The 139,123-nt window shown below is 58.7% G+C and overlaps 2 protein-coding genes across 22 annotated transcripts in view; both read left to right on the plus strand.

Moving 5' to 3' along the window:
- The window catches only part of MYT1L (myelin transcription factor 1 like), a 440,164-nt gene extending 425,741 nt beyond the window's left edge, over positions 1–14,423 (plus strand). For 10 of the 20 annotated variants that reach the window (XM_051838143.2, XM_051838145.2, XM_051838141.2 and 7 more), the window contains 4 exons: positions 4,078–4,181; positions 4,614–4,685; positions 11,177–11,320; positions 11,595–14,423. In XM_051838143.2, the coding sequence (XP_051694103.1) occupies positions 4,078–4,181; positions 4,614–4,685; positions 11,177–11,320; positions 11,595–11,735 (461 nt within the window). In that variant the 3' untranslated portion in view covers positions 11,736–14,423. Of the gene's footprint in view, positions 1–4,077; positions 4,188–4,613; positions 4,686–11,176; positions 11,321–11,594 lie in introns of all 20 variants that reach the window. The other 10 variants (XM_070069477.1, XM_070069480.1, XM_070069482.1 and 7 more) reach the window with 5 other exon arrangements.
- Positions 14,424–30,412: 15,989 nt separating this feature from the next.
- PXDN (peroxidasin) lies at positions 30,413–104,743 on the plus strand. 2 transcript variants are annotated; one of them, XM_070069761.1, is made up of 23 exons: positions 30,413–30,731; positions 62,883–62,954; positions 63,622–63,693; positions 67,915–67,986; positions 70,471–70,542; positions 70,796–70,867; positions 72,511–72,680; positions 73,991–74,108; positions 75,160–75,329; positions 80,933–81,205; positions 83,645–83,761; positions 84,265–84,423; positions 85,372–85,484; positions 86,498–86,654; positions 88,229–88,337; positions 88,795–88,952; positions 90,190–91,693; positions 98,496–98,630; positions 99,306–99,514; positions 99,861–99,981; positions 100,206–100,335; positions 102,098–102,211; positions 102,885–104,743. In XM_070069761.1, the coding sequence occupies exons 1-23, from the start codon at positions 30,532–30,534 to the stop codon at positions 103,002–103,004; spliced, it is 4,437 nt and encodes a 1,478-aa protein (XP_069925862.1). In that variant the 5' UTR covers positions 30,413–30,531; the 3' UTR covers positions 103,005–104,743. The 2 variants fall into 2 exon arrangements, with proteins under 2 accessions (XP_069925862.1, XP_069925863.1); XM_070069762.1 differs by lacking the exon at positions 67,915–67,986 and having other exon boundaries at positions 30,419–30,731.
- The last annotated feature ends 34,380 nt before the right edge of the window (positions 104,744–139,123 follow it).

Raw genomic sequence — 139,123 nt, forward strand, 5'->3', positions numbered from 1 at the left:
CGCTGTGTGTAGCAACTTCTAAACTTGTAATAAGGAATTTTAGTTGGGAACTTTCAAGTCAGGAGAAGCATGTTTGGTTTGGTTTGTTTTTTAATTCTTTAGAGCAAACAAAAATTGAAGCCAACACACTGGACCACATATAGAACACGGTTTTTGGTTGTTTTAATGATTTCTCTACTCACCCGAGTGGCTCAGCAGAACGAAGCCCCTTTGCAACCCTAAATCATCGGCCCAGAAACTCATTGTTTTTCTCATAATTACCCTCAGCCCGGCCCAGTGGAGGTGCAGTCTTGATGCCAGGAACAGAAACGCCGCGAACAGTGGCCGAGACCCAGATTTGCCAGGCAGCTCCTAGCTGGGGCACGGCTGCGAGTCTTGGTTGAAGTTCACCTGTGGCTGCGCTTGGGGACTCCTGTATCTTGTGCAAACTCGAATCTGAATTTTGAGGTTTTAGAGGAGGACTGGTGGTCATTTGTTGATGCCATTTCCTTTGCAGAGAGCTTAAGGGCCAGCTGCAGAGCATCCTGGGAGAGAGCGCGTCCATTGGTAAGACAGAAAGAGAGCGAGGTGGGCCCAACAGGGCTCCCGCAGCATGGCCGGCTCAGTGAGGCGGCACAGTGCAGTATGTGGGAGAACGGGGCTGTCTGTGCTGTTCAGAAAAATTAAGCCACCTGGTGCTCAGTTTTGGTCTTCAACAAAAACAGTGAAGCCCACACAGAAGAGACGCCTGCCAGTGGCTCAGAGCTGAAAGACGGGAGACAGCGGCATGGAGGCTTCGCTCGGAACGCACTGGGACGTCCACCCAGAGGACCAGAGCAGCCGGCGCTGCCATAGCCTGTCCTGTCCACAGGTCACCCAGAGACGCTCTTGCTGTCCCTGGATATGTGCAATCGAATGCTTCTTTCTTTTAGAAAAATATTTTTTTTAATTTTTTTGAGAAGGAGACACAGAGATTCTCCATCCGCTAGTTCACTCCCCACATGGCCGCAATGACGGGAGCTGAGCTGATGCAAAGCCAGGAGTTTTTCCCAGGCCTCTCATGCTGGTGAGGGGCCAATACACTTGGGCCACCCTCCGCTGCTTTCTCGGGAACATTAGCAGGAAGCTGGATGGGAAGTGGAGCAGCTGAGCCTGGAACGGGCACCCACGTGGGATGCTGGCACCACAGGCAGTGATTTGCCCACGGCACCACAGCACCGGGCCCGCAGTCAAATTCTTGTTCAGTGATGTGCTGAGTGTGCCTGCATTCATGGCGCGTGGCTGAGCCTTGAAGGAGGCTGCCTAGGGCCCTCTGTGTGCATTTTCCACCCTGGCTCCCGGGGCAGCAGTGTAGGGACAGTCCAGCCGACGTCCCAATTTTGGAAGATCGTCGTCAGTGTGTGGGCAGGACATGCAGGGGAAGCGTAGTGGCCGACCCAGAAGAGGCCACCGTCCTCATTGCAGCCTTCTTTGTCTCACACTCGAGTGCCTTTGGGGACAGCCTTAATGAAAAACATGGCTTTGTCCGTGGGTCCTGTGGACACCAGCAGAGAGTGGTCCCAAGCGCGACCCAGCACGGCTGACCTGGCCCACACCAGGCCCTGCGCTGAGAGAGTCCAGTGGAGCTGCCAGCCAAGACCTGGCCTTGGGGGAGGAGGCAGCTCAGAAGGAGCAACACCCGCGGGATGAGTGACCGTGTCCCGCGGGATGAGTGACCGTGTCCCGCACTGGGTCCCGGTGTTGGGGGGGCCGGGTGGTGTTTCCTGGAAGATGCTCTCTTCTGGTCTTCCTGCGGCCCCACCCCACGGCTCCCACATCTGTCTCTTCCTCTCACCTTCCTAGATATGCAGGGGCAGCCTCAGCCCTCTGCATCCAGCAAAGCTCTGTTTCTGGGGTGTCCCTAGAACCCATCTCCAGTTGGCCATGATTGCCCCTTCCATTGGCAAAGCTTGAGCCAGCACTCACCCACCTGGAGCCCCTGGAGGCCTGGGCTGGGTGTGTTTTCCATTCGTTTTAAGGATTCCTTGTGCCCTGTAACCAGTGGGAACAGCAGCCCCACATCCTGGGTGTTCAAGATGATTCCATTTGCAGTGTGCACTCAGCCGGGCGAGAAGGCCCAGAGTAGGAGGGAGGCTCCATTTTCCTGACCTTGACGGTGCATTGTCGACAGTGTGACATCAATGGTGTGGTGCTGCCGCAGCCAAACGTGGCTGCGGCAAGAGTGGTTACTGATGGTGTTCTCGGCAGTAAGTGTCGGCTTCTGGCCAAGTGCACGGCCAGGTCAGGGTTGGCCTGCAGGCCTGCTCAGGCCCCCCGTAGCAGTCGCCTGTGCTACTGTGGCTGGGACAGCAGGTGCACCCCTGGCTGCAGGTGGTCCCTCTACGATGCTCTACAAACGGGCAGTTATGACATTTGACGTGGGTTTTTTCATCTTTCAAAAGGAGAGGAATATTTAGTTAAATGTCTAGTGCTCAAACAGTCCTGTGTGGCCACTGGCCCAGCCTGTCCCTGCCGCCTGCCCACACGGGCAGCTTCATTTTCGTGGATGGTGCCTGCGTTCCACCCTAAGTCTGAGCTTGGTGGGGCTGAGCCTGAGGCTGAGGACTGCTCGTGCTGCGGGTGCATCTCCACACTGGTACTCACAGGAGGTAGGCAGAGGATGAGTGTGCCCAGCCCTGGGAATCACCAGGCAGAACTGCATGGGCTCTGCCCGGGCACCTGTAGCCAATCCTCTTAGTGCCTCACCTTGGCACCTTAGCTCCAGGGGGAGCAGTGTAGGGACAAGGACCCACGTGTCCAGTGCCTTGGCTCTGGGGAGCAGTGTAGGGACAGAAGGACCCACATGTCCAGTGCCTTAGCTCTGGGGAGCAGTGTAGGGACAGAAGGACCCACATATCCAGTGCCTTGGCTCTGGGGAGCAGTGTAAGGACAGAAGGACCCACGTGTCCAGTGCCTTAGCTCTGGGGAGCAGTGTAGGGACAGAAGGAGCCACGTGTTCAGTGCCTTGGCTCTGGGGAGCAGTGTAGGAACAGAAGGACCCACGTGTCCAGTGCCTTGGCTCTGGGGAGCAGTATAGGGATAGAAGGACCCACGTGTCCAGTGCCTTGGCTCTGGGGAGCAGTGTAGGGACAGAAGGACCCACATGTCCAGTGCCTTAGCTCTGGGGAGCAGTGTAGGGACAGAAGGACCCACGTGTCCAGTGCCTTAGCTCTGGGGAGCAGTGTAGGGACAGAGAGACCCATGTGTCCAGGGCCTTAGCTTTGGGGAGCAGTGTAGGGACAGAAGGACCCATGTGTTCAGTGCCTTGGCTCTGGGGAGCAGTGTAGGGATAGAAGGACCCACGTGTCCAGTGCCTTAGCTCTGGGGAGCAGTGTAGGGACAGAAGGACCCACGTGTCCAGTGCCTTAGCTCTGGGGAGCAGTGTAGGGACAGAGAGACCCACGTGTCCAGGGCCTTAGCTCTGGGGAGCAGTGTAGGGACAGAAGGACCCACGTGTTCAGTGCCTTGGCTCTGGGGAGCAGTGTAGGGACAGAAGGACCCACGTGTCCAGTGCCTTAGCTCTGGGGAGCAGTGTAGGGACAGAAGGACCCACGTGTCCAGTGCCTTAGCTCTGGGGAGCAGTGTAGGGACAGAGAGACCCACGTGTCCAGTGCCTTAGCTCTGGGGAGCAGTGTAAGGACAGAAGGACCCACGTGTTCAGTGCCTTGGCTCTGGGGAGCAGTGTAGGGACAGAAGGACCCACGTGTCCAGTGCCTTAGCTCTGGGGAGCAGTGTAGGGACAGAGAGACCCACGTGTCCAGGGCCTTAGCTCTGGGGAGCAGTGTAAGGACAGAAGGACCCACGTGTCCAGTGCCTTGGCTCTGGGGAGCAGTGTAGGGACAGAAGGACCCACGTGTCCGGGGCCTTGGCTCTGGGGAGCAGTGTAAGGACAGAAGGACCCACGTGTCCAGTGCCTTGGCTCTGGGGAGCAGTGTAGGGACAGAAGGACCCACGTGTCTGGTGCCTTTGTGTTCTACCTCAAGCAGGTTGCATTCCAAACCCAGACGGAGCAGTCATTTCAGATGTAATCCTTCTAACATGGGGACTTCTCCCTTCCAGGGATAGAAAACGACGAAGAAATCAAACAGTTGGATGAGGAGATCAAGGAGCTGAATGAGTCCAATTCCCAGATGGAGGCCGACATGATCAAACTCAGAACTCAGGTAACAGTTTTTGAGGCCCTCAATTGCAGCTCCCACCTGTGCTCCCAGGGCAGAGCCATGCCCCAGGGGGTGCCCCGTAGGCTCCACCTTCCCCGCCTGCCCACCTCGTGCCTGGGTCTCCCACAAGACCACTCCCCTGGCCATGCTTCCCCTGGTTTTCTGCCCTTGTGTGCCGAGTTCTTAGTGAAATGTGCTGCAGCATTCCCGGGATCCCTGCGGCTGCACAGGGGCCCTCTCTCCCCAGCTCCTCCGCGTCCCAGGGGTGTTCAGTAGCTGCATTGGAGGCACAGGGACATCCCTCAGCCCAGGACCTCACACAAGGCGGCCGGGAACTCGGGACGCCCCTGGGTGGGGCTGTGGGAAGCCCTCTGTGTGCGGGGATTCCCAGCCCCAGCAGGCGCAGCTGACTGAGCTGCCGTGGGGGAGGGGCAGGGGACAGCGGGAACGGTTACGGAGCTCCTACTGAATGCATGGGACAGAGCAGCCGTCACGAGGATCCCGCAGGTAAGAGTCCTCGCCCGCAGCACCCACCCCAGAGTGGCCAAGTCCTCAGCAACCAGGGTGACTGGCCCTGGTCTGCCCGAGCCCGTGCTCGCCCAGTCCTCGCTGCCTCCGTGGCGGCCTCCCAGAGGGGCCTCGCAGCGAGGTTCCCTTGCTGGCAGAGGAGCCAAGGCACGGCTTCTCCTTTCTCAGAAGCGAGGTCTCTGCCCTGACCGTCCCTGGGGACCTGCCCCTCCCTCCCCCATGGTCCAGTGTTCCTGAGAGCTGACCCTGGGAGTGCTCCCTGGTCACTGAGAAGTTGGCTCAGTGAGTGGAGCGCAGTCCGGGGACGGGCGGCTGCGGCGACACCGTGCTGCTCCTGCTCGGCATCCTGGTTCTACAGGTGCATCAGTGAGGCTGCGTAGCACCGAGCGACTTCCCCTGGCCTTTTGACGCTGCTGAGGCGGTGGTCAGCGGCTCTGCTCTGCTCTGCTCAGAGGGGGTCTTCCTCCCTGGGAACGCAACCTCCAGGGGCAGAGGCCCCAGCAAAGTAGCAGAAAAGTCTCCAGGGCCTCCGTGGGCACCACAGGCGAGGCCCAGGTGGGCACCTGCCCCTGGCCGCGAGGCTGCTGTCGAGGCCTTTTGACGCCAGCCCCCTTGCTGAGCGTGGGGCCCTCACCTGAGACCACCCACTGCCTGGCCAGGCTCCCTGCAGTGGTGGAACTTCCCTGGAGACTCACTCCCAGTGCAGCAGCCCAGGCTGAAGGCGGCCTCCCGGTCCCTGCGGAGCAGCCAGCTGCCCCTCAGCAGTGCTGTGTGTGCAGGGCGGTGGGAAACCCAGCCGGGGCTGTGTTCCTGGAGGTGGCCAGTCCCAGGCACCTTCATCGCCTGCCCTGGCTGGGAGTTCCTGGGCAGTGCCTGGGGGTTGGATGCGCAGCTGGCCCGTCCATCAGGTCCGAGGCGGGGTTCCAGTCCTAAGAGGGGTGCCTCCCGCCTGCTGAGCAAATCCCCTTTCTCTTCGGGGAAAGCCCTGATCTCCCGATCCTTCTGCCTCCTGCCTCCAAGCACTTGCAGCCAGCGCAGATGACCGCTAGAGCTTAGCCCAGGGTGGTCCCGACAGACGGCTCACTGTGGCTGAGCGCGTCTCCAGGGAGGAAGAGGAGCCCACAGACCCCCACCCCTCCTTTCTGCAGCCAACATCCCAGCGCACTCTGGGCCTTCCTGCGTCTGAGCCACAGGTGTGCTCCTTGGGCGTCCACTGGCACCCCTGACGAGAACAAGTGTCCAGGGCGGATAGAGTGGCCACGTCCCCAGGCGCTTCCCGGGGGGCCTTTCTGTGGAAGACAAGCCCGCATCCAAGGGGCTGGAGACACAGATCCAGGTCCCCAAGCTCACCATTTGCAGGACTACTGAGCTCTACCCTGGATCAGGGGCAGCCGGAGCCACAGGGTCCCTGGGACAGGACAGGCCTTGCGCAGACCTGCAACAGTTCCTCGGGGGGCTCGCCCTTTACTCCCGCCCCACTCCAGAGCGCCAAGGGCCAGAGTGGGCAGAGCTCCGTGAATGTGTCCGCTCCTGTCTCCAGCCGGCCAGTCCTGGTTCTCCTCTTGGCTCAGCCCCACCTGGAGCAGCACTGGGAAAGGATAGACCAGAGTCCTGGGTCCGAGGAGGAGGCACAGCAACCCCAGGGCCCCTCTGAGACAAGCCAGAGCCTGTGCATGGACAGCAGCGATGGGGGGAGGCGGGCCCCACCGCCCACGGTCTCCCTGGGAGGAGGAGACCAGGCCCTCGCTGCCCCAGGCGACTGTTAAAGAACAGAGCAAGGGAGGGGAGGGGGAACTGCCTCCCCACGTTCTGAGGCTCAGACACCAGCCCAGGCTGACAGCTCCTGCTGGCCTCGGGGGACAGGCCTGGGGCCCTGCTGGGAAGATGTCAGATGCCTCTTGCTCACGGCTCAGCTGTAAGAACTCCAGTAGACAAACCCACCTTTGTTAGCCGAGCGCATGAGTTCACCCATCTGGAATGCTCTTGAACAGGCCCGAGGGTCAGGTGAGAGCAAACAAGATAACTTCTGTGTGCTGAGCAAGCCCAGACACTCGCACACCGCACACCACAGCGTGATAAGGAGGAGTCTGTCTGGCTCTTTGACCGCACACAAACAGATCAGGACTCCTGCGTGCCCCGCCCCCCGGGGCATGTGTGCCAGCAGAACAGCGGCCGTGACGGCTGCCCTGGGTCCTTGCAGCTCTGCTTCTCGGTGCTGGTGGAGTCCAGGCACCCGGGCTGAGCACCCCGAGCCCCGGCTCAGACTCCATCCCAGTTCACACAGCAGGAGTTGGGAGGGGAAGGGGTACCCATGGAAGAACAGGAAGCAGGGGACCAGCGTGTGGTGCCCAGGTGACTGCAGGCCGCATGGGGTGCGCACCCTGGGGTGGGAGCCACCCAGGAGCCCCTCAGACACAGGTGATGAAGGGAGAGGAAATTCTCAGGGGACACTGTGGGGTCACGGGGTCAGATCTGGCACGGTTTCATTAGGGAGCCAGCGGCAGGGAGGGAGGGATGTCAGATTAGAGGCCAGACTGTAAGAGAGATCATCACAGCCAGCCACTGGCTCCGTGGCCCTGAGAAGTGCGCACCAGTGTCCCCTGCGCAGCTCTGTCCTCAGCCAGCAGCTCAGCTCCCCGTCACGGGGCCGGGCCTGGCCGTCTGTCCTGGTCATTCCAGCCCTCCGTGGAACCAGCTCCGAGCCCTACGCCACCTGTGCTCCTTTCCAAGCCTGCGGGAGGCGCACCCCCCTCGGGAGTCCGTCTCCCCCCTGACCCCAGCGCTGCTCTCTCAGGATCTCACCCACCCACGCTGCTTCTGGAAACACCTCTGATGTGCACCACAGCCTTCCAGCCAAGGATCATGTCCTGCTGGGGCCCACGACCGCGCGGCACAGAGACCTGGCCAGATAGCCAGTGCAGCTCCTGGTTTCTGCGAGTTGTGCCATAGGTTTTCTTCTAACACACGCACACCATCCCAGTGCCATTCACAGGCAGGCTGTGGCCTGTGCTGGCACTCTGCAAACCCCGGGGTGCAGTAAACACTGCTCGTTCTTTTTCTAAGGTTTATTTATTTGAAAGGTAGAGTAACACAGAGACAGGGAGAGGCAGAGGTCTTTCTGTCCACTGGTTCACTTCTCAAATGGCCGCAACAGCTGCCAGGAGCTCCATCCTGGTCTCCCACATGGGTGCATGGGCCCCTGCACTTGAGCCATCTTCTGCTGCTTTCTTAGGCGCATTAGCAGGGATCTGGATCAGAAGTGGAGCAGCCGGGACTCGAGCTGGCTTCTGTAGGGAATGTGGCATCACAGACAGCAGACTAACCTGCTGCGCCACAGTGCTGGCCCCCACACTGCCCATCCTTGTCCCGCAAGGGGTGTATAGCGTCCACGAGCCTGTGAGAACCCAGGCGGATCTCCCACCTGGGCGTCAGCTGCTGCCCTTGGGAGAGCTTCTCCAGGAGGGGTCACATGTGCACTGCTCACCTGTAGCCTCCCAGATGTGCAGGGCTTCCTGGGTAAAGAGGCACAGAGAGCCAGGTGTGTCCCAGAACTCAGACTCGAGTTGCACAGGGGTTGCGTTGGGAACCACCTTCATACAGGGAATGGCATCACCCTTCCCTGAGGCTCAGAGCAGGCCACTGACCGGCTGCCCCACGCTCCACACACAAGCAGACCGTCCCCATGTGAATGCTGCGGTCAGAGGCACCTTGAGATGCAGACTCACTGGACATCAGGGTCCATGATGGCTGGAGGGGTTGGCGAGGACGACTTCTGCCTCTGTCCATGGTTCCACATCCCCTCCCTGAGTGTGGTCAGCCCCTCCCCTGCCAGAGACCCCCCCCCGCGCGTCCTCCTACTGCGCAGCAGCTCCTGGGGTCTCCTGCAGCCGGACCCCTGGACTGCATGGGAAGTTGCGGGAACCACGAGCAGGTTGCCTGAGGAGCCTTTGCCGGGAAAGAACCCCGTTTGCCTCACTGGTCGCAGAGCCCAGCCTGCAGCCACAGTCGACTCACAGCGGCAGAAGTGAGGCCGCGCAGGGGGCCAGGGGCTCTGCCCTGCGGCTGCAGCCTAAGAGGACTCTGGGCAGAGGGAGCTACAGTGTGCAAGGTCTGGTGCACGGTGAAACTGTAGCAAATCCAGCTTCAAGGTCTCAGCTGGCTCATTTGCGATGCTGGAATCTGTGCCATAGAACAGCCAGGGGCAGGTCTGCAGACAGAGCAAGGAGCAGGTCGGCCAGCTCAAAGCCACTTCCCTCGGAGAGGCAGAACAGTGGTCTCGGCCACAAACTCCGGGGAGCAAAGCGTGGCTGTCATCTCGGAGGTCAGGTGAACAGAGCTGGTGTGCCAGTGACTGCCCTTCGGCTTCTGGCCCAGTCTGTGGGGCCCAGAGCAGGAACCCCCTCTGCGGCAGTGGCCTCTGCGGCCTTGTATTAGGGGTGAGGCTGGGAGGCTGGTGGCACGGCCAGAAGCTCCAGTCTGTGTTTCAGCTGTCCCATGCTGGGCCAGCTCGGGAGATTGGAAAGGTCCTGACCCCCTGCCGCATGGCCCAGCTCTCCGTGGCCTGACCTGGCTGGCCTGCACTTGGGTGGGGTTGGGAGGTCTGTGGACATTCCTGAGGGCAGCGGAAGCACAGGATGCAGGAGAGACTGGTCTGAAGCATGCAGTGTGCACAGCCAATGAGACGTGGGGGCATCAAGAAGCCCAGGGGTGGCCCTGCCCCTAGCACAACGTCCTCCTGTGGCGTTTCCTGGAAGCAAGGCTGCCTGGGTGGAACAGCGTGGGAGCAGCAAAGTACAGAGGAAAACTGCTGGCCTGGCATTGGGGGTGCAGGGGGAGTGCCAAGGAGCCTGAGAGTCCGGGGGCTCAGACACCAGGGCCCGGGTCCACAGTAACCACTTCCCAGGAGACCCTTCAGCCTCCTCCATCCTGCTCCCCGAAGCCCGAAGGACCTGGGGCAATCGCCCACCTCCCTGAGCTCAAGCTTAGAAAACCCATCTTGGCCAAGCTGACTTTCCCCCAGGAACTCACCAGCTGGGAGCCAACATCCGCTCTGAGTGCTGGCACCACAGATCCTCTGTACAAACAGGGAGCACAAGCTGCCCTCCAGCGCCTGACGCTGGGCAGTCACCCAGGCACCTTCTCCTGGGCTGGGAGTGGTCAGCTGAAACGGGACATCAGCTTGATTGGCAGCCACAAGAAACACAAGCAAGGGGCAGGCATTGGCGCAGTAGCTAAGGCACTGCCTAGGATGCCTGCGTCTCAAACTGGAGCACCTGGTTGGAGGCTCAGCGCCTCTGCTTCCACTCCATCTTCCTGCTAGTGTGCATCCTGGGAGGCAGCAGGGCAGGGCTCAAGCACTTGGGCCTCTGCCAGCCGTGTGGGAGACCCTGATGGAGCTCCAGGTTCCTGGCAGCAGCCTGGCCAGGCCCCACCAGTTTGGGGCATTTGGGGAATGAACCAGCAGAGGGAGGATCTCTTCTGTCTGCCCCTCTGCATTTCAAATGAAATAAAAATAAATAAAGAGAAACTAAAAGAACAACACAAATACAGGCAAGGAAGTCATACAGGACGCACCTGAAATAAAGCTGCGTGATTGCAGGGGTCCTCACGGGACCCCTGGGGCAACCCTCACCATCCGTGCCCTGCTGTGAGGGGCTGGGCCCCGACTGTGAGTGACAGGGAGGGGTAGGAACACGGCACTGAGACCGGTGCAGCCGCAGCAGAGGAGGAGGGAGAGCTGAGCCCCTGGGAGAAGAGAAGGGAGGCTCCAGCACGGGGAGGCGGAGGCCTTGGGCAGGCCCTGTGCTCTGTGATATGAGCCCTGTCCCCCGGGCAGCTGCCCGCCCCGTGTGCGTGTGAGGCCACTTGCACAAGTGAGCGCCCTGTTGTCCGCTGTAGGAGCAGGCTGCAGGCCTTACACTCACACCCCTGGCCTTGGCAACCCTTAAATGCTCCCTGGAACCCTGGCACCAGGCAGCCTGGATACCCCCACCCCCAGCCCTGTCACAGAAGCCCGCTGGTCCGTCCCAGCTACCCGCAGGCAGTGCCCAGAAGGCAGGGGCATGCCCCGCAGGGAAACCAGCATCCTTGGACTGCTTTGTGGCAGTATCGGGTTTGGTCTGAAAAAAATGAAGGATGGGTGCAATACAAGACTTAATCTTAATGCATTCCCCTTAAGGCAGCAGGGAGAGCACAAGGAAGCACCCCATGCCCTTCAGAAACTAAAATGATTGAGCAGAAGTCAACACAGCCCAGACCCCCCACCACCACCACCACCACCAACCCTGCCGGCAGAGTCAGGCGCCGCCACGGCTCAGTTAGCTCGAACAGAAAGCATAAAAACCTAGCTCTTAACGTGACGGCCTCCCTGCCCCGAGTCTTCCAGCTTAAGCCCAGAGGCCCCTGGGCTGCCTGTCGCGGGCTGCTGCGCGGGCACCGCCCGGTGCTACATGGTGTGGTCCGTGTTCCAGATCACCACCATGGAGAGCAACCTGAAGACCATCGAGGAGGAGAACAAGGTGATCGAGCAGCAGAACGAGTCCCTCCTGCACGAGCTGGCCAACCTCAGCCAGTCCCTGATCCACAGCCTGGCCAACATCCAGCTGCCCCACATGGTAAGTGACTGAGACACGGCGGGGCCGCGGACCGCGCCCTGCACGCCACGCGCTCGCTGTCCGTTTTGCCATTACCTCCATGGTTCTTCAGCCTTGATGTTTGTGGCTGCCACCACCCCGAAACCATAACCAACCCCATCCGGCCCAGTGTGCTCTGACGGGCCTTTAAGTGTGATGAGAACAGTGGCTCTCTGCATTGATACTGTGTATGCTTTGTGAATATACTACTAAGAAAATAAAAGTTGTATATGAACTACTATTTAATATCTCGTAGGACCCAATCAATGAACAAAATTTTGATGCTTACGTGACTACTTTGACGGAAATGTATACAAATCAAGACCGTTATCAGAGTCCAGAAAATAAAGCCCTACTGGAAAATATAAAGCAGGCTGTGAGAGGAATTCAGGTCTGAACAGCTGCTCTAGAGCAAAGGATGCCTCTTGGTTTTGCTGCTGTAACTTGCCAGAAAGTGTTCTCTTTCATTTCTGTCTGGAACAGTGTGATGCTCACAAGACTTCATAATGATTTTATGTCTTGCTTTAAAGATAGTACCTGCAGAATAGTTTTTGGATACATTCACATTTTGTACGTTTTCATATGAGCTGACATAGTGTGATATGCCATGTAATGTTTATAGCTGCTATTGTATGCACATTGGGGGTATATATATTTCTGAAGAGGTAAGCGGATCAAAATAAATAGAGTGTAAATTCTTTTTAATGCTTTAGTGAGTAAATGTTTTAGTATTTTGAACTGAAATGGACAAAAAGAAAAAAAAAGAAAAAATAAACCCACAGCTTTGGATGATCACGCCGTGGCCTCTGTGGCCACGTTTTAGACATTATCATTTTGCCTCATGTTGGAGGACTTTTATGGAATTTAAGAAATACATTTTGTGTGCATATTGTTTCATAGCAAGAATTGGTTGCAAAAAAATGCTTTATTTTTGAACACTGCTTGGAAATATTATGTGATGTTTTTGTTTGTTTGTTTTAGGAGGATGGTGTATGGTGGGGGCAGTGAGTGAGGTTTTTTGCATTCCAAGGAAATGGCATGTGGATTAACTGTAAGACATGAAAATTGTAATTTGTTGTAAGACAACATCCAGCCGTGGGAACTTGGCAGAAGACTCAAAGCAGCTCAAACAGCACTTTTAACTTAACCCCCAAACATTACGTGGTCTGACTGGAGACTGCTGTTAAGACAGGAGCTTGTCAGAGGCGGACGCCACGAAGATTTCCTTTCCCATTCTCAATAAACTTTGGAACAGCCTTCTCTTATGTCCCCTCTAGTCCATGCCCCTCTGAACTGTCTGTTCTCGCAATGTAGTTGACCTACCAGGATCTGTGTGTTTCCGATCTAAGCGAAAAGATGGCCTAGAGCGTTTATTTCCCCTTTCTCACTTCCAAATTCTCCTTCTTGTTGTTATGATTTTACACTTGAGGGATCAAGGCGAGTGATCTGTGAGTGTTCTGGTTCCCAGTGAGAAGGCGATTCGGTGAAGCTTCTCGCCCAGCCCCCACCCCGACCTTGACCTTGACCTTGACCAAGCACTTGGTCCCTCCCGCCACGAAGACGCTTAGGCTCTGCCTGGGTTGGAGACCAGTTGGCCGCAGAGCGTTTAGCGCGCCTTGTCTGGTTGATGGTGACCTATTCTAAGAATGAATGCAATCAGAGTTTAAAAGTAACTAATATACTTCGGCACTTTTTTGCTTTAAACTAGATCATCTTAGACTTGTTTGTACCTTTCAGATTTGATTGTTTTACTCCAAATGACTGCACTATATGTATGCATAAGACCACTTTCGATTGCTGCGTTTCCCTCCTGCGTAGTCCTTTGAAGATGTGTTGTGTTTTTCTGCTGTTGACTTGATTTCCATTTGGTAGCCTCTCTTCCTTCCATGTCTTGATGTTATGCAGGAAGTACAAAAGTACTTTAAAATTTTGTTATGAAATAAAAAAGATGGGTTTTGTAAAAATAAAAAAAAATATTTTTAGCAGAACAGGACTTACAGGGTCATTGTCCCCACAATGTGCCAGCCGACTATTTGCACTTACCTTGTCCTATATATCCGTACGGAGGTGTGCAATTCCTTGTGACGCTGAACCTGGATGGATTATAGAGGAGGCCCTCTCGGCTGACCCGCGACGGTTTCTAAGGGAGACTACAGGGATCTCACGACAAATACTCTGATACAATACTCAACCTCGGTATATATATGTACAAATAGATGTATATCCCAGCGGCACTTTATATACTGCTCACTGTACAAAAGCTGACAGTTCTCCACGAGGATCGAGCCACTGGCTGGGAAAGGCCACGTCCTGACTTCGGGCTCTGCAGCGTCCTCTCTGTACAGCGCCCTCCATCGTGCGATCAGCCGCAGCTGCCATGCTCAGAATTGCCTTCCGAGAGCTGAAGCAAGGTGCTCGACGTCACGTGATGCCATATATATAAAGTATATACACACACACACATGTATATGGTCCAGGGCCCCGCCCCGGGGCCGCCCCCGGGAGGGCCCGCCCCGGAGGGCCCCTGTTCATAGCGGCATATGCATTTCCCCACCGCGTTGTGTCTGCAGCTTCTTTGCCGATATAGTAATGCTTTTAGTAGAGTAATAGGTAGTATCAGTTTTGGATTCTTCTTGTTATCACCTATGTACAATGGAAGGGGGATTTTAAGCACAAATCTGCTGCTCATGTAACGTTGGTACGTAATATCCAATCAGAAGTCACCGTGACTGTTGTATAGGGTCACAAGTGTCACATGTTAGAATGCTGACCTTTCATATGGGGTTATTGTGAGTCATCAGAGTTTATTTATTATAACTTATTGTTCATATTCATTTCTAAGTTAATTTAAGTAATCATTTATTAAGACAGAATTTTGTATAAACTATTTATTGTGCTCTCTGTGGAACTGAAGTTTGATTTATTTTTGTACTACACGGCATGGGTTTGTTGACACTTTAATTTTGCTATAAATGTGTGGAATCACAAGTTGCTGTGATAATTCATTTTTAAATTGTGAACTTTGTACAAATTTTGTCATGCTGGATGTTACACATCTTACTCTAAATAAAAAGGTGTTGCCACATTTGTAGCACGGAGGATGTGTTGCCGGGTCTGCGTCTTCACTCACATCTGGCAGGTGCTGGGCGGCCGCGGGCCCACGCGCGGGGAGTCCCCGGCCCGGGCTTCTGCCTGAGCGCCTTCCCTCAGAGCCCCGGCCGATTCCGCCGCTCGCTGTGGCCCTGCCCTCCCGGGGCTGCACCTGTCAACAGCGCTGCCTGCACCCCCACGTGCTCCGCCCCCCGCACCCCTGCCCACAGAGTGCACGCACTGCCCCGTCTGTGTCCGGACTCCATGCTGCCCATGGCCCGGCCCGGCCTCCGCCTTCCACTTCCTTCCTCTAGAGCCATCCTCGGCCTCCTGTGTCTCCCAGCAGCCCGGGGCAGCTGTTTGCAAAGTGTCCCTGAACTAGTTTGCCGAGAGCCAGCGCCTGACGGGTTCACCAGAACTGGGAGCCCTGTCCTTCTCAGAGCGTCAGCCGGGCACGCGAGGTGGGAAGGCCCCTTCGCTGGCCACCCGGATGTTTGGAAATAATGTGTTGCCACGTCCACAAATCAGCAAACCCTGGAGCAGCAAAGCCATGCCTAAACATAAATGACCCTGAAGTACAACTTGACAATGATTTCCCTACACTCACATCACCTGCATTAGGAAAAGTCATGGCTCAAGGTTCAAAAATGCCCTCGTGTAATGGGCTCTACCCCACAACCATGAACTTCGAGGGCGAGAGCCTCGGGGAGCTCACGGGGGCTTCTGGACTCGTGGGTGGACTGGCATCGGTACAGCTGTTGGATGTCGCTGGGCTGCCCACACTCGTGCCAGAGCGCCTGCTCCCTGTCCTGGCTGCTCTGCTTCTGAGCGGCTTCCTCTCAGTGCACCCTGGGAGGCAGCAGTGATGGCCCAAGCGCTTGGGTCCCGGCCACCACGTGGGACGCCGGGATTGAGTTCTGGGCCTTGGCTTCAGCCTTGGCTAGTACTGGCATTTAGGGAGTGAACCAGCACATGGAAGATTCTCTCTCTTTCAAAGTAAAAATAAGTAATTTAAAAATGTTGACAGGCCAAGCTCCCTCAAGCTCCTGTGAGCCGGTGCTGTGTGGTGTTTGAGCCGGAACAGCCCTGCTTCTCAGCAGGCAGCAAACAGCACGGAGCCGGCTTTGCCTAAGCTCTGCAGCCTTCCCAGTGCCCCCAGGGGCTCTGGGGGGCGGGCCTTCCTGCAGCCTCTCTCCCCGCCCCCAGGGGCTCTGTGCCCGAGGCCATCTCCAGGAACAGCTAGAGGTCCCAGCGTGGCACCTGTTGGTGACTTGGGTCTGTCAGCTCTATTATGAGAAGACCCCAGCGTGCCTGAGGATCGGCGTGTTTTAGCAGATAGTCTGATGATATTGTCAAAAAGCTTAGAAAATTCAAATGTTTGACTCCATAATTCTTGAAATCTATCCTGAGAATACAAAACAGTTGTGAACACGTGGAAGTAAATGCAGACAACCCCAGAAGGGATTGCACAACACCTGATGGCCACACCCCACGGGAGACCACTGGTTGGGGGCCTGCCCCGGGCTGAGACTGAATCAGGTTGTGTGGTCAGCTTTTCTTTGCCCCAGTGAAGCGCCTGAGACCAGAACCAAGTTTATTTCTCTGGTGGCTTTGGAGGCCCAAGGGCAAACAGCCTGGCTGGTTTGGAGCATGGTGGGGGGTGGCTATGGCAGGGAGCAGACAGTGGCTGGGCCCACGCAGCCTTTCACAGCCCCTCTCCTCTCCTGGACCTCCCTGGGCAGGGGAGGACAGGACCCAAGGACCGCCCCTGGACGCAGCCCACCTCCTGACAGTGCCACCCAGGGACCAAGCCTTTAACCCAGGGGCTCCGGGGGGCCTTCAAACCAGCATCCAAGCCATTGCCCAAGTCGGGCGTGGGAACCGTCCTGCAGGCGAAGCCCAGTGGCTCTCTGTGGGGGGTGGGCGTGGGCAGAGGCAGCAGCAGCCAGCGCTGTCCGTGCTGGGTCCCGGCCATCCTTGGTCAGCCGTGCTGGCTGCACACACGTTGCCTTTCAGTGGCCTAAGAGAAACCTGCTCCCGCTTCCCTCCTCCTGGACAAGGCGATGAGTTTTACAAGCACACAAGCAGCCAGGGCCTGCGGCTCAGCCAGAGGGAGCTCACCCAGAGAGCAACTGCCGGCTGGGCACCCCTCGGGCCGCACCAGGGACCCCGGGGCGTTACAGAGGAACAAGGGCCCAGCCGCCCTGCCATGCTCCCCTCAGGACTCTGCAGCCTCTGCTCCCCCTCCAGGGGCTCTGCCTCCGCCCCCCGCCCCCCTGGGCACAACCCCTCCCCAAAGCAGAGCAGTCCGAGGCTGTTCACTGGGAGCTGCTAGAGCCAGGGGCCGGGCCACTGTCACCTGTGTTTGCAGAGACGCATGGCAGAGGGAGGGCTCCAGGGGTGGGGGCAGCCCCTGGCGGCCCCCAAGAAGGCTGCTGGCCCGAGGGGCCCGGAGGTGGCTCACTGGAGGGGGCGTGCTTATGCGTCTCAGGTGGGCCTCAGTGGGCAGAAATCAGGGCAGCTGGGAGCCATGAAGTCCTGGCCAAGTGGGGCAGTGGTCCTGGGGCTCCCCGAGCTGCTGCATGGTCACGGGCAGGGCAGTTCCAGTGCGGCCTGACAGACCCCTGGCAGAGGCCGGGGCACCCCACCGAGTGCCAGTGCGCAGGGCGTGTTCCATGCAGGTCCCCACAGGCTGTCCGTAGGCGTGGCCTCTCCGTGGGAGGGGGCTTGAAGCTGGCAAGCGTGCGTCGGGGGAAAGAGGCCTCCTGCGGAGTCTGCTACAGTCCTCACAGCGCCCACAGCCACTGCAGCGGGGCCGCCAGGGACACAGGTCCACACAGGTGCCCTCCAACGCGTCCCGTGAGCTCAGAGACGTGGCCCGAGGAAGCTGGGAGGAGAATGTGGCCGAGCAGTGAGCGGCCTGCGTATCGCGGACCTGGGGGTGGCTGGCATGGACGGGCGATGCGCGAGTGGCCGCCGGCCAGGGACGTGGATGTGGGCAGGGCGGCTGCTGTTTCTCACCTGAATTCATAAACTTGCCCCTGGAAACATCCACGCGGGCCTTCTCCCAGGCTCTGAGGCTTGGCAGTGATGTCACTGCCAGAGTGCCCGGGAACCTGTCTCGGAACAGCCACAGGCTGCTGCCCTGAGGGGGTTTCTCCTTTGCTGTGGCCGTGGACCGCACGAGCGAGTGCCCTGCGCACAATCACGCTCAGCTGACAACGTGTCCGTCCTAGTCTGGGAGTTGCGTTGGAAAAGGAAGAGATTTCGGTAAGTAAGGAACGGATTGGATCGGCCTCCCCCCCCACCCCCACCCACCCAGAGGCAGGTTCCCGGTCGTTGAGGCTGCGTCTGGGGGCCAGCTGGGTTTTCTCTCCTCTGTCCCCCGGGCACCCTGTGAGCCTCCTCCCCCGACGGCTCCCGTGTGCCCTGTGCCTCGGGCAGAGCGCTTCTGGGGCATCTGAGGTCTCCCAGCAGTGAGGCAGAGGGGCCTGGCTCGTCCCTGGGGGAGATGGCTCCAGCCTCTGCTGTCCCCCCAACATTCGTGGCCAGTGCTTATCTGTGTGTCCTTGGCCTCTCCAAGGACACAGCTGATGGCTCTCCCGGCCACACCTATGCAGAGGTTTGGGCGAGGAACTGTTTTGGTTCTGTTTCTCTGAGTCTGCCCTGAGACACCTGAGTCTGCCCAGGCGCACCTGTGTGCGGGAGCGCTGTCTCCAAGCCTCCCAGAACTCCTTGTGCTGTCGGCCCTGTCACTGTCATGCTGAGCCCACATTGTCCCTCCCGTCCCGGCCAGCCCAGAGACGGATGCCGCTGTCACCCAGCTCCCGCGAGGAGGGGCCCTCCCGAGCAGCCTGGGGCCCTGGCTGTGACCTCAGTGGTCCCTGTGGCTGCCCAGGCCTGTTTCTGGGTTCCCAGGGCTGCACCTGCTCCCCAGCTGCCTCCTGTCCACCCGTGGGCTGCTGCTCCTCGCAAGAAATCCCGAGCCTCTCCCCTCTGTCCAGCCGGCTCCTGGAGGCTCTGCCACTCCCCTGTGCCTGGCCTTGCAGAGCGTCCATCGTCCAGCACCTGCTGGGCAGGAAGACCCCTGCCCTCTTCCAGGGGCCTCCAGACGGAGCCTGGGAAGCCTGGGACAGTGGGGAGAGCAGAGCCTGGAGAAGGACTCGGCCTCGCTCACGTGGGGGCAGGAAGCGTGGGGGTCCTGAACACGGCGCAGTGGCCGTTTTGTGCCCACGACAACCAGGACTGGGCCAGGCTGAGGCCAGGAGCCCAGAAGTCCATCCAGGTCTCCCGTGAGGGCAGCCAGCACCGCTACCTCCCAGCACCGGCGGCGGCGGGAAGCTGTGTCGGAAGCAGAGGCGCTGGGACACGAAGCGGCGTCTTCACGGCTGCGCCCGCACAGCAGGGGAGCTCCCGCTGTGGCTGCCGTGGGAGCGCACACCCCGATTAAACACTCCCCTGTGGACTTGGGCTGACTGCAGCCGAGGGAGAGGCCCGCCAGCAGGGCGCAGCGGCCCCCCTGAGCCCACCCGAGGCAGCCCAGGATGAACAGCCAGCTCTGCGGCTCCAGGACGAAGCTGGGGGGGACAGGCGTCCCACGTGTCCCACGCGTCCCAGACAGCAGTTTTGTTGGCAAAAACAAAACTCATTTGGACATCTCAGCTGCAGGCCCAGCCCAGGCAGCCCCGGGGGGAAGGGATGTTGGCCAGAGAGGTGAGCATTCATACAGGCGTGAACAACTTCAGCGCTAACACCCGGCTCCTTGATGTAGCGCCCCCGAATCACCCCTTTGATGTCATTTGGTGCCCCAGTAGAGCCGTCGATGCCCAACTCCATTTGGCCAAGTGTTCACGGAGTCCTGAGGAAGGGGAGGCCGGGGCCCCGGGGAGCACAGAAGCCAGCCTGCCGTCCAGGGAAGGGGGAGTGAGGCCTGCGCCCTGCTCCCACTGGGGTGGGACAAAGGCAGTGGGGGCTGTTTCAGGCCTCGGTCCGGACGCCCACAGAGGGCGGGTGGGACAGGAGGACCCTGGAAGATGCAGGCAGGTATGGAGGGCAGAGGGCAGCCGGGCACAGGTTGGCTGGCAGCAGGTGTGGGAAAGATGGGGCTGAAACCCAGCTCCACCGTTCCTGGCTGTGTGACTGTGGACAGCGGCCCTCTGTCCTCGTGGGTCAGGCAGCAGTGGTCAGACGCAGGGCTTGTTGCCATGAGGGGCAGGTGAACCTGTAGGGAGCCTGGCACAGCCGTTCAGGGTCTACTCAGAGGACGATGGGATCCAGGGGGAGGCGGGCGGTGGGGGAGGGGGCGCCGGCGGAGGCTGCAGCGCAGGTGCTCCTGGCTTGCTGTTGGCCACACGCGGGGGTGGTCGCCCCAGCAATGCGCGGTGGGAGTCCTGGGTCACGGCCACATGGGCGGCTGTGGGCGCAGCACAGCAGGGAGAGAGCACGGGTCGCTGCTGGAGCCGAGGGAGATGGAGCTGGTGCCCGGGAGCGTGGCCAGAGGGGAGAGACGCAGGGTGGAGGGCGCGCCCCACGCACAGGTACTGGGGCTCCCTGCCGCTGCAGGAACACGCGTGGCTGGAACCCAGGCCCCAGAGACTGCACACAGACAACCCATAACCCCAAGTCCCCGATCTCTGCTTCCAGGCCCACCCCTCCCTGGGATGGCCAGGCCCTCGGTCCCCTCCCCCATCTGAGACCCCTGCCCTGGCCGCTGTCTCCTGTAGTGGGGGCCAGGTGTACTGGCCAGGCCGGCCCTGCTCTTGGCCCTCACTGTGAACAGCCGCCCAGCCACAGACCCTGATGTCACTTGGGTGCCCGGAAGCCTTGGTATCGCCCCTGCCCCGCTCAGTGCCTGCAGCTCTGCTGCTCCCCTCGGCCTTGATCTGGACCCCAGGCCCTGCACTTCCAGCCCAGCCCGGCCCCTCCTCCCTCACCACAGTCTGCTTCCTGTACTCTTCCTCTGCCCGCAGTCTGTGCTGCCAAGCTCCGCCGTGTGCTCCTTAAGCCGGATCCAGGGACACCCTCAGGCCCCGCCTATCGGCCCCTCCCGAGCAGCCAGCAGGGGCCCATTCCAGAGAGACCCCTGCCCTCCTGCCGCGGGGACATGTCTGCATGCCCAGCTGTTTCCTCCCGCACTGCGTCAGGCCCCTTCTCTGACTGACGGGGCTGCCGTAACCTGTGCCACTGCTGGGCGTCAGCAGGAGACGCAGCCGGTCCTCTCCCCTCTGCGGCTGGGAGTCCCAGGCCCAGGGTGGGCAGGTCTGTGCCTGGACGGGCGTCCTCCTGTTGGGGGGTGGGGCCCTCTCCTCAGGCTGATCTCCTGGGGCTCCAGCTCACCTGGGACTCCCAGGACCCCATCACCTCCCGCCACGGTCACCTGCGACCCCAGGGGGCTCGAGCGGGAAGGCCCTCAGTCTCCCCTCTGGCCACGCTCTCATCACTCTGCCCACCAAACCACAGCCCTGTGTCCATGCTGCCATGACTCGGGGCCCAAGGGCAAGCGTCACCCACAGGGTCAGCACCGCTGTGGTCCTGGTCCCCGGACACCTGACCACTGCAGACGGGAGGGAGCCACAGGCCAGGGAGCCCCTGCTCCTGTTCCGAGGACACCAAGCCCATCTCTGGGGTCTCCTTGCACCCAAGGCCCTGGGGGGCTGGGCTGGGAGCCAGCACCCACTTAGCAGTTGGGGTGTGCCATCAGGGCCCCAGTGGGGTCTCATTTGTGCCCTGGCTATGGCCCAACACAAGTGAGGTATAGGCCCCCTCGGATTCTGCTACTGCTGTCCGGAGTCCCCACGAGCACATCCGAGTCCAGTGGCTCATTGGAGGGACCCCAGACTTGGGACAGCCATTGTCAGAAGAGCTGTGTGACGTCTACAGACGTCGGGGCACTGGCCCCTGGGGACCCTGTGTGCCTGCCAGCCACGGGGACAGGGTGGGAGCAGATGCGGGTCCTGGCCTCACTGAGAAGCCGAGCTGCAGGGAGGAGCCGCCAGGGGCTGGGGTGATGTCCCAGGGCTCGGGGAAGGGAGCAGGCCCGGCCTGGCACCACCCAGGCTCCGCCACAGCGAGGCCGTGGGGACTCGGGACAGTCACCCCTTCCCCTGCCAGCGTTCTCAGCTGTCAGCAGGGCAGGAGGTCACTGAGGGAGAGGCAGGAAGCACACAGGGGCGCGGCAGGTGTCGCTGCTCCTGTGTCAGCAGCTGTGAGCAGCGGCTCGAGGGGAGAGCGTGCAGCTCCCCACAGCACGCAAGGAGGGTGGGAGGAAGGGGGCCCCTCCCACGTCTGCTGGGGCAGGGAGGGCCAGACCCTCAGGGCAGGTTGAATATCTGAGGCCTCTCTGGGCTCCCAGGTGAGCCCAGGAAGAAGGGGCCGTGGCCTCTGCCTGGGTCCCAGCCAGGAGCTCCCGCCCCAGTGAGAACGGAACCAGCAAGGTCACCGGGGACAGTCCCCAGGACACGGACAGGTGGCAGGAGGTAGCAGGGCTCAATCCGGCCGGCAAAATAAAGAAGGAGGTAGAGAGGAGTGGTCCTCCAAAGTCTCCACGGTGCAGCAAAGTGAAGCGGGAAGCCAGGCAGTGGGCCTGTGCGAGGGCCGGGGCTCCCCAGGGCCGAGGGGTCAAGGCCAGGCCTGTGCGTCCCAGCAGCTGAGTGGGCTCTCCAGCCTGGAGCAGCGCAGTGGGGAGGGCCTGTGTCCAGCAGCCAAGAGTGCTTCCTGGGCGCCCTGCCCGGGGGGCTGGACTGCGGAACTTCACTGCCCCTCGGCCCTGGGGGCTGGAAGAAGGTCTAGGAGTCGGCAGGCAGGTGCACCTCACTGTCCCCCACTCTGGTGGTGTCGCCATCCTAGGCTTGTAGGTCCATCCCGGGTCCAGGTGGGCATCACACAGCTGTGTCCATGTGTCCCATCCCAGGCACCTGGGCCAGGGAAGCCATTCTGGTGTGACCGCTTCTATGCTATGACATCATAGCCCTGGCGCTGGGGTTCCCGCACACGTGGCCTTGGTCACGCAGCATTTGTTTAATCTGCGGTTTCTAATCTGATGTCCTTAAGACTCTGGTGGCAAACATTTTTACTTTTGTATTTTTTTGTTGTTGTTGTTATTTAAAAGGAGCCAAGTCGCTCCCCAAAGGCCTGGGAGAGTCAGGGCTGGGTCCGGCTGCAGCCGCGGTCTCAGAGCTCAGTTGGGGTCTCCGGGTAGCTGAGCCCTCTCTGCCTCCTCCCGGGGCCTGCATGGGCGGGGAGCCGAGTTGGGTGCCTGGCAAATGCTGCGGAGGCCCTAGGTGCCTGCCCAAAATAGTCTTCAGTGAGCCACTGTGGACGTCCACACTCACTGACGTGAGACACTAAAGCCAATCGGCCGTCTCAGCTACACCCTGGGAACAAGGAAACAACAGGAAAGCAGGGACCGTCGGTTTGTGCCGTGGGGGTGAGGACAGAGGTCCAGGGTCGACGAAGAGCAAGGACCCCCTTCGGGGTCTCCGCGGCATCTTCAGCTCGGTGTCTGAGAGGTGGCTGTCAGGTAACATCTCCCCTCTGTGTGGTTCCAAAGACAAAGCAGGAGGAGGAACGCGCCGAGCTGCCGCCTGGCGTTCAAGACCCCGTCTGCACCATCCTGCTGGGGGCCTCATCTGGAGTGTGAGATCCGCAGCCTGGGCCCCACTGAGCGAGTCCTGGCCCCAGGGAGGCCAGCTCTGCTGGGGAGGGAAGGCTAGCCTGACGGTGCCATCACGTGACCCAGCTGTGACCCCCCCACCCCCAGCAGGCAGGGGTGATGTACCACAGAGCCATCGCGTGACCCAGCTATGACCCCCCCAGCAGGTAGGGGCGACATGCAACAGTGCCATCACATGACCCAGCTGTGACCCCCCCCCAGCAGGCAGGAGTGACGTGCCACAGTGCCATCACGTGACCCAGCTGTGATTTCCCCCCAGCAGGCAGGAGTGATGTGCCACAGTTGCCATCACGTGACCCAGCTGTGATTTCCCCCCAGCAGGCAGGGACGACGTGCCACAGTTGCCATCACGGGACCCAGCTGTGACCCCCCCCAGCAGGCAGGGGCGACGTGCCACAGTGCCATCACGGGACCCAGCTGTGACCCCCCCCCACAGCAGGCAGGGGCGACGTGCCACAGTGCCATCACGGGACCCAGCTATGACCCCCCCCCACAGCAGGCAGGGGCGACGTGCCACAGTGCCATCACGGGACCCAGCTGTGACCCCCCCCCCCACAGCAGGCAGGGGCGACGTGCCACAGTGCCATCACGGGACCCAGCTGTGACCCCCCCCACAGCAGGCAGGGGCAACGTGCCACAGTGCCATCACGTGACCCAGCTGTGACCCCCCCCATAGCAGGCAGGAGTGAGGTGCCACAGTGCCATCACGTGACCCAGCTGCTGCAGCGTCTCCGCCCCGGGTTCCAGTGTTGGGGTGGGAGTGTGGCCGCCGTGTAGCAGCCTTAGGGCATCCAGAGCCCCAGGGTCGCTGGTGGGCGTGTGACGCAGAGGCCGAGAGCTCAGGGGTGTGAACTTGGAGCCATGTTGCACACTCGTGTCCCACACTCCCTGTGCCCCTTGCTGTGTATGCTGAGATGGGAAGCAGAGGCTGGGGGGAAGGGCCGCTGGCGCTGACCTTGGCTGTGCTGACCTTGGCTGGGCTCAGCCACAGCCCTGAGGGCAGCCCCAGCTGAGATCCTTCCCATCTGATGAGGATTCTGGGCTCTGAGCGCCCAGTCTGTCCAAAGGCGGGCAGCCGGCCACTGCCAGAGCTGGCTCCGTCTCTGTCTGGCTCCAGACTCCCTGCCTCTCCCCCCACGAAGTTCTCCAGACCCGGGTGGTGTCACGAGGACCCTCAGGAACTGCACACGTGGGCAGCGCAGATCCTGAGGTGGTACCAGGCCATCTCCCTCCCCAGCATGCCCAGGCCACGTCTGGCAGTCCTGGGACAAAGCCTTGGGGTTTTGACCCCTGGCCACGGCTGAGTCTTTGAAGCCAGCGCCCCATCCCCCCCCCCCCCCAGCCTTTCCCTTCTTTTGGAGTCGTTCTGAGTCAGGCTGAGTCGTGCTGAGTTGTGCTGGGTTGTGCTGAGTGTACAAGGAGGGTCCAGGGACCTCGTGAAACAAACGAACAATAGAGAGACAGACAGGGAGACAGACAGACGCACCATGGGCTCACGCCCCAGATGGTCTTATCAGCCGGGAGCGGGCTAGGCTGAGGCTGGGAGCCAGGAGCTGCATCCGTGCCTCCCACAGTGGCAGGAACTGAGGACTGAGGGAGCCCTCGCTGCTCCCCAGGGCGCCCATTAGCAGGGAACTGGCTCGGAGGCACAGCAGCCAGAACTCAGAGCAGCACGTGGGCCACAGGTGCTGCAAGTAGCAGCTTAATCCGCGGCACCACAACACCAGCGCCCCGCAGGAGGCTGTACAAAGGGGAAGAAAGGGGCGTTGGAGGAGTCCCCAGACAGGACTGGAGCCAGCGCCCTCCCGAGCGCTCCGGGAGGCTTCCTTCACCCACCAGAGCAACACGGTCCAGGCCACCACGCAGAGCTGAACCCACCCGGTCTGCCTTCCCCTCTCCAGGGCCAGACCCCAGCAGGTTCCTGGGCAGGGGCCCGTGTGCTCCTTGGGGGGCACACACTTAACCCAGGGGCTGAGGAGGACGCCGTGCGGGCCTCCTGCTCGGGGGGGGGGGGGGGCTAAGCCCGGGCTCCTGTGAGCAGCTGCTCTTCCCATTTCACAGATGGGGAAACTGAGGCCTGGAGGGAGGATCCAGTCGCTGGGTCACAGAACCGGAAGTGTGTGTACAGCCTGGTGGGCCACCCAGAACCACTGCGCCAGAGAGGAGGGGCAGGAATCTCGGTGGGCACTCCTGAGCCAGGCCTCGGCTGGGGGATTCTCAGGTGTGCACAGAACAGGGCAGAAGCCAGCAGAGGACGCGGCAGGAGTGTGGTCTCCACCGGGGGTCACCCGGACGCCACCGGGCTGTTCACGCCCACGCCCAGGCAGCCTAAGTTGGTCAGTCGTGGCTGTGGGCTGCACGGGAGGGAGGCGGTTCTGGTGGGCCTGGGATTCTCCAGAGATGGCGGGCAGCTCGTGGAGAGCCGCCCAGAAGGGGCTGGGAGGCCCCGGTGCCCACTGCAACGTGGGAAGCGCTGAGCTCAGGCCTGGCCCACGGCAAACAGCAGGGGAAGCCTTCTGTCCTCCTCCCTGCCCACCCCGCCCCTCCTTCTCAGCGAGGAGCTGTCTGCGTGCGCACCTGGTGAGGTTGCCGGCTCCACAGGCTGTGCTGGTGATCAGGACAAAATGCTTGCACACAGGGAACGCCGGGCCCAGGTGTAAGGAGCCCAGGCTCGCCCAGGCGCGGAGCAGGGGTTCAGACGGCACAGGGATCGCCTCCGCCATGTCTCCCACCCTGGCTCACGCCAGCCTGGCCTGGGCAGCACTCTGGCCACAGCCACGGAAGGAGACTTGGGCACACAGAGCACCTTTACCTCTTTGTACAAATACACAGACCACCAAAGACTGCCACTTAGTGCACGTGGCACCCAAAGGCATGTCTGCTGTGGTGCGGGGGCAGGACCTGGGGCAGGCAGCAGGATCTGGGAACCGCAGTCGGGGGAAGGGGGATATTTCACCCGGATCCTGGAAACAACTCCCGCTTGGTCATTCCTGGAATTCACCCTGTAGGTGTGAGGCTCCCGTGGGCCTCTAGAGGGCAGACAAGGCAAGAGACGGACAACAGACAGGGGAAGTGCAGTTAGCTCAAGGTAAAGAAAGATTCCCGAAACTCAGATTCTCTCAGGCCAAAATGATTGTACTGGCCTCTGCCTCCTCACCATACCTCACTGTTCAGGGCTATGCATATGACAGTTGTGCCACTGTGGGGCCTTCAGAGAAAATAACCAATAGAATACATGGATAAGGTGGACGGATGGGTAGGTGGGTGGGGGAAGAGTGACAGATGGATGATGCATGGATGGATGGATGGGTGGGTAGATGGTGGATTCACAGAAGGGTGGATGAGTAGACTGACATATGGATGGGTGGGTGGATCAGTGGACAGATGGATGGATAAGCAGATGGATGGGTGGGTGGAAGGATGGATGGGTAGATGGATGGGTGGATGGGTGGGTGGGTGGATGAGTGGATGGGTGGGTGGAAGGATGGATGGGTAGATGGATGAGTGGATAGATGGGTGGGTGGATGAGTGGATAGATGGGTGGGTGGAAGGATGGATGAGTGGATGGATGGGTGGAAGGATGGGTGGGTAGGTGGATGAGTGGATAGATGGGTGGATGGCTGGGTGGATGGCTGGATTGGTGGAAGGATGGATGAGTGGAAGGGTGGAAGGCTGGGTGCATCGATGGCTGGGTGAGCAGGTGACTACATTTAGTTTAAGGACTTGGCCCCTGTGTCCTGAGCCTGCAGGTCTTACCTCTGCGGGCAGGCTGAGGCTGGACACTCAGGCAGGGATTGCTGTGACCTTGAGGCAGAATTTCTCTCCCTCTGGGAATGCTCAGGTTTTGCTCCTCAGGCTTCGGCTGCTTGGGGGAGGGACAGCCGCATCACTGAGGGGGATCTCCTTTACGTAAAGTCAGGCTACACAACACCGCCAGAGCGACACCTGCATCAGTGTTTGATCAAGCCACCAGGAACTAAGCCCGGCCACGTGGACAGGTGAGTGAACCATCACAACTGGCTTCGGAGATGCCAGTGACCTGGACAGCGGAGCCAACAGGCTGTACTGCCCTAAAGTGACCCCTCTTCTATGGCTGGCAGCGGGTTGTCCAGTGTCAGACTGTGGCAAGCAAGGGACCAGTCACTGGGTAACTCAGGAGTCAGGGCCCCGGTGACACTGAGACATGCACCCTGCGGTGGCGCTGGGCCATCTGCTGGTTATGGCATCTGCAGCCCTGTCAGGTCTCCTCGTCTCAAATGAGACCCCAAGACCCAGAGCCACCCTTTGAGCTCTGCTGAGAGGCACCGCCATGGAAAGCAACACGACCATCTCATGATTTTCCCAAGATACCCAAGCAAATACAAGGCCGGGCATGTTGGGGTCATATCTGGCTATTTCCACAGGGTCCCCCACCCTCGGACAGCGTCACGGCAAGCCTGGGATCCTAAGGCTCCCTGCGAGCCACCGTGGTCATCCGAGGACAGGCAGGGCAGGGGACGTTCCTGGTCCCCCACCAGGGCTGGGAGGGGCAGCTGGGCAGAGACATTGTTCCAGCACCTAGTGGACAATGGGGTGTGGTCCTGGATAGGAACCAATGCTGGGAGGAGGGGACAGAGGCCAGCAGGGGTCCAGTGGGAACCATCACGTGGGACGGGGACTAGAAGCCTAGGGAGGGGTTTGCCAGTAAAGCAGTTGAAACACCTGGTGTCCGCTGGAATGGGGGCTGGAGGCACAACCCACCCCTTGCCTGGAGGGGCCAAGGTGTTCGGGTGGGGCCGAAGCCATGGTGCATTCCATCAGCTGTCGGGAGGAGAGCTGCACAGGGCCCGGGCTGAGGTCTCCATGGTGGCCCAGCCGCGGGAGGCAAGGCCTCGGCAGCCATGCTGGGCGAGGGGATTCGCAGGGCTTCCTAATGCAGGTGCACCGGGAGGGGAATTCCTGGTCTGGCAGCTGAGGGAGTGGCTCGAGGGTGACCCCGGCGAGCCAGGAGAGAAGGTACTTTTTTAGGGAGACGTCTAGAAGCATCTGAAATGCTCACGGGTCCCTGGAGCCTGCTGTGGGCTGACTCCTGAGCACACAGGATTCTGGGCACCGTCCTAGGGACACGGGCACGGGCTCAGTGACTGAGCCGGCAGCCCTGCACCTCATGCCCGACCCTGGCACGGAACCTTCTCCTGGGTGCCTGGGACAGAGCCGCTCACTCCTGGACTCCTCAGTGACAGCCCTGTCTGCGCACAGTGGTCCTCAACCACTCTGAGCAGAGGAAAGACCGGCCATGCGATGAGAGGACTGGGTTCTGGTGGAGGGGAGGGGAGCTGGGGGCCAGTCGCTCAGCCAGGCCTGGCCCCCGGCAGAAACCGTGGCGACCACTGCCATCCCTGCGCTGGGGCAGTGACCGTGACCGTGACCCCTCCTGATTCCTGGGCAAGAGCACAGACTGCATCTGGGACACTCCCCGAGCTGACCCCAGTGACTCAGCTGGTGGGCTCAGCTCTGATGAACCCAGGACTCAACGGTAGCACCTCCCTGTTTATGGTCCCCGTGAGTCATTGGACCGGAGCGGGCTCCTGGGAACCTCCGAATCTGTAGCCAGGTGGTCAGAGGGATGGGTGCCTGGGCCCTGACACCGTGCCCATGCTGGGGGCCACCGGCTTCGTCGGTCCCACTGTGCCCTCAGCAGGGATAAGACCTGCTCCCATGCAGGTGGCGCCTGGACTTACTGCGGTCCACTGCTGGATGGGGACCCCGCCCTGCCCGTGGCCCCACCTCTCTTGCTGTGTCCCTGGTTCCAGGAAGACTCAGCAGAGCCAGTCAGCCAGCCTGCCATGGTAGGGGGCCTCTGAGAGGACCCCAAGGCCCTGGCTCCCGTCATTCTTACGCTCCTTTAAAAACAATAGAAACTTGTTTGGATTTTATATGCAAGGCAGAGAGACAGACAGATGGAGGGAGATCGTCCCTCTGCCTATTCAGTCCCCAAATGTCCACAACAGCCAAGGCTGGGCCAGGTTGGAGCCAGGAGCCTGGAGCTCGGTTCAGCTCCCCCACGTTGGTGGCAGGGGCTGAAGCATTTGAGCCATTGCCTGCTGCCTCCCAGGGTGCGCATTCGCATGAGGCCGAGGAGGGGCAGGGACATGGTGTTCTGAGCAGCTACTTGGTGCCGCCCCTGTGTGGGCCCTACCCTGGGCTGTAGCTGAGCCACCGCCACCTCCTAGGAGGGGTCAGAACAGGGTTTCCGCTCCCTGTCTTATTCTCTCTTCCTTCCAAGGCCGGCTCCAGGAGGTTGGAGGCCACGTGTCACCAGCAGTCGGCGGGGAGAGTGACAGGGCCTGGAGCTGAGGCTTCCTGGCCTCTCCACTGAGGGCCGGCTTGGAAGAGCAGAGCTCAGAGTGCACCTGCGACCCGGAGAGCCCAGCCCCTCCCCCTCCCCTGCTGCCCCCACAGGTGCTGGCTGTCTCAAGCTGCTTCCATTGCTTCAAGGGCTCACCTGTGACTGGGCCGGCCCTTCCCGGATGCCCTCACCCTCACCTTGATGGAGGGGGAGAAGGGAGGGGCGGAGAGTCCCCGTGGTTGAGAAGAGAACAGAACTCGGCTCCCCTCTGAATCTGGCTTTGGGCAAACGGCTCGCCTTTACTTTCTTACCTGCAAAATGAGAGAACAAGCCCGTGGGCAGGGATGCAGAACGTGCCCGAGGGCCTAGAGGTGCGTGCTGGAACCTCAGCCTCCCTGAACTGCACTTGGGCTGAGCGCCCGGGTCCCCTTCCTGGGCGGCGTCTCAGGGAAGGCGCCAACAGGTGGGCATCCAGCTGGGACCTCCTCTCTCGAAGGCCCCTTCCTTCCACGGAGGGGCCCTGAAACAGGCGGCGTGGGGTGATTAACAGGCCCGGGCCGGGCCGGCCTCCGCCTGCAGCAGGGAAACCAAGGCTGTTTGCTAAAGCGAGTTGATTTGAAGCTCAGGGGGAGAGATGGATCGGAGAGGGCGCGGGAGCTGCCTGACGCCTGCCTGGACCCAGGGCGCGCTCCGCAGTGTCGGAAAGGTAGCCGAGGACCTAACCCGCAGCGCACGCAGGCAGGAGCCACGGCCAGGACCCGGGGAAGGACTTCGCAGAAGTCCCGTTCCAAGCGCAGAAGCGGGGATTCAAACCCGGGCCCTAACCCTCCCCGCCGCCCAGGGCGTCCAGATCGCGCGCGCCTCTATCCGCCTGGCGGCTCAGTACCGGACGCCGCGGCCCGGGTCTCGCCCCGCCCCGGCCCTCGGGCAGCCGGAGGGGGCAGGGAGCAGCCGCGCGCATGTGCGCAGCTGGCGCCCCCCGCCCCCCGCGCACAGCTGGGACGTGGGCCGCGGCCGGGCGGGCGCAGTCGGGAGCCGGCGGTGGACGCGCCGGGCTGTCCGTGGTCTGTCCGTGAGCCTGAGCGTCCGTGCGCGCCGTCGGCCATGGCCGCGCGCCCCTCGGGCCCCGTGCGCCGCTGCCTGCTGGCTCTCGTGCTCTGCTGCGGCTGGGGGTCGCTGGTCGCGGTCGCCCAGAAGCCGGGCGCCGGGTGTCCGAGCCGCTGTCTGTGCTTCCGCACCACCGTGCGCTGTATGCATCTGCTGCTGGAGGCCGTGCCCGCCGTGGCGCCGCAGACCTCCATCCTGTGAGTGCGGCCGGGCCCCGCTTCGGGGGTCCCGGGGCTGGGGGCATCGGGGGCCCGGCGCGGGCGTGGGCGCTCCGGCCTTTGTCCGCCCGGCCCGGACGCCGAGGGGCGGACCCGAGCGCCGAGTGCGCGGCCTTGGGAGCCGCCTTTGTTCAGAATCTGGGATCCCCGCTGGCCCGGGAAGTTGTTGGAGCAGCCGGGGGAAGCCCTGCCTCGCCCGCCACTTCCCGCCTGCTCCTCCGGCCCGGCCTGGCCCGCGCCCGCGGCCGCCCCGCGTCCTCCCTGCTCGTCGCCCTCCCCCGCTCCGAGCGCGGCGCGCCCCCGGCCGCGTCCCCCCTGGTCCCCTCCTCCGCCCTCCCTGCTGGGCGCCTCTCCGCCCCCCCTCCGCGCGGAGGGCGGTGTCCGCCCCAGCCCTGCACCGGGAAATCCCCTCGCGGGTCCTCCGCGCTCGCCCGGGTGTCCCCAGGGCTTCCCCTGCGCCTGCGGCGAGCGGGGCGGCCCCGGTTCGGGACGAAGCCGTGGCTCTGAGCGGCGCCTTGGCTCCGGCGCTGCGCGCGCGCGCGCCGAACTCGGCGGACACCTGGCGTCGGGGTCGGCGCCGCGGATCGCGCGCCCGCGACCCCCCGGGGGACCTGGGCTGCGGCGTGGACGCGGGACTCTTGGAGTCTGCGAGGTCTGCTGCGTCTTAGGCGCCAACGGTAATTCGAGGACGCCAGTGCAGCTGCCCGTCTGCATGCCAAAAATAGTTTTCCCTTTTCTTGGCGGAGCCGGAGGACTTGGCACCGCCAAGGAGCCCGCGAAAGCCCTGAAAACTTGGGCGAACCGTCCAGGAAGCGAGCGGCTGCGGCTCCTACCTCCGAGGCACAGCACGCAGCCCTCCCGGCCCCTCTCCCCTGGCGTCTGCGCGGTACTGGGGCCCCCTGGGCCGCTGGAGGGAGAGCTGCGCTGGCCTGCAGAGCCTGGTGGGCAGCCCGGCCTGCGCGTCCGGGGAGCAGCCCCTCGGCGCAGAGGACCCGACATGGGCAGAGTTGGTGAAGTTCCTCAGCGAGTGCTGCGGGGAAGCCATTTTCCCTCTGATCGGAGCCTTCACGCTTGCCCCGCGTGTTGCTAACAAATGGGAACTGCCTTTTGAAAAGAGTAATAGGTCGGAGTACGTGTTCTGGAGCAAAATTGGGGCCCTGCCCTGCCCTGCCCGGTGTGGCCCTCAGCAGAAGCCTCTGAGGACCAGAGGGCAGTGACATCACAGGCAGCTCCAGATCTGCTTGCTTTTCCCGGATTTGGTAGTTTTCAGATGAGTGACAGGTGGAGTGCATGCTAGGTGAAGGGGATCCCTGGATCCCCGAAGACTGGAGCAGGTGAGCAGAGACCAAACACGCCCACTTGACAGCTGTGGAAGCAAGGGCAGGTGGGGGCAGTAAGACCAGCACCCTCCTGCTGCCCTGGTGTAGCCAGCTGGTGGCCAGGGTGCGGTCCCCGATCGACTCTCTGTGTGGTGACCTTGAGCGAGCCCCTGTCCAGTGAGGACGTGAGGGTGCAGACCCTGGCGGTGTGGACCAAGGGTGCAGCAGGGGTTTGGGGAGACCTGGGAGCCCCTGTCTGTGGCTCTGGGGGCGCGGCCTGCTCAGGTGGGCACCTTGTGGAGGGCACCGAGCAGAAGCGGAGGATCTGTGCCTGCTCCGGCCTTTCCTCTCCTGTGCATGGTACCGTTTTCTGTTTTCAAAATGTGCTGGTAGAAATTGGGGGCACAAAGCACCTGCCTCGGGTGAGCTCTGCACCCAGTGTGCTTGCACCAGGCTTCCCGGGGCTGCTCTGATTCGGGGCTGGGGCCCCAATGCCCAGGACCATCGCGGGGTGCGGGTGTGGGCTCATCCTGAGCTGGTCAGGAGCAGCTGCACACCCGGGTCTCCTTCGCTGGGACCCCCTTGGTGCTGCCTCCAGGGTGAGCGGGGACCCCCCCTATGCAATCCCTCGGGAAGATGTGGGTAGAACTGGTTTCCTTGCCTCCTTAACTGCTCTGTAGAGATTCCTAGGAGGGAGGTCTGAATGGGAGTTTCACTTTTTCCCATAAAAAAAGGGCTGTCAGCCGGCTCTGTGGCTCACTAGACTAATCCTCCGCCTGCGGCACCGGCACCCCGGGTTCTAGTCCCAGTCAGGGCGCCAGTTCTGTCCCGGTGGCTCTTCTTCCAGTCCAGCTGCTGTGGCCCGGGAGTGCAGTGGAGGATGGCCCAAGTCCTTGGGCCCTGCACCCGCAAGGGAGACCAGGAGAAGCACGTGGCTCCTGGCTGTGGATCAGCGCGGTGCGCCGGCCACAGCGGGCATTGGGGGGTGAACCAACTGCAAAGGAAGACCTTTCTCTCTCTCACTGTCCACTCTGCCTGTCAAAAGAAAAAAAAAAGGGGGGGCTGTCGAGAGAGTGGCTGTCAGCCCTTGAGTGAGCTTGGGGCGGACCAGGCCTCCCAAGGAGCTTGTAGGTTGCTGAGTTTATCACACTGCCATCCTCCTGTCTTCTGGCTTAGCTGAAGGATCTCTGCTGATACCCCTTCTCTAATTCCTGATACTGAAAGTTTTCTTTCTGCCTTTAGATCGGGCCCGGGCTGGCTGGACGTTCATCGTGCCGTTGAGCTTTGCGCGGCCCCTACTTTTGGGTCCCCTGGTTCTTCGCCCAGCGCTGCTGCCCCTGCCCGGTAGCTCTCCCCTCCTCCCCCGGCTCTGGGTTCCTTGTGCTCCTTTGCTTTCTCCGGGAAGCTGAGCTCACTGGCTGCAGGCACGTCTGCTCTAGCAAGCCTGCGGAGTGCCATCGGCGCCCTTAGCCTTTCCACCCTGCTCCGAACGCTTTCTCCTCTCCCTCCTGATTTCGTCACTGCCTCGCGGTTAATCAGAAGAGTGCTGTTCAGTTGTGAGTAGAACTCTGAGTGGGAGAGCAGGCGCTGTGTGACTGGGATCCTTTCCATCTATGGGGATTCCTCCTGGTGCCGCGGCTGGGAATCCTGGGAGTGTTCGGGGCACGTGACACTGTGTGCTCAGGGGGTGTTGGATGGGGCCTTCTGTGACCTGGAGGAGGTCAAACTGGCTGATAGCCAACATAATAGTCTGAATGACTGGGGAGGGGCCGGGACACACCCAGGACCACCCGCTTTGCAGTGTAACTTGTGGTTAAAGTTTCCAGAACAATGGGAACTCCGCAAGGAGAGAAGTCCAGTTTCCAGCCACCTGTGCAGGGACCCCAAAGGTCTGCAGCGCCTAGATGTCAGTCACGGATGTCAGTCAGGGCATCATGGCCACCTCAGCCGTCAGCACCCCTCCTGTCGAAGGGATGGGGGTCCCAGGCCGGGAGGAACGGTGCCACGCCAGCCAGCCGCCAGGGGCGAGTGTGCACAGGTCAGCGGCTTTCACTGATTCTGGACTGCTCGTCCGCCAGTCACAGAGAGGAGCGTGTTGACGTCTGGTCATAACTGCACTGGCTTCTGACTTGGCTTCCTGTGTGTTGATGCCGTTGTCAGGCGTGAATGGAGGCGATTCCTGGGGCCTCTTATTGACACTTTTTCACTGTGAAATGGTTTTCTCTATTGATCTTCGCTCTGAAGTCCACATCTCATGTTAACATTGCACTCCATTTTTCTTTTTTAAAGGGTTATTTATTGGGCCGGCGCCATGGCTCACTAGGCTAATCCTCCGCCTTGTGGCGCCAGCACACCGGGTTCTAGTGCCGGTCGGGGCGCCGGATTCTGTCCCAGTTGCCCCTCTTCCAGGCCAGCTCTCTGTTGTGGCCAGGGAGTGCAGTGGAGGATGGCCCAAGTACTTGGGCCCTGCACCCCATGGGAGACCAGGAGAAGCACCTGGCTCCGGCCGCGGCGGCCATTGGAGGGTGAACCAATGGCAAAGGAAGACCTTTCTCTCTGTCTCTCTCTCTCACTGTCCACTCTGCCTGTCACAAAAAATTTTTAAAAAAGGTTTATTTATTTATATGAGAGGCAGAGTTACAGACAGAGGGAGAGACAGAGAGTCTTCCATTCACTGGTTCACTCCCCAGGTGGCCGGAGCTGGGCTGATCCGAAGCCAGGAGCTTCATCTGGGTCTCTCGCATGGGTGCAGGAGCCCAAGCACCTGGGCCATCTTCCACTGCTTCCCCAGGTACATTAGCAGGGAGCTGGATCAGCAGTGGAGCAGCTGGACACATGGGATGCAGGCACCACAGGCAGAGACTTAGCCTACTACACTACAGCTCTGACCTCCTTTTTCTTTCCATTACTGTTAGGGTCCTGTTTTTCTACCCCTATTGTGAACTCATTCGTGTCTTTTATATCAAAATGCACTCCCTGTTGGCAGCGTAAGTAGGCCTTTTTAAATCCAATTTGACAACCTCTGCCTTTACTTAGGATATTGAGTCCTTTACATGTGATTTGGTGATTGGTGTGCTTGTGTTTAAATCTGTTCTCTTGCTGTTTGTCCTGTGTGTTTTCCCTTCTTCTTTTCTACTTTGGAGTAAATGTATTTTAAACAGTCATTCTGTTTTATGTTGTTTGTCGGCTATTAGATGTTCTTTTCTTTGTTCTTCTTGCTGTGTTATTTTTGGATTTCTATTATCATCTCCATTCCTTTAAGGTTATCTTCACTTTACACTATCAAAGATCACTGTAAGAACATCTTGTAACTTAGTAGCAAGTTTTATTTGAGAGACTGAGAGCCAGTGCACTGCCTTCTGCAGGTTTAGCAGCCAGCACGGAGCAGGGCCGAGGTGGGGTCCAGGGCCGCTTGGGGGGCAGGGACTCCGCTTCGTGAGCCGTCACCGCTGCCTTCAGTGTGTGGGTGGGAAGCTGGACCAGGAGCTGGAGCTCGGGATTGGACCCGGGGTTCTGACGTGGAGCGCAGGCGCGCTAGCAGGCGCTGGAGCTGCTGGGCCAGTCGCGGGTCCCGGAGCAGGAGTTTGCGGCGACCGCTCCCGTTTCTCCCTGTCTGCTGCCGTTCATTTGAATTTTACATGTGTTGCAAATCCCGTGCTCTATCTGTTATCTGTGTGAAGTCAGCTGTTCCGAGATGAATGGGCAGCGTAATTCTTCATTCTCGCTGGCGCTGTGTGTGCGTGTGGGTGCCACGCCCTTCCTTTGCTGGGGGACTTGGACACTGGTGCGCCGCTCTGCGAGTGGCCGCCCTCGGGGGCTCCTTCCTCGGCCCTCACTGCTGAGCGTTGCTGGGCTGGCCGCGCCTGTCTCGGCCCCTCCGTGGGGCCCTCGGAGTTGGCCGCTCGTTCGGAGCCATTGGAATGATACTCTGGGCCGTGCTTTGCTTTGCTTTCTTGCGCTTGATTTTAGTTTAACTTCAGGGCTGCAGGCTTATGATTTCCATCCAGTTTGGAGAATTGGGGGTGTGTGCAGGGGTCGGGTCAGGGCTCTGGTTTTCTGATTTCTCATCATCCTTGGCGTTCCACTGGGGCCAGTTTCTGTTTCTGAAGTCAGGTTCCCTGTTGCTGTTCCACGCTGCCAGCCTCCTCGGGTTCTCAGCTCAGGTGTTGAAGTTTACACCTGTAAAAATTGGGGACTTTATAAAACATCTCCCATCTCTCTCCTTAACATTTCTTTTTAAAAAATGTAGAGTTTCAAACAGAGAGGGAGAGACAGAGGGAAGGATCCCCCATCCGCCGCTGCACTCCCCAGATGGCCGCAGCAGAGCTGGGCTGATCTGGAGCCAGGAGCTTCCTCTGTGTCTCCCACATGGGTGCAGGGGCCCAGTCCTTGGGCCATCATCCACTGCTTTCCCAGGCCAGAGCTGGATCAGAAGAGGAACAGCTGGGACTTGAACCAGTGCCCCTATGGGATGCCGGCGTCTCAGTCTCAGCCTACTACACCACCGCGCTTAACATTTTTACTGTGTAATTCAACTTCCCCAGCCACGTTCACGTGCCTGTCTGCTGGCACTAAGTCCGTGGCAGCTTTGTGTTGGTCTGGATGAAATGGTGTGGTGAGTGGTGTCTCCACGTGGGCCGGTCTGGACTGATGATGTGCTGTTCTCTCTGTGTTAGTCTGCACTGAATGAATGATGTGTTTTCTGTGTGGGTCTCACTGAATGAATGACCCGGTGTCCTCCATGTGGGTCCCACAGAATGAGTGACATGGTGTCCTCTGTGTAGGTCTGGAGTGAATGAGTGACGCGGTGCCCTGCGTGTTGGTGTGGACTGAGGGACGTGGTACCCTGCGTGTTGGTGTGGACTGAGGGGCGCGGTGCCCTCCGTGTTGGTGTGGACTGAGGGACGTGGTACCCTGCGTGTTGGTGTGGACTGAGGGACGTGGTACCCTGCGTGTTGGTGTGGACTGAGGGGCGCGGTGCCCTCCGTGTCGGTGTGGACTGAGGGACGTGGTACCCTGCGTGTTGGTGTGGACTGAGGGACGTGGTACCCTGCGTGTTGGTGTGGACTGAGGGACGTGGTACCCTGCGTGTCGGTGTGGACTGAGGGACGTGGTGCCCTGCGTGTTGGTGTGGACTGAGGGACGTGGTGCCCTGCGTGTTGGTGTGGACTGAGGGAGATGGTGCCCTCCGTGTTGGTGTGGACTGAGGGACGTGGTACCCTGCATGTTGGTGTGGACTGAGGGACGTGGTACCCTGCGTGTTGGTGTGGACTGAGGGACGTGGTACCCTGCATGTTGGTGTGGACTGAGGGGCGCGGTGCCCTCCGTGTCGGTGTGGACTGAGGGACGTGGTACCCTGCGTGTTGGTGTGGACTGAGGGACGTGGTACCCTGCGTGTTGGTGTGGACTGAGGGACGTGGTACCCTGCGTGTTGGTGTGGACTGAGGGACGTGGTGCCCTGCGTGTTGGTGTGGACTGAGGGACGTGGTACGCTGCGTGTCGGTGTGGACTGAGGGACGTGGTACCCTCCGTGTCGGTGTGGACTGAGGGACGTGGTGCCCTGCGTGTCGGTGTGGACTGAGGGACGTGGTACCCTGCGTGTCGGTGTGGACTGAGGGACGTGGTACCCTGCGTGTTGGTGTGGACTGAGGGACGTGGTACCCTGCGTGTTGGTGTGGACTGAGGGACGTGGTACCCTGCGTGTTGGTGTGGACTGAGGGAGATGGTGCCCTCCGTGTTGGTGTGGACTGAGGGACGTGGTACCCTGCATGTTGGTGTGGACTGAGGGACGTGGTACCCTGCGTGTCGGTGTGGACTGAGGGACGTGGTACCCTGCATGTGGGTGTGGACTGAGGGGCGCGGTGCCCTCCGTGTCGGTGTGGACTGAGGGGCGCGGTGCCCTCCGTGTCGGTGTGGACTGAGGGACGTGGTGCCCTGCGTGTCGGTGTGGACTGAGGGACGTGGTACCCTGCGTGTTGGTGTGGACTGAGGGACGTGGTACCCTGCGTGTCGGTGTGGACTGAGGGGCGCGGTGCCCTCCGTGTCGGTGTGGACTGAGGGACGTGGTACCCTGCGTGTTGGTGTGGACTGAGGGACGTGGTACCCTGCATGTTGGTGTGGACTGAGGGACGTGGTACCCTGCGTGTTGGTGTGGACTGAGGGACGTGGTACCCTGCGTGTTGGTGTGGACTGAGGGACGTGGTACCCTGCATGTTGGTGTGGACTGAGGGACGTGGTACCCTCCGTGTCGGTGTGGACTGAGGGACGTGGTACCCTGCATGTTGGTGTGGACTGAGGGATGTGGTACCCTGCGTGTTGGTGTGGACTGAGGGGCGCGGTGCCCTCCGTGTCGGTGTGGACTGAGGGACGTGGTGCCCTGCGTGTCGGTGTGGACTGAGGGACGTGGTACCCTGCGTGTTGGTGTGGACTGAGGGACGTGGTACCCTGCATGTTGGTGTGGACTGAGGGACGTGGTACCCTGCGTGTTGGTGTGGACTGAGGGGCACGGTGCCCTGCGTGTCGGTGTGGACTGAGGGACGTGGTACCCTGCGTGTTGGTGTGGACTGAGGGACGTGGTACCCTGCATGTTGGTGTGGACTGAGGGACGTGGTACCCTGCGTGTCGGTGTGGACTGAGGGGCACGGTGCCCTCCGTGTCGGTGTGGACTGAGGGACGTGGTACCCTGCGTGTTGGTGTGGACTGAGGGACGTGGTACCCTGCATGTTGGTGTGGACTGAGGGACGTGGTGCCCTCCGTGTTGGTGTGGACTGAGGGAGATGGTGCCCTCCGTGTTGGTGTAGACTGAGGGACGTGGTACCCTGCGTGTTGGTGTGGACTGAGGGACGTGGTACCCTGCATGTTGGTGTGGACTGAGGGACGTGGTACCCTGCGTGTTGGTGTGGACTGAGGGACGTGGTACCCTGCGTGTTGGTGTGGACTGAGGGACGTGGTACCCTGCGTGTTGGTGTGGACTGAGGGACGTGGTACCCTGCGTGTTGGTGTGGACTGAGGGACGTGGTACCCTGCGTGTTGGTGTGGACTGAGGGGCACGGTGCCCTCCGTGTCGGTGTGGACTGAGGTGAGGGACGCGGTGCCCTGCGTATCAGAGTGGACTGAGTGATGTGGTACCCTGCGTGTTGGTGTGGACCGAGGGACGCAGTGCCCTGCATGTTTGTGTGGACTGAGTGGTGCGGTGCCCTGCGTGTTGGTGTGGACTGAGGGACATGGTGCCCCGCATGTTGGTGTGGACCGAGGGACGCAGTGCCCTGCATGTTTGTGTGGACTGAGTGGTGCGGTGCCCTGCGTGTCGGTGTGGACTAAGGGGCGTGGTGCCCCGTGTGTTTGTGTGGACTGAGTGGTGTGGTGCCCTGTGTGTCGGTATGGACCGAGGGGCGTGGTGCCCTGCGTGTGGTCTCAGCAGAGCTTGCTTGGTGCCTTGTGTTCGGCTCCTCGTCATGTGTGTTGGGTTCCTGTGCTCCCGGCTGAGCGCCGAGCGCTGTAACCATCATGAGTTTTTCCTGGGGTGCAGCTCAGTTCCTGGAGGCCGCTTGGTTTCTCAAGTCTTGCTTCTCAGTTTTGTGGGGAGGACGGGGTCCGTGCCCGCCTGGGGAGCAGGAGCCTCCCACGGCCCTGCCCGGCTCTGGGCCTCGCTGCTGCAGCACCAGTGCGTCCTCCGGGCCCAGTGTGTACTGGCCTGTTCCCTGGGGACCCTTCTGCGGGTCACAGCTCAGCCGAGGGCTTGCATCGGCCTGGTCCCTGGAGTCACCCCGCAGCCTTCCGGGGTCTTCTGGGCCCCCTGTCCTGCAGGCCCGGGACTCTCGGCACTGGCTTCTCTAGGTGCTGGCCGGTGTGTTCCCAACTCTGGGGTCGCGTCTGTCGCTGGCTGCCCGGTGGTGTGTCGATAACGGTTGCTTCCCGCATCCCGTCTGCGCGTCGGAGAGGCGAGCCTCGTCCCTGAGCCCTGGCGGTTTCGGAGTGGCCGGGCCCACTCTTGGTTCTCATGGTTTTCTGCAGCAAGGCGAGGTAGAAGTAAGCAGCAGCTGGGATGAAGTAAAGCCTGACGGTGTCCAGTTGGGAGGAGAGCAGAACGCGGCTCAGCTCCTGGCCTCTGCACGCGTCGGGGCCGCGGTTTGGCGCGGGGCCGGCGTCAGCGGCATCTGTGCGACCTCGGTCCCTCCCTCTCCCCAGAGTCTGGCCTTTGGGAAAGCCGCCTGCTCCGGGGAGGAAGCCTCCTTCTCAAGTGGCTGTGGCTCCTGCTCCCCACAGGACAGGGCCGGCGGCTGTCACAGACCACAGTGGTTACGGTCTCTCTCCAGGAGGCCGCGATCCTGGCCCTGCCCCAGGTCCTTCCTCACCGCCCTGAGGTGCCCAGCGTCTCCTGGCCTGTGCTGGTGAGCCGAGGGCGCTTGGAGCTGGGTCCAGCCGTGTCGGGAGGCGTGGCCTTGGGGGTCGTGGTTTCAGCCCGGGCAGTGCTGAGCTTGGCTGCACGTGGCTGCCCCCTCAGCCGCTCCTTGCCCTTCTCGTGTGTGTGTCTGCGATGGCTCTGAGGTGCCTGCCGGGTGCTGGGCCCTGGGTTTCCAGTCCTCAGCCCAGCTCCTGACGGCTGTAGCAGATAAACGTGGCCCCAGGACTCCCCGCCTTGTTTGTAACTTGGGGAGTGGGGGCGTGGTTCTCCTGGGGCGGGAAGCAGAGACCTGGGCTTTCTTGTTAGCTGCTTGTCACCCCTGAAGCTCTGCTGCGGCCCTGCTGGGCAGGTGTGGTTGTGCCGCAGCCCAGCCCTGGGCGGTTACAAGTTAATGGCAAGGTAGGGGTGGGGTGGCTGGGGCGCTGACCTCAGCCAGGGAGAGCCGTGTCCTGAGTACTTCCTGGGTAGGATGCGAGCCTGGCCCTGTGCTGCAAGCTGAGGACGCGCTCCTGGAGTGAGCCCCGCCCGTGCCCCCTGCGTGCCACAAGGTGTGTGCGCCCTGGAGCCCGAGTGAGCCCCACCCGTGCCCCCTGCGTGCCACAAGGTGTATGCGCCCTGGAGCCCGAGTGAGCCCTGCCCGTGCCCCCTGCGTGCCACAGGTGTATGCGCCCTGGAGCCCGAGTGAGCCCCACCCGTGCCCCCTGCGTGCCACAAGGTGTGTGCGCCCTGGAGCCCGAGTGAGCCCCACCCGTGCCCCCTGCGTGCCACAAGGTGTATGCGCCCTGGAGCCCGAGTGAGCCCTGCCCGTGCCCCCTGCGTGCCACAGGTGTATGCGCCCTGGAGCCCGAGTGAGCCCCACCCGTGCCCCCTGCGTGCCACAAGGTGTGTGCGCCCTGGAGCCCGAGTGAGCCCCACCCGTGCCCCCTGCGTGCCACAAGGTGTGTGCGCCCTGGAGCCCGAGTGAGCCCCACCCGTGCCCCCTGCGTGCCACAGGTGTATGCGCCCTGGAGCCCGAGTGAGCCCTGCCCGTGCCCCCTGCGTGCCACAGGTGTATGCGCCCTGGAGCCCGAGTGAGCCCTGCCCGTGCCCCCTGCGTGCCACAGGTGTATGCGCCCTGGAGCCCGAGTGAGCCCCGCCCGTGCCCCCTGCGTGCCACAAGGTGTGTGCGCCCTGGAGCCCGAGTGAGCCCCCGCCTGTGTCCCCTGCGTGCCACAGGTGTATGCGCCCTGGAGTCCGAGTGAGCCCCAGCCTGTGCCCCCTGCGTGCCACAGGTGTATGCGCCCTGGAGCCCGAGTGAGCCCCGCCCGTGCCCCCTGCGTGCCACAAGGTGTGTGCGCCCTGGAGCCCGAGTGAGCCCCGCCCGTGCCCCCTGCGTGCCACAAGGTGTGTGCGCCCTGGAGTCCGAGTGAGCCCCAGCCTGTGCCCCCTGCGTGCCACAAGGTGTATGCGCCCTGGAGCCGGAGTGAGCCCCGCCCATGCCCCCTGCGTGCCACAAGGTGTGTGCGCCCTGGAGCCTGAGTGAGCCCCGCCCGTGCCCCCTGCGTGCCACAGGTGTATGCGCCCTGGAGCTCGAGTGAGCCCCGGCCCGTGCCCCCTGCGTGCCACAAGGTGTGTGCGCCCTGGAGCCCGAGTGAGCCCCGCCCGTGCCCCCTGCGTGCCACAAGGTGTGTGCGCCCTGGAGCCCGAGTGAGCCCCGGCCCGTGCCCCCTGCGTGCCACAAGGTGTGTGCGCCCTGGAGCCCGAGTGAGCCCCAGCCTGTGCCCCCTGCGTGCCACAAGGTGTGTGCGCCCTGGAGCTCGAGTGAGCCCCGGCCCGTGCCCCCTGCGTGCAACAAGGTGTGTGTGCCCTGGAGCCCGAGTGAGCCCCCGCCGTGCCCCCTGCGTGCCACAAGGTGTGTGTGCCCTGGAGCCCGAGTGAGCCCCGGCCCGTGCCCCCTGCGTGCCACAGGTGTATGCGCCCTGGAGCCCGAGTGAGCCCCGGCCCGTGCCCCCTGCGTGTGACAAGGTGTGTGCGCCCTGGAGCCCGTGCGTGCGTTTCCTGCCCTTGCCAGGAGGACTCCTGACTCTTCCTGTTTACTTCCCGTGATTGTAGTTGTGTGGGATCCTCAAGGCCTTTGGAAGCATGCCCCACGCCTCCGCTCCTGGGCCCGGGCCGGGCCGGGCGTCTGCCTCTCGCAACCACGGAGGCGCTCAGATGCTCTGTGTCGGGTCACCCTCCTGCCTCTCCCCCACCACAGCGGCGAGCTGGGAGTCGGGAAGGCTGCCCTCTGCCTGGGGTTGCTCGGTCCTGGTGCCGTCACAGCACAGTTAAGGATGTTTTTGCGTACGTCATGCAGGTTCCTGGCAGAGGACTCGGTTCCTGTCACGAGCTGACCACCGGCTTCCCCACAGCCACAGCCGGGGACGCACCGTCTGCTCGCTTTCTGTCCCTGCCCCAGGAGCAGGTACGCGCCGTGTGCCCTGCTCTGGAAGCTGCTTGGCGTGTGCGGAGCTGGCCTGCGCGGGTGATGTGTCCCCGTTGTGGGTGGCCACGTGGTGTCTGTTTGTTGGGGATTGCAGGGGTCGTTGAACCAGCTGCATCCTGGACGCCGTTTCTTGGTTTGCACTTTTCTGCCGCAGTCGAGTTCTTTCCGGAATGCCACTGTGTGCCTTCTACCTGTGCGTGGGTCCAGATTGTTCTAGATTTTTCTTCTAGGGCATGCTGCTGCCATCTTCTGCCTGGCTTTGCTCAGACCAAGAGCCTGGCTGGTGACTGTGTGACCCCTGCTCCGGCCATCCTGCTCTCTGTCTTCCCTTCTCTGCTCTGGGGTGGATGTCCCTGGTCACAGGGGCTGGCTGGGGCTGGACGCTCGGAGCAGGAGCCCAGAGCAGTGGACGCTTGCACTGGCTCCGAGACCATGCAGCTGGCGCCTTGCTCAGGACCGTCCTGTGGTGGTCCCGTCTGCTGTCTGTCCTGGTGCTCTGGCGTCCGTGTGCCGAGCACGGGAGGGAACAGGCCAGGGCTCGTGCCACCACTCACCTTCGTCAGCTCTGCCTTTGGATTCCTGCAGTGCCTGTCCTGTGGCCTGTTGCTTTCTGGTTCGTGAGCCTGAGCTGCTGCTGTTGTACCAGGTGTCCCTTGCGGGGGTCCACCCCTGGGAAGCTGGGTGTGGCCCCGCCATCCTGCTCCTCATGGCCGTCCTGGGCCTGGGACCCTGGCACAGTATGCCAGCACAGTGCTCGGGTGCCGTTTGTAGCAGAAAAATTGCCAGGTGTCGCACAGAAAGGCGACTGGTGTGGCCCTGACTAGGCCTCCCGCAAGGAAGGCTCCGGTACAGTTGAGGTCTGAAAGGAGAAGGCCATGCGCCTCTGGCTGCATCCCGGCCGGCAGCCTGGGCACCTGCGCCTCGGGCTCTGGAGGTTCTGCACCCGTCCACCAGTGACGGGAGAACTCACACAGGGAGTGAGCTGAGGGCCACGCAGAAGATGTGGCAAACGGCGAGTTCACAACCGTGGACCTGGCAGACGTGGGGACGACCGTCCTCCTCCTCTCCCTGGGTGTAGTCAGAACCGCGGCCGGCGGAGGCCCCTGGGCGCCTGCTCAGCCACGTTCTGCTGGCCCCGGAGACACCGCCCCAGAGTGTCCGCTTCAGGGCCACGTGTGTTACGAATGGGAGAGTCACGGCAGAGCGAGACTCTGAAGGTTCTTTGCAGGCTCCTTCCAGCCGTCCTCAGGGCAGGAAGTGTCTCGCCTCTGGGTTTGTGTCGTCTGCAGGGCATTACATTTGGCTGTTCTTAGAAAAGTCACAAAGAGCCCGGTCTGCAGCCCCCGCTCGTAGGTGGGTGCTGGGGCTACAGGTGAGCTAACGAACCAGGCTGGCGCCTGGCGCCTGGGGTGGGCCCAGGTCCAGTGAGACCACGGTGGGATTGGCGGAGACCTGGATGTGAGACTTGGCTTGTGGAGCTCGGGCAGGCACCAGGCGGCGGTGGGTCCTGGTGCTGGGCTTTCCAGAGGTGCCCTTGAGCCTCGGTCTCCCGGGCCGTGTTGAGGATTCCTGTGCAGCACCAGGGCCCCTGCAGAGCGGCCAGTTAGCGTGTGAGCCGCACCCAGAGGACCAGCGGCTGTGAAGCGGCAGAGGCGCTGCGAGCCGCGTGCCCGCTCAGCCCCGATTCTGTGCCTGTTCTAACGGAAGCAGGGACGGGCGTGGAGCACGGTGCTCAGTGCACTTCAGGTTGGCGGTTTTCCCTGAAGACAAACCCGGCCATTTGAGAAACCTCTAATTTCCCCTTTTGGGGCCAGCTCCGTCTGTCCCGGCCCCGGGAAGCACTCTGTGGTTTTAGCACCACTCTGCATTTAGCGTGATAAAAGTCCAGCTCTCCTGTTGTAGCACGGGACGCCCACTGGGTGCCGAGAGCTGAGGGTGACTGGGCTGAACGAGTGTCCGGCTGGCCTCAGAGCTGGGAGACTGCCCTAGCAGGCAGGGTGCCCTTAGCGTGGTGCGTCCTCCGGGTGCGGGGAGGAGGAAGCTCCTGAGCGCCCGTGGGTGGGGAGGCTGCTGTGCTCAGAAGTGCAAGGGAGAACCCTGGGTTGTGCCTGCAACGCGAGGGGCCCGGGTGTTCCCCCGGGTGCGGGCAGTCCCATGGGGGGTGATGTCCGGGGACAAGCCAGGGGCTTGTCGCTTCCTGGCACCAGGGGACGACCCGGATCGCCGGGCTGCCTTTCAATGCGGCAATTAAAGTAGACACGGTTAGTCATCATGCTGGCCCACTCAGCCACCGGATGTTTCTGTTGGCATGGAAACAGCCGGGGAAATACTAACCTTGGGCGCTCGTCTTCCTGTGCGTGTTGATTTCCTTAGGTCGGTGCCTGTGTCGCCCACGCACCCCAGCATCCCCCCACCCAGCCCTCCTCCACTACTGAAGTTCGCCGCTGGGTGTCGGATGTTGGCGTCTCCCTGACCGCCGTGGGCGTCACTCTACAGGAGGGGCTGGCTCTGCAGCAGCCTGAGGAATGGAGCCGCAGCCCGCGAGAGCCCCAGGGGCTGGGGCTCTGCGCCCCAGCTCAGGGTGCACGGGGTGAAGGTGCAGCACCCTGCCGCCTCGGCCCCGAGGGTCTCCGACTCCCACAGGCTCCCGGGAGAGCGGCCTGTTGCAGCCTTTCTCCAGGTCTGCTAGCGCCCTGCCTCGCTGGTATCCCGGTGCTGGGCTGACCCCTCTCACACGCTGCCTGCCCCCCCTAGACGGGCACCCTGGACGTCTGCTCAGTGCAGGGGCAGCCATGCTGCGGGGAGTGGGGAGGGGGTGACCTGGTGGCACCGGGGAGGTTCACGTGGGAAGTGCAGACTTACTGTCATTCCTTCGAGGTGTGTGTCGTGTCATCTGTGTTGTGAACGCCTGGGCCTCAGTCCCCGATCATCCGTGCGTTCCTGGCCGATGGTCCCATCTAAGCCCCATGTCTCACGCTGTTTCCTGAACGAGGTCCACGGAGTTGGCTCCTGCTGCCTGAGGCCTGGAGTCCTGTGTAGGGGCAGCCAGCAGTCTGGACGCTTGGCAGGGAGGAACCGTGTCCCGTCCATGTCTGTGGATCCCGTCTGGGACCCATCTTTCTGTGGCTGAGGTTCAAACCCAGTGAGGCGGACTGGAGGCCCCCAGGAAGCCCTGGGCATGAGTGAGGCTGTGGGATGAAACTGGGGCGAGGCTGGTCGGCCTGCCGTGCTGCGGGCATCTGTGAGCCGTGGCCTGGGGCCTGCTGGGATGCTGTAGCTAGGAGCCCAGCCCCGGGCTCCGTGGGCCTGCTCCGTTTGCACATCTCAGCGGTGGTGGTGCTGAGCCCGTCCCGGCCGCACCTGCATGTCTGTGGTGGGGAATGGGCTGAGGGCTGGGCCGGGCCACGGTGCCACGTGTGATCAGATGTTCGAGGTGCTTCTGTGAGGGGATTTCAGCTGAGATCGGCACTCAGGTCACACTGAGGCATGCACAGGACCCCTGCCCCTGTCCCCACCCCGGCAGTGCAGGCCTGGCTAGAGCTGGGCCCACCCTCGGCAGCCTTGCCCGTCTCCCCACCGTGGGCACACACGTCCTGCGGGGACCCCAGCTCTGAGTGTCCACCTAGGGTCACACGTAACCCTGTCGTCCCGGTCCCAGGGGATGCCTCTGGGCGCCAGTCCATGCACTGCCCAGCTGCTCCGGGGTCAAGCTGAGCTCAGATGCCTGGAATGTTTAGGGACAAACATCCGGCCACGGGAGCTGCATCCGGAGTCTGTGGTCGCAGCGAGTCCAGAACAGCCGTAAAAGCCGCGGCCAGAGGACCTGAGCGGGACACCTGGAGGAAGCAGGTCGGGCCCATCCAGGCCTCTGGGGGAGTGTCTGCAGCCGGCCCTGTTCCTGTTGGGGACCGAGATATGTGCAGTGGGTTTTTTTTTTTTTTTTTTTTAAGATTTATTTATGGATTTGAAAGAGTTACACAGAGAGAGGAGAGGCAGAGACAGGGAGGTCTTCCATCCGCTGGTTCACTTCCCAGTGGACAACAATGGCCAGAGCTGCGCTGATCCAAAGCCAGGAGCCAGGAGCTTCTTCCAGGTCTCCCATGCAGGTGCAGGAGCCCAAGAACTTGGGCCATCCTCCACTGCTTTCCCAGGCCACAGCAGAGAGCTGGATTCGAAGTGGAGCAGCCGGGACTCGAACAAGTGTCCATGTGGGATGCCGGCACTGCAGGTGGCAGCTTTACCCACTATGCCACAGCAACAGCCCCACAATGGAATTTTTTAAAAAGATTTATTTATTTGAAAGGCAGAGAGAGAGATTGAAAGATCGACTTGGCATCTGCTGGTTCACTTCCCAGATAACCACAATGGCTGGCGCTAGGCCAGGACAAAGCCAGGAGCCTGGACCTCCATCCAGGTCTGCCCCGTGGGTGCAGGGGCCCAAGCACCTGGACCTGCTTTAGCTGCTTCCCAGGCGTGTTAGTGGGGGGGGCTGGACCAGTGCTTGTGTAGGGTGCTGGTGCTGCTGCTGGCTCAACTCGCTGCACCACCACAGCAGCTCTGTGCAATGACTTTTATTCCCTGGACCCCCAGAAGCTAGCAACACACTTGACTTCTTTTAAATGAAAAGGAGAGCTCCTTCAATCATTTTTTAAAAAAGATTTATTTATTTGAAAGGCAGAGTTACAGAGAGGCAGAGCGAGCGAGGAGCAGTGGCCCCCAGTCATTTGTTTTTATATTAGCAGGGCTGTTTGGTTAAGATTTCTGACACAGTCAGTGAAATCCTCTGTGACCCACAGTCCCGCCATCCCTGGGGCACAAGTACTGTGCCCCCCGTCCCCACCCCTTGCGCCTGTTCGGTTGGTTGTGCACAGTGAGATCATCCAGTGCAAAAGGATTTGAGATCATTGCATGTGAGGGGCCTCAAGTTCAAGAAAATGCATATTATGAAAAAATGCATGAATTTCAAAATTTCAAAACAAAACTCACCTAACAATGCATTTCCCGTGGGTTTTTTGAGTGCCTTGCCTGTCACCTATATGCATGCGTGCACCACACCCCTCTCCCCACAACCTGGGCTTTTTGTTCTGCTTGCCTGCAGCCCCTGGGGCTGGGCCAAAGCCGGGAGCTCCGGCCAGGTCTCCGGAGGGCGGCAGAGACCATCTTCCTGACTTGCTGCTACTGCCGCCGAGCACGGAGCTGGGGTTGGGAGCTGGAGCTGGGGTGCAGGCTGTGGACATCTCAGCCGCAGGCCAGGCACTCTCCTCTGAGCAGGTCCTTTGCCAGCCTCAGCAGTTCCCCTGCGCCTGGCCCTGCCCGCCCACACCCAGGTGGGCTTTGCTGAGCACAGGCCCGCCTGCAACTACGTGCAGCCGCCCTCTGCAGGGACTCTCCACACAGTCCTGGGGCTGCCCCACTGTTGGGCCACTTCCCAGGTGAGGAAATAAATGGAGGCTCGCGTCTGCAGGGTGCCTGTGGGACACTCGATTGTGGCGTGAACTTGGGCTGGTGTCAGCGTAAGATTTGACACTGCTGCAAGGGGAGGCAGGAGGCGGAGCAGGCCTGGAACCCAGCTGCCCAGCAGGAGCCGCTGGTGACCTGCGTCCTCCCCGGGAGTCCTGGCCTCGGGGTACCCACCAGGCCGTGTGCTGTTCTCTGTTCCCGGCGTCAGTGGAGACCCTCTTGGGCAGCTGCCCCCACTCGCCCCGAGAGTCTGCATCCGCCTTCCTTTGCATGGGGCCAGTGCAGCGGTGTCTGGCAGAATTTCAGCCAGGACGAGTGCCTGGCGAGGAAGCTGCTCGGCCCCGGTGAGACGCTGGCGCTGCTTGGTGTGACAGGCCATGGCGGGTCCGAAAGCAGAGCAGTGGGGCTGGCCAGGAGCTTAGCACAGCAGGCGAGCGCCCTGGGTCTGTCGGTTAGCAGTGGGTTAGTGTGGCAGGGTGATGGTGGCTCAGTGGAGGAGGTTTATGAAGTGGGTTGGTGTGGAAGGTTTGTTGAGTAGGTTAGTGGCATGTATTGGTGTGGCAGCGTGGTTTAACAGTGAAGCGGTCAGAAGGGTGGGTGACTGTAGGTGCTGTAGGTGAGGGGTGTAGGTCGGTAGGGTGGGTGGCTGTAGGTGCTGTAGGTGAGGGGTGTAGGTCGGTAGGGTGAGTGACTGTGGGTACTGTAGGTGAGGGGTGTAGATCGGTAGGGTGACTGGGTACTGTAGGTGAGGGGTGTAGGATGGGAGGGTGGGTTACTGTAGGTACTGTAGGTGAGGGGAGCAGGATGGTAGGGTGGGTCACTGTGGGTACTGTAGGTGAGGGGTGTAGGTCGGTAGGGTGGGTTACTGTGGGTACTGTAGGTGAGGGGTGTAGGTCGGTAGGGTGGGTTACTGTGGGTACTGTAGGTGAGGGGTGTAGATCGGTAGGGTGAGTGACTGTGGGTACTGTAGGTGAGGGGTGTAGATCGGTAGGGTGAGTGACTGTGGGTACTGTAGGTGAGGGGAGCAGGGTTACTGTGGGTACTGTAGGTGAGGGGCACAGGTCAGTAGGGTGGGTTACTGTAGGTACTGTAGGTGAGAGGAGCAGGTCGGTAGGGTGGGTTACTGTAGGTACTGTAGGTGAGGGGAGCAGGTTGGTAGGGTGGGTGACTGTAGGTACTGTAGGTGAGGGGTGTAGGTCGGTAGGGTGGGGTACTGTAGGTACTGTAGGTGAGAGGAGCAGGTCGGTAGGGTGGGTTACTGTAGGTACTGTAGGTGAGGGGAGCAGGTTGGTAGGGTGGGTGACTGTAGGTACTGTAGGTGAGGGGTGTAGGTCGGTAGGGTGGGGTACTGTAGGTACTGTAGGTGAGGGGAGCAGGATGGTAGGGTGGGTTACTGTAGGTTACTGTAGGTGAGGGGACCAGGTTGGTAGGGTGGGTTACTGTGGGTACTGTAGGTGAGGGCTGTAGGTCGGTAGGGTGGGTTACTGTAGGTACTGTAGGTGAGGGGAGCAGGATGGTAGGGTGGGGTACTGTGGGTACTGTAGGTGAGGGGAGAAGGTTGGTAGGGTGGGTTACTGTAGGTGAGGGGAGCAGGTCGGTAGGGTGGGTTACTGTGGGTACTGAGGTGAGGGGAGCAGGGTGACTGTAGGTACTGTAGGTGAGGGGTGTAGGTCGGTAGGGTGGGTTACCGTAGGTGAGGGGTGCGGGTCGGTAGGGTGGGTTACTGTAGGTACTGTAGGTGAGAAGAGCAGGTCGGTAGGGTGGGTTACTGTAGGTACTGTAGGTGAGGGGAGCAGGGTTACTATGGGTACTATAGGTGAGGGGAGCAGGGTTACTGTGGGTACTGTATGTGAGGGGTGTAGGTCGGTAGGGTGGGTTACTATAGGTACTGTAGGTGAGGGGAGCAGGATGGTAGGGTGGGTTACTGTAGGTGAGGGGTGCAGGGTTACTGTAGGTACTGTAGGTGAGGGGTGCAGGGTTACTGTAGGTACTGTAGGTGAGGGGAGCAGGATGGTAGGGTGGGTTACTGTAGGTACTGTAGGTGAGGGGTGCAGTGTTACTGTAGGTACTGTAGGTGAGGGCTGTAGGTCAGTAGGGTGGGTTACTGTAGGTACTGTAGGTGAGGGGCACAGGTCAGTAGGGTGGGTTACTGTGGGTACTGTAGGTGAAGGGTGCAGGGTTACTGTAGATACTGTAGGTGAGGGGTGCAGGGTTACTGTAGGTACTGTAGGTGAGGGGAGCAGGGTTACTGTGGGTACTGTAGGTGAGGGGAGCAGGGTTACTGTGGGTACTGTATGTGAGGGGTGTAGGTCGATAGGGTAGGTTACTATAGGTACTGTAGGTGAGGGGAGCAGGATGGTAGGGTGGGTTACTGTAGGTGAGGGGTGCAGGATGGTAGGGTGGGTTACTGTAGGTACTGTAGGTGAGGGGTGCAGCGTTACTGTAGGTACTGTAGGTGAGGGGTGCAGGTCAGTAGGGTGGGTTACTGTAGGTACTGTAGGTGAGGGGCACAGGTCAGTAGGGTGGGTTACTGTGGGTACTGTAGGTGAAGGGTGCAGGGTTACTGTAGGTACTGTAGGTGAGGGGTGCAGGGTTACTGTAGGTACTGTAGGTGAGGGGAGCAGGATGGTAGGGTGGGTTACTGTAGGTACTGTAGGTGAGGGGTGCAGCGTTACTGTAGGTACTGTAGGTGAGGGGAACAGGTCGGTAGGGTGGGCGGGCGCGGAAGGCGAGGGTGCCAGATTCAGTCAGTGAGGTAGGCCATGGGATTCCAGGCCCAGCTCAGCTACTCTGGTTCCTCCTGCTTTGATTAGGGGCCTCCCTGAGACCTCCTCACACCCACCTGGCTCCTCACTTCTCCCTTGGGGAAGCTCAGCTGGGTCTGTGGCAGCGGGTTTCCCCCAGCAGGAAGTGACAGGGTGCAGGAGTGCCTGGCGCAGTCTTTCGCGGGTGTAGATCCATTGTTCTCCAGGGAGAGCGGCTGCGATGGGAACAGGATGGCCCCGGGCTGAGGTATTTTAGCTGATCCGCAGGCGCCTGAGCCTGGAATAGCAGACGGACAGCTGGGAATCTGCCCCGTCAGGCTTTCCACTGCCGGGGTTGCCTGCCGACCCATTGTTCAGGCAGGGGAGGAATGCGGGCACCCAGCACCCCTCCTCCGAGCTGCCCTCCGGTCGGCTGCTCCGGGGCGCCTCAGGTGGCGTGCTTTCCGGCGCCAGACATGGCGTGCTCTTGGCATTTTAAGGTGAACGGTTCTATGGCCATCAGGCTCCTGGTCGCCAAGTTAAAGTTGGGAGGGTGGGTCCCTGCTGTGAATGTTTTGGGCTGCTGAGAGGGTGTGCAGGCAGAGCAGGGTCTTAGGGACGTGGGCGGGGCTTGGGATGAGCCCACTGTGGTGCACACCATGGCTGGAGCCTTTCCCCTTGGCGGGGAATCAGGGGAGCTGGGTGTTCTCTGATGGTTAGCGAGTGCATGGTTGCTGGGATAATGTACCGGGTAGTGGCTATTGTAGTCAGTACTGCAGGCTGCCATGGTGGGAGCGTACCCTACGTGAGCCGTGCAGGCTGTTCAGTCAGTCTGGGGAGTTAGTGGAGATGTCTGTGGCAGGACAGTGCCGTAGGTTAGTACAGCAGGTTACTGTTGACATACTAGGTTAGTGGAGCAGGCTGGTTTATGTCTCGGCCTGAGCTGGGAGCCAGGCTCCGTGCGCGTGCTGAGCCGCTGTCAGAGGCCGCCGCAGCCTGGTGCGTCCTGTTTCCATAACAGGAAGACACACGGGTTTTTAGCACGGGCAGGAACCCTTGATTCCCCGCGCCTGGGATGGCGTTGGCGTGGTTCCCGAGCCCTTGCTGTGGCTGTGGCGTGTCTCAGGAGAAAGGAGGCAGCCTGCCGGCACAGCCAGCTGCGGAGGGAGGGTTTCATGCCCTCTGTTGGCGGGAGGATGGGCCTGGGCCCGTCCGCGTGGGCCCTTCCTGGGAGAGAACGAAGAGGCCTCGGGAGAAGTCTGGGTCCGCGGTTCTGGCCAGCTCTCTATTTGGAGAGGAGAAAGGCTGATGTCACTGTTAATGGCCGTGGAAGAAGTTCTGGATTCTCTCCAGAACACCATGTTCCCGAGCCCCGAGATGGGTGGGCTGGGTGTGAGGCAGAGGGCAGGCTCCGGGCGTGGCCGGAACAGGGTGCCGAAGTGGGGCAGCCCAGCAGTGGGCGCACAGGCCCCGGGCCCTCCCCTGCCCGGCCTGACAGCTGTGCGCTTCATGCTCTCGTGAGGTGGAGAATCCCAGAGAAGGCTGTGGATTTTACGACGTGAGCATTTGATGACACTGGGTCCCGGGGCCGTGTGTGGGAGCTCCCTGGAGTGACCACACGCGGTCATCCAGCGACGGTGGCCGAGGGGTGGCCAGGCCTCAGGGGAGGACCCACGGGGTGTGGCTGTGATGTCGGGGTGAGGCCCCTGCTCTGGCGGTGGTCCTGTCCACATCGGGGAGGCAGAGCCTTGGGCTGGGCCCCTACAGAGCGCCCTGGACCCCCAGGAAGTGCCAGAGGTAGACCTGGGCAGGGGGCGCGGGAGCGCCGGCTGAGGTTTCTGTCTGAGGGCCATTCCCAGAGCCGCCAAGCGCAGTGCAGACGGCCCCGATGGCCCCCGCTCTGACTTAAGATGTTTCGACTTCCTGACTGTAAGAGCAGCGGGCAGGCGGCCTGTGGAAGCCGTGTTGTACCGTGTGTGAGCCACACGCCACACGCCAGTGCAGAGCTCTTCGGTCCGGGAGGCGGCCACTCGCTCCACACGGGAGCTCTCTGTTAAGTGGGCCTGGTTTGCTGAGGTTGCTGATGGTAACGTGTTTGAAGATCAGCTGGGATGTTTGGTAGTACAGGTGTGTGAGGTGTGTCTCCCAGGCCAGGTGTTGAGGTGTGTCTCCCAGGCCAGGTGTGTGACTTGTGTCTCCCAGGTCAGGTGTGTGACTTGTGTCTCCCAGGTCAGGTGTGTGAGGCATGTCTCCCAGGCCAGGTGTGTGAGGTGTGTCTCCCAGGCCAGGTGTGTGAGGCGTGTCTCCCAGGCCAGGTGTTGAGTTGTGTCTCCCAGGCCAGGTGTGTGAGGTGTGTCTCCCAGGCCAGGTGTTGAGTTGTGTCTCCCAGGCCAGGTGTGTGAGGTGTGTCTCCTAGGCCAGCTGTGTCTGGTGTGTCTCCCAGGCCAGCTGTGAGAGGCGTGTCTCCCAGGCCAGCTGTGTCAGGTATATCTCCCAGGCCAGCTGTGTCAGGTGTGTCTCCCAGGCCAGGTGTGTGAGGTGTGTCTCCCAGGCCAGGTGTGAGAGGCGTGTCTCCCAGGCCAGGTGTGTGAGGTGTGTCTCCCAGGCCAGGTGTGTGAGGCGTGTCTCCCAGGCCAGCGGTGTCAGGTGTGTCTCCCAGGCCAGCTGTGTGAGGTGTGTCTCCCAGGTCAGTTGTGTGAGGTGTGTCTCTGGGGTGGTTCAGCCTGTGATGGTTTCCACAGGTGACTGTGCTACCAAGGCTGCCAGGCAGGGGGACCCTCGGGGGAGCTGAGCCTGTTCTCTGCTTTCCACTCCGGCCCTCAGAGCTTCGAGTGCTGTCTCCCCGCTCCCCACTACCCTCCAAGCTCCTTCCTTGGGAGCCCCTTGAAGCTGTACCTCCTCCCCAGATAGTGGAATGAAGCCTCAGGAGCCACAGCTGCACAGAGCTTCTCTGGCTGGCGTGTTGACTGCCAGCTCGGGCATCTCCGTGGTGGGCAGCACCCCGTGGGCCCCGGCAGGCTGTGTCTGGGACAGCTTCTGCTGTGGGCCTGCAAGGAGACCGTGTCCCTGCTCCCTTGCTCCGGGCCTGTTTGTGTCTGAGCCCAGGGCAGCCGGAGGCTGCTACACACCGCCACTCTTCACTGCTTCTCAGAGGGACGCCAGGCAGAGCTCAGAGCCCCAGAGGCTCCGGGAGCCCGAGTGCGGGTCGCCTGCAGGGGTCTGCGCTAGGGGCCTGTTTTCCTCACTGGTTTGAATTCTTGGTGATTTGAAAGGCAGAGTGACAGACATGGAGAGGGATGGAGCTGTCCCCTGTCTACTGGTTCACCCCGCAAATGGCCAGAACAGCTGGGCCTGGACCTCCGCCCTTTCACATCTGCTCATTTAAAAAATCCCCAAGTCCAAAAGCACACTGGCGCTTCGGCGCAGGCGCCTCCCTTGAACGCGTCCGCGCCTACGTTCGTTCCCCGAGTTCCGGCTCCCGAACCGCGCCTGTGGCATTTTCCTCTTTGTCAAAGTGTGTGCTGGAAGGAGAGAGATTTTTCTTTCTTCTTACATTTTCCTGTTGGCTGGCTGTCTTCACACGTTCCTCGGTCTTTTCACACGCCAGAATCTTTGAAGAGCTTGCTGGATGAGAGAGCGGAGTTCACTGCGCCTCGGGGACCCGCTGGCATCTCTCAGGCGCTGTGCTCAGTGAGGGGCTGGGACCCCGCCTCGCTCTGCGCCTGCCTCGCTCTGGACCCGGCTGCGCGGGCAGCTGTGCAGACTCCGTGCCCCTGGGAGAAGGTCTTGGGCCGGGGTGGAGCCCGAGCGCATCTCCCAGGATCCTCTCTGGCCACGCGTCCTCCCTTCCGTCACAGGAGTTACTCAGCCAAGACAGAGGAGCCCTGAGGTGGGCGGTTCAGGCCTCTGACACCCAAGGGAACAGGGTTCCTGGGGCCCAGTGCCTAAGTCCTAGAGGGGAGGTCACACGGAGAGAGGATTGACAGCTGAGTTACAGGCATGGCCAGGACCCCAGGCATGGCCAGGACCACACGGCCCAGCGTCTCCTTGTGGCCGTGGCTTTCACAGGCGTTCTTCCAGCTCTGCTGGCCCAGCAGAGCTTGGTTCATTGTCTTAGCCGGCAACCCGGAAGTCCCCGTGCAGCCATCTCCTCGGCAAAGAGATGTCCACCTCTCAGCTTCTCTCTCTGGGGCCCAACACAGTCCGGTCAGAAGCTCATTTCCTGCCGCACCCTGGGTGCCCTGGGCACTGGAACAGCCCTGTTGGCTGCTTAGAGGCAAAGAAATCAAAAGCAAGCGTTCAGGAGTGTCTGCTGCACCTGTACTTTGCTGGAGGTGATGGCTGCAGCATCCAGGTGTCAGGGCAGTGGGGAGGGGGCAGGCGGGGGGCATCGAGGTGTCCAGGGCAGTGGGGAGGGGGCAGGTGGGGGCATCGTGATATCCAGGGCACTGGGGAGGGGGCAGGTGGGGGCATCGTGGTGTCCAGGGCAGTGGGGAGGGGGCAAGTGGGGGCATCGAGGTGTCCAGGGCGGTGGGGAGGGGGCAGGTGGGGGCATCGTGGTGTCCAGGGCACTGGGGAGGGGGCAGGTGGGGGCATCGTGGTGTCCAGGGCGGTGGGGAGGGGGCAAGTGGGGGGCATCGAGGTGTCCAGGGCAGTGGGGAGGGGGCAGGTGGGGGTATCGTGGTGTCCAGGGCGGTGGGGAGGGGGCAAGTGGGGGGCATCGAGGTGTCCAGGGCAGTGGGGAGGGGGCAGGTGGGGGCATCATGGTGTCCAGGGCAGGGGGGAGGGAGCAGGTGGGGGGCATCGAGGTGTCCAGGGCGGTGGGGAGGGGGCGGGTGGGGGCATCATGGTGTCCAGGGCAGTGGGGAGGGGGCAGATGGGGGCATCACGGTGTCCAGGGCGGTGGGGAGGGGGCAGGTGGGGGGCATCGAGGTGTCCAGGGTGGAGGGGAGGGAGCAGGTGGGGGCATCAAGGTGTCCAGGGCGGTGGGGAGGGGGTGGGTGGGGGGCATCGAGGTGTCCAGGATGGCGGGGAGGGGGCAGGCACAGCAAGCGGCCTTCATGCCATGGGTGACAGTGCTGACCTGTCCCTGTGTGCGTCTAGGGCGAGGCTGATGTGAGAGGGCTCTGATGCGCCACTCTGGGTGGTGCTCACTGCCCTGCGTGGGAAGGGGTTTCTCGCTATGTGTGTGACCAGCTGGGTGTGACCAGCCCCTGCCTCACCTGCTGCTGTGATAGTCAACCCCCCATCCCGAGTGGGCTGCCTGTGTCACCAGGGGACTTTGCTGGGGGACTTGCCTGTCGCTCAGGTGGCTTTACAGAGACGTGGGGACTGGAGGCGTGGACAGCAGGCGGTCCTTCTCTGTGCAGGAGGTCAGAGCAGAGCTGGCTTCTCTGGGGTGGGCTGCTTTGTGGCTGCAGGCCTCGGAGGATGAGGGGACGAGCTTTCGTCTCCTCTGAGGCTACTCTCTCGAGACCTCGCCTCCCCCTGGACGCCCATCTCCGCGCCAGCGCCTTGGGTATCCACACCCCAGGCTCCAGGGTAGGACCTGGGGGGTGGGGACAGGCACGTTCAGGCCGCAGAGGGCAGTGAGACGGTCCCAGGTGGCTCAGGCACGTGAACAGTTTATCTGCCACTCGGAGAAGAGGCAGAGTTGCAGGAAGCCTGAGTCCGTTGCCGGGGGCCGTCCTGCGTCATTCCATCAGTCCAGGCAGTGCACGTGTTGGATAATGAACAGGAATGTGTTCAGAAAGCAAGCAAGCATGTCTACCGGGGTTTTCCTTTGACATGCCTTTGGAACGTGGTCCGTGCTCTCATCAACCTCGAGAGCCGACCTAAGCATTCTGAATCCAGTGACCAGAGAAACTCACTTTCTCCTGTGCTGAAAGCCACACCTACAGTGCAGGTCTCTCTCGTTTGATTTTTAAGAAGACATCGCAGATTAAAAACGTACCTTGAGTCAGTGCCGCATTGGACAACAGTCTGAATAATACGACGGCCACAGCTCAGGATGTCTGCATTGTGCGCCATGTGTTTACATTCTGTGTGTACATACACACGCGTGTCAGCTCACATCTGTGTTTACTCTGTGTGCCTGTGATCATGAGTGTGTGTGTACATCCACGTGTGTTTACACGTGTGCCCATGTCCATGCTGTTTACACTGTGCCCACACATACACACCCATGTCTGTTTACATTGTGTTTGTACACGTTCATGTGTGTTCGAGTACACAGACATCTGTTTACATCTTGTGCACATGCATCCATGTGTTTAAATCATGTGTGTGTTTATGTGTGTGCATACTTATCTGTGTTTACATCACGTGCTTATCCATGTGTTTGCATCACACATGTGTACATGTGTGCATGTCTGTGTTTGCATCATACATCTGTACTGCAGGTTTACATAATGTGCACACATTTTGTGCATGTATACATACTTACATCATGTGTGCTTGTGTCCATGCATCATGTGTGTCTGTGTGTTCACGTCACGTGTGCACACAACCGTGCACACTCACAGCTTGCTCTCCGCATTGTTCCCCTTTACAAGTCCTGAGCCAACTAGGCTTCTGTACCTGTCTCCCTGAGAAGGAGGCTGTGGGTGCAGTGGTCAGCCACCTGGGCCTAGGCCCACCCCTGGGATTTCTGGCCCCTGGTGTGTGCTTCCTGCCCACGCCCCAGTGGCCTGGCCTCAGGCCTTTGGAAAAGGCCCACGAAGTGGTGTTCCTGGGGCCCCACGTCGGCTGTCTTTGGCCAGTCACAGAGATGGGGACACCTGCGTGCTGGGGCTGTCGGTGGTCATGGGCAGAGGAGGTCAGCCCTGGGCTGCTGCCCTCGGTCGTCTAGAAGGGCCCCTGGCCTCCATGCAGATGCGTGGCTGGGCCCCTGACCTGCCGAGCAGAGGCCGGGGCCTTGCGGGTACTGTGTGTGCAGGGACCATAGCGGCCCCGTGTCCGTGAGCACCGAGCCGGGCTGTGGCCCCGACCCTCCTGCTCTTCGTGTTCGCCTTGTTTTCTGCTTTGTGCTCTGGGTTTTGCTTTGACTTCTAACTTGGGCAAAGGAGCACATGCCCGTTATGATCTGCTGATGCTCGAGTGTCCAGAGAGACCTCTGGGGGCTGGCCAGGAGTGCGTCAGCAGAACGAGGGTGCAGGTCGGCTGGCAGGCCTCGTGTAGGGTCAGTAGGGTTGGGTGCTAGGTGTTGGCGAGGGTCCCATGGGTGGATGCTTCCCTCCCCCTGCACGCTTGGCTGGGGCCGCAGGGGGTCTCGTGGTTCTTGTCCTGGGTCAGCTGTGTCCAGGCCTCGGTTGCTGGATGCCTGGGGCCACCTGTCCCCCTCCAGCACCTGCTGACCTTTCTCTTCCTGCCCTGACCGCCTTTTCCCCTTCCTCCTAATACTCTAAACACTGTTTTTCCTGTGCATTTTTTATACTTTCTTGAATTATTTGTGAAAAAGAATATAGACATGAGAACAAGCATAAAACTGAATTTATAAAAATCATGTATAAATATCCCATGATTTCTAGCCATGACTTCCTGTTTATTCAGAGCTGCTTGCCAAATACCGAATCGAGTTGAGTTACATTTTAAAAATCAGTGATGGAAAGAGTCTGTGGGGGAGGGGCTGTTAATTCAAAGTACTTCCTTTTTTTTTTTTTTTTTTTTTTTAAGATTTATTTATTCACTTGAGAGGCAGATTAGAGACAGAGAGAGAGGTGTTCCAGCGCTGGTTCACCCCCAGATGGTTGCAACAGCCGGAGCTGGGCCCATCAAGCCAGGAGCTGCTTCCAGGTCTCCTGTGTGGATGCAGGGGCCCAGGCACTTGGGCCATCCTCCACTGCTTTCCCAGACTATCAGCAGGGAGCCAGATAGAAGTGGAGCAGCTGGGACTCGAACCAGCGCCCATATGGGATGCCGGCACTGCAGGCAGAGGCTTAGCTGAATATACCACAGCGCTGGCCCCCAATGTACTTCTGTGAGAAAAGGATTTACAAGCATCAGCTGAACCAAACTCAACCTAGTAAAGAATGGCTTTTTCAAAACTATTTATTTATTTGAAAGGCAGCGTGATGGGGGCGGGGTAGGGGGGCAAGAGATGGATCTTCCGTCTGCTGGCTCACTCCCCAAGTGCCCACAACAGCTGTGGCCGGGCCAGGCCGAAGCCAGGAGCCGGGAGCTCCACTTGGGTCTCCCATGTGGTGGCAGGGACCCAGGTGCTCAGGCCATCATCTCTCACCTTCCCGGGTGCAGCAGCAGGACGCTGGGCTGGACATGGAGCAGCTGGGACTCACACCGGCGCCGGACATGGGATGCGGGTGTTGCAGGTGGCAGCTTAACCCGCAGCAACACCTGCCCCACGTGTGATTTTTTTAAAAAAGATTTACTTATTATTTGAAAAAATTACAGAGAGGCAGAGGCAGAGAGAGAAGAAGAGAGGAGAGGCGAGGAGAGGAAGAAAAAGTCATCCATTTACTGGTTCACTCCCCAGATGGCCACAACGTCTGGAGCTGTGCAGATCCGAAGCCAGGAGCCAGGGGCCTCTCCCACGTGGGTGCAGGGGCCCAAGGACTTGGGCCATCTTGCACTGCTTTCTCAGGCCATAGCAGAGAGCTGGGTCAGAAGTGGAACAGCCAGGACTAGAAGTAACGCCCACATGGGATGCCAACACTGCAGATGGCGGCTTTACCCACTATACCACAGCACTGGTCCCACAGCTTGATTTTTCAAAAAACATTTTTGTATTATTTAAGAGGCAGAAAAAAATAAGCACACAGCTCCCATCCTCTGGGTCTTTCCCCAGATATGCACAGCAGCTGGGTCTAGGTTTGTCCCAGGAGCTGGGAACCCAACCCAGGTTTCCCCGGAGGGTACCAGGAACCCAGTGACTGGAGCCATCACCCTGCTCCAAGGGTCTGCATCAGCAGGAAGTAAAATCGGGAGCTGGGGTCCAACCCAGGCACCTGCTGTGGGACGTGGTGTCGGCTGCTGGGCCGACCGCCCATCCCCGGGCAGCCTGATACACTGGCTCGCAGTTCACCAAAGGGGCCGCGTTCAGGTCCAGCAGGCCGAGGTCGGAGGCTCTCATTGCTGGATGCTGGCAGCAGAGCCGAGCCCTCGGTCAGTGAGCCCGGGTCCTGTTGTCCAGCTCTGCAGCAGGAACGGCTGCTCTGCTCCAGGGGTCCCCAGGGCAGGGCTCCTGGGCCTGGCTGATGTGGGAGGGCCCTGGGCTCCGGCAGGACCTCGGCTGGTGCTGCTGGGCCCAGGAGCAGGTGCCTCATCCTGCAGTCTGCTTGCTGTACGGGTCTGAGGGGGAGGACGGGGCATGGTGGCCCAGCAGGAGCCTGCAGGAGGCCCAGGACCCCGGCAGGGCAGCATGTGGAAGGCTGCTATGCTGGGCGCGCGCTGTAAGACAGGCTGGTGGAAGTGGGCTCCTGGGGCCTGCAGGCTGGGGCCTGGGTGCACCTGAGGGGAGAGAGCCTGGGAGGAGCAGCAGGCGCTGTGCCTTGGCCCCCCTGGGCTCGGGAGCCAGGGCGCTGTCTCGTCCGTGGCCTGACCACCAGGAAGCCGTCTGCCTTCCTCGGCCCTGCTTCTGGGCCCCCGCAGGGCTACCCGGCCAACGCTGGCTTGCTCTCTTGGTTCTGTTACTTAACCCCTTCGCTCTGCTCAGCCCTGCCCTCCTGCGCCGTCCCCTCTCTGCTGAGTGGAGGTGCCGCCTCTTGTCTGGCCGGGTCAGTGCTGTGGCCGTCCTGTCCCTGGGGTGGTGCCTGGCAGGTTTTCCCTACGTGATGCTGGCGGCGGCGGATGCCGGGATCTGGCAGTGCCACGGCTCTGCTCGGAGGCTTGGTCACCGCAGGGGGAGCTGGGCCTCTATGACCGGGCCTTTGCCAGACTTCAGTGCGGCTCCATCATGGGGAGCAGGGGCGCAGAATGGGTGCCCGATGTGATTGGCGGCGGTCACTCGGCCTGCCCTGGAAGGCTCTCTGAGTCGGCTTGGGACGGCAGCCGGCCTGGGAAGTGGCTGTGCTTATAGGCAGCTGGTCGGGCGCCCAGCAGGCGTGTGTGGTGCTGGCCTTCGGCACGTCTGCCTGGAACTGCTCCAGAGCTGCGGCGGCGGCGATGGGTGGCAGGTGCCCCAGAGGCGAGGACACCTGCACCCCCTCTGCTCCACCTGACCCCAGCTTCCTGCAGGCGTGCGCCCTGGGAGGCAGCAGTGGTGGCTGTAGTAGGTGGGTCCTTGCCAGCCATGGGGAGACCTGGGTGGCATTTCCGGCTTTGGCCTGCCCCGTCCTGTCCTGGCTGTTGTGGGTTTTTGGGGAACAAACCAGTGGACGGGGAGGGGCACGCGTGCATGCTCTCTCTCTCTCTGCTTGCTCGCTCTCTGCCTCTCTCGTAAATAAGTGGAGATTTTAAACATGTGAAATGGTCCGTGCTGTTTACAGTCGCCTGGGGGGTTCGGGGGTCCTCTGGGCAGGCTGCTCGGGGAGTGGGGTGAGTGGCAGTGGGCAGCGGGGCCAGGCAGAGGGCACGGGGACAGTGTTCCTGCCTGCACCGTGGCCATGGCCACAACCAGACCAGTGCTTGAGAAGCAACTGCCCGTTTGCCTGTGTGGGGGCTGTGGCCAGGGGCCATGGGCGTCGCTTCCTACTCGCGTGTCCTCGCCCGTGGGGAAGCAGGCTCTGCCTCTGCGTCCTCCCTCGCAGGCCCACGTGGATCCCGTCACAGGCCTCACTCTCAGGACCTCTCCCAAACCTCATCACCTCCGAGTGACCCAGCACCGTCACGGGCTGGGGGCTGCAACCTAGGGACCCGGGGTCCACATCACTGCTGTGGCTGGGGACACAGGCCCTGGGAGAGCGGGCTCAGGCGTGGCAGGTGTTCAGCCACACCCCTGCGTGCCTCTTCAAGAAGAGACAGTAGAAAACGGGTCAGAGGGGCAGGGCAGGGCAGGCTCCCCAGGTCGTCGGCAGGGGGCAGGTGTTGCAGGCGGCAGCCTACCCTGCAGAGCCGTGACTGAGTGCCCGACACAGGAGCCCTGGGGACAGACACGAGCCAGAGCACAGGCCAGGACCTGAGGCGGATTCCTGCCCGGCTCAGCTTTGTGCCGTCCCCGCCCCTCACCCAGCCCCTCAGCACCTCCTCTCTGCCCTGATGTGGCACTGACTTTGGTTGTGTCCGTTGCTAGGCAGGGACGGAGCCACCATGAAGCAGGCCGGGTCTGCTGGCTGTGCCTGGCTGCCAGGCCCAGGCATCATTGGCTCATGGCAGCACCAGGGCCGTGGCTGCCCTCCTGTGCCTGGGCCCCATCACACCCATGGGAGTGCGCACCGGGGAGCCGCGGGGCTGTGGGAATCCAGGTGTCAGGTGGCGGGTTCCCTCTGAGGCCGTGACCAGTCTGTCCCTGCGGCATCTGCTGGCTCCCAGTGGCCCTTGGTGCTCTGGTGCCTGGACCTGCCCAGCCGTCTGCCTGCCCTGCACACACACTTGCCGAGGCTACAGTCCGGCTCTGAAGTGTGCGAGCCCAGCTGAGACTCGGGGACCTCGGCTCGTGCAGCAGGGGGGCCGTGGGGACCGTGCATCTGCGGGCTGCTGCCTCCCTCCGCGGTTGCCCAGGCAGTGCGGCCGGCTGGGGGTTCGTGGCGTCCTGCCTCACCGGCACTTTGCAGATGCCCAGTGGCGGCCCGGGTGGGAGCACCGTGGCCGCCCCGCACCCTTAAACGCCTTCCTGTCTCCTTGCAGGGATCTTCGCTTCAACAGAATCCGGGAGATCCAGCCGGGGGCGTTCCGGCGGCTGAGGAACTTGAACACGCTGTAAGTGGAGATGTTCCCTGGGGAGCCCACTGCTGAGCACAGGGATCGGCCGGCCCCTGGGCGTCCACGGCCTAGGGGGGTGGGTGGGGGAGGTGTGGATCGTACACACCGGCCACCGGCCCCGGGCCCCACGTGGTGCGAGGACCAGCTTGGACCCCTGGTGGGCCTGGTGTGTGCCCACCACGCCAGCCCCCTCCAGCACTGCTGCCAGCTGGGGCAGGTGTCCCCCTGGGTGTCCCCTCACCTCTTCTGTGGCGAGGTGAGCAGAGTGGCCTTTCCCCTCAGTGCGGCTGCACCCAGAGTCGTCCTCTTGTGCCCCGGGGTCCAGACCCTCTGTGGGAACCTGCAGAACTCACTGCGCCAGGACTGAACTTCGGGAGCGAGAGCCAACCAGTGGCCTGTCAGCTGAGTCCCAGGCTGCAGGGGACGCGGCCCTCACGTCCTGCTGAAGTGCCGGGGCCCGGCTGTCCTCGCACGGCGCCTTGGGCGGAGCAGGGGCCGTGTCTGCAGGGAGGTGCGAGGGGCACGCTGACCGTGAGTGGCTGTGTGCCGCCTCGGCGCCCGTGCGGTGCCGTGCAAGCTCTGCGGCCTGGCGCGGGCTGGAGGGATGCCTTCCCTCCGCACGGCCGAGATGCTGCCCTGATTTCCACGGGGCTTCCTTCCGCAGGCTCCTCAACAACAACCAGGTGCAGAGGATCCCCGGCGGGGCCTTCGAGGACCTGGAGAACCTCAAGTACCTGTGAGTAGACTGCACTGCGCTGCAGCCGGGCCGTAGACACCGCGCCGTGGGTGGGCTTGGGGGAGCTTCCGGCCGTCCGAGGGTGTTTCCCCCAGGTGGGAAACGCTCCCCCTGTGACTCCTCGCGTCCCATCGCCACGCCTTGAGCCACGTAGGCCGAGCCTCTGAAAATGGGGGGGAGCAACAGTGCCTCTGCTGGAGACGGAAGCAGGTGGCCGGCCGCCCGCAGGGACACACAGCCCGTGAGCCAGGCGTGAGCCCTCAGGGCTCCCAGTCCTAGCAGGGCAACTGAGCCGCTGGCTCCTGCCCGCTCTCCCACCCTCCTGCAAGTGCCGCCTCGCCACCCCCTTGCTTTTATGTAGCTAAACTGTGCTCTGATTTTGAGGATCGGTGGTGGTTACCGTGTGAGGACTTAGGGCGCCCCCTGTGTGTTGAAGTTAGTCTTAGGCTTTTGAAAACGGCCTCCCACAAGCGCTGCTCTGGGGTCCGTCCTGCTCGGGTCACAGCCGGGTTCCAGGCCCGTCAGGAGCACTGGGATTCTCACCCAGAGAGCCCTCTTGGTGCAGGGTTTCTCTCCGTTACGTTTATTGGAAATCTGTGTCCTAACTGACCCTACACATCTTCATGTGGGTTTTAAAAACTAAGCCATCTTCTTGGTGTTAAGGAACCTTTGGATATGTTTTTAGATGTGTCTAAAATGTGTTTTTTATGAAGATTTATTTGAAAGGCAGAATTACATGGAGGGAGACACACACACACACACACACACGGGGGAGGGGTCCGCCATCCACTGGTTCACTCCCCAGATGGCTGCAACGGCTGGGGCTGGGCTAGGCTGAAGCCAGGAGCCAGGGGGTTCTCCCAAGTCTCGCATGAGGGTTCTTGGGGCCATCTTCCACTGCTTTCCCAGGCTATAGCAGGGCGCTGGGTCAGAAGTGGAGCAGCCGGGACTGGAACTGGCGCCCACAGTGGGTGCTGGCGCTGCAGACAGCGGCTTTATTCCAGCCAGGTGTTCTCAATTCCAGGCTGTCTTTAACTCTGTTCAGAAAATTTCCACCACGTGTGTGCTTGAAGATGTTGTGTAGACGAACTCTGCCCTCACTTCTGGCCTCGGGCTTGGAGCTCAGGTTCTGTGCCTGGGCAGCGCCGAGCCTCGTCACTGTCTTTGGAAGTGACAGACAAGTCTCCTCTTAATCCCGTGAGGGTCGTTGTTTGCTTGTCTGAGTGCTGTGCAGGATCCAGAAGGGAGCTCTCGATTCTGGGAGTGAGATGCAGCCAGCTGACAGCCGTCACTCTGTGTGTGTGTGTGTGTGTGTGTGTGATCCTTGTTGTCACCTCTTGGTTGCGTTGGGTTATCTGCGAGCACCCTGTGCCCCCTGCAGACGTCTCAGTGAGGTGCGTGTGGGGTGCCTGTCCCGGACTCCCCCTGGCTGGGAGAGCACCCCACTGAGTAGCCACGCGCCAGCCTTCTCCCATCCCTCACCCTGGGATGGGCACGAGGTAGAGGCGGGTGGTGAAGTGGGGCTGCACCGTGCGCGGAACCCAGGATCGCACATGGGGCAGAGCTGGCCAGCGCGTCCTGGAGGGACCATCACCCAGCTCTGTGCCATCCCTGGTATCTTCTCCATGTCCTTGGCGCTCCTGGGTGGAGCACGTCTTGATAAGTGCTGATTAGAAAATCCACGCCGAGTTCTGCCGTAATATACAGTTTCCATCACCTTTTTGAAGACCCCTCATTTGCGTGGATTTATAGATTTATTTTTTGAACCAAAGTAAACGTATCTTTTAATTGCATTTCTGCAGCTTTTCAGAGGCGCCCTTACATTCAGTCAGTGCCATGTGTAGTCTCGGAAGAGCATCGTGCCTCCTTCCTAGAGCCAGAGTGAGTTCTGGTGGGCCTGCGCCTTCCATTAACTGCCTGATACTGGAGTGGATTCCCGAGGCAGGTGGACTCAAAGGTCACCCGTGTGATGCGGTACAAGGAGGCACTGGATGAGTAGAAGTGGTCACTGCGGGCTCTGCTCCCAGAGCCACACTTCCGAGTCTTTGTGAACACGGTGCCTGTGTTCTTATTTTTTTTTAAAGATTTTATTTATTTATTGAGAGGTAGAGTTACAGACAGTGAGAGGCAGAGACAGAGACAAAGGTCCTCCTTCCGTCAGTTCACTCCCCAAGTGGCCACAACGGCCAGAGCTGCACCGATCCGAAGCCAGGAGCCAAGTGCTTCTTCCCAGTCTCCCGTGTGGGTACAGGGGCCCAAGGACTTGGGCCATCCTCTACTGCTTTCCCGGGCCACAGCAGAGAGCTGGATCGGAAGAGGAGCAGCTGGGACTAGAACTGGCGCCCATATGGGATGCTGGCGCCCCAGGCGGAGGATTAGCCTACCGCACCACAGCGCCCCCCCCCCCCCCCAACCTGGTGTTCTTTGAAAGGACGAGCTCCAGCTGGGCTCTCGCGGATGCTTTGACCTGGGCGTGGGCACCTGCACACTGTCCAACCTCGGGAATGACCCAAGCCGCAGCGGGAAGTGCTGGGCTTTTCCTAAACGCTTGTGTCTGTCCATTTCCCCTCGGTGCTTCTGTCCACTGTGCAGAAGGAGAAACAGGTGCAGGAGGTTGATGTCTTACCCAAGATCTGGCTGCCAAGGACTCTAGCCTGTACAACCCAGCGAGGTAACTCCCTGGCCAGGCCAGCTGTGGGTGCCGGCAGCCGGTCCCTACGGGACTCTGGCGGGGTGCTGAGGCTTCTGATGATGGCTGAGGCCCTCTGGGCACAGCTGCACCACGGGAGAAGTGAGAACTGCTTCAGTGCCTCGTGGCACTGGACGTGGCCGATGCACACCAGATATTGTTTTACTTGCTTTACGTTTGATTATTGGATAGGCAGGGGGAGACCTACGGACAGATCTCTCAGTTGCTGCTTCACTCCCCAAATGCCCACAAAAGCTAGGACTGACCGGGCTATAGCCAGGAACTCTATCCAGGTCTCCCACGTGGGTGGCAGGGACCCAAGACTTCTTCCACCATGGCTGCCTCCCAGCCTGTGTGTTGGAGCTGGAGCCAGGATTTGAACCCAGGCACTCTGGTGTGGATATGAGTGTCCAGGCCACCAGGCTCCATGCCTGCTCTCAGTTATGAGTTAAAATGCAGTCAAACACCTTGCCCGCTGGAGTGAAAGTTCTGGCACCGCGAGCGAGCATTGCACAAAAGGGATTTGTGTGGCAGCACGGGTAGGTGGAACCCTGACACCAGGTCATCCATTCGAGGCCTCCTGCCCCAACCAGGAGCCAGGAGTGTGGAGCGAGACTGTGCGTCTGCCCGCCTCAGAAGTTGGTGGTCTGTCAAAAGTAACGTGGCCGACGGTCTGCCGTGAGCACACAGCCTGCTCTGCCCTGCATGCTCCTGGGAACCTGTGCCCAGCACCTCTGAGCCTGGAGCCCTCTGCGCCCTGCACGCCCCTGGGGCTCCGCGCTCCGCACTGGTGGCCATTGAGCACGGCCCTGTGGCTCCTTTTGGGATTGCGCCTCTGTGTGAGAGCTGTGGTCCTGGGTGTGTGTGTGGGGGGGGGGGGGGGGTTGCGTTGGACTCAGCAGGCTCCTTAGTGGGGGACCAGACCGTGCATCTGGGGGGCTGCTCAACTGCCACGGAGCTCACGTGTGGCCAAAGACGGTGTGGAAAAACATGAACTTGAGCTGTGATGTTCATGTGACTCCTCTTTTAACGATTGTATTCATTTAAAAACGTAGAAGCTGCCTTCAGTTGGCCGGCTGTGCAGTGACAGCCCCTCTTGCTATTTCCTGGGAGAATGGGATTCCAGGTGGAGAGAGGCTCAGGAGCCAATCGGGCTGCTCAGGGCTGCTCTGAGCTCCGTCGGCTGTTTGGGAGCTGTGTCTGTGACCGCGGGTTGCGCTCAGGGTATTCCTCTTATTTGTGCAGGAAGAGTTTTTATTTTCTGCAGGCTTGGGGCAGAGATGTCATGCAAAGCCGCAGTCTAGAAACCGGGGAATCGGTTGACACACAGAGCAATGGTGTGACCCACCCCCCGCCCCCGGCCTGGGTGTGGACTTGAACTTGAGGTTGGAGGGCAGGGAGTCCCCGAGAGCGCCTGCAGCCACTGCAGATGCTGTTTGCTCATCTAAAACCGTCTCCGTGTGTCGACGTCACCCTTCTCCGTCTGGAGTTTGCCTGTCTGTGTGCTAATTCGCCCGTGTTTCTTGTTTCAGCTATTTGTACAAGAATGAGATCCAGGCAATTGACAGGCAAGCGTTTAAGGGACTTTCCTCTCTAGAGCAACTGTAAGTGCCCTTCCCTCCCGTGCCCGTTGCTGTGGTGGACTCGTGTGCTGCTTGCATGATGCACGTCTGTACTGCTGGGCTGTAGGGGGCATGTGCATGACCACGCCGCGGCCGCAGCGCCCCGCCCCCGACCGTGCTCCGTGGCACCGAGAGCAGTGAGGTCGGCGGGCTCTGCGCCTCCCAGGGTGCAGGTAGCACCATGGCCTGGGCCCCTTGCACGGTTTCGTCTCTTCAGCCACGATGGCACGGATGTGGAGAGAACACACTTCCCTCCGTGCAGTTCCAGTTAGCGGTTGTTGCGTGTGACTGAGCCCCCGTACTTGGGTGGCTTGTGAAGTCAGCTGGTCTCGCGGTGCAGTCTGGGGGTTGGGAGGTCTCTGTTCCCAGGCAGTCGCCCTGCACTCGGGACGCTGGACCCCCCTCCTGTGGGGTCAGCGGACAGGGATGGAAGCAGCTGCAGGGGACCTCGGTGTGACCCTGCCACTGCGGCCATGTGCGTTGCCGTGTCCTGCGCAGACTGGGAGTTCCAGCCATGTGCCTGTGCTGGCTCGGGGCTCCTGGCTCCAGAGGAGAGCCGGGCTTCCCCTGCTGACTGCCCAGGCGCGAGGCTGTGGGGAGAAGCCGTCGAGGGAAGGGGAGGGTAGGAGCCGGGTGCAGCGGCAGGTGACAGAGGGTGAGTCTGTGCCTGACACACACGTGATGCTGTGGTCAGAGCCGGCAGCTCCGGGCTCTAGCTTGAGGGGGTCAGGCGGGGTTATCTGCAAGGACGAGGGGCTGGGGTCTGGGGAGAGAAGTGCCGGAAACTGGCAGAAACAGGAGCGGGATGTGGGGTTCCGGGGGGGCCGCTGCCTTGTGCTGGCACAGGAGCCTGGTCGCCTGCTGAGCCCTGGCTTCACGATGCACGGAACGACTTGTCCCCCCAGGCAGGGCGCTCTCTGGGAGACTGGCAGCGTCACCTGGAGCGCAAGCCAGGTGTCCCCATGGAGGGACGCTCCACTGGATCTGCCGGCCCTGTTCTTGTGCAGCCACTCCGGCCAGCGTGGGAAGTCTCGTGGGTGTGTCCTGGGTGCCGCCCAGGGGCTGCCGAGTGTCTCTGAGAGGGGGCGTGCATTCACTATGACCTCACTTACTGGGACACCGCCAGCTCTCTCTGGGAGGAGACACCGGGGTGCCTGGAGTCCTGCACGGCTGGGTCAGGGGCAGGGATCAAGACCAACCCCTGTGCGTTGGGCCTTGCACACCCCAGGTGTCCTGCCTGGACAGGGCCTGGGTCACCCTCCCCATGAAGCCCGGGACGCATCCCCTGGCTGGCTGGACAGGAACGGGCTTGGCCTACCAGCTTGGCTGTGTCTCGGTTCTGAGCCCCACGCTGCCCGGTACAGAGTGGGGGCCTGTGATGGGGACTGGACATCTCAGCCTGCCTCCATCTGCCTTGGGAGCCAGTGTCACATGCTCCCCTGGGACCACCACTGAGGGCAGGATGGGGCTCTCCCACTTCCTGTCCTGGCGTGCGGGGGTGGGCACAGCCCTGCCCGTGGTGAGCAGGGCCCTGACACAGGTCCTCGGGGAGGGGCCTCACAGGCTCGGGGCTCCCCTCCCCCCGCCATGCTGGTTCTGCCCAGGGAGTGGACATGCGGTGACCGTGTTGGGTTTGTGAGTTTCACCTGAAAGCACTGAGCTTTGCTGCTGTTCCTCGTGTGGCCCGCGGCACCTCGGTGAGAACCACACTCTGTGTGCAGCCGAGCCCCTCCCTGCTCCCTGGGCCAGGGGCTGCCCCACGGGGCCCTGGGCTGAGGCCGCCTCGTGCTGCCCAGGGAAACCTGAGTGTGCAGGACGAGAGGACGTTGCTTGTTCCCAGTTTGTGTGTGGGACAGGAGGCAGCGGCTCAGACGAGGCGGTGTGGCCCTGGCTCCCGTGTTGGGGATGTTGGGGGCGCACACTGTCCTCCCCAGCGTGTCCCCTGTCCCCGTCCCTGTGCTGGCCCTGCTGGGTCCTGCGGGGGCTGGGGTTTCTGTACAGATGCTGCTGATAGGATGTGGCTGTGTGTGGTTTGGTCAGATTCGGGGGTGATGCGGGGTGGGCTCCCACTGTGCCCACCCAGGCCACGTGGATAGAATGTGTGGCTGGGACTCCCGCTGTGCCCACCCAGGCCACGTGGACAGAACGTGTGGCTGGGACTCCCGCTGTGCCCACCCAGGCCACGTGGACAGAACGTGTGGCTGGGACTCCCGCTGTGCCCACCCAGGCCACGTGGACAGAACGTGTGGCTGGGACTCCTGCTGTGCCCACCCAGGCCACGCGACAGAATGCGTGGCTGGCCCCTGTCCCGAGTCTCCCAGTTTCAGCTTTCTCTTGTGTGCCATGCGCTGTGGACACGTAGGGATTCCTCGGTGACACATGCGCTTGAAATGGTCTGGACCCCAAGAGGCGGGTCTGCGGCAGCGGGTTGTTGCAGTCCTGTGCGTTCTGCTTCCAACCCGACAGATACCTGCACTTCAACCAGATAGAGACGCTGGACCCGGAGGCCTTCCAGCACCTGCCGAAGCTCGAGAGGCTGTAAGTGGGCCCCGGGGTTGTGCGGCCGGGCCCAGCTGAGGCGAGGCCAAGTCCCGCTCTGAGCAGGGTGGACAGCCCGGGGGCGGGACTGAGGGTTCCACACAGGAAGCGGTGGCCTTGTGGCCCCGCGGGGTGGCGCTCCCGGCCGTCTGCGCCGAGCGGGTGGCGCTGCTGAGTTCCAGAGCTGATTGGTCTGCGCTGCTGCTCTTCCCTCGCTTCTGAGACCCGCTCTGCCCGTGGCCTCTGCCAACAGGTTCCTGCACAACAACCGGATCACACACCTGGTTCCCGGGACCTTCAGCGGCCTGGTGTCCATGAAGAGACTGTGAGTGTGGCTCTGCGGAGCCGGGCCCTCGCTGACCCTGGGAGGTGCTTCCTGCAGCCACTCCGGGCCTCCAGGCACACGCGGAGGGAGGGGACGGGCGCCGGGGCCGCATGGGAAACAGATGGCCAGGAGGGTGGCCGGGCTGTCCTTCCAGCATGAGTGGGCGCCTCAGGTGTCCGTAGATTCTCTGAGCCGATTTCCAGTTGCGTGGGAAGCACCTGTGTGCTGTGTTCTGTCCCGTGTGGGCCACACGTGGTCAGACAGGCCTGCCGTTTCTTGTCACGCGATAAGGCTGCAGGCCTGAGGGGGGTGCTGGCCTCTCTGGCCACGCCCCTGTCCCCGGGTGTCTGCAGCCCGGTGCTCTCAGCCACGTGGCTGTGTGTCCCCCGAGGAGCAGGCCCCAGACCCAAGTGGCCGCTGGTTAGTTTTGCTCCTCAGTGAGGCTCCGTGAGGGCCGAAGCTTTTCTTTAGGGTACAGAAATCTGTCACCACCTCTATTGGATAGGTAGGGGCGAGGCAGGCTGTGGAAATGCCAGTGAAGGCTTCAGAAATGCCCGGACGGCTCGGGGCCGAGGGGTGGGTTACCCTGGCAACCATGCTGGCCCGCCTGGCCTCCTGGACAGCACAGGCGTCCTTGTGGGGGAAGCTGGGCCCTTGATGAGCCCGGTCTCCCTTCCCCTGCCTGGAAGCCGAGGGGAGGTCCATGAGGGTTTTGCCAACGCACCCACAGGGCTCCTCCTGCCCTGGCCGCTGTGTCCACAGCTATTGCTAGCCTGGCCTTCCTGGGACCCCAGCCCCAGGCAGCCCCACTCTGGCCTCAGAGCAGAGGGCAGCCGTGCCTCTCCTGCTGATGGTTTGCTGGGTGTGGAAGGACAGCCAGGGCCACCCCTTCTTGTGGGCACCCAGTCCCCCCACTGCCCACGGTCCTGTTACCCTGGTGGGTGCCTTGGCAGGCGGCCGTCCCCTCACAGGTGCAGTACTGCCCCCGGGGAATGGCCACTCTGGCTGGGGGCCTGTTCTATGCCCAGCCCTTCCGAGTTGGTGTCCTGGGGCCAGCACCCGGCTGTGACAGTGCCAGCCCGGGGCCACAGCAGCTCCGTGGCCCTGGCTGAGCTGCTCCCCGGATGTCAGCCCTGCATATCGGCAGAGCACTGTGCCGACCGGTCAGAGGGCGAGTGTCCCTGTCTGGAACTCGTACTCCGCCCGTCTGCTTGGCGCACAAACCGTTGTTCCCCCGGGGAAGGTTCTGTTGCCTGTGGGAGGGGACCTGGGGCTTCCTGGACACTGACCTGCAGCTCCACGGCCATGGTCAGGTCCATGTAGGGGGGTGTGGGGACTGAGCGAGAGAACACAGGAGTCAGACAGGATCCCAAGTCCATGGCGCGTGGGCTGGCTTCATGCTGTTGTCTGCAGGCCTACGGCCCTCAACCCCTCGTCTCGTGCCACTTGGGTCCTTTCTGTCCCTGTGCGTGTCCCTGCCTCATTCCCCCTCAGGCAGGGCAGGTCTCCTGGCACAGGAAACACGCCCCTCCTGGTGCGGGACGCCCAGCTGTCCCCACAGCGAGCCTGTGGATTCGGGGCCCATGGGGGAGGGGCAGTGCCTCGTGCAACCCCGTGTCTGACCGGCCATCGCTTTCCCACAGCCGACTGGACTCCAACGCGCTGCACTGTGACTGTGGGATCCTGTGGCTGGCAGACCTGCTGCGCACCTATGCCCAGTCGGGCAACGCGCAGGCGGCCGCCACCTGCGAGTTCCCCAGACGCATCCAAGGGCGCTCGGTGGCCACCATCACCCCGGAGGAGCTGAACTGTGGTGAGTGGGCCCTGCAGGGAGGGGCCTTCCTCTCTGGGCCTGGCTCCGCCATTTGTCTGTGAGGTGCTGTTCAGGGCCCAGCCCTGTGGTGCAGTGGGGTAGCCAGTTCCACTCCTGGCTGCTCCTCTTCTGACCCAGCTCCTTGCTAATGGCCTGGGAAAGCAGCGGAAGATGACCCAAGCGCTTGGGCCCCTGCTACCCACATGGGAGACCTGGAGGAAGCTCCTGGCTTCGGCCTGGCCCAGCCCTGGCTGTTGTGGACATTTGGGGAGTGACAGTGGGTAGAAGTGCTCTCTCTCTCTCTCTCTCTCTCTCTGACTTTAAAATAGGTAAGTGCTTTAAAAACAAAAACAAAAACAAAAAGCTGTTCCGCACCTGGTGAGAAACGTGGGTTTTTCTTGTCTCTTTGCAAGCATGAGCGCAGTGAGCTGCCCTTGCTCCCGTCCGGAGGCCTGTGCCCAGGGTGGCAGCTGCAGGCTGGGGAGCTCACCTGCGGGGTTGAGGCCGGAGTGGCGTGCTCTGCTTTCCGCACAGGTGCCCCCCAGGGTGCACGGTTGGCAGTGGCCACCTCCATGGGTGTGTGCATTTTGCTGCGTGGATGCAGTCCCTCAGTGTAAAAAGTACCCCAAGAAGACCAAATCACATTGAGTGGCAGGACAGAATATGCCTTATAAATTATTCTGCTTTCTCTCATCTTTTGTTTATTTATTTTGAAGATGCTTCCATATTTGAAAGGCAGAGTGTCAGAGATCTTCCATCTGTGGGTTCACTCTTCAAGTGTTCACAATGTCCAGGCCTGGGCCAGGCCAAAGCCAGGAGCCCGGAGCTCCGTCCTGGTCTCCCACGTGGGTACAGGGCCAGGCGAGCGTGGTGACCAGACAGGAGCTGGGGGCCTGGAGGGAAGTTGCAGGCCCACCCTCGTGCCCACCCAGAGCTGCCAAGGTTCAAGTGCAGGCCTGGGGAGTCATGGGCATTGCTGCTCCCAGGCCTGGGCGAGGGCAACACAGCCCTCCTTGGCAGGTGGGTGGGGGATGGGAGCTGCCCCTGAGGGTGTCGGCGTCCCTGTGTCTTCAGCGCTCTGGGGCATCCTCCTGTGAGAGGCGGGTTCTTCAGGGTCCCTGCATTCGCTTCCTTGAGGGGTGTTGAGGAGAGGCTGTGTGGGCGAGGGTGGGGCCCTCCCCACATCTGCCGCCTGTGGGCCTCTGGGCCTTGTGCGGAATGTCTGATCTCTCCCGGCGGGGCTGGTCTGGGCTCCCGTGGTCTACACCACCCCACCGTCTCGCACTCACGGGTCTCCTCTGTTGGCGCAGAGCGGCCGCGGATCACGTCAGAGCCCCAGGACGCCGACGTGACCTCGGGCAACACCGTGTACTTCACCTGCCGAGCCGAGGGCAACCCCAAGCCCGAGATCATCTGGCTCCGAAACAAGTGAGTTGGGTCCGGCAGCAGCAGCCCCATGTCACCGAGTCCCCCCGACACCCTGCGGGCTCGACTACCCCCCGGAGAGCCTGCGTCACCCTCCCTGCCTCTCCCAGGTGCAAAGGGCAAGATCACCTGTGCCCCCCGCCTGCCACGCAGCAGCTGAGCAGGGGCGCTGGGCCGTCAGGGCCCCTGAGGGCCGCTGCTGCTGGGGAGGGAGCGGAGGCTATGTCCACACCGCTGCCCTCTGGCAGTGTCCACTCTGCTCTGGCCGGGAGGCTGCAGCGTCTGATCACTGAGGCCGCCCGCGTGCGGGGCCTGCTCTCCTCCGCATCCCAGGAGGGCGGCCGTCCAGAGCTGCAGGTCAGGGCCATGTGGGTGTGTCTTCTGCTTGTAATGACGTGCGATTGCATTTCTGCCTTTTTGTCGTTCACCAGAAACAAAGGAAAATCTTTCCTTTAATGTTTCACATTTATTCTTTTTCATTTGTTGAGTCAGTGACAGAAATAGCAATAAGGAGGGAAGGAGGAGCGAGACAGACAGACAGACAGACCCCATCTGCTGATGCACCCTCCAGACACCACACAGCCGGGACGGGCCGGCCCACAGGCGGAGGCAGGAGCCCCATCCGGGTCTCCCGCGTGGGAGGCGGGGCCCCCAGTGCTTGAGCCAAGTCGCCTGCCTCCCAGGTGCGTTAGCAGGGAGCCGGTTCAGAAGGCGGAGGCAGGCCGAGGTCCCCGGCACCCCCAGCAGCTGCTTACTCTGCTGCACCCCAGCCCTGCCCTGAAGTTTTTTGATTTACTTTTTATTTTCTTCCCTTTGGAAGTCAGTAGCTCTTGAGAACTGAGATTGAGCATGTGAAAAATGAATGTAAATGGGAGAGTCACGCAGGGGTTCAGACTCACGGGGGCCTTCTCCAGAGTCGCCGCGTGGGTCGGGCGGCCGACAAGGGAGGTGCTTCTGGGAGGCAGGTGCCCTGCTGTCTCCGGGTGCCACAGGCTCCCACCACGCTGGGGACAATGTGGCATTCCCTCGTGCCTCTAACCTTGTGTCTCCGTAGTAACGAGCTGAGCATGAAGACAGATTCCCGCTTAAACCTGTTGGACGACGGCACCCTGATGATCCAGAACACCCAGGAGACCGACCAGGGCGTCTACCAGTGCATGGCCAAGAATGTGGCCGGGGAGGTGAAGACGCAGGAGGTGACCCTCAGGTACTTTGGGTCTCCAGGTACGTGGAGGGCGTCTGGGGCACCCCTCACCGTCCGCTTCCTCCTCCCCTTGCACCCAGCTGGCTGGACCGGGGCCTGCACCGCAGCCCCAGGCGCTCCCGTCCCAGGCTCTGCCGAGGAGGCCGCACTAGGCCCAGGTGCTGTCGGGGCCTTGCTCACCCTGCGTGGACACCTCAGGCAGGGATGGCCCAGAGACCAGGACCGCGCGGCCTCTCTTTTGCCTTTGGTTCTCTAAAAGAAGGTGGAAGCCTGGTGCTGCGTGGAACAGCCCTATCCAGAATACTGACGCCTCATTACAAATTTCAGCGCAAAGCCAGAGCCAAGGGCACACAGCATGCTCTCCAGCCCAGGGTCACGAGCTCCTTCCTCCTCAGTGTGTTAACCCAGGGTCTGGCCAGGGCAGGAACCAGGGCCTGGGAGAAGTCCCGGGAGTCTCACTCCAGGGAGAGCAGCCTTGACCCCAAGACCCCCCGGGTCCCTCTGACCTGGGGTCCCCTCCTTCCCCCAGGTCCCCATGCCCTCCTGGGGTCCCCCTCCTTCCCCCAGGTCCCCATGCCCTCCTGGGGTCCCCTCCTTCCCCCAGGTCCCCATGCCCTCCTGGGGTCCCCTCCTTCCCCCAGGTCCCCATGCCCTCCTGGGGTCCCCTCCTTCCCCCAGGTCCCTGTGCCCTGGGGCCCCCCTCCTTCCCCCCAGGTCCCCATGCCCTCCTGGGGTCCCTCTCCTTCCCCCAGGTCCCCATGCCCTCCTGGGGTCCCCCTCCTTCCCCCAGGTCCCTGTACCCTGGGACTCCTTCCTTCCTCCAGGTCCCCATGACCTGGGGTCCCTCTCCTTCCTCCAGCTCCCCATGACCTGGGGTCCCCCCTTCCTCTAGGTCCCTGTGCCCTGGGGTCCCCTCCTTCCCCCAGATCTTCGTGCCCTGGGGTCTTCCTCCTTCCCCCCAGGTCCCCGTGCCCTGGGGCCTCCCTCCCTCCTCCAGGTCCCAGTGCCCTGGTGTCCCCTCCTTCCTCCAGGTCCCCATGACCTGGGGTCCCCCCTTTCTCCAGGTCCCTGTGCCCTGGGGTCCCCTCCTTCCCCCAGATCTTCATGCCCTGGGGTCTTCCTCCTTACCCCCAGGTCCCTGTGCCCTGGGGCCCCCCTCCCTCCTCCAGGTCCCAGTGCCCTGGTGTCCCCTTCTTCCCCCAGGTCCCCATGACCTGGGACCCCCCGTTCCTCCAGGTCCTGTGCCCTGGGGTCCCCTCCTTCCCCCAGGTCCCCGTGACCTGGGGCCCCCTCCTCCCAGCCCCTGTGGGGTTTGCAGACTCCGCGTGCTCCCCAGGCCAGTCTGCAGCCTCCTCTGTGTCTGGCCTCACAGGTCCCTCCAGGGTCAGTGTTGCCCTGGCATTTGATGTCAGGCCGTCGTAAACGCCACCCGACAGCTTGTGGGTGGTTTTGCGTGACTTCTCTGGGTTCTCTGCACCCTGTAAACTGGGCTGGTGCGTGCATACCTGCTGCCTCCCTGCGTGGACACAGTGTGTCTGCGTGGACGAGAAGTCCTAGCTGCCGACGCTCAGCTCAGAGAAAACCCCAGGGAGCAAATGCTGTGGCCAGGGCGCAGGCCTTGAACACCATCCCTTTAGCCCGAGGCGCTGAGCCCGAGCCCCCGGGGACCACACCGAGGCGCTTGAGAGGTGCTCCGGACGGGGTGTGCGGGGAGCAGGCGTGAGGTGGTCGGCAGGGATGCTGGAGCTGCAGAGTCGCTGTGTTTGCAGGTGCAGCGACTCCTGGACAGGAGCGGCCCGCCCTCTGTGGCCTGAGCGTCCTGCGCGTACTTCCGCTGTCAATTCCTGCTCCTTTCTCAGGAGTGACAGCCTGAGCTCCTGTGGGGGGTGGGCTGCTGCAGCCCTGGGACACACAGGACGCGCGTGCCACCTTGTGCCCCGGGACTGTGGGGGCGGCAGGCGGCCCAGCTGCCGCCCTGCGGGGTGACCCCTCCCCGACCCCCGACAGGCCGCCCTGGCCCCGCCGCATGTTCTGTCTCTGTGTTAGCTGCGGGTTTTACAGTTTTAGTGGCAGTCTTAGAAGAATAGCATCTGATAACACGTGGTGATCAAGTCTCAGTGTCCGAGTTTTCTTTTTTTTTTTTTTTTTGACAGGCAGAGTGGACAGTGAGAGAGAGAGACAGAGAGAAAGGTCTTCCTTTGCAGTTGGTTCACCCTCCAATGGCCGCTGCGGCCAGCGCACTGCGGCCGGTGCACCGCGCTGATCCGATGGCAGGAGCCAGGTGCTTCTCCCGGTCTCCCATGGGGTGCAGGGCCCAAGCACTTGGGCCATCCTCCACTGCACTCCCGGGCCACAGCAGAGAGCTGGCCTGGAAGAGGGGCAACTGGGACAGAATCCGGCGCCCCGACCGGGACTAGAACCCAGTGTGCTGGCGCCGCAAGGCGGAGGATTAGCCTGGTGAGCCGTGGCGCCAGCCAGTGTCCGAGTTTTCATGGGAACATGGCCGCACGCAGCACTCGCACGCTGTCTCCGCACTCGTTCAGCACCACACAGAGCTCAGGAGCAGCACGAGGACTGTGTGGCCGAAGCCCCCGGCGGCGGTGCAGGTCCTGTGCAGAGCGCGCTGCCCTGCGGTGGTGACAGCAGGGGCCTGTGGGCCTCCACAGGCTCCACATCCCGGAAGTGGTGCTGTCGGGCTGGAGCGCTGTTCTCTATCAGGGCGGATACACCGTGACCCCTGACAGGTTCCAAGAGGGTGACTGTCTGTATTCTGCCACCTCCACACCAGCTATGGAAGTGAACTGTTTCCTTGTCACAGACACTTGATTACCACAACATTAACACAGACAAAAACTTAGGAACTCCCCCTCTTGTTTCTCTCACCCACCTAAAGCCCAGCCCAGCGCACTACCCAGAGTACTCTTGGTGGTTTATTCTCCGTCTTTCTACAAAAGCGAGCACGTGTAAGGCTCATCTCAGAAAGCTTCCTGCTCCGTTGTGTCCACACGTGACGAGCTGTGTGACTTTTCCTTTGCGCAGCCGTGTAGAATTCCGTGCCTCGGTGCACCGTGATTTACCAAGCTGGCGTGGGGAGTGCGTGTGCATTTTTCCAGATCTCTTGTCATCACCGGTCCCTATCCTTTATCCATAGCACTTTGGGCCCTGCGCTGGCAGATGCAGAGGCGTGGCAGTTTGTTTAGGATGACGGAGCATAGTTCAGAACCAGCTGCTGCTGCTGACGGAGCCACTGCACAGCACGCGGTGTGACAGTCTCCACAGATGGGGCAGACCAAGGCCAGCGGCTCCTTCATGGGAGAGGGACCAGGTTCTGCAAGCAATTAAGTTACAAAATAATGCCGACTTTTGGAGCTTTCTTGGTTCTAGGATTTGCGTATATGTCATGTTATATAAACATGTCAGTAGGTTACAGTCCTATCAGGATCGTTCTTGGGTAAGAGGTGCCCAGACCTTGGGTTTTGATCCATGTGGTTGTGTGTCTGAAGGTGTCCCATGTCAGTGGGTGCCTCCACAGTGTGTCTACGTGTTCCGTGTCCGCGTGTACAGTGAGTCCACGTGTTCCGTGTCACTGTGTAGTGAGTTCACGTGTTCCCTGTCAATGTGTAGTGAGAGTCCACGTGATCTGTGTCAGTGTGTAGCTAGAGTTCACATGTTCCATGTCAGTGTATAATGAGAGTCCATGTGTTCCTTGTCAGCGTGTACAGTGAGAGTCCACGTGGTCCATGTCACTGTGTAGTGAGAATCCATATGGTCCGTGTCAGCATGTAGTGAGAGTCCACGTGGTCTGTGTCAGCATGTAGTGAGAGTCCACATGTTCCCTGTCAGTGTGTAATGAGAGTTCATGTGTTCCATGTCAGCATGTACAGAGAGAGTCCATGTGGTCCTTGTCAGCATGTAGTGAGAGTCCACATGTTCTATGTCAGTGTGTAGCTCGAGTTCACATGTTCCATGTCAGTGTGTAGTGAGAGTCCACGTGTTCTGTGTCAGTGTATACAAGTGAGAGTCCACGTGGTCCTTGTCAGTGTGTAGTGAGAGTCCACGTCTTCCATGTTGGTGTTAGTGAGAATCCATGTGGTCCGTGCCAGCGTGTAGTGAGAGTCCACATGTTCTGTGTCAGTGTGTAGCTAGAGTTCACATGTTCCATGTCAGTGTGTAATGAGAGTCCATGTGTTCCTTGTCAGCGTGTACAGTGAGAGTCCACATGGTCCATGTCACTGTCTAGTGAGAGTCCACATGGTCCGTGTCAGCATGTAGTGAGAGTCCATGTGATCTGTGTCAGTGTGTAATGAGAGTTCACGTGTTCCCTGTCAGTGTGTAGTGAGAGTCCATGTGATCTGTGTCAGTGTGTAGCTAGAGTTCACATGTTCCATGTCAGTGTGTAGCTAGAGTTCACATGTTCCTTGTCAGCATGTACAGTAGAGTCCACGTGGTCCATGTCACTGTGTAGTGAGAATTCACGTGGTCCATGTCAGTGTGCAGTGAGAACTACATGTTCCATGTCGGTGTATAGTGAGAACCACGTGTTCCGTGTCTGTGTGTAGTGAGAACTACATGTTCCATGTCAGTGTGTACGGTGAGAACCACGTGTTCCATGTCTGTGTATAGTGAGAGTCCACGTGTTCCGTGTCGGTGTGTAGTGAGAGTTCCCGTGTTCCATGTCAGTGTATAGTGAGAACCACGTGTTCCATGTCAGCATGCAGTGAGAGTCCACGTGGTCTGTGTCAGTGTGCAGTGAGAACCATGTGTTCTGTGTCACTGTGTAGTGAGTTCATGTGTTCCCTGTCAATGTGTAGTGAGAGTCCACGTGATCTGTGTCAGTGTGTAGCTAGAGTTCACATGTTCCATGTCAGTGTGTAATGAGAGTCCATGTGTTCCTTGTCAGCGTGTACAGTGAGAGTCCACGTGGTCCATGTCACTGTGTAGTGAGAATTCACGTGGTCCATGTCAGTGTGCAGTGAGAACTACATATTCCTTGTCAGTGTATAGTGAGAACCACGTGTTCCGTGTCTGTGTGTAGTGAGAACCACGTGTTCTGTGTCTGTGTGTAGTGAGAGTCCACGTGTTCTGTGTCACTGTGTAGTGAGAGTCCACGTGTTCCGTGTCGGTGTGTAGTGAGAGTTCCCGTGTTCCATGTCAGTGTATAGTGAGAACCACGTGGTCCGTGTCAGTGTGTAGTGAGAGTTCCCGTGTTCCGTGTCAGTATGCAGTGAGAGTTCCCGTGTTCTGTGTTGGTGTGCAGTGAGAACCACGTGTCCCGTGTCAGTGTGCAGTGAGGACCACGTGTCCCATGTCAGTGTGTGCTCTCTGTAGTTGTCTCCACCCCTCCTCTATGTGACTGTCTCCACAGAAACCCTCCCCTGAAGCGCATTAGTAAGTGGGTTTTTTCTGGATTGTGTTGAAGAATATTATCTCAGTGTAGTCGTCTGGCCTTGGGCCACAGACCTTTTCACTGTCCATACATTTTATTAGAAATAAGGAAAGTGTGTGATTCGTTTTTTCCATTTATTTTGGAGGAAAACAGAATGAGTAGCCTGACCATAGGAAAAAAAAATCGAGCAAAAATTTAAGGTGGAAGAAATTAATTGAGGATTTCTGTCTGTGACAGCTCGACCCACTTTTGTAATCCAGCCACAGAACACGGAGGTGCTGGTGGGCGAGAGCGTCACCCTGGAGTGCAGCGCCACGGGCCACCCTCCGCCCAGGATCACCTGGACCCGCGGGGACCACACGCCCTTGCCCGCCGACCCGCGGGTGAACATCACGCCCTCCGGTGGGCTCTACATACAGAACGTGGTGCAGGCGGACAGCGGGGAGTACGCCTGCTTTGCGTCCAGCGGAGCTGAGAGCATCCAGGCCACCGCCTTCATCATCGTCCAGGGTAGGTCCGCGAGCCACGGGGGCCTGGGGCACCGCACCCGGGGGCCCCTCGAGCTCCGCCCGCCGCAGTTTCCTGCTTCCTCGCCGTGCTTTTACCCACGACCCTCAGCACTCCGCAGCCGAGTTCCAAGGATGTGGCCATCAGCTCGTGTCCTGCACAGAAGGGCGTTGTGGCTGGCTGCCGTGTCGAGCGTGTGCAGACGCACACAGGGCCAGCCCGACACCCGCAGATCTGGGGTGCTGCTTCCTGAAGCCCCCGTTTTTGCACACGGGGTCCTGCGAGTGCCTTTGGTGTTGAGGCTTTTGCTGGTTATCTTCAGATTGCCATAGAACGGCATGGCTGCTTTCTACCACGCCTCCCCCGCCCTCCCTGCCCGCCCCCGTGCCCTGTCTGCTCCTTGGGCGTCTGGCTCCCAAGCTGTCTCCGCATACCCACATTGGTGGTTTTGATTTGGGGGCGTGGTTTTTGTGCAAATGGCCTCATCCTGGAAGTCAAGTCACGTAACTAACTCCCCCCCCACCCCCTTCACCACCGCACTCCCCTGCGCAGCTGCGCCAGCTGACATTTCTGTCCGCGTGCAGACGCTAATTGAGGTTGAGAGATGAGATCAGCCTCCCAGGGGGCGGGAGGGCTGGGGGCTGTGCACTCACAAATGTCAGCCACATCTTCCGCCCTGGGGCTGGCAGGGCTGGGGACAGCCCTGCCACATGTGCCCCCGTCTGCTGTGCCCCAGGGGCGCTCCCTTTGAAAACCCCTCAGTGTCTGCCCACCCTCCCCTGCTGGCAGGTACAGCACCGGGCAGTGGAGGGTCCAGGACTAGGCGCTTTGCCTTTCAAATAAATAAATAAATAATTTAAAAGCAGAGTTAGAGAGATCTCAATCTCCCACCCGCTGGTTCACTCCCCAGATGGCCACCGTAACAGGGACGGGGCCAGGCCAAAGCCAGGCGTCAGGAGCTTCACGTGCATACCCCATGCGGGTAGCAGGGGCCCAAGCACTCGGGCCATCATTTGTTGCTTCTCAGGGGCAGTAGCAGGGAGCTGGCTGGAAATGGAGTGCCTGGGACTCAAACCAGCAACCGCATGGGGTCCTGGCACTACAGGCAGCGGCTTCACCCACTGCGGGATAGTGCTGGCCCCAGTGCTCGGCATTTTCACCCAATGCTGCCTTTTTAAAAACTGTTTATTATTTATATCTACTTGGAAGACACTGGTATTCCTGGTTCATTTTCCAAAGGCCCACAGTAGCCAGGATGGGTCCAGGCTGCAGCCAGGAGCACCATGGGAACTCCCAAGAGGGTAGCAGGAGTCCAGGCACACGGGCACCACCTCCTGCCTCCCTGCCAGCAAGCTGCGTGGAAGTGGAGGTGCCAGGCCTCAGCCGGGCACTGTGAGATGGGACGCCGGCAGCCCCAGCTGTGGCCTCCTGCTGTGCGCAGTGCCTGCCCGGTGCTATCTTGCACATGCTGTGTCTGGTGCTAAGGATGCTCACAGAGAATGTTGGCCTCAATCCAGAAAAAGTGAGCCGCGGTGGCTGAGACAGCAGAGGAGGTGGAACAGGAACGCATGTTGGGTGTCGGCCCACATGAAGCCGAACACAGTTGCCCCCTGAAGACCTGTGGCGCCTTCTGGACTCGTCAAGGAAGTTTCTGGAGGATCTTCCTGGTAGCTGGCAGGACACCCCCTGGAAGACGGGCACGGGACGCCGTCACCCCGCACATGGGGCCTGTCTCCAGGCTTCCTGGCGGGCAGCCCCCGGTGCTCATCATCTCTAGAATGGTGCTGTTCAACACAGAGCCAAATCTGATGTGCTCAGTACCCACGGTGTGCCTGCCTCCCGCCTGGAATCCCCCGGGAGCCGCCGGGTCGTGCAGAAGGCGGCGCCGATGGTGTGTCGCGGGCAGGGGCTCTGACCGCCCTGCGGCTGCTGTCCCGGGTGAGACGCCAGCACGGCTCTTCCCCGAGGCTCGCTTTCCTGCAGAAGGAGACATTTTTTTCTCATATTAATTCACAACGAAATATGAGGATTTTTTTTTTTTTTACTTTTGGTGAAACCATTTTGCATAAATAAAATAGAAGCAGGTCATTAATAATTTACGGAACTTTTCTCCTGCAGCGGACATTGTAATCGAGACGGGAGGTTGTCACAAGCCCAAAGGCGATCTTTATCCTTCAGAAACATGAAGTGATTGTTCAAGGAAGTGTTTCGGTCCTGCGAGGGCTCCGAAGTCCAGGGTGGGATTAGGATGCATTGCGCATATACGAACAAGGAAACTCGCATTAGATACTGGGACAGGCCGTGGTGTTATAGAAGGTTGTTCTGCTGTTTTACTTCACGAGTGGAAATAGCAGAAAGTATTGTGCAGTCTGGATCATGTTACGGAACTGATTTTTAGAGAGTGGATCAATAGTGGACGACATCTGTGTCCTTGTCCCCCAGCTCTGCCGCAGTTCACCGTGACTCCCGAGGACAGAATCGCCGTCGAGGGGCAGACGGTCGACTTCCAGTGTGAGGCCACGGGCTACCCGCAGCCGGTCATCGCCTGGACCAAGGGAGGTGAGACGTGGCCCAGGATGGCTCTTGCTGCCGAGAGCTGTGTCGTGGGGCGGAGCGAGAGCCCTGCCTTCTCCCCTCGGTCTCTGTCTTGCCCTTCGTCCACATTTTAGCAAAATCCAGCAGCCTGTGGGACAGGAGTTTCTGGGGACAGTGATGGAAGCCACTGAAACAAGTGGCTTCTACTGTTCCCGGAGTCCCTGTCGGCTTTCCCCCGTGTTCTGGTCTGCCCTGGGCTCCACCTCACCTCCTGAACCAGGGCCCCATCCCTCCTGCCTCACGGGGACCCCTGAGTGGTCCTGGGGTGGAGGCCTGGCCGTCCCCTGTCCGTGCATTCCCCACGCCCTTGCAGGCGCATGGCCGAGTCTGCTGGGCAGATAGGACCGGCGATGCTGTCCTTGGTGCCCAGAGCCAGGCGCAGAGCAGCCCCAGGAGGCTGTTTGCAGGGTGCCCACCCCCGCCCCAAGTCCTGCCCCGAGCTGCTGACTGACGTGAGCGCCTTGCAGGCAGCCAGCTCTCAGTGGACAGGCGGCACCTGGTCCTGTCGTCGGGGACGCTCCGGATCTCTGGGGTGGCCCTGCACGACCAGGGCCAGTACGAGTGCCAGGCGGTCAACATCATCGGCTCCCAGAAGGTCGTGGCCCACCTGACCGTGCAGCCCAGAGGTACGTGTGGACGTGGCCTTGGCGCATCTGTCGCTGCCCAGGAAACCCGGGGCTGCTGACCTCAGGGAGCCGCCCTTGCCCTCGGAGCCTTGTTCCCAGCGTGGGTGGGCGCCGAGGGCGCCTGTGTCTCTCGACGCCGCTGGAGTTGGGCTCCGTCAGCCAGTTTATTACCCAGTTTTCCCCTAGGGAACTTGTACTTGGGGGCTCTCAGTGCCTTGTACGAGTGGTGGTTTAGGTGGCACGGGGTCTTTGGGCATGGTGCAGCGCCCCTCCCTTACCATGGGCGCGCCCTCTACCCGTCCTCCTGTTGTCCTGGGGGACGTATTCTTGGGCTGTTCCATCCCCTGGACAGACCCCAGCTGCCTCTCATGTCTTGCGACAGAGTCAGGATAAATTTGAGGCTCGGAGGTCATGAATGTTGGCATGACCGTGGGAGCCCCGGTGGTCCCGGCCACCAGAGGAGGTGGGGGCCTGCAGGAGGGACGCTCATTGAGGGCCCCGTGGGGCCGTGTGTGGGGCTGAGAGGACTTCCCACCGGTCTCAGCAGACTGTAGGTGGCCCAGCCTGGCCTGCGTGCCCCGGGTTTTATGGGTGTGTCCGATGCCCGAGCAGGCAGATGGTGCCCCGCCGCAGCCGAGGGTCCCAAAGCCACTGTTCTCTGGGGCTCCTGGAGGCACTGTTCTCTGGGCCTCAGCAAGTCTGCAGCAGGCGTGCTGCCTGCTGGTGTGGGTGGGGGCAGAGGCCTGCCAACAGCCCTGGGCCTGGGGTGGCTCCTTGTGCATCTGCGCTGGCTCGAACCCAGAGTGGGACATGAGGGGCAGGCAGGACCTGTGGGTGCCGCGGTGGGCAGGGCCCGGCCCTAGGTTCTCATCCCCCTGGGGGGGCCCGACCGAGGAGGGCTGACGTGCCGGGGAAGCCTTATCCTGATGGCCCGCATCTGCCCTGCAGTCACGCCCGTGTTCGCCAGCGTTCCCAGTGACCTCACGGTGGAGGTGGGCACCAACGTGCAGCTGCCATGCAGCTCCCAAGGGGAGCCGGAGCCAGCCATCACCTGGAACAAGGTGAGGCGGGCCGGGCCGGGAGCTCCCCCAGGGGCAGGGGCATGGGCAGGGCGCTCCCCCCGGGGCAGGGCAGTGGCATGGGCAGGGCGCTCCCCCCAGGCAGGGCGCTCCCCCCGGGGCAGGGCAGTGGCATGGGCAGGGCGTTCCCCCCAGGGGCAGGGGAGCACACTAGGACCCCCGCCCCGGGGGAAGCTGGAGCTGGCCATCACCTGGAACAAGGTGAGGCAGGCCAGGCCGGGCGCTCACCCTGGGGCAGGGCAGGAGCAGGGGAGCACACTAGGACCCCCGCCCCGGGGGGAAGCCAGAACAGCCATCACCTGGAATAAGGTGAGGCGGGCAGTGCCGGGCGCTCCCCCAGGGGCAGGGGCATGGGCATGGGCAGGGTGTTCCCCCCAGGGGCAGGGCAGGGGCATGGGCAGGGTGTTCCCCCCAGGGGCAGGGCAGGGGCATGGGCAGGGTGTTCCCCCCAGGGGCAGGGGAGCACACTAGGACCCCTGCCCCGGGGGGAAGCCGGAGCCGGCCATCACCTGGAACAAGGTGAGGCGGGCCGGGCAGGGCACTCCCCCCTGGGCAGGGCAGGGGCAGGGGCACACACTAGGACCCCACCCCGGGCTCTTGCTGCTGTGTGTGTACACACTCCTCTGCCTGCAGCCACAACCTCTGAGCACAGAGTGGGGGCAGCTGTGATTCCATACACACGTGTGTAGGTACACACACGCATGTGGACACACATGGGCCAAACAGTGTGTTGACGTGCAGTGTCCTGGGGACACGGAGCTCTCGGGGGGGCCTGGCCGCGGCCCCTTCTCCGTGGCTGCCGTGGACGTCTGTGCTGGGCTCAGAGGCCTGTTCTTTCAGGGATGTTGCCAAGAGCCAGTCTCTGCTGCCCTCCCCCACACCGTGCACAGCCCATGGGAGTCACGTGTGACACCCCCCCGGGTGTGGTCTGAGTGCGGCCTCGGACGCTGGGTGCCCTCCGCCCCACTTTCTCACCGCCGCCGGTTTTCCTCCAGGATGGGGTCCAGGTGACGGAAAGCGGGAAATTTCACATCAGCCCCGAGGGATTCCTGACCATCAACGACGTGGGGACGGCGGACGCCGGCCGCTACGAGTGCGTGGCCCGCAACACCATCGGCCACGCCTCGGTCAGCATGGTGCTCAGCGTGAGCGGTAAGAGGCTGTGCGGGGTGCGTTCTCGCAGCCGCCTGGCTGAGACCGCTGCCCGCTGTGTGTCCCGCACGGGGCGGCGTGTCCCGGAGCGCTGGTGTCTCCTTGGCCTGGGGAAGGAAGTATTGCACTGAGGTCATGGTCTACTGTGTCCAAGCTGTAGAAAGATCAAGGCTGCTGAAGGAAAAAGACCTCACCTTTGGGCTTTTCAGGGCGAGTGTCGTAGGTGACCTGGGCAGAGCCGACTCCGCAGTGAAGGGCACAGACCGTTTGGGTGATAAACAGCTCCCGCACGAATGCTAAGTGCAACAGGAATGAGGAGAGGCCCCGAGAAGCGGGCAGCTCCAGGGGCCGAGAAGTTGTAGGGGGTGTGGTGTGCATGGTGTGTGTGGTGCAGTGTGCACGTGGTATGGTGAGTACAGTGGGGGGGGTGTATGTGGTATGTGTGGTGTGCTGTGTGGGTGTAGTATGACTGGTGTTGTGTGCAGTGTGTGTGTGGTGTGTGTGTACTATGAATGGATGGTGTTGTGTGTAGGGTGGGGGGTGTGGTATGGTGAGTACAGTGGGGGGGTGTATGTGGTATGTGTGGTGTGCAGTGTGGGTGTAGTATGACTGGTGTTGTGTGCAGTGTGTGTGCGGTGTGTGTGTACTATGAATGGATGGTGTTGTGTGTAGGGTGGGGGGTGTGGTATGGTGAGTACAGTGGGGGGGGTGTATGTGGTATGTGTGGTGTGCTGTGTGGGTGTAGTATGACTGGTGTTGTGTGCAGTGTGTGTGTGGTGTGTGTGTACTATGAATGGATGGTGTTGTGTGCAGGGTGGGGGGTGTGGTATGGTGAGGGCAGTGTGTGAGGGGGTTGGGGAGGCACTGAGGGGTCAGGATGGGGAGGAAGCAAACCCTTGGAGAAGTGAGTAGGGTGGGAAGGCTTGGCCTTCCAGAAAGGACACGCACAGATCCCAAGAACAGCCCCAGCTCCTCTGTCCCCTGAGTGGCCTCAGCCATTCACCCTGTAGGCTGTCTCTGTGCTGGAACTGGTTGTCCCTGCCTCGCTGTGGGTACCACGGGGTTGCAGATTGACAAGCACGGAGGTGGGCGTCTGGCACAGCTCTTAGGATGCTGCAGGGGGAGCCCAGCTTCTGCATCCAAGCGCCTGGCCTCTAACCCACTTGTAGTTCCAGTTTTCTGCCGCTGTGCACCTGCCGGCAGCTGGCGTGGTTCAAGTGCTTCAGTCCCTTCCAAGCTCTTGGGAGACACAGACTGAGCACCTGGTTCTTGGCCTTGGCCTGATCCAGACCCAACTGTTGTGGGCATTTCAGGAATGAACCAGCAGATGGAAGATCTGTTTGCCTGCCTGCCTTTCGATGAGTAAAGTTTAAAATTGAAGAATGAATAGTTTTAAGGTTTAAGAAAAGGTAGACGTCTGTAACCGCCGTGGTGTCTGAATGCTGCTCCTGGTAGAATTTGGCACAGCCAGCTTTGGTCCCAAGAGTAGAGGAATGTTGGAGAGCGGCGTGGCCGAGGGCGGAAGGATGCCCTGACCACAGCACTCAGAGCGGCCTGTGTCCCTGTGTCCCCAGTTCCCGATGTCAGTCGCAACGGGGACCCCTTCGTGGCTACATCAATCGTGGAAGCCATTGCCACCGTGGACAGAGCCATCAACTCAACCCGCACGCACCTGTTTGACAGGTATCGAAGATGCGTGGGCTGCCGTGCTGGGGACCGGGGGAGAGTCCGGGCGGGCACAAAGCTCGGGCCTGTCCGTCTGAAGCAGCAGCTTCGGCCTGACACACGCCCCGGGCCACCTGGCGCGTATTGGGAAGGTGCAGCTCATCCCTGGGTGTTGCTACTGAATGGTTTGCCAAAAGCAAACCGTCTCCTGGTCACTGGCGTAGTTGGTGGCGGTTCCAGATTGGTTTCCTGCCTCGTGACTGAACGCGTGTCCGGCTTTCTCTGGTGGCTTCATTAACGATCTGTTGTTAGTGTCTCGGTTTCTGTCTGTGTCGTCCGTTTTCTTGCCTCCCACTTTGGATGAGTCAGGTATGGAGCATCCTGGGGCGCCAGTGGCTGTAGAGGCGTTAGCTGCCGTGGCTGGGGTTTGGGCGCTGCTGACGTCGCTGCTTGTCTCCCTCCCTGCACGCGGCAGCCGCCCTCGCTCTCCCAACGACCTGCTGGCCCTGTTCCGGTATCCGCGGGACCCCTACACGGTGGAGGCCGCCCGGGCTGGGGAGATATTCGAGCGGACGCTGCAGCTCATCCAGGACCACGTGCAGCACGGCCTGACGGTGGACCTCAATGGGACAAGTAAGGCCCTCCTGGCATCCACGGTGCAGAGGCTCCCCAGCCCTGGGACTCCCAGGAATCTCAGGGTGCGGCAGGTGCACCCCGCCCCCCGCAGACGGCATGACAAAGGATGGGGGGACCCTGCAGGGCCGCCGCTGTGCCCGTTACCACAGCGATCGTTAGTGGCTGTGCACTCGGAGTTGTGCACACACAGGCCGTGTGGGGCGAGAGCCAGCGGCTGCACCTTGGGAGGTGAGAGAGCTTTCCCAGGTGGCCTCAGCGGTGTCCCAGTGGCCTCCGTGGGCACAGCTTTTGTCACCAGCACAAGGCAGAGGAGACACAGGCTCATGGATGGCTACAGTCGTTTCGCGGCCACTGAGCCGCCCCTCGGTGTCCTGGCTCTGCAGCCCCCGCCTCCCCCAGGGATGTTGGAGGTAAAGGCTTAAGGCCGGCCCCGCCCCCTCCTTCAGTCAGGTGCACGGGGCACTGTCTCCCTGTCAGACACGTGGTGCCGTCCACGCCGGCCCTGTGGGAGGAGAGGACAGGGTAGGAGCTGCCCGGTGAGGCTTCTGGCCACTGCCTGCCTTTCTTTCATGGCTGCCTCAGCGGGTGGCCGGGACCCCAGGCAGAGGCCGTGCCGGAACGCCATGGTGAGGGCCTTGCTGGGCCCGTGGCGCTGCATGCAGACACACGGGGTTTGGAAGCTTAGAGAGGCAGAAAGGTAAAAGCAGTGTGAGCCACAAGTCAGTCCCACAGGAGAGCAGCAGTCGGCTCTCGGCCAGGCACAGCCCGGGTCTGAGGAGACTGTCCACAGAGGAACATAAAGTCGGCCTCGAGGCCTGGGCCCTGCAGAGCGGCAGGGGTGGTCAGCCAGGCCATGAGCCCAGGTGGTGTGCGGGGCCCTGGCTGGGACGGGGTGCCACCCCCGCAGAGCACGGGGCTTCCCTGTGTCGCAGAGCCCTGGAAGCAGGTTCTGCCTCACCTGTGGGGAGCCCCTCGGGGTTTCCTCTGAAGCCTGGGGGTCTCAGGTGGACTGGGCGGAGGAGGGCCTGCCCTGGGAAGGCTGGGCAGCAGGAGGCGCCGTGGGAGCAGAGCCAGGGCTCGGCTTCCAGGAGGGTCTTGCCAGCGTCTGTGGACGGGGCAGCCCCGTGGATCCAGTGCACGGGGGCCTTACTAACTGTTCAGAGTGAAGCGGAGGGTGCAGGCCCGGGCTGCTGAGCGTGGCCAGCACCGTCCCAGTGACGCTCGCCTGTTCCAGGTTACCACTACAACGACCTGGTGTCCCCGCAGTACCTGAGCCTCATCGCCAACCTGTCGGGCTGCACCGCCCACCGGCGCATGAACAACTGCTCGGACATGTGCTTCCACCAGAAGTACCGGACCCACGACGGCACCTGCAACAACCTGCAGCACCCCATGTGGGGGGCCTCGCTCACCGCCTTCGAGCGCCTGCTGAAGGCCGTGTACGAGAACGGCTTCAACACCCCGCGGGGCATCGACCCCCAGCGGCTGTACCACGGGCACGCGCTGCCCGCGCCCCGCCTGGTGTCCACCACGCTCATCGGCACGGAGGCCGTCACCCCGGACGCCGAGTTCACGCACATGCTCATGCAGTGGGGCCAGTTCCTGGACCACGACCTGGACTCCACGGTGGTGGCCCTGAGCCAGGCCCGCTTCTCGGACGGGCAGCACTGCAGCTCGGCCTGCAGCAGCGACCCGCCCTGCTTCTCCGTCATGATCCCGCCCAGCGACCCGCGGGCCCGCGGCGGCGCCCGCTGCATGTTCTTCGTGCGCTCCAGCCCCGTGTGCGGCAGCGGGATGACCTCGCTGCTCATGAACTCCGTGTACCCGCGGGAGCAGATCAACCAGCTCACCTCCTACATCGACGCCTCCAACGTGTACGGGAGCTCGGAGCACGAGGCCCGCAGCATCCGGGACCTGGCCAGCCAGCGCGGCCTGCTGCGCCAGGGCATCGTGCAGAGGTCCGGGAAGCCGCTGCTGCCCTTCGCCGCGGGGCCGCCCACGGAGTGCATGCGGGACGAGAACGAGAGCCCCATCCCCTGCTTCCTGGCCGGGGACCACCGCGCCAACGAGCAGCTGGGCCTGACCAGCATGCACACGCTGTGGCTGCGCGAGCACAACCGCGTCGCAACGGAGCTGCTGCGCCTGAACCCGCACTGGGACGGCGACACCGTCTACCACGAGGCGCGCAAGCTCGTGGGGGCCGAGATGCAGCACATCACCTTCCGGCACTGGCTGCCCAAGGTGCTGGGGGAGGTGGGCATGAAGATGCTGGGCGAGTACCGCGGCTACGACCCCAGCGTCAACGCCGGCGTCTTCAACGCGTTCGCCACGGCCGCCTTCAGGTTCGGCCACACGCTCATCAACCCCGTGCTCTACCGGCTGGATGAGAACTTCACGCCCATCCCGCAGGGCCACCTCCCCCTGCACAAGGCCTTCTTCTCCCCGTTCCGCATCGTCAACGAGGGCGGCATCGACCCGCTGCTCCGCGGGCTGTTCGGCGTGGCCGGGAAGATGCGCGTGCCGTCCCAGCTGCTCAACACGGAGCTCACCGAGCGGCTCTTCTCCATGGCGCACACCGTGGCCCTCGACCTGGCCGCCATCAACATCCAGCGGGGCCGGGACCACGGCATCCCGCCCTACCATGACTACCGGGTCTACTGCAACCTCTCGGCGGCCCACACCTTTGAGGACCTGAAGAACGAGATCAAAAACCCCGAGATCCGGGAGAAGCTTCGAAGGTGAGTCTGGGGGGGGCCAGGCCTCCCGACTGGGTGCGTCATGTGTCTGTGTCATGTGTGTGCCTGGCTTCTGGGTTGGGGAGCGTAGATGAGAGACGCCGATGACGGGCAAGCTGGGGCCTGCAGTGCCACAGGGACCAGGACTCGAGGCGCCCGTGGTCCCAGTCACAGCTGCTGGTCTGTAAAGCTCACGCACAGCCCAGCCTCCCGGCCGCAGCGAGTTTGCATCTGCAGGTGCGTGTGTGGGTCTGGGGAGGGTCTTACTGCAGAGAAATTGGCTCTGCACGGGAAAACGCCAGAACCCAGAACGGGGCTCTTTGGGACTTCAGAACAGGCCCTGTGTCAGCCCTGGGTAGCTCGAGGCTGCTCCCTGCTCTGCCCTGTCAGAGTGGACTCTGAGCCCCAGCTGTGGGTCATCCGGGCGCGTAGCTCCCTGGCCTATGGGAACGAAATGCAGGAGACCCTAGGTGGCTGCAGCCCTGGGAGAGGGACTGGGGGCTCAGCCGAGGCCCCCACACCACCCCTGCCAGTTGCACCTGCTCCCTGGGCCGCCGCGTGTCCCTCGCTCTGGGGGCTCTTCCTTCATGGCCCTCGCGCCAGCTTCCTGGAGGACGTACGGTGACTGCGCCCTGGTGTTCTTGGCCGTCCTTGGGTTTCCGAGTGAAGTGCACAGGTCCCTGGGAGTCGAGATCTGCTGGTTCCGGCGTCAGAGTTGTTCTGGGGAGGGAAGAGCCTCTCCTGCTGCTCCCCACCCGCCTGTTCCTGGGCGGAGGCGCCAGGCTTGGGGTCCGAGCTCGTGCGTCGTTCTGCACTCATCAGGCATAAATGAACACGGACTCCTGGGAAGCCGAGGCGTCCCAGCGTTCACTGGCGTGCGGAGGTGACCAGGCCCAGCCAGGGTCACAGTCCTTCCCCAGGGCTCAGAGTGCCCGCGGTTCTGTCCAGGCGGCACAGACCGCTTTCCCAGTCCTGGGTCTCGTGTCCCAACTGCCCGGCTTGGCACAGGGAAGCCACATTGCTTCCTCCCCTCCCCCACTCCTGCAGGGTGCCACGCTCAGCAGCCACGTGGCCCAGTTACCTCGGCTCCTCTCCTCCCAGCGTCAGTCGGGGCAACGCGTGGGGCAGAGGACAGGTCCCTGCGTCCTCCAGCTGTGGGAGTTCTAGGGCAGGGGTTCACCTTGGCTTCCTTCTATGGGCTAACACCAGAAGCAGCCCATAAAAAATCCACTCCCACCCTGGGAGATCTGTGTAATTGCCCCATTATGCCCTGCAACACCAGGACCGTAGCAATGAGCTCCAAGTTTCTCAGTGCCACTGGAATCTAGGGAAGAACCTGCCCGCACCCCCCCTCCCTGTGCTCACCCCGTCCTGAGCACCGTCTCCTGTATGCCCGGAGAAGGGTCCAGTCCGCACCCCCTCGTCCTAGGACCGGGGCTGCTGGCCTTATGAACCACAGCTCCAGCGGGATGCTCCTGAAGGACCTGAGGGAGGGCTCATCTGTATCCTAGAGCCCCAGCACCACTCGGGCCCGCCAGGAGGACAAGGGGCCAGCCATCACGGTCTCAGCACCAAGAACAAGGCCCCAGCTGTCAGTCACCAGGGAGATGGACACCAACTCGCTGTGGACAAAAGGCACCCACCTTGGAAACCGTCTTCACCTCAGAGCCACACTGCTGTCCCTGCCAGTGCAGCAGACTACTGTGTCACTGACACAGCTTACGTCAAGACAAAATAAGTCCCTGCGACCTCACTGCCGGGCTTGCATAGAGCCAGAGCCGCAGCAGCAAGCCACGTGGCACCCGCATTCCTGCTAAACCACAAGCTCTTTTCTAATAAGCCCCACTCCATAAGGATGAGGGGACAGTTACACCAGACATGCAGATGTCAACGTAGGACAGACGGAGAAGCAAGGTAGCAGGACGCCTCCAGGAGAACACAGTGCTCCTCTGGGATTAGAGCCTGCACCAAAGGAACTCTGAAGTGACAGCTGCCGAGTTCAGGACAGCGACGCAAGGAAGCCCAGGGACATGCAAGAGCTGATGCTCAGTGAATGACATCCTGAAGATACCACCGAGGACGCGGCACTCACGGGGAACAAAATGGAGTTGTTGGAGATGAAGTCTTCACTCAGTTCAATAAAAGTACAATTAACATATTTCTAACAGGACAAGACTTTTGAAATAACCTAAGGAATGAAGAAAGTCTATGTGAAATACGGGCTACTATTTTTTTTTTTTTTTTTTTTGGACAGGCAGAGTGGATAGTGAGAGAGAGACAGAGAGAAAGGTCTTCCTTTGCCATTGGTTCACCCTCCAATGGCCGCCGCGGCCAGCATGCTGCGGCTGGCACACCGCGCTGATCCGAAGGCAGGAGTCAGGTGCTTCTCCTGGTCTCCCTGGGGTGCAGGGCCCAAGCACTTGGGCCATCCTCCACTGCACTCCCTGGCCATAGCAGAGAGCTGGCCTGGAAGAGGGGCAACCGGGACAGAATCCGGCGCCCCCACCGGGACTAGAACCTGGTGTGCCAGCGCCGCTAGGTGGAGGATTAGCCTATTGAGCTGCGGCGCCGGCCAATACGGGCTACTATTAAATGACCAAGTGTTCATATTAATAAAGGAAAATGCATTGAGAACCTGCTAAATGAAATAATAGTTGAAATTTCCCAGGTATTGAAACTTAAAGAACCCCAAGCAGACTCAGCCAGGAAAGACTTTGTCCAAGGCATGCTGTAGTTAACTGTCAAGGTTGAAGACAAGGAGAGAATCCGAGAGACAGCACGAGAGGAGCATCAAGGTCGTATGAAGGGAAACCTGTCAGATTAGCATCAGACCTCTCGTGGAAACCCTGCAGGCCAGGAGAGACTGGGATGACATAGTGAAGGACCTAAGAGAAAAAACTTCCAAGAATATCATAGCTTAAAAGTGAGGCAGGGGCCGGCACTGTAACATAGCAGGTAAAGCTGCCACCTGCAGTGCCAGCATCCCGTATGAGCGCCGGTTTGAGTCCTGGCTGCTCCACTTCCGATCCAGCTCTCTGCTGTGGCCTGGGAAAGCAATAGAAGATGGCCCAAGTCCTTGGGCCCTGGCACCCACGTGGGAGACCAGGAAGAAGCTCCTGGCTTCAGATTGGCACAGCTCTGGCCATTATGGCCATTTAGGGAGTGAACCAGTGGATGGAAGGCCTCTCTTTCTCTGCCTCTCCTTCTCTCTCTGTGTAACTAACTCTTCAAATAAATAGATAAATTTTTAAAAAGTGAGGCAACAGCTCTCACCACCACCAGACCAGCCTTATAAGAAATTCTGGAAGTAAAAACACATGAGACCACCAAATCCACTAACAGCAGGTAGAGTCGTTATTCAGTCAACAAAATGACAAGGGTTAGGTCTTGTCTATCAATAGTAACCTTGCATGTAGATGGATTAAATTATCCAACCAAAAGACTTAGTTTGGCTGAAATGAGAGAAGAAAAAAAAAAAAAACACATTCCCACCATATGCTGCCTAAAAGGAACTCACTTCCCAAAGATACACAGACTGAAAGTGAAAACCTGGAAAAAGATAAACCAGGCAAACAAAACCAAAAATGGACAGGAGACGCTGTCCTGATGGCAAGTAAAACAGGCTTAAAAGCTGTAAACACACGTAAAGAACGACTCCAATACAATAGGGGTGACTCAGAGCCTCACTGCCATCAATGCTCAAGGTGTTCTTGCTCATGGCTAGGGAGATCAATTTCATTAAAACATCTGTACTACGTAAAGCAATCTACAGATACAATGCAATACCTATCAAACTGCCAATGCTGTTCCTTAGGTTCCTTACAGGACTAGAAAAACAATCCTAGATTCATGTGAAGTCACAAAAGACCCCAAGTAGCCAAAGTGATCCTGAGCAAGAAAAATCAAGCTGGAAGCATCACATTCCCTGACTTCAAAGCATATTACAGCACTATAGTAATCAAAACAGCATGGCACTGGCATAAAAATTGATACATAGATCAAACAGAACAGAGAGCCCAGAAATTAAGCCACATGCACACACCAACTAATTTTTGACAAAGTGCTCAGACCTCAACAGGTGCTGCTGGGAAATACACACACACACACACACACACACACCTATACCTATGTCTGTGAGTGATACTAGAGCCATACCTATCACCGTATACAAAATCAACTCAGGATGGATCGAAGACCTGAATTTGAGACCCGAGACTGTGAAGTTGCTGGAAGAAAACGTAGGGGAAACTCCAAATCACTGGCGCAGGGAACAACTTGGACAAGACCTGCAAAGCACAGGCATCCAAGTAAAGCTAAACGAATGAGAATGCGCAGCAAGAGAAATGATCAGTGGAGTGAAGAGACATCCACCAGATGGGAAAAAATTGCAAACCCCTGAGGATTAACATCCCAAATATATCAACAACAAATTCAACAACAACAACAACAACAAAACAACCAATCCAGTTAAATGGGCAAGGGAACTCAACAGTTTTAAGAAATGCAAATGGCATTTAAGAAATGCAAATTAAGAAAAAAAATGCTCAACATCACTAGTCCTCAGGGAACCATAAATCAAACCACAAGGAGGTATCACCTCACCCCTGTCAGAAAGGCCACAGTCCAAAACACAGAGTAACAAACGCAGGCGAGGATGTGGGAAAAGGGGACTCTCACACCACCGGTGGGAGGGTAAATGTTGCAGCCCCTGTGGGAGGCTGTGAAAATCTCTTAGACTGGAAATAGACCGGCCACGTGATCCCGCCGTCCACGACTGGGTGTGTCCGGAAAGGCTTGAACACAGTGTGTCGGATACCTGCTCCACCACGTTCACAGCGGATGGGTCACAAGAGCCAGCATTTGGAATCAACCAAAGTGTCCATCATCAGATGAATGGATAATGCGGTATGGACACACAATGCAATGCTACTCCTCTAGAAAATGGACACAACGGGAAGATATCATGTTGAGTGAAATGCACTGGATCCAGGAAGACAAAAAGAAATATGTGTCAGTAGTGCTGCAGACGGTTTCGTAGAAGTTTCACACCATTGTCAAACCAGCAGTCAAGAATGTTAGTCTCCTGTAGCTTTAATGATCTGTGATTACAGTTTACTCTATGTGGGCAAATTGGTCACTTTTCCATTCAGTTATTGTTTACAGCCACCGTCTATATTCCCACTAAACTAGGTCTTCTGCTCTTCAGTTGTTTTTATTCGAGTAAGAAGTGAGCTTTTCACTGTAACGTAAATTTGAAGTGTGTTATCTCAAGTACTAACCAGAGAGAAAGCGGGAAGAAAGCAGGCTGGGGAGGAGGGAGGGATACCCTTACGTTTTTAGAATCGTATCTGCAAAGGCTGTGGAATGTGTTAAAAGGTAATTAAAACAAAACAGCTCAGAGAAGCCCCTTATACACGCACACAGAGCCCACAGCGGCCTGGGCCCCTCCTCAGCTGCAGAGGAAGAGGTGTGAGTTGTGGGCAGTGGGCACCCGGTCGCACCTGCTTTGCTGTGGCACCACACTGAGCTCTGAGCACCTCCGGGTGGTGGGCAGGGGAGGAGCCCAGGTGCTTCTCCCCGCTGTGTCCCTGGATGGCCTCAAGGTCCCTGTGAGAGAAGCACCCTGGGGCTGTGTGGAGGCTCCATCCTCAAGAGGCCTAAAGAACCAGCTGGTTCCAGACCCGAGGCCCATGGGTGGAGCATCCTCCCCAGGGACAGAAACAGGCAGATACGCCCTGAGCAGGGGGTCTGCTCTAGCAAAGGCCACATAGGAGCTCTGTAAACCCCCCCGCACCCTGCCCAGCAGGGACCAGACCATCCCTGTAGGAGCTATAATGACCCCACTGTGCACCGTCCAGCACAGTGCAGATGGCCCCATGGGGGCTCCAATGACCCCACCGTGCACCGTCTGGCACAACCCAGATGGCCCCGTGGGGGCTCCAATGACCCCACCGTGCACCATCTGGCACAGCCCAGATGGCCCCATGGGAGCTCTGGTGACCCCGCTGTGCACCTGCCCAGCAGGAACCAGACAGCCCCAGATTCCTCTGCTCAGGCCGACCTCCCAGTGACCTCCCAGAACCAGAAGTTTGGTGTGAATGCCACTGAACTTGGGAGAAAATGGGGCTTTGTCCCCCTCTGACAGAGCATTGTCCCTGTGCATGCACCCCTGACCCTGCCCGCCGTGTCTGTCCTGTCCTGGTGACAGCGGTCAGTCCAACATGGCTCGTTTGAGCTCAGGGGACAGGCAGCTGGAATTGTAGAACATGCATGGAACATACGTGCTTCTGAAATCCAGCTGGGCGTGAGTGGCTGTCGGCCAGTAGGCTTCCCTGGGTTTGGTGAAAGATTGGACACAAGTTGGTGGAAGCGGCCAGTTCCTTGATTGTAAGCATGTGTTTCTAAGGAAATGGAAGGATTGGATGAAAGTATTTGTTATTAAACATGTAACTTTGTCTTAGTCTCTTGCCTTATCTGTGCTTAACAAGCATTTTCATTATTGCAAAAAAGTTTGATGTGCAGACTGCAGCCTTGCCTAGCTACTCAGGTTTACAGAAGAAATGGCCAGAAGGGGCCACGCGGGGGTTTTTCTGTTTACCCCGTGCTCAGCAGGGATGCTGCGCCTTGGGGTCCCCTGGCAGTTTTAACTTCCTGACCGAGTGTGTGTGTGTCTTTCAAGTGCGGTGGCTAAATGCTTCCCAGGATAAAGGTGAATTTCCCTTGCTAAGCACAGTTAGAGGATGTAGACCCGGGCCACGGACCACGAGGCCGTTGGGAGAACCGAAGTTTGCCCTCACGTTTGCAGGCTCTACGGCTCCCCCCTCAACATCGACCTCTTCCCAGCCCTCATGGTGGAAGACTTGGTTCCTGGCAGCCGCCTGGGGCCCACCCTGATGTGCCTGCTCAGCACCCAGTTCAAGCGGCTGCGAGACGGCGACAGGTAACCCCAGAGCCCTGGGGCACTGGTGGAGGCGGCTGGGAGGCTGGCCTGCTCCTGCCCCGCACCCTGCCGGGCCCATGGCCAGTTGTTTTCGTGTTCAGCATAAGATGTGGGCGGGGTCCGTCCTGCCTGCTGCCCAGACCGCCCCCGCTGGGACGGTTTCTTTTTCAGATGCGTTCAGTTACCTTGATTTGAAAGGCAGAGAACCAGAGCGGGGAGGGGGCCTGGGGAGGATGTGGAAAGAGGTCTCGTCCGTCTGCTGTGTCACTGCCCGAATGCCCGCGACAGCCAGGAGCCCAGAGCTCCACCCAGGTCTCGCGGATGTACGGGCAGGAACGGCACCTGCCACCTCCCAGGTGTGCACTGGCTGCGTGGGAAGCAGAGCTGGGACTTGAACCCAGGGGCTCGGATACTGGACGTGGGCACCGCGAGCCGTGGCCCAGCCAGCCGCCTGCCCTCGGGTCAGCAGTCAGGACGTGTCGCCGTGCCCGCCGGGCAGGCGGGTGCCCCCACTTCGTGCCACATTCTGGGCTCTGGGTTCTGCCGGTTGAGAGGGAAACACGAGTCACGTCCAGGTCCATTTTCAGTTGGTGCTGACAAAGCCCTTGGGACCTGTGCTGCTGGCCGGGGTCCCCGCCGCCCCGACCTGACCCTGCCCTTGTGCTGTGGCTGCAGGCTGTGGTACGAAAACCCAGGGGTGCTGACCCCTGCCCAGCTGACGCAGGTGAAGCAGACGTCCCTGGCCAGGATCCTGTGCGACAACTCCGACAACATCACTCGCGTGCAGACGGACGTGTTCCGGGTGGCGGAGTTCCCGCACGGCTACACCAGCTGCGAGGACATCCCCAAGGTGGACCTCCGGGTGTGGCAGGACTGCTGTGAAGGTAGGCGTGGCTCCGCGAAGCCCTCTGCTCATCACCTCTGCCCAGTGCACGAGATGCTTCGTCTCCAGGGACTTGGGACCGCCCGGTGACCGGTCTGCGGCTCCTCGCTGGGCCAGGCCCAGTGTGGCCACTCAGAGCCCTCGAGGGAATGCCGTCTGCGGTCACCGCTTTGTTCTTCCCTCCGTGGGGTTCCTGCCCAGAGGCCCGAGACCTGCCGGTCGGTGCCAGGTCCTCCTGGGCACCACCAGGAGTCCTCACAGCTGGCATCGCGGTGCCGTGGGAGCTGCCGTGGGAGCTGCCGTGGGAGTCACCGACCGCTCCCACGGCCTTCATGCTCTGCTTGCAGACTGCAGGACCAGGGGCCAGTTCAACGCATTCTCCTATCACTTCCGCGGCCGCCGGGCCCTGGACTTCAGCTACCAGGACGACGAGCCTTCACCGAGAGCCAGGCCGCGGGGGGCCCGCAGGTATGAGGGTGGAGGCTGGGCACAGCGCTGGGGAGGGGCTGTGCCTCTGGTCCCTTCACCGGGCAGGAGCCTCCCAGGGTTGCAGCCCACGTCCCGCTCAGCCGCCGGTTCAGCTGTGGCCCCTGTGTACACGTGCATCTGTCCCTGGGGAGGGGACACGGGGGTGACCTCATTGCCCCCTGCTGAGATGACCGCTCACCCCTTCCTCTGCCTCTGGTCCACAGTGTGAAACATGGCCAGCGCCATGGCAACACCACGTCCGCCTCCTACGAGCACACCAAGGGACTGGGGACGAACGACTTCAAAGAATTTGTCCTGGAAATACAGAAGACCATCACAGGCCTCAGGAACCAGGTACTGGCCGCCTGCCAGCCCTGGGGGCGTCCTCGGCACGCCCCTGCCTGTGCCGTTCACGGGTGGTGCCCGCCCTCAGCTTGGTCTGCACTGGGCCCAGGGAGCCATGGGCTGTGGGAAGTTGCTGGAGGGACTTGGACAGCACAGCGTGGGCTGGGGCAGGCAGCATGGACACTAGGCCTGTTCCTCAGGACCCTCTCTGGGAGATTCCAGGCTTCTCAGGGGGGTGTCCAGGGTCGGGGCTCCCCATACATGGCTGGAGCCCTCAGAGTATGAGAAGGGCCTGAGGTCTGCCAGAGACTTCGGTCATCCGCCCGGACAGGCCAAGGGGAGGTGCAGCTGCTCCTCCTGTCCAGAGAGCAGGCAGTTTGCCCAGGCAGCATCAGAGAGGACAGTGCGGCCACACCTTGCTCACCTGTGCATGGCCCTGGGGCAGAAAGCAGCAGACAGTGACGGGCGGGTGAGGGGCCTGTGTGCCCTTGGTTGGTCAGGGAGTGGGATGGGCAGTAGGGGTACAGGACGATGCTGGTGCCTACCCTGGCATCAGGGAGTCACCCTGGGCACCCAGCCAGCCGTCCACCCATGTCCATGGTTCTGCCTACCGCAGGATGACCGGCAGGGCTGCCCCAGCGTTGGGGGTGACTGAGTGGGGCTTGATTTAGTGGGGGCTCCCAGGGCGACTTCCACAGCAGTCGGCCTCACCTCAGTTGTGCACAGCCCTGCTCACTCCTTGTCCCAGGATGCCCTTTGGCCTGCAGAGGCGCGTCTGTATCCCCAGGGGCCCCTGGGAAGGACAGGCCTGGTGGCCGAGGTTTCAGGAGCGCCCCCCCCCCCCCCGGTGACGTGGGGAAGTGAGTAAGGGTCACACTACAGAGCCGAGCGGGCCGTGCGTGCAGGAGGGGTGGCTTTTCCCCAAGCCCGCACTGAGCAGCTGTCAGCGTCCATCCTAGGTGGCTGCTCTCGGGGGTGGGCAGGGGTCAGCGCAGGTGCAGAGGAGGCAGGTCTGATGCCTGGCGAGGCCCTCGCTGTCCCCCACAGCTCAGAGGGGGTTCCGAGAGGAGCTGGGGTGGCTGGCGGAGGTCCATCCATCCCTCACGGAGGTGGACAGGAAACCCTGGAGGTGTGAGGTCACCTATCCTCGGCAGTCCAGAGCGGCCCTGCACAGCGCAGGCCCAGGCCGCCTCTTCCTTAGCCCCATGCTGTGGGGCCACTGCCTCTAAGGCCACTTCCTGCCCACAGAATTCCAGCCCTGTCGCCTTGGCTGCAGCCCACTCCTCCCACCCCCAGGACGCAGGGTTGGAGCAGGCCCTGCCCCTGGGCCACCGTCCCTCACGCCCCACGAGTCACCACAGCCGGCCGCCGGGGAGGCTGCGGACCAGGGGCGTTGTCGGGAACTCTGCTGGTGGACAAAGACCAGGGGTTCATGGATGGGAAGCGAGGCCAGCCCCACGGCGGCGGAATCGCTCGCGCCTTGGCATCCGCGTGCCTCGGACCAACTCCATCCGCTTTGTCTCTGGGTCTTGGGGAGTGCTGGTTTCATCTTTGAACTGCCGACTGTACTTTGCCTGCTTCTGACTCGGCACCGCAGGAGCCAACCTGTGCACGAGCCGCGGCCACCTGATCAGTGCGTTCGAGGTTCATCTACAGGCTCTAAAGTTGGAAACGCTGCGCACTGAGGCCTGAGTTCAAGAGAAGAAGTCGTCCGTGCAGAGGCTAACGGTCACTCCACGGCCACTGAGGACTCTCGTGTGCTTTGCTGCAGATAAAGAAGCTCGAGTCGCGGCTCAGCGCCACAGAGTGCGTGGACACCCACGGCGAATCTCACACCAACGGCGCCAAGTGGAACAAAGACGCGTGCACCGCGTGCGAGTGCAGAGTGAGTACAGGGCCGGCCCACACCCCGCGCTGCTCCTGGGAACCGAGAGCCGCCTGCGCTCGGGTTAGGGCTGGTGCTGGCCTCTGCTCCGCCCATGGGAGCGCCAGGCGAGGTCCCTGTCACCCCCCGCAGCCTGCCCGTGCCAGCTGCACACACAGGGTAGCCAGCCCTGCAAGGCTGACTGGCCGGCAGCTCCTGCCACAGCTCCCTGTGTCGCCCAGCAACGGGGCTCAGGCCCATGTCCTGCTGCTCGCACAGGCTGGTGGGAAGCTTGGGGGAGGACTGGATGGGGGTCTGTGTGCACATTGGGTGCCAGCTAGGGGCCTTTCCCTGTGCTGAGGGCGTCTGGGGAGGGCACTTGCGCCTCCCGGGCCTGGCTTGGGCTGCACAGTGGGAGAGACCTGTGTCCCCGCCCCTTCCCTCTAATCTCGTCTGTCCTTCTTCCCATGGGAACTGGGGCAAGGCCTGGAGGGACGTGTGCCTCTGGACGAAGGGCACGGGGCCTTAGCACAGGTCCATCTGCAGCTGTCAGTCAGCAGAGACGCACTGCCTGTCACAAGCCCTGAGCCCGGCCTGGAAGTCGCAGCAAGGCAGGGGGTCCTGACAAGGGTGGTGTCGTGCTGAGCCCAGCCTACCCCAGGGGGTAACGGCTGCCACCGTCTCTCCTCCCCAGGACGGGCAGGTGACCTGCTTCGTGGAAGCTTGCCCACCTGCCACCTGTGCAGCGCCTGTGAAAGTCAAAGACGCGTGTTGCCCGGTCTGCTCGGAGCAGACAGCCAAGGACGGGCCCTAGGCTCCGTCTGGGCTCTGCAGCTGGGCAGGGAGCTGCAGCCCCATGGAGCCATCCAGAACTCGACATTTCATGAGGACGTCCGGCTGGTGCTGCTTTGGAGAGCCATGAGGGAGCGTGGGCCCATCGTGCACGGAGGTGGGCGCAGCACACCAGCAGGGGGCAGGAGGCAGGCACGTGCCCTCGCACGCGGCCGGTTTCTCAGGTTCTTATTTAATTCTTTTAAAAGGAAAAATTGGTGCTACTATTAAATTGCACAGTTAAGTCGTTTAGGCTCCTAAATTGGTTTTTGCCTGCCGACACCATTTCTTTTTAAACGAAGCGGAGTGGCCCCAGGGGTCAGCTGTGCCTGGCTCTGAGGCCACAGGTCCACAGAAATCTGGGCTGTACCACACGCCATGCCTAAAAGGAAAGCTGGTGTCTGGCAAATGGGACACAGTCTGTGACGAGCGGCGGCCTCCACGGCCACCCAGCTCCCGGCCCCTCCCTGCTACCCGACCTCTCTCCCTCCTGCGTCAGCATTCGGTCATCGGGCGGCCCCTCGCACACCTGCTCCTAACCTTACTAAGCCACACCCGGACACAATGGCTGTGACCCAGATGGGAGCCCTTTGCCGCATTCCATCTGCCCACACCTACGGAGCAGCCGTCCACCGCGGAGCAAGGGCGGCTCCCCGGCTCCTTGTGACGGAGGCGTCTGAACGTTGGGACCTGCCGCTGTGTGGGTGTTTAAAACGACAAATCCCTGGACCTCAACTGTGTTTCTTAAACGCACGATGCACCTGTTGTTTAGGGTCAGATACAGCAGAAACCTCACTTCTATGCAAAGTAGTGTTAGAATTCGGGGTAGAGCGGCTGTCGGACCTCACGTCTCATCCGCTTGACCCAGAGCTTCCATTTTGTCCTAAATACAGTTGTGTTCAGAGAAAAGGCCCCTGGACACACACCTTCCATTCCACACTGTTTACCCAAGCGCTGCTCTTGTGTGCACAGCCCTGTACAGCCGTCAGCACCCGCCAGAGCTGATGGGGCCCAGCCAGGCAGATGTCTGGAATTGGTGGTGCACAGGGTCCGTGTCCTCTCCACGGGAGGCCCCGAGCCTTCATGCACGAGACTGCCAAGGTGTAGGCCAAGTGCCAGCCGGGAGAATGCCCACAATGGGGTTGTAGCATTTCACATACAGAATCCGTCATCTTGCTTCACGTCTTCCTATTACTAAGTGGCAATCAAAGCTGGCTGGGGTTTCATGTTACCTGGGGATCCTTTTGATGTATCTGTACAGATGTAGCCATCAGGCCTTGGAACAGGTTTCTGAAACCAAGGGGTTTGGCAGCAGTGTAGGCTGCTCAGGCATACACATGGCAGCCGGTTCTGTATCCTGGGGATGTGCCATGGTCTTGTCTTGGAGGCATCATGTACGTGGCACAGGGCATGGCACATCAGCACCTGTCAGGGGAGCCGACTGGGATCTGCAGTCAAGTCCTGCCAATCAAACCAAAACGTCCCTGGTGTCACCAGTCCGATGTCGGTCTGTGATAGCGACACAGCAGGCACGGCCTGAACAGACTGTCCCTGTAGCCGCCCAGTGAGGCTCGCTGGAACAGGAGGTGTATATATATTGGTTTACTTTCCTATCTGTTGCTGATGCCTTTTTTACGTTCATTGTATGCAGTACCTTACCAAAGAGATGTTTGCACTGTGTAGCAGCGCCCTTCAGTTCAAATAAACGGGCTGCGTTTTCAAGCCGAGAGTGTCTTCCTTCTTCCACTGCAAACCAGGGGCAGGCTCGGTGCGTGCCGAGAGGCAGCAGGGCCTAGGGGGAAGCCCCGGAGCTGCACCAGCCACTCCCAGGCAGAAAACCACAGAAGGGTACTGGTTACACAGCCTCTCCCGGAGCAGCTGGGATGCTCCAGGTGCCAACAGCCTCTTAGCCAGGGCTGGGGTGTGGGCTCTGGGCTGGGGAGAACCAGGGTGGGGGTCATAGGGAGCCCACTGCCCCCACTCCTTGGAATCCTGAGGTGGCCTCAGCCATGCCCCAGTCAGATGGGAGGGGTGCAGGGCGCCTGCGGCACACAGGTGTTGTCAAGGGAGGGGCGCCCCCTGGAGCCAGGGACAGGAGCATCCTCCCAGACCTGTGCTGAGTACTGCTCTGTGGCCAGCGTTGTGACTGCAGGTGGTAGCGTCTGCCCCCAGGAGCCATCTGGGTTGCGAGAGGGTCCTGCTTCTGTGGGAGGTGAGAGGGAGCTTGAGGGTCTTTGCAGGGCCTAGGAAAAATAATTGCTGCTCATGTACGACAATGGACTGTTAGGACACAAAATACTCTTAAAATCGTCCAATCACTTCAAGGTTTGGGTGGGAGCTCCGGGGTGCTTCCAGGACCTGACCTGGAGGAGGCCAAGTGGCCTTGGTCTCCCGGGAGGAGTTTAGCTGTTAGACCCTCGGAGTGAGGATGCTAACACATCGAGAGGCACACTCCAAAGACTCAGAGTCCAGACCAGCTGATGCAAAAAGCAAGAGGATTTATTTGGCGTCTGCACAGAAGGGCCTCCTGAACTCGGGAGTCCAGAGAGCGCCCCCAGCACAAAGCCACACGGTTTATATACCCGCAGCGACCAATCAAAAGCTCTATAGTGTCCATGCACACAGCAGTCCAATCCGTGAGCTGATCATGTGAAGGGCATGCATCTTCTATCCAATCAGCTATGGGAGGCCATGCACACAGCAGTCCAATCTGTGAGCTGATCATGTGAAAGGCATGTGTCTTCTATCCAATCAGCTACGGGATCACATGGGAGGCCATGCACCTCGTCGCCATTTTGTTGTTTACTTCTTCAGCAGTTCCTTCCCCTGTCAACGTCATCTTGTTCACCCTGAGGAGGACGACGTCTCGCTCCCTTCGTTCCCCTGGAGGGAGAGCAGCGTCCCGCTTCCCACACCGTTATCTGAGTATTAGGAGGCATACAAACTGGGTTAGGTCTTAGCACAGCCAGGCGCAAGTGTCGCAGCTAGCTAAGCATAGGGTCCCTTATTTTTAATTTTAGCTTTGGGGGAAAAAGTTTAGGGCTATAATTTTTAAACGTTAATTTTATTTGGGGCAAAGGTGACTTCTTGTTTAATAGTGTTAGCTTCAGTCACTCCATCTTGGTTTGATTTTTAAGGTTCTTCAAGCTCCCTCGGGGCAGCAGCCTGAAGCCAGCTCTCCCTGCTGTCAGCGAGAGCTGGCATGCTGATGTTTCTGTGTGGCGAGAACAGAACCCTCTGCTTAATGCCGGGCTTGTCAAGAGTGTGAGGAGCTGTGGTTTGGAGGGCTCTGGCCAGGGCAGACACGAAAGGGCATGTTGGCCCCGAGGCCACAGGAGGCTGGCCAGGCTGTGGGCTTGGTTTAATGTCCTCCAGCCAGTTCCCGCCCTCTTGGTTCCCCCAGTATTGGGCTGACGCCTTGCTGCACCAGGTGTTCATGGGAAGATCCAGTTTCCCCCATGATACGGTGACGCGCACACTCCATCCTGAGGTGGTGACAGCTCGCATGTTAGAATTTACAAAGTTCTACAAACTCCAGAAGGGCCTGTTTCTGTGTTTGTGGGATCTGCTTAAAATCCCTCCTCTCTGACGGAGGCCTGGTCCCCACAACAGGATCCCAGCAGGAGGAAGCGGGTGAAGAGCCAGCCCTGCCCCAGGCCCCTTTCCGGTCCCGTCTGGAAAGTCTCTTATCCAAGTCACCTTGAAGTCACCTTTCCCACTTAGTCCTGGAAGTCAGCCTAGGAGTCGGGCAGGTATCACCAGAGACCACACTGGTCAGGATCGCGTTGCCGATACTGGCTGTGCTTGGTTACCACCGAGGGGAGGGATATTTTCTTCCTTGGCTGCTGGCAGTGGCTGTTCACACGGGAACTGGAAACTGCGTGCTTTTCTCCTCCAGAGGCGTGGGGAGCCTTCTGCTTCCATTACGTCCCCTTGTCCAGGGTCTAGCAACATCTTTAGTACCGTGGTCCTTTTAACGTTCGCTGTTTTACCAAAAGCAGATGTCCCTGACGGCCATCCGTCTGCTGTGTACAGCCCAAGTTAAATCGCTGCATGATGTCTCGGCCGCATGTTTTCTTGTTCCCCCGCAGCCGCCAGGCGCGCGGGCCGGTGTTCTTGTGTTGTCGTCGCTGAACAGAAGCAGCCAGACACACACTGCCCTGCCGGACAGCCGCCCGCAGCTGCCGTCCGAGGCAGTTCCTGGAAAACGTGGTTTATGTTCTCTCAATTACTGCACCACAAATTAACTCGGAGTGGCCGCTGGCCGTCATCTCGTCCAGCCGTGACTCAGCGCAGGAAGCGGGGAGAGGACGAGGACGTCCTGGCTGCCCCCGAGGCCCACGCTTCCCCCGTGCAGCCAGGGCAAAAGCGTGCGACGGGGGTCTGAGCACTCGAATGAGGACTGGGATCCACGGCCTCTGCCGAGTCACGTGGCCTTCCCTGTGGCTTTTTGTCCTCTGCAGTTCGGAGGCGCTGACTCCACCTCCCGCGTGAGTGTGCTGCACAGACCAGGAGTTACTCTCTTTCCTGTCACTGGTGCGCAGCCTTTCTCCTGGACAGCTCTGGCTTACAGACCCCTCCCCCTAGTCCCCAGATTAGCCCTGAAAAAAGGCCCCGGTTCTCACGTACACAGGGAAGGGACGCTGGGTCCCATGCCTGCTGCGTTCCCTGCCCCAGGTTAAGGCCATGAAGCAGACTGAAACGCCCCCATCTGACCCAGAACATCTTGAAATTCAGCCGCAGCGGCCAGGATCCCGAGTCCCGTCCCGCAGAGGCCAAGAATGTGTTTTGAGAGCGCGCACCTGGTCCCACACCGGCTCTCCGGGTTCCGGCCCATTGCGCTCCCCCCGGCCTGTCCCCAACAGTCCCTTCCTTCCTGGGGCTGGATTCCTGGCCTTGCCAGACACACCCTTCCTGCCTTTGTGTCTGCGCTCGCTCCACCTGTCTCCTCTCCTTATCCTGCGTCCCTGCGTCCCCGCTGCCACTCACCGCCTGTTTGCAGAGGCTGGAGGCTCGTCTGGGCACGTGTCCAGTGCAGGCTCCAGGCCCTGCTGCTCCCGCCCATGAGTCGCTGGTACCTTCCCTGCAGTTGAGCTCCTCCAGGCCAGGCCCGTCTCGCCTCTGCGAGTCTTAGCTTATTTAAAGCTCTCCTGAATCTGACCTCGTAATCCCTGTCAATGGCTTCACCAGTTTTTATGGGTGAAATCTGTACTCATGGACTTCCGGATCACTTACGTGCAGGGCCGCAGGGCTCCACCCCTCGCACACGTCCCTGGCACGTTGTACACTAGCACATGAAAGGAACAGTCCATGCCGTCAGGGGCCTGTGGGCCACGTGGTTTTGCTGTCCATCAGGTTAATGGGGGAAACCAGCCTCTGGCTGCAGCCTGGACACTGAGTGGGTGTGGCCTGGACACTGAGTGGGTGTGGCCTGGGCACACACTGGAATCCGTGTGGCCTGGATGCCCGCTAGGTGTGGACGATTCAGTGGATGTGGAACGGGTGCTGGCCGCGGTTGCACCAGATACTGAATGGTATGGACTGGCTGTGGACAGGATGCTGACTGGGTCTGTCCTGGACTCTGACTCCTAAGAGTGGACAGCAGGTGGGCGTGCACTGGGTGCTGACTGGGTGTTCAGTGTACGTGGGGTGTAGAAAGGATACCGACTGGGCGTGCACTGGGTGCTGACTGGGTGTTCAGTGTACGTGGGGTGTAGAAAGATACCGACTGGGTGTGCACTGGATGCTGAAGGGCACGGGGTATAGACTAGGAACTGAACGGGCATGCACCGGAAACTGAGGGAATGTGGACTGGTTGCCAACTGGCTATGGACTAGAAGCTGGGTGTGAGCTGGATGCTAAGGGTCAGATACTGGATACTGGGTATGGATTCGTTGCCGAGTTGGACACAGACAGGTTGTGGACTGGCTGCAGATTGGGTGTGCACTGGAGGCTAAGTGTAGACTGGAAAGTGAATCAGTATACACTGTATGCTGGTGAGTACGCAGTGGACACCCAGGGTGCAGACTGGATACAGAGTGTGTACTGGACGCTGAGTGGGTGTGGACCGGACTCTGACTAGGTCTGGCTAGTAACTGCATGCGGACTGGATACTCACTGTGTGTGGATGAAATGCTGACCAGCTGCTGACTGAGTGTGCACCGGTGAGGACGGGATGCTGTGTGGGCTGGAAGCTGAATGTGTGTGCACTGGGTGTGGAGCCAGTGTTGATGGGGTGTGGTCTGTAAACTGGGTATCGTGTATACTGAGTGGGGCAACCTGGATACTGGATGGTCCAGAGGCTGACGGGATGTTCCATTGATGCTGAGTGTTTGTGCACTGGATTTTGATTAGGTATGGATTAGTTACTGAGTGCATGCGCAGTAGATACTGATTGGGGGTAGATGAAATACCGACTGGACGTGGGCTGGATGCTGAATTGGTGTGGACTAGATGCTGACTGGGTGTGTTGAGATGCTGAATTTTTTGCACAGGATGCTGACTGCGTGTGTACAGGCTGTTGACTGAATGTAGAGCTGATGCCAACTGCTTGTAGACTGTACACTGTCTGGGTATGGACTGTATGCTGACAGCACGTGTACTAGGTTGTGTCTAGGTATGTATCACCTAGTAGACATGGACTGCATACTGACTGGGCGTGGACTGGCCTTTGGCTGAGTGAGGCCTGGAGACAGACCGAGTATGGCCCAGATCCTGTTTATGACACATACACTGCTTGTTGTAGACTGGAAGCTGAGTGGGCATGCACTGGATGCTAACTGTGTGCACTGATGCTGAGGGGGTATGAACTGGACGCTAAGTAAGGTCTAGATAATCACCCATACTTGACCAAGTTTCAACCAGATACTGTTTGTGGACTGTGTAATGATTGGATGTGGACTAGACACTGACTACGTATGCATTAGTTACTGGCTTGATGTGGACTACATATGGCTGCAGACAAAATACCGATGGGTGTGACTGGGTGCTGGCTGTGTGTGGGTTGTATAATGAGTGTGTATGGTTTACATGCTGACTGGGTGTGGCCTGCCAGTGGACCCAATACTGACAGGCTGCAGCCAGTAAACTCAGTGTAGTATACACTGACTGAGGGCATGCTAGAAACCGACTGGGTTCCAGATGCTGACAGGTTGTGCAATGGATGCTGCCTGGGTGTTCGCTGGGTTTTGTTTGTGGACTGGATTGGATTACTTAGTAGGGATGAACTAGGTAGTGATTGGGTATGGATGAATTATGGACGGCGTATGCCTCGGATGCTGATTGGGTGTGCAGTGAATGATGAGAGGGTGTGAATTGTATAGTGACCACGTGACCTCGATGCTGACTGGGTGCTGAATGCTGACAGGGTGTAGCATGTAAACAGGTTCAGTGTATGTGTGCTGTGTCCTAGAAATGGGGTATGGTGCAGGTGCTGATGATGGGATGTGCAGAGGGTGCAGGTGCTGATGATGGACGTGCAGAGGGTGCAGGTGCTGATGATGGACGTGCAGAGGGTGCAGGTGCTGATGATGGGATGTGCAGAGGGTGCAGGTGCTGATGATGGACGTGCAGAGGGTGCAGGTGATGATGGGACGTGCAGAGGGTGCAGGTGCTGATGGACGTGCAGAGGGTGCAGGTGCTGATGATGGACGTGCAGAGGGTGCAGGTGCTGATGATGGACGTGCAGAGGGTGCAGGTGCTGATGGACGTGCAGAGGGTGCAGGTGCTGATGATGGACGTGCAGAGGGTGCAGGTGCTGATGATGGACGTGCAGAGGGTGCAGGTGATGATGATGGACGTGCAGAGGGTGCAGGTGCTGATGATGGACGTGCAGAGGGTGCAGGTGCTGATGATGGACGTGCAGAGGGTGCAGGTGCTGATGATGGACGTGCAGAGGGTGCAGGTGCTGATGATGGACGTGCAGAGGGTGCAGGTGATGATGATGGGACGTGCAGAGGGTGCAGGTGCTGATGATGGACGTGCAGAGGGTGCAGGTGCTGATGATGGACGTGCAGAGGGTGCAGGTGATGATGATGGACGTGCAGAGGGTGCAGGTGCTGATGATGGACGTGCAGAGGGTGCAGCTGCTGATGATGGACGTGCAGAGGGTGCAGGTGCTGATGATGGACGTGCAGAGGGTGCAGGTGCTGATGATGGACGTGCAGAGGGTGCAGGTGCTGATGATGGACGTGCAGAGGGTGCAGGTGCTGATGATGGACGTGCAGAGGGTGCAGGTGCTGATGATGGACGTGCAGAGGGTGCAGGTGCTGATGATGGGACATGCAGAGGGTGCAGGTGCTGATGATGGACGTGCAGAGGGTGCAGGTGCTGATGATGGACGTGCAGAGGGTGCAGGTGCTGATGATGGACGTGCAGAGGGTGCAGGTGCTGATGATGGGACGTGCAGAGGGTGCAGGTGCTGATGATGGACGTGCAGAGGGTGCAGGTGCTGATGATGGACGTGCAGAGGGTGCAGGTGATGATGATGGACGTGCAGAGGGTGCAGGTGCTGATGATGGACGTGCAGAGGGTGCAGGTGCTGATGATGGGACGTGCAGAGGGTGCAGGTGCTGATGATGGACGTGCAGAGGGTGCAGGTGCTGATGATGGACGTGCAGAGGGTGCAGGTGATGATGATGGACGTGCAGAGGGTGCAGGTGATGATGGACGTGCAGAGGGTGCAGGTGATGATGATGGGACGTGCAGAGGGTGCAGGTGCTGATGATGGACGTGCAGAGGGTGCAGGTGCTGATGATGGGACGTGCGGAGGGTGCAGGTGCTGATGATGGACGTGCAGAGGGTGCAGGTGATGATGGACGTGCAGAGGGTGCAGGTGCTGATGATGGGACGTGCAGAGGGTGCAGGTGCTGATGCACGTGCAGAGGGTGCAGGTGCTGATGGGACGTGCAGAGGGTGCAGGTGATGATGGACGTGCAGAGGGTGCAGGTGCTGATGATGGACGTGCAGAGGGTGCAGGTGCTGATGATGGACGTGCAGAGGGTGCAGGTGCTGATGATGGACGTGCAGAGGGTGCAGGTGCTGATGATGGACGTGCAGAGGGTGCAGGTGCTGATGATGGACGTGCAGAGGGTGCAGGTGCTGATGATGGACGTGCAGAGGGTGCAGGTGCTGATGATGGGACATGCAGAGGGTGCAGGTGCTGATGATGGACGTGCAGAGGGTGCAGGTGCTGATGATGGACGTGCAGAGGGTGCAGGTGCTGATGATGGACGTGCAGAGGGTGCAGGTGCTGATGATGGGACGTGCAGAGGGTGCAGGTGCTGATGATGGACGTGCAGAGGGTGCAGGTGCTGATGATGGACGTGCAGAGGGTGCAGGTGCTGATGATGGACGTGCAGAGGGTGCAGGTGCTGATGATGGACGTGCAGAGGGTGCAGGTGCTGATGATGGGACGTGCAGAGGGTGCAGGTGCTGATGATGGACGTGCAGAGGGTGCAGGTGCTGATGATGGACGTGCAGAGGGTGCAGGTGATGATGATGGACGTGCAGAGGGTGCAGGTGATGATGGACGTGCAGAGGGTGCAGGTGATGATGATGGGACGTGCAGAGGGTGCAGGTGCTGATGATGGACGTGCAGAGGGTGCAGGTGCTGATGATGGGACGTGCGGAGGGTGCAGGTGCTGATGATGGACGTGCAGAGGGTGCAGGTGATGATGGACGTGCAGAGGGTGCAGGTGCTGATGATGGGACGTGCAGAGGGTGCAGGTGCTGATGCACGTGCAGAGGGTGCAGGTGCTGATGGGACGTGCAGAGGGTGCAGGTGATGATGGACGTGCAGAGGGTGCAGGTGCTGATGATGGGACGTGCAGAGGGTGCAGGTGCTGATGATGGACGTGCAGAGGGTGCAGGTGCTGATGATGGACGTGCAGAGGGTGCAGGTGCTGATGATGGACGTGCAGAGGGTGCAGGTGCTGATGATGGACGTGCAGAGGGTGCAGGTGCTGATGATGGGACGTGCAGAGGGTGCAGGTGCTGATGATGGACGTGCAGAGGGTGCAGGTGCTGATGATGGACGTGCAGAGGGTGCAGGTGCTGATGATGGACGTGCAGAGGGTGCAGGTGCTGATGATGGACGTGCAGAGGGTGCAGGTGCTGATGGACGTGCAGAGGGTGCAGGTGATGATGATGGGACGTGCAGAGGGTGCAGGTGCTGATGATGGACGTGCAGAGGGTGCAGGTGCTGATGATGGACGTGCAGAGGGTGCAGGTGATGATGGACGTGCAGAGGGTGCAGGTGATGATGGGACGTGCAGAGGGTGCAGGTGCTGATGATGGACGTGCAGAGGGTGCAGGTGCTGATGATGGACGTGCAGAGGGTGCAGGTGATGATGGACGTGCAGAGGGTGCAGGTGCTGATGATGGACGTGCAGAGGGTGCAGGTGCTGATGATGGACGTGCAGAGGGTACAGGTGCTGATGATGGGACGTGCAGAGGGTGCAGGTGATGATGGACGTGCAGAGGGTGCAGGTGCTGATGATGGACGTGCAGAGGGTGCAGGTGATGATGATGGACGTGCAGAGGGTGCAGGTGCTGATGGACGTGCAGAGGGTGCAGGTGCTGATGATGGACGTGCAGAGGGTGCAGGTGATGATGGGATGTGCAGAGGGTACAGGTGCTGATGATGGACGTGCAGAGGGTGCAGGTGATGATGATGGACGTGCAGAGGGTGCAGGTGCTGATGATGGACGTGCAGAGGGTGCAGGTGATGATGATGGACGTGCAGAGGGTGCAGGTGCTGATGATGGACGTGCAGAGGGTGCAGGTGCTGATGATGGGACGTGCAGAGGGTGCAGGTGCTGATGATGGACGTGCAGAGGGTGCAGGTGATGATGATGGACGTGCAGAGGGTGCAGGTGATGATGGACGTGCAGAGGGCGCAGGTGCTGATGATGGGACGTGCAGAGGGTGCAGGTGCTGATGATGGACGTGCAGAGGGTGCAGGTGCTGATGATGGACGTGCAGAGGGTGCAGGTGCTGATGATGGACGTGCAGAGGGTGCAGGTGCTGATGGACGTGCAGAGGGTGCAGGTGATGATGGACGTGCAGAGGGTGCAGGTGATGATGATGGACGTGCAGAGGGTGCAGGTGATGATGGACGTGCAGAGGGCGCAGGTGCTGATGATGGACGTGCAGAGGGTGCAGGTGATGATGGGACGTGCAGAGGGTGCAGGTGCTGATGATGGACGTGCAGAGGGTGCAGGTGCTGATGATGGACGTGCAGAGGGTGCAGGTGCTGATGGACGTGCAGAGGGTGCAGGTGATGATGGACGTGCAGAGGGTGCAGGTGATGATGATGGGACGTGCAGAGGGTGCAGGTGCTGATGATGGACGTGCAGAGGGTGCAGGTGCTGATGATGGACGTGCAGAGGGTGCAGGTGCTGATGGACGTGCAGAGGGTGCAGGTGCTGATGGACGTGCAGAGGGTGCAGGTGCTGATGATGGACGTGCAGAGGGTGCAGGTGCTGATGATGGACGTGCAGAGGGTGCAGGTGCTGATGATGGACGTGCAGAGGGTGCAGGTGCTGATGATGGACGTGCAGAGGGTGCAGGTGCTGATGATGGACGTGCAGAGGGTGCAGGTGCTGATGATGGGACGTTTAGAGGGTGCAGGTGCTGATGATGGACGTGCAGAGGGTGCAGGTGCTGATGATGGACGTGCAGAGGGTGCAGGTGCTGATGATGGACGTGCAGAGGGTGCAGGTGCTGATGATGGACGTGCAGAGGGTGCAGTTGCTGATGATGGACGTGCAGAGGGTGCAGGTGCTGATGGACGTGCAGAGGGTGCAGGTGCTGATGATGGACGTGCAGAGGGTGCAGGTGCTGATGATGGACGTGCAGAGGGTGCAGGTGCTGATGATGGACGTGCAGAGGGTGCAGGTGCTGATGATGGACGTGCAGAGGGTGCAGGTGCTGATGATGGGACGTGCAGAGGGTGCAGGTGCTGATGATGGACGTGCAGAGGGTGCAGGTGCTGATGGACGTGCAGAGGGTGCAGGTGCTGATGATGGACGTGCAGAGGGTGCAGGTGATGATGATGGACGTGCAGAGGGTGCAGGTGCTGATGATGGACGTGCAGAGGGTGCAGGTGATGATGGGATGTGCAGAGGGTGCAGGTGCTGATGATGGACGTGCAGAGGGTGCAGGTGCTGATGATGGACGTGCAGAGGGTGCAGGTGCTGATGATGGACGTGCAGAGGGTGCAGGTGCTGATGATGGACGTGCAGAGGGTGCAGTTGCTGATGGACGTGCAGAGGGTGCAGGTGCTGATGATGGACGTGCAGAGGGTGCAGGTGATGATGGACATGCAGAGGGTGCTGACTGTGGCCCAGAGTTGCTCGAGGCATGGATTACTTAGTGGATAGTGACTAGATGGTGATTGGGTGTGGGTAAAATATTGGCTAAGGACTGGAAGCTGACTGGGTATAGACTGGATTCCGTCTGCATAGGGATATACATTGGATGCTGACTGGATGTGGATGGATGGTGGCTGGACTTGGACTAGACGATGACCAAATGGGTATCTAATGAATGATGAGAGAGTATGGATTGGCTGAAGAGTGTGTGTGGTCCCGATACTGACTGGGTGTGGCCTGGGTGCACACTGGATGCCGAGTATGTATTACTCATACTGGAGTAATAATTGGACTGGATAATGATTGCAGATGAAATACTGACTGGTGTGCCCTGCACACTCAGTGTGTATGGACTAGATATTGATTTGCTGTGGACTAGTTGCTGACTGGGTGTTCACTGGTGTGGACTATATGCTGGCTGGTTGTTGACTAGATTCTGATTAGGTGTGAATTAGTACTGAGTGAACATGGACTAGATAGTAACTTGTGGATGAAATGCTGGCTGGGTGTGCACTGAATGATAGTGGGAACTGACCAATTCAGAGTTTGTGTGGACTAAAGGCGGAGCGGGTGTGCAGTGAATGAGAGGGTGTGGACTGCATGATGCATGTGTGTGGTCTGGGTGCTGACTGGGTGTAGACTGTATAGCAACCAGGTATGGACCACAAACTGGGTGTGCAGTGGATGCTGACGATGTGGACTGGGTGTGGACTAGGTTCTAGGTGGATGTGTGCTGCATACTGTTTGGCTGTGGAGGAAACACTGGGTGTGGCCTGCATCCCGAATGGGTGTGGACTGGCACTTAATCAGGTGTGGAACAGAAGCTGATTGGGAGTGGACTGTGTGTTCACTGGGTGTGGCCTGGATCCTGACTGACTGTGGACTGTGTGCTAACTCGGTGTGGGCTACATGTTGACTGGGCGTGGATTGTATACTGGTAGAGTGTAGACTAGAAACCTGCTGGCTGTGCACTAAAAGCTTAGTATGTGGCCTGGGTGCTGAGTAGGTGTATCCTGGGTGCTGTCTGGGTGTGGCCTGGGCTCTGATTTCATGCTCCCTGGATGTATTCTGACTAGGTATGGATTAGTTAGTGGATGTGGACTAGATACTGATTATGTGTGGGTGAAATACTGCCTGGGTGTGGACTAGGTGAGGACTGGATGCCGTGTACGGGCTGGAAGCTGAATATGTGTGCAGTGGTGTGGAATGGATGATGACCAGGTGTGGATCCAATGCCGACAGGGTATAGCATGTGAGCTGATTGCATGCAGTGTATACTGCCTGGGTGTGGACTAGGTGAGGACTCGATGCTGTGTGTGGACTGGAAGCTGAATGTGTGTGCAGTGGTGTGGAATGGATGATGGCCAGGTGTGGATCCAATGCTGACAGGGTATAGCATGTGAGCTGACTGCATGCAGTGTGTGGTCCAGATGCTGATGAGCTGTGCAATGGATGCTTACCGGACGTTCACTGGATGCTCTCTGTGGACTGTATTTTGACAAAGAATGGACTACGTGGTGGATGTGGACTAGATATTGATGGGTATGGGTGAAATACTGACTGCTATGTGTGCTACATACTGAATAGGTGATTACCTATTGACTGGATGTGGACTAGACACTGGTTGTGTAATACAAACTGACTAGGTGTTCACTAGATGACAGCCAGTGTAGACTGGATGACAATGGGTATGGTCAGGATGCTGACTGTAGTTGCTGACTGAGTGTGGATTGTATACCAATACGGTGTGGGCTGAATATTGTTCAGTGTGGCCTAGAGGCCCGCTGGGTGTAGACTGGATTCTGACAAGATATGGACTACATACTGATTGAATGTGGATGAAATACCGAATGGATGTGGACTGGATGCTGACTAGGTATGCTTATGATGCTAACTGGGTGTATGCAGTACACTGACCAGGGTGGACTATAGGCAAACTGGATATGCACTGGATGCTGTCTGGGTGTGTACTAGGTTCTGGAGGACTCTGAAGGTGGACTGGAAGCTGACCGGGTGTGGGCTGTACATACTGAATGGTTGTAGACTGGATGCTGAGTGGGTGTGCAATGGATAGGAGTATGGATTAGATGAGTGTATGTGGACTAGTTGCAGACTGGATGCTGATTGGGTGTGGGTGTGGATTGGATACTGTGTAGGTGTACACTGGATTCTGAGTGTGTGTGACTGTATAGTTACTGCTCTGCATTCTGTCTTGGTGTGGCCTGAATCCTTCTTTGATGTGGATTGGATGATAAATGGGTATGGACCTACTCCAAGTAGGTATGGATCAATTACTGAGTAGATATGTACTGGACACTGATTATGTGTGGATGAAATACTCACCAGGTGTGGACCAGCTCTTGAATGTATTGGATGGGTACCAGATGCTGACTCGATGTGGACTAGAAGCTGAATGTGTCTGCACTGGATGCTGGTGACTATGGATCCAATGCTGAAAGTCTGTAAACTGATTGAATGTAGTGTATACCAAGGGGGCTGTCCTAGAGACTGACTGGGTATGGTCCAGATGCTGGCAGGATGTTCAGTGGATGCTTACTGGGTGTTCACTGAATGCTGCATGTTTGTGTACTAGATTTTGGCTAGGTATGGATTAGTTACAGAGTGGATATGACAAGATATTGATTGGGTGTAGATGGAATATTGACTGGGTATGGGCTTGATACTGAGTGGGTGTGCAATGAATGATGAGAGGGTGTGGATTGTGTGGTGAGTGTATGTGGTTTTGATACTGACTAGGTGTGGATCTAGGGCTCACAGGGTGAAGTCTGTAGACTTATTCCGTATAGTACATACTGATTGAAGGTATCCAGATGCTGATGGGATGTGCAATGAATGCCGACTTGGTGTTCACTGGATTCTGGGTATGGTATGGTTTTTCACTATGTACAGATAACTTAGCGGATATGGACTAGATAGTGGTTGGGTATGGATGAAATACTGACTGGGTGCACTGGATGCTGAGTGTGGATTGTATGAGCAGTGTATATGGTCTTGCTACTTATTGGCTGTGGACTTGGTGGGGGTGCAGACTGGTTGTGCACTGGGAAGGGACTGGAGGTGTGTACTGGATACTGCTTAGGTATGGATTACTCAGAGGACGTGGAATGCATAGTGATTGGTTGCAGATGAAATGTTGACTGGGGTGGCCAGCATACCCAGTGTGTGTGTGGACTAGATACTGACTAGGTAGATCGGATTAAGATGGCAGAATAGGGAGGGAGCTTCCTGCTCTAGTCTAGGAGAAGATTTAAGAAAGATGGAGAGAATGCAGTCTCAGGGAAAAGTTAGGGTAAAAATGGCAGAGGAAACTCCATACAAGTTAGAGGGACACTGTGGACCTGTGTGGAGGGCATGGACACGCGCAATTCAGGACTCCAGCGTTGAGAACCTCAGCACCCACTTTGGAGTGAGGCAAGACCAGTCTACAGCAGCCCAAGCCACTGGCAATAAAGATGCGAGAAGATCCTGGTGAGAATCTGGCTTAGAAACCTCTGGGAGATAGTGTACCTGCCAACCTACAGGGGAAAACGAGGTGGGCTCATTTCTCTCTCGCCAACCAGCCTGCAAGCAGTGTCTTGTAACAAGCAGATAGAGGGTAGGTGCCATTTTGACATATGTAACAGCTGCTCCAGCTCGTGTCCATGTGCCAGCAACCATGGAGTGGAGACACCCAAGTCTGGCAGGGAGAACTGACAGGGGGCAAGGTGCTCATGACTGTGGGAAGCTTGAGTGCCAGGACTGTGAAAATAATGTGGCTGCATGGGCGGCCTCAGAGTGTGGCTGAGACTTTGGGCAGTCACTGAGGGAGGCTCCACACAATCAGAGCTCCCTGATTTCCTGATGAAGGTCATTGCTGAGGGATCTGTGTTTACACCAGGGAATGCACAGAAACTTTGTGTGGTTCTTGTGGAAGTGTGGATAAGTATTACACCCACCGGAGCTAGTGCCCAAGGAACTGGTCTCCTTTGAAGGGGGGGGGGTAAGCTGAGATTACACAAATAAAGCTGAACAAACCTCTCCTCTGATTAAAAGTTTAAAAAGAGGAGATTTACCACACCTAACCTGGGTGTCACCTTGGACGCTCACTTCACCCTGGAGCACTGAACAACTCCCCCTGTCCACACCCACTACACGCCTCTAGGTATTCACTGAAAAAGCAGACACTCCACTAATCCACAGAGGTATAGTTCAAAGATAAAAGGTTCCACAGGGGAAAAACAAAGAAGAAAGCAATGAGCACCTCCACAAATACTGAGTAATAAATGCAGCAATTCAAGAAACAAGAATAGGAACACAACATGACACCCCCAAAATAACACTTCAGTACTAAGTTGTGAAGATGAAGAGATTGAATAAATGCAAGAAATTTTAAAAAATCAATTATAGGATTACTTAGAAGTAATCAGAAGCAAATCCACAAAATTATGAAATCTGTACATGACATGAAAGAAAATTGCTCCCACAAAATTGAGATCTTAAAAAATATTGAAATAAAATCTTGGAAATGAAGAATTCAATAGAACAAATAAAAAATGCAGTGGAAAGCCTTAACAACATAATTGATGAAGCAGAAGAAAGAATATCCAACTTAGAAGATAAATCACAGGAAATTTTACAGTCCTACAAAAACAAGAAGAAATTAGAAAACTAAAAAAAAAAATTTTGGAGACCTACAGGATACTATCAAATGACCCAACATATGGGTCTTGGGATTTCCTGAAGGCCTGGAAACAGAGAATTTGAAGGCCTTTTTAATGAAATAATAACAGAAAACTTCCCTAATTTGGAGGAAGAAAGGGACATCAAGTACAGGAAGCACATAGGACTCCTGATGAACATAACCAGAAAAGATCTTCACCATGACACACTATTGTCAAACTCTCCACAACAAAACAAAGAAAAGACTCTAAAATGTATATGAGAGAAATGCCAGGTTAGTTTCAGAGGATGTCCAATTAGATTCAGAGTGTACTTCTCATCAGAAACCCTACAGGTTAGGAGAATGATGAGATATATTCCAAGTCTTAAGAGAAAAAAAAAACCTATCAACCCAGAATACTGTATCCTGCAAAGCTCTCATTTATGAATGAAAGTGAAATAAAAACCTTCTATAACAAACAGAAATTGAAAGAATTTGTCACCACCCCTCCAGCCTTACAAAAAATGCTAGACACAGAACCAGAAACATCACTATGAAAGAAGGTGATGGTAGAAAATCTCCCAGTAAGAATATTTATGGGAAAATGGCAGGGCCAAGTTGTTACTTATCAATAGTCAACTTAGATGTAAATGGCCTCAACTCTCCAGTTAGCATATGCAGACTGACTGAATGGATTAAAAAACAAAAGCCATCTATTTGCTGCCTACAAGAAACATATCTCGCCAACAAATATGCATACAGACTGAAAGTGAAAGAATGGAAAAAATATTCCATGCCAACAGAAACTTAAAAAGAGCTGGCATAGCCATCTTAATATCAGACAAAATAGACTTTAACACAAAAACTTTTGAGACAAAAAAGGGCACTGTGTAATGATTAGGGGATCAATTCAACAGGAAGATATAACTATTATAAATGTATTGCACCTAGTTACAGGGCACCGGGCTATTTAAGAGAAATGTTAAGGGATTTCAAGGAAGACTTAGACTCCAATATAATAATATTTGGGGACTTCAATACCCACTTTCAGCAATGGACAGATCAACCAGACATAAAATCAAGGAAACAGATTTAATCGACACTATAGACAAAGTGGACCTAACAGATATCTACAGAACTTTCCATCATACAGTCACAGAATACACATTCTTCTCACCAGTGCATGGAACTTGCTCTAGGATTGACCACCTGCTAGGCCATAAAGCAAATATCAGCAAATTCAAAAAAATCAAAATCATTCCATGCATCTTCTCTGACCAAAATGAAATGAAGTCAGAAATCAATAACTCAGGAATCTCTAGAATATATGCAAACATAGGGAGACTGACCAACATGCTCTTGAATGAACAGTGGGTCATTGAAGAAATCAAGAGAAGTTGGCCGGTGCCGTGGCTCAATAGGCTAATCCTCCACCTGCGGCGCCAGCACCCCAGGTTCTAGTCCAGGTCGGGGCGCCAGATTCTGTCCCAGTTGCTCCTCTTCCAGTCCAGCTCTCTGCTGTGGCCCGGGAGTGCAGTGGAGGATGGTCCAAGTGCTTGGGCCCTGCACCCGCATGGGAGACCAGGAGAAGCACCTGGCTCCTGGCTGTGGATCAGCACAGTGCACCGGCCACAGTGCGCCGGCCACAGCAGCCATTGGGGGTGAACCAACGGAAAAAAAAAAAGGAAGACCTTTCTCTATCCACTCTGCCTGTACAAAAAAAAAGAGAGAGAGAGAGAAATCAACACCTTTTTGGAAACAAATGAAGATGACAACACAACATATCAAAACTTACGGGATACACCAAAAGCAGTGTTAAAAGGAAAGTTTATAGCAATTGGTGTGTACGTCAGGAAATTAAAAAGGCACTAAATAAATGAGCTGCCAATGTATCTCAAGGGTCTAGAAAAACAATAGCAAACCAAACCCAAAACTAGTAGAGGAAAAATAATTAAAATTAGAGAATAAACAGAATTGAAAAAAATACAGAAGGTCAGCAAAATTAAGAGCTGGTTTTTGGGAAAAAATAAGAGACATACCATTGGCCCAACTAATCAAAAAAGGAGGGAGAAGACCCAAATCAATAAAATTAGAGATGAAAAAGGAACTGTAACAACAGATACCACAGAAATAAAAAGAATCATCAGAAATTACTACAGAGCTGTATGCCAACAAACTGGGAAAACAGGAAGAAATGGATAGATTCCTGGACACATACAAGCTACCTAAATTGAACTATGAAGACACAGCAAACCTATGGAGACCCATAACCAAGGCAGAAATTACATCAGTAATAAAGACCCTCCCAAGAAAATAGAGCCCAGGATTGGATGGCTTCACTGCTGAATTCTACCAGACCTTTAAAGAAGAACTAAATCCAATTCTTCTCAAGCTATGCAAAACAATTGAAAGGGAGGGGATCCTCCCAAATTCTTTCTAGCAACACCTTAATTCCTAAACCTGAAAAAGATACAACAGGAAAGAGAACTACACACCAATCTCTGATGAACATAGATGCAAAAATCTTCAACAAAATATTAGCTAATCGAATCCAACAACACAACAGAAAGATGATTCACCCAAACCAAGTGGGATTTATCCCTGATATGCAGGGATGTTTCAACATTAGCGAACCCATCAATGTGATACATCACATTAACAAACTGAAGAAAAAAATATGATTATTTCAATAGATGCAGAGAAAGCATTTGATAAAATATAACACGCTATGAAGAAAACTCTAAGCAAATCGGGTATAGAAGGAACACAATCATGCAACTTATGACAAATCCACAACCAGTGTCCTATTGAATGGGGAAAAGTTCAAAGCATTCCCATTGAGATCTGGTACCAGACAGGGATGCCCACTCTCACCATTGCTATTCAATATAGTCTTGGAAGTTTTGGTCAGAGATATTAGGCAGTAAAAAAATCAAAGGGATACAAACTGGGAAGGAGGAAGTTATCCCTATTTGCAGATGACATGATTCTATATATAGGGGATCCAAAATACTCCACAAAGAAATTATCAGAACTCATAGGAGAGTTTGGTAAAGTAGCAGGATATAAAATTAACACACAAAATTCAACAGCCTTTGTATACAGACAATGCCATGGCTGAGAAAGAACTTCTAAGATCAATCCCATTCACAATAGCTACCGAGAAATTCAAATACCTTGGAATAAATTTAACCAATAATTACAAAGCACTAAAGAAATAGAATAAGATACCAAAAAACGAAAAAAATATTCCATGTTCATGGATTATTGGAAGAATCACTATCATCAAAATGTGCATACTACCAAAAGTAATTTACAGACTCAATGTGATGCCAATGAAAATATCAAGGGCATTCTTCTCAGATATAGAAAAAATTATGCCGAAATTCATATGGAAACACAGGAGACCATGAATAGTTAAAGCAATCTTCTACAACAAAAACAAAGCTGGAGGCATCACAATATAAGATTTCAAGGCAAACTAGAAGGCAGTTTTAATTAAAACAGCCCAATAATGGTACAAAAAAAAAAAAAGATGGATATAACAATGGAACAGAATAGAAATGCCAGAAATCAATCCAAGCATCCCCAACCAACTTGTCTTTGACAAAGGAGCCAAAATCAATCCTGGAAACAGTCAGTCTCTTCAACAAATGGTGCTGGGAAAACTGGATTTACATATTCAGAAGTATGAAGCAAGACCCCTACCTTATACCCTACACAAAAATCCACTCAAAATGGATTAAAGATCTAAATCTACAATCCGATATCATCATTAGAGAACACTGGGGAAATCCTGGATGACATTGACACAGGCAAAGAGTTCTTGGAAAAGACCCTAGAAGCACATGCAATCAAAGCCAAAATTGACAAATGGGATTACATCAAATTGAGAAAGTTCTGTACTGCAAAAGAAACACTCAGCAAAGTGAAGAGGCAACTGACAGAATGGGAGACATTATTAGTAAACTATACAACTGATAAAGGATTAAAAATGAGAATATATAAAGAGATCAAACTCAACAACAACAAAACTAACTACTCAGTTATTAAATGGGCAAAGGACCTAAACAGATATTTTCAAAAGAGGAAATCCAAATGGCCAACAGACACATGAAAAAATGTTCAGGATCATTAGTCATCAGGAAAATGCAAATCAAAACCACAATGAGGTTCCCAGTTACAATGGATTTCATACAGAAATCAACAAACAACAAATGCTGGTGAGGATGTGGGAAAAAAAGGTACCCTAATCCTTTGTTGGTGGGAATGTAAACTGGTAAAGTCACTATGGAAGACATTTTTGAGGTACCTCAGGAATCTGAATATAGAGCTATCATATGACCCAGCCATCCCACTACTGGGAATTTACCCAACAGAAAAAAATCAGCATATGGAAGAGGTATCTGTACCCCTCCATGTTTATTGCAGCTCAATTCACAATAGCTAAGACACGGAGTCAACCTAAATGCCCGTCAACCGAAGACTGTATAAAGACGTTATGGGATATGTACTTATGGAATACTACACTGCAGTAAAAAAAAAAAAATCTGGTCATTTGCAAAAAAATGGATGAAACTGGAAAACATCATACTTAGTGAAATAAGCCAGTCCTGAAAGGACAAATACCAAATGTTCTCCCTGGCCTGTGATAACTAATAGAGCACCTAAAAGGAACTCTGTAATTGACACTTTGAGAAGCAATGACCTTGAACAGCCCTTGTTTTGACTGTTGAGGAATAGTTTTTTTTTTTTTTTCCTTTTCATACTATTTGTTGAACTCTTAACATAGTTAATCGTACTTGTATAAATTTAATCAAAAATTGATCTTAGTAAAAAAAATAAGACTGGTATTAGGAGACAGAGGAGGAAGAGGGGTGGGAATGTGGGTGGGAGGGCAGGTTCAGTGGGAAGAATCACTGTGTTCCTAAAGTTGTATTTATAAAATGCATGAAGTCTGTATCTCTTGAATAAAAGGTTTCTTTGGGGGAAAAACAGCAATTTTGATTTTACTTAGAATGAAATATACAATATTTGAAAGATCAAAAAATAAAAATAAATACTGGCTAGGTTTGGACTAGTTGCTGTCTGGATGTGCACTGGATACTGACTGGGTGGCCGCTGGTGTCTTGGTGTGGACTGTATGCTGGCTGATTGTTGACTGGATTCTCACAAGCTATGGACTAGTCAGTGAATGAGTGTGGAGGAAGTGCTGACTGGGTGTTGACTAGAAGTCAGCTTTGTATGTACCACATGTCAAGCGGCTGTGCAATGAATGAGGTGATGGTGGATGTGGGCTTGATGCTGACTAGATGGGACTTTGTGTGGGCACCTGCAGAGTGAGTGCGGCCTGGGTGCTGAATGGGTATACGATGACTGATGGAAGACTATGGATTGTATGACGAGTGTGGGGTCTGGATATTGACTGGTTATATGCTGAATGCTGACGACCTGGTGTCGCCAGAGTGCCGGGTGTGTATGGACTGTAGGAATGTTGTGGTCGTGACTGTGGCCTGGGTGACAGTGGCTGTGCAATGGATGCCATTCAGACTGAATACAGCCAAATCCTGAATAGTGTGGCCTGACTGCTAACTGGGTGTGTGACGAATGAGGAGGTATGGACTGTATGAGTGTGGTCTTGATACTGACTGGGCGTGGTCTGCGCATACACTGGATGCCAAGTGGGTATGAATTACTCGGTGGACGTGGACGGGATACTGATTGGTTGTGGATGAAATGCATGCCCCGCTGGGTGTGGCCTACATACTGAATGTGTGTGGACCAGCTGCTGACTGGATGTGGGCTAGATACTAGCTGTGGACTAGTTGCTACTGCGTGTCCACTTACCTCTGGGTGTGGACTATATGCTGGCTGGTTCTTGACCTTATTCTGACCAGGTATGACCAGTAACTCACTAGACACGGATCATGTGTCAACTAGAGGCTTATTGGAAATGGACTGGGAACTGATGTGGATGGTTGCTGAATGGGTTGGACTTATTCTGAATAGCAAAGGATTAGTTACTGAATGCATGTGAGCTGGATACAGATTGTTTGCAGGTGAGATGCTGGCTAGGGGTGGGCTGGTTAATGAGCTGGTATGGACTAGCTATTGACTGAGTGTACACGAGATGCTGACTAGATGTGCACTGGAAGTTGAATGTGTGTGCATCTGGTGTTGACCGGGTATAGATCCAATGTTGACAATTAAACAGTGTAGTGTATACTGACTGGGGGCGTCCTAGAAACTGACAGGATTTTGTCAAGATGCTGACAGGATGTGCTGTACATACTGACGGTGTCCACTGGATTCTCGCTAGGTACAGATCACTCAGTGGATATAGTCTGATGACTGGGTGTGGGCTGGATACTGAATGGGCATGGCCAGCTGTTGACAGTGTGAGCTGGATGCTGGGTGTTGACGAGAAGCGGACTTTGTGTGAACTCCATGTGGATTGGTTGTGCACTGGATGCTGGGTGAGATGAATGATGAGAGGGTGTGGATTGGGTGATGGGTGTGTGTGGTCTTGATGCTGACTGGGCGTGGTCTGCATGCTGAACGTGTGTGGACTAGCTGCTGACTGGATGTCCACTGGCTTGCTGACCAGGATGGATCAGTTACTGAGTGAATGTGTGACTATTAGATACTAATCACGTCTGGACTGATTGCTGACTGTGTGTATACCCAAACCTGGGTTTGCAATAGATGCTGACTGGGTAGACCCGACTTCGACTAGGTATGGGTTAGTCACTGAAGGGACATGGACTAGATGCGGATTGAGTGTGGATGAATAGCGACAGGGTACGGGCCGTTGCCGATTTTGTGTCGACGAGATGTGTGTGTGGATGTGATGCTGAGTGTGTGTGTTAGATGATCACTGGGTGTTGATCCCGTTCTGATTGGGTAGGAACTGTACACTGGGTGTGGAAAGGACACTCCCTGGGTGTGGACCAGACGCTGGCTGGGGAAGGCTGGAGTCTGGTTGTGGACCAGTGGCTATGGAGTAGATCTCAATGTGTGTTGACTGCATGCTGTGTGTGTGCTAAAAGCTGAATGGGCAAGGACTGGATGCTGAATGGGTGTGGACTGGACACTGACTTGGTATTGATCTGATGTCGACTGTGTGCAGACCATGTAGCAGTCAGGTAAGAAAGGAGGGACTGGATTGGATGCTGACTTGGTGTGGCCCAGATGCCAATTCAGTGTGCATGGGATGTGTTCCAGACAGTCGGAGTCACAAGAACCATGCAGGTATACGTGAACGGATAGGGAAGTGTGTTAGGCCACAGGCCGAGACGGGTCAAACATTTTTGAAAAAAGAAAAGTGGAGGATTCACACTATCAGATCTGGAACATCATTATGAGTTGGGAGATCAAGGGACCAGGCAAGAAGTCCAGATGTCACCCAGACAGCCGGTCAATCCTCGGGAGAAGTCTGACGGCACTGGAGAAAAGAGAAGCTCAGCCGCAGGGCACCGAGACAACTGAACCTTCACAGGCGGAAACGCCACCTTCTCTTAAACTCCTCTCACACAGAAGTCAAGTCAAAGTGGACCTAAGCGTACAGCATGCAGCTGCAACACTGCAGAAAAACAGAGTGGACAAGGGGCCCACGGGTACATTTGCCAGAAGCAAGACAGTGACAGTACGAAGTGACAGAACAGGACATAAGGCTCAGCCACGCTAGGTTCTTGTTCCCCCTGCCTGCTTCCGAGAGACCAGTTCAGTCTGCACACACCCTGTATTGTTCCCCCTCTACCCCCTGGACTCTTCCCCAGGCTTGAAGCCAGTGGGCCAAACCTCAAGAACCAGTGTGGAGCAGCTCACCTCCTACTGCCCCCACGCCCAGCCCCAGCCCACCTGAGCTAGGAAAGGGCCCAGCCTGCTGGGGTCGGGGGTCAGGGGTCAGGGGTCAGGGCTTGGGCACATGCTTGGTCTGCGAGCACGCTGGCAACTGGTCGACCTCTGCGAGTTCTCTCTCAATATATGTGGCCTGGCTGCAAGTTTGTATTCTGTCTCCTCTATGTTCTGTGCTCTTTTTCTTACACGAAGACCGGTACATTGCACTTTCTGGTTGGTTTTTAAACAGCGCTGTGAGAAATTCAGTTAAGAGGAGGCAAAGACAGGCTACAGGCTGGCAGGTGCTTGAAAATCCGCATTCAGCAGGGGCCGCGTCCTCGCCGGCACCGGCGTCCAGCCCTCTGCAGACTCCAGCAGAGGAGCGCGCTGCTGTGCAGAAGGGGGCACTCCGAGGACTTCACTGGAGCCCACCTGGAGGGCGGAGAGCGGCGGTCATGCGGTCAGCCAGTAGGGAGTGCAGGCCAGAGCCTGTTGAGGAGCCACAATAAAACACAGGCAGTTCCAGGGCGTGGAGCAGCAGGGGCGCTCACTGCTGGCAGGGACGGGAGCGGCAGCCACTGTGGAAGACAGCGCGGTGGCTCCCTGCAAAGTGACGCACACATGTAGTGCTCCAGGCAGCCCCAGTGCCGGGGGCTTGTCCTGCAGAAACCAGGTCAGGTTCACACAGGTTTGTCCACGGCTGCTCTTGGGGCAGGCGAGCAGGTGTCTGTACCACACGGTGCTGGGCAGGCGCGGGGTCCACACCGGGACGCCCCTCAGTAATAAAGAGGTCCAGGCAGGTGGGCAACAGCGGGGCCAGAGGTGCCTGAGGGAAGTCAGGGCTCGCAGAGGCGGGCCCTGTGGGTCACCTTGTCCTTGCGGGGACAGAACTGCAGGGCAGGCTGGGGACACTGCTAGCTTGCCCAGGCTGCAGAGGGCAACAGGGAGGGGCCTGGGGCCTGTTCTCCACCCCACCTTTCTCTCCGCGAGACACCTTCTCACCTTCGGGGTCCTGTGGGTACAGCATCCTCACGACCAGGGAGCTCACTAGGGATGCAGATTCGCCCTCGGGGGAAACTATCTGTGGGGTGGGCTGCCGGGCGGGGCTCAGTCGGCCCTGGGGTGGCGCTGGGGCTGGGGTTGGGGCTGGGGCTGGGGCAGCTGCGTCTCCGGCCTCTACTTCTTCCTGGCTGCAAGGCCTGACCCCCGCTGGCACCTCTCCTCTCGGGGCCCGGGCAGCTTGAGGACGAGGGGCCTCTGCACTGGGGTCCCCACATCAAGCCCTTCTGGACTCGTTATTTCACAGATGAAAAGCACAGAGCCGAGAGGGAACAACCAGATCCCCCCCACCCTGAAGAAGCCAGGCTGGTCACTTCTGGGTTTTTCTGTGTCCAGGTTCATTTCCCTAGAGCTGAAGGCCATTCCTAAGCAGGGGCAGCACCTCCCCCTTCCCTTCTTTTGTCCTTTTAGGATGACAGTCCCGCCTCCCCTGACTGCCCCTCCTCCGCAGGCCAGCACCAATCCCAGCTGAGCTGCCCACACTGCTCCGTGGATGACGTCACCGGGGCTCAGCAGAAGGCCGGCGGCCGTCCACTTTGTTCTGTTTACGGTTCCTTCAGGAGTAGTTAAAATAATCATTAAGATCTTCATGCTTCATTGTCGGAAAGTATTTCCCTTATGTGAACAGCTGTCTAAAGTCAACAGCCTTCCTGCCAAGGATTTACAGGCTGTGTTGCGAGAGGCTTGAAAAGAGACATTGAAACAAACACTCAAGGGCAGACTGGCCCAGTGGGCTGAGCCTCTGCCTCAGCGCTGGCATCCGACAGGGACGCCAGTTCATGTCCGGCTGATCCAGCTCTCTGCTGTGGCCTGGGAAAGCCCTGGAAGATGACTCAAGTGCTTGGGCCCTGTACCCACGTGGGAGACCTGGAAGAAGCTCCAGGCTTCCAGCCTCGGATCGGCTCAGCCCCAGCCGTTGCGGCCATTTGGGCAGTGAACCGTGGATGGAGGACCTGTGTCTCCCTCTAACTCTGCCTTTCAAATAAATAAAAAAAATCTTTTAAACGGGGAGGAGGGACAGACACAGTTTCTAAAACTTTAATGTTTCCCATTGACAAGACTGAATCCTCGTCAGTGTCTGGAACGTGTGCGGCAGTGAGTCCCCCGCTGCTCGGGGCTGGGTCCCTGTCAGTCCCGGTGCTCTCTGGCCCATGAGCTCAGGGCCGGCGCCTAGGGCCCCAAGTGCCCACGCACAGCAGGGAGACAAGGCCCTGGTGTCTGCCCTCGAGGGCCCTTCCTGTCCTGCTTCCAGCACCTCGTGCCATCACACGGCTGTGGCAATACTGGTTCACAGGGATGAGCAGGCGCCCCCAGCCCCGCAGCTCTCTGCACCCCAGCTAGATGAGAGCAGGCGCCAGCCCTGTCCCAGGCTGCCCTGCCTCCCTCACAGGGTGGGGAGGACTCGGTCCCCGAGTGAGAGGTCATCGACAGCTGTGGCCCTCTACACAGCCCGCCACACTATGCAGTGGCACCCTGCCGGCGGTCTGGCTGCCTCAGACAAGAGCCATTAGTGAGAGGGGACTTCAGCTGGGAAGTGCCACCAACGGTGACCTCAGGGTCAGGGGTCTGGATTCCCTGGCTCAGCAGGAGCCGGGAGCCATCAGTCCGCCATTTCCCTTCCTCAGCCGAATCCTCAGGAAGCCCAGCCCACTGGGCCCGTGGGTGGGAGGGGCACGGAGACACAGCTTGCCCAGTGTGGCACAGGATGCAGCCAGGAGCTGGGACCGTGGCGTCCTGTGGTCTGTCTCTGGCTAAGGTCAGAACATAGACGGCCTTCTCTCTCCAGGTGCGCCAGGAAGACCCCATCCCCAGCGACAGCTGTCACTGCTCTGATGCTCAGGGACAGCTGCTGGGGCACTCTTGCTCCTCTGAGCTGGTGCACCTGTCACAGCTCAGACCCCTCCTCTGGGGCTTTTCCAGGTCCCTTCATCCGGCTTTTACCACCCAGGTACCCCAATAGCCATGGTCACCTTCACCCTGAACTCTCCAAAGTGGCCTTCCACGAAGTTTTGTTCAATTCCCAGCAATCCCCAAGCCCCGAGGGCGTGCGGACGCGTCTCCCACATGGGCACCCCATGCAGGACAGAGCCAGAGGCCACTGCATCACCCAGCACGGCAGACCCATCATAAAGGAGGGCTGTGTGTGACCCACGTGGACAAGGCGGTTTCTTAACCAGAAACCGCAAGGTGAATGGAGTCTTTCTCCATGTGCCACCCTCAAGACACGGCCCAAGACTGGACCCTCAGCAAACGAGCCAGGGCCTCCCCCGCACCGTGAGGGGCTGCAGCCCGACAGCCTCTAAGAGTTCAGGTGCTTGTCCTGTGGCCCTGCACCGTCCCCCCCCACCTCTCCACGCCCAGCACCCAGGCAGGGGTCACATTCAGACCACCCCCCCGACCTTCTGCCCGCACTGCCCAACCTGGGCCTTGTTCCAGAGCCAGAAGGTGCTGTTAGCACGCACCATACAACACACACGCGCCGAACAGCACTCTGCCGACTGACCAAGACAGACTTACTTCAAGGGGCCACCACGGCAGGTTCAGGGCCACACCCATGGGAGAAAGCTTGGGCTCAACTTCAAGTGCAAGGCCTGTGGGCAATTGTGACGGAGAATCAGGCCCTTGCTGCTCGTGCTGGGCGGCCGCTTGTCCCGAGACACGGGCTGGTAAGAGCAGGGGGTTTATTCCAAGAAGCTGGCAGTACTGGGCAGAGTGCTTTCCGGATCCAGAATGAGCTTTTCCCTCCCAACAAGCCAGCAAAGGGGTTTAAGTAGCTGCAGGTGGGAGTTATAAAAAGCAATGAGTCACTCAGTCATTAAGACGACTTCCGGGCTTTGCTGCGATGGTCCAGGTGCAGGCTTGGTGACTCAGTCGTGTGCAGTGGATGGTTGCATGTTTTCTCAGCTGGGTGCGAGGTCCACCTTCCCAGGTCACCTCCTTTCAACAGGATCCCAAAATTCCCGTACAAAGAAGACTTGCGAGTCACAGGTAACTCCAGCAGCCAGCGCCTGTCAGCCACTCGTGAGAAGGGCAGGAAGCCGCCTCATCACGGCTACAGTCTCCACTGCCAATTTTCCCTTCCACAGCTACGGAACAGGGGCGTCGGCTCCATCCTAGACACCTCCTGCTGCTTGGGGGCGGAGCGAGGGATTTTTGGATGGAAGATTTTTACAAGGTGAAGTGCATCTTCCTTGGTTTCCCCTTCAAAGGTCAAAGACAGTTGCAGCAGCCTAAATGTTTGCAAAGTTTGTCTACATAACCCAGGAGGCATGCCATGCAGACAAAGGATACTCAGGGTCACTGTGAGTGCTCACTCTTCCCTCTCCCAAGGCATGAGGCATGGTGAGGCCAGGACTTCCATCTGGAGAGAGGTACTTGGGGCAATGCTGTTTCCCACGTTTCCTGAAAGGTTACCACTGCATATTCGCACCTCTAACTTCCCCAATCCTCTCACTGCTTCCACCTGTGAAGAGTGCCAGAGCTGGAGCTTCCAAGGGGACCCCAGGCAGGTTCAGCTTGCCAGAATGCCCTGTTCAATGCACCTTGCAAAGGCGCCTCAGAAGGATCTGGAGGCCAGTTGGCTCCATTTAAAGACAATGCAATTGTTACAGTGATGTTTACATTATAGCTGATATGGCTAAGTGTTTCCCAAGCAGCCATAGACGAGCCAGTAACCTCCCTGTTCCGGAAGTGGAGGCACGGGTGGGCTGCCCAAGAGTGCACAGTTCTGCCTCCTGCAGTGCCTCACGTGACTCGTTCTCAAACCCAGCCAGCCTTGGGTGACAATATGCAGATCTTTGAGATGTGAGTCACTGAGTGTGCTGCTTCATTTTAAGAAAGATCTGAGTCCATGCTCAGTCCTAATCCTTGCAAGTCAAGAGCTCTCAAGCCTGACCACCCCAGTGTGGGCGCTATGTACAGATTCCAGCATAAGACATGAGAACGCCAAGCACATCTTTGAGGCTGCGGCCCTGGCAGTCTACTCTGATGGTTACCAGGTGGTAAGTATACACAGGAACCCTGCTTTCTAACCTCTCAGCCTTATCTTCTAGTTTAGGGATACTCCAGGGATTCCATCTCAACTCGCATCCCCTCCCCTTGCCGTCTTCTGTCTGTCACAGGGTAGCAAGGCTCTGTTTGGTTCTTGTTGCAGGATGAACTTGGTCCTGGTCATGTGGTCTTATCTGGTTCCACGTTGGAGGGGTGGAGACTGACTACCAGGGTCAATGTCTGAATCCCTTTGGCCACAGTTAAGCAACGGAAGAGGTACCAGAAGGGCCCTGAGGCTACACGTGCCTGGTGTCTGTTGTTAGAAACGCACTTCTGCAGGTGAGTCCCCTCAGCGTCAGGCCAGCATTAGCTCGCTAGGAATTGTGCTTCTGCAGAAGTTGACAAGCAATAGGATTCTGACAAGCAAAACAAAAAACAATCAGGAAGATGTATAACAAAACAATGATAAAAAATCACCTGCATCATAAAGAGTTACTATGTAAAAGCAATGTTAGTTTGTCAGTCATTTGCATTAAGTACAGTGAGAAAAAGTCAAGTCCCCATCTAGTTATCTCAGATTTGGAAAACAAGGTTAGCAAGCCTAGTACAGGAGGTTTAGATTTTCATTTTACACAATCTAACAGCTCGTCACTCCCAGTGCGAATCCTATCCTTCGAAGTTTCCAGGGATCCAACTGAAAGTCAGAGACTCACTTGGATATGGGGTAGGCAAGCAGCTAGGTTAAGACCACGGAGCTGGAAGCCACACGCCGCCACCACCCCCTGACCCCCCCTACTCAAATTGCCCCACTTCCCGGGCTAGTTTCATCAGGGACGTGGGGGGAAGGCACCAGGGGACAGGTACAGAGGGTACCTTCTGCAGAGACACCCCTCCTCACAAAAGGGGGTGCAGGGAGGGTCTAACTGGATGAGGCACTGGGGTACTGTCTCCCCTCCCCATTCCTTCTCCTTGCCCACTGCCCACTCATGATGACTATTTCCAAGTGGGGCAACCCACGTACACACGAGTCTGCTTTCTCACCTGTTCAATAGGATTTATCACTTTGTGCACCTTATACATACCTGTGCTTAGAATGCTTCTCCAGGTACAAGAGCCCAAAATGCAAACATTAATACCCCACTCCCACACAAGTCCGGAACTCTGAATCTAAAGAATTTCCAGAATTAAAGAATCTGCTGAAAGACCTTAGATCATGGTAAAGGAATCCATTTCATCCGAGTTCTCAGCCACAGCTGCGGGCCAGATCTACTCAGAGCTAAGGCGCTCAAACATTTTAAAATAGGCGATAACATTTTAACATTTAAACAGGCAGATAACATTCAGCTCTCCCCAAGCAACCAAGATTCAGAAAACACAAGAAACCTCCAAGACACAAGATCCTGGTTACCTAGGCCAGTTACAGAGAAAAGCCTTGGTTAAAAGGATTAGCAAGTGACATCAACCTAAGATCCCACTACTTCTACAGACTTTAGACAACCTACCCATCAGATTTAAGTCACATGAACCGAAAGGTATTTGCGTTGATAGTTTTAGCTTATTTGAGTGTTCTTATCCATAAACCAATTAAAGCAGATCAAGGCTTTTTTACCATGTTGACACAACGTGTACAGACACAAAATATATGAACAAGAGAAAAATTCTCTAACTCCTTTTAATTGCCATCGGTGGATTAGAACGACTTCTTGCTTAGTAACCTGAATTAACCATAACTTCTCCATTGGCATCTGCAGGAAAAACACCCTACTTGAGCGTTTAGTTTGCAAGACAACTCCAGCCCCAGTAAAGCAGCTGAACACTTTCACGTCTGAGGAGAGCTGTCTTCCTTCGAGACTGGGTTGGCACTCATGGTTGGAGAGGAGCGTTCCTTTGCGCGATTCTTAGGATCTCCTGTGCCCCACTGTCAGCTGCACCAGGGACCGTTACAGCCGGTTCAGCAGACCAGGGGAGCCCCTGGGCCACTGCTCCACCAGGGCGGGGAGGGGGAGCTCCAGCACGTGCAGATTAGCAGGGACTCCCGACGTTATCTCCTTGGGCACGAGTTGCCACAGACACCGCCGTTGCAAGAGTTTGAAGTATTTGAGAGGTAGCTTTCCTAGCTGTTGGTTCCTGGGTTTTTCTGTCTGGAATGGAACACGTCGTCTCCTTTCCTTTCAACCATCAATCTCGGTCCCTCTTTCAGGATCCTTGTTATCTGACAGGGAAGTTTGCCCACGAAGCACTTCCCGCATCCCCTAGATCCGACCAAACCTCTCTGGCTGCACAACAGCATCTCGGCTCAGGGACCCACCCAGCAGGCGCCGACACACACCGGCCACACAGCCTTGCACCAGAACCCACCTGCTTCTCAGTCACAGGTCGCCCATCAGCCGGGACGCGACCCAGCAGGCTTCTGGGTGGGACTGACACGGAACTGCCCGTGTTCTACCAGAGAGAAGGAAATTCTGACAGAGGAGCCCTCCACCAAACCACACCCGCCTCACGGAGGGGCTGAGGTCACAGCCTTAGAATCTTATCTCCCTCCAGCCAGTGCCTGAACGACGACCCACGCTAGGCCCGAATGGCACAAAGCCCAGATGGCAGAGAGGAGTTCCAGGCGCCCGGTTCGACTTACCCAGTCCTGGAGCCCAGCAGCTCCTCTCCGAATACTGCTTCCTCGCCCTAACAAGCGTTGGTGGGAAGCTGATGCCACAGCAGGGAGACCCCAGGGAAGGCCCTCGGCAGCTGCGGAGTCCCAGCCGCAGGGTCAGCTCGCCACGGGCAGCTCTGGGGTACACGTGGCCGCTGCCCTTCCCTGCCGACGTGGGAGGCTTGGGCCACCTGCAGACTACACCGCCGACGCCCAGGGTGCACGCTGGACAAATCGCCAGGCCCAGGCCCTGGCCCCTGCCCCTGCCCCTGCCCAGACAGCCAGTTCTCCAGACCTTCCGGCAGCGGCGGTCTTGGGGAAAGAGGCGCGTCTGGAGCCGGAATGCACTCCCCCACCCGGCAGGGCGGAAAGGGGTTTTCAAGGTCTACGGCAGCTGCGGGTGGAGGCAGGAGGCACGAGGAGCGAAGCAGGTGTTCAGATGTGTTCTGATGACGGCCCGGGAGGGGGCAGCTGGAGGGCGGCGCTCAGCTGTCTGCCGTTGACGGCTGTAGCCCCCTCTCCTCAGCTGGCCGTGGGGTCTTTCCAAGTCACCCCCTCCCAGCGGGCTCCTGAAATTCCTGTGCAAAATTACTGTTCACTAGTACAGGTGACTCACAACGCCAGCAACCAACGCCGGAAGGGGAGAGGGGACACCTGCAACGCGGTTGCGGGAGGCCGGCAGGGGCAGGGCGGGGTCTGCCCACCAGGTCGGCGGAGAGGGATTCCGGTACACTGACCCACAGGTGCAACAGCAGGCAGGCCGGGCTGCCCACCCCTCCCGGGCAGGAGGATGAGGGCTCTGACCAGGTATGGGGGCGGGGCGGGTAGTGCTGGGCTTCCACGGGCCCTTGGTGAACACAGGTGATGCACCCTGAGCCTGGAGGAGCCGAGGTGGCCCCGCTGAGGAGGATGCAGGGCCGCCTTGGCCGCAGAGGCCGGTCCAGGAGGGAAGCTTTGTCCCTGCAGGTGGCGGCTTCACCCCCGACGCCACAGCATCGGCCCCTCTCTTTTCTTCTTCTTTTTTAAATATTTATTTATTTGAAAGTCAGACTTACACAGAGAGAAGGAGAGACAGACAGAAATCTTGCTACTGCTGGTTCACTGCTCAAATGGCCACAGTGGCCAGGGCTGGGCCAGGCTGAAGCCAGGAGCTTCTTCCAGGTCTCCCACATGGGCAGCAGGGGCGCAAACACTTGGGCCATCTTCCACTGCTTTCCCAGGTCTTAACAGGGAGCTGGATCAGAAGTGGAGCAACTAGGACGTGGGAGGCTGCCTCCCAGGTGGCAGCTTCCCCGCCACACCACTCACTGGTCCCCAGTTCTGTTTGCTGCGTGCGCTTCTTTCCGTTGTTGCATGGGCGTTATCCTCGTGGAACCACCTAGTGGTGCCTGATTCTGCAGTCAGAAAGCACAGATAGGAGGGTTTTTGTTTGCTTGTTTGTTTTAAAGGTTTGTTTATTTATTTGAAAGGGAGAGTTAGAGAGGGAGAGAGAGAGAGAGACAGGGGGGACTTCCTTCTGCTGGTTCACTCCCCAAATGGCCACAACAGCTGAAGCTGGGCCAATATAAAGCCAGGAGCCAGAAGTTTCTTCCACGTCTGCCATGCGGGTGCTGGGGCCCAAGGACTCGGGCCATCTTCTACTGCTTTCTCAGGCCACAGCAGAGAGCTGGATCGGAAGTGGAGCAGCCGGGACTCGAAGCAGCACGCATATGGGATGCCGCACTGCAGGCAGGGGTGTGACTAGGAGTGTGTATATGTGCTGGTGTGTCTGAGTGTAACTGTGTGTAATTATGTGTCTGCTGTGATTGTGCGTCTGTGGTTGTGTATGTTGTGTGTGTGTGGGTGCATCTGTGCTGGCGTATCCGAGCATAACTGTCCGTGTGTCTGTGGGTGTCTCTCTGTGTGGTTCTCTGTGTCCCATTCCTAGGTTCCTGACGAGGGTCTAACAAGTTGGATTAGAGCCCCAGGGCACCTGCATCTTGTCTCTTTTCACTGCCACCTTTGGGCTCCCTATAGCCCCTGGGGGTTCCTGTGTCTGGTGCTGTGAAAGGAAGTGGCCCCAGGCCTTTGCACGCTCGGACTCTCAATGCGCTTGTCCAGTGTTCTGTCCCGGCTCTGACACTGGCTTTGCCGACTTGGACAGAATGAAGGTTGTGGCCCAGCCATCTGCAGACGAGTTGCACATGGTAGCAGGCTCGGTCGTCCAATCTGATAAAGCACACGCTTCCGGCCTAACGGTGGAAACACAAGCAGCGAGAGCGTCCTGAGCAGGACGGCGGGGGCTGCTTACCCGGCCCCAGGGTGGACGCTGCACTGCCTGCACATCTGGGCCCCTCTCTAAAGCCATGGCGGTCACCGGGCACAGCACCAGGGCTGCCGTCTGGGTCACTGCTGATGCCGTCCTGCCCGGCAGGTTTGTTGAACAGCTGTGAACGCTACACAGGAACACTGGGGCAGAGGCCTCTGTCTGTTAATTAAGTTTGTTTCTAGCTGACACAGTGAAAGTTGTGGTAGAGGCCCTCCCTCGGTCAGAAGAAGAAGGGAGGCCTGTGTCCCGGGAATGAAATGTGGCGGTGACCTGCCTCCCTGCGAATGTTCCAACTGCAGTCCCTATGGGCGAATAGTAACCATTTCAGGTTCTGCTCGTTACTACGGAGCAATGATGCTAACCCTTGCCAGACAGCTTACGGTTCAGTATGTGTGTAAAAAAAAGTCTTCAGTAACTACTCCCGTGGGCAGTACTGCATCAATCCTGTGGCTGCCACGTAACATTAGAATATCCAATCCAACATACGCAGGTAACCATATAAGGGAGACAAAGAGCCTAAAACCACAAATAAGGGAAAACCCTTCTTTGTCCTGGGCTCAGGATTTTGGATAAGGAATTCCACCTGGGCCTTATGCCGGCATAATAAAGGACTACTTCCTGTGGAGAGGCCTTGCTACAACATGGCACATGGCACATGGCACAGGGCGGCTTTCCCGAGGTGCTGATAACCCTGTTTGTTCCATCAACAGTGAGAGGTGCTGGTGTTGAGTCGGTGGGAAGCCAGCCCGTGCATGCAGAAAGCAAGGGGGTCCTCCTCCGCTCACCCACCAGGCACAGAACACACGGGATAATGACCCAGTGCGCGGCACAAGAACTCAGCGAGCGACCACCTGTGGTCCCACACGGTCACTTGCACTGGGGGTTGGCGAGGGCATCGCTTTCCTCCTTACAATGATAAAAAATCCTTTATTGGTGTTCCTTGTCTCACAGCTGGATCACCCTTGGAAAGGGAGGGAACCTGGGGACCCCACCCTCCGGAGGTCCCTGGGGAGAGGAGAGGACCGGGCACCTGGGGCTGGGACACCAGTGTGGCTCCTGGGGGACGGTTTGGTTTCTGGAACAATCTTCTGGGCAGATCAGCACAATTTCTGAGAGCACAAGTCCCCATGGAAGCAGACAGATCGAGCGTGGACACCACACCAGGTTATTTCAGAACTGAATGAAACTTGTGGACTGTCTTCCAAGTGCCTGGTCGTCCCGAACA

This window comes from Oryctolagus cuniculus, chromosome 2 (assembly GCF_964237555.1).
Source record: "Oryctolagus cuniculus chromosome 2, mOryCun1.1, whole genome shotgun sequence".
NCBI lineage: Eukaryota > Metazoa > Chordata > Mammalia > Lagomorpha > Leporidae > Oryctolagus > Oryctolagus cuniculus.

What these genes read in the sequence shown, in the direction of transcription:
- PXDN (XM_070069761.1), top strand. Translation starts at nt 30,532, where the DNA reads ATGGCCGCGCGCCCCTCGGGCCCCGTGCGCCGCTGCCTGCTGGCTCTC. An exon ending in CCCGGAGGAGCTGAACTGTG is followed by an intron (nt 72,681 to 73,990) that starts GTGAGTGGGCCC and finishes CTGTTGGCGCAG; the next exon opens with AGCGGCCGCGGATCACGTCA. An exon ending in GTGGCAGGACTGCTGTGAAG is followed by an intron (nt 99,515 to 99,860) that starts GTAGGCGTGGCT and finishes CTCTGCTTGCAG; the next exon opens with ACTGCAGGACCAGGGGCCAG.